Source organism: Dryas octopetala, chromosome 5, assembly GCF_963921425.1.
Source record: "Dryas octopetala chromosome 5, drDryOcto1.1, whole genome shotgun sequence".
In the NCBI taxonomy this organism is placed as follows: domain Eukaryota; kingdom Viridiplantae; phylum Streptophyta; class Magnoliopsida; order Rosales; family Rosaceae; genus Dryas; species Dryas octopetala.
The window spans coordinates 15,182,806-15,296,567 of NC_141370.1; the positions used below are offsets into that span (position 1 = coordinate 15,182,806).

Sequence of the window (113,762 nt, forward strand, 5' to 3'; positions counted from 1 at the left end):
AGTGGAAAATTTGATTTATTACAATATTTTTGTTTGCTTCTGACTCGAGTCACGATTGACTAGGTTTTTGGGCAAGTGAGTGTGTGATGTCGTGACTTTAGGGAGGTTTGTGGCGATCTCTGAATTACATTAAATTAAGTTATATATACTTATGATAGCAGTAGCTCATACTGTCATCAGCAGCTGTGAAAAATTGATACTTCTTCGCTCTTTCGCTTATTTATTGTCGTATAAATGGTACAGAAGATTTGGCTTTTTCTTATTGGAAAAAGCCCACATAATACTAGAAAACGTCATTCAATTATCTATTTTAGTAAACACACACCTACAAGGCTACAAATTTGACTTTTTTTTGGACTGTAAAATGGTTAAATTAGCCAGATAAGGTCGAAATTAAAATCAAGTACTAGATATTGGAGTTTAATGTCGAAAATAGAGTGGAACTGGCACTTCTCTATATGAGATTGACCGGCTCGACTCTAAGCATATTTTTCACATTTTGAAAAAGTTAAAATTATACTTGGCCAAGAAAAAAAAAGAAAAAGTTAAAATTATAGTTATTTTTATTTTATGAAGTATACCTAATATTAGGTGGCGATGGTGCTGGTACTGTACGTGGTGCAGGTCACATTGTCAGGATGTGGGTGCAGGAAGTGTTGTGTACAATTGAGAGAGAGAGAGAGACCTGAGGCCTTGCCATCGTTTTCTTTCAATTTTATAGTGATATGGATGATGATAAGAACTAAGAATACTGGGGTGGGGGTAACTGTGAGCTCAGAGGCCCACATTACACATTTCCATCTTCAACCACTTGTAGATATGGACAACACAAACTCATCAAAACCATTAAATCCAATCTAATCAATTTCACTTCGATAAAATATTATATATATATATATACTCTTTCTATTGAGGTATATCTCAACTTATTTACGTTGAGGTATACCCTATTAGAACTCACACGAGTCATTTTGTGTCAATCTAAACCGTTCATTTTTTACATTTCCATTAATAGATCATCCTTGCAAAATATTAGTTAAATCGAAAATCATTTGCCTATCTAACTTTAATTAAATAAATAGACGAACCAAATATTTTTGATGAAGCCGTTTATTTGTTTTATTAAAGTTAGATAGGCAAATAATTTTCAATTTGACTAATTTTTTATAATAATGATCTATCAATGAAGATGATTCTTGCGAACAGACACAAAATGACTTGTGTGGATTCCAATAAAATCATTACTCAAAATAAATAAATATCCTACATCACATTCACACAAGACCCCTCAATGTACGTAGGAGTTTAAGTTAAGTTGACAAATGGCGTGGGGATTTAATGCCTATCGATTTCGAGTCCAACCATTACCAATCCCTGCCGCTATATTATCTGGTTTTACTTCTTTTGTCACAAAAAGCAAAAAAAGAAAAAAGAAAAAAAAAAGTCGCTGTAGTTGCATACTTGCATCGTGCGTATCTGCAACACCCAGATTGGACTGTTCGCATAAGGTCAAACTTTTCTTCTTTACATTTTTGTGTTCATATGTGACTTGCATTGATAGTATGACAACAAGTTAAATATTTGGTAAGAGGACATAACTGAAAATAACTTAGTGAATACACTAATCATCACATAATTGTTGGTCTCGATGCGCAATATCAAGATGAGACGATTCTCTTTTTTTATTTTTCAGGATAGAAAATATGATTTTGTTGGAGGCTAAGTGAAACAACAGATAGAAGTTGAATACTTTAATGTTTATTGATAACGTTTCTCCACATAAACTGATACGTACACAAGGTTTTTTTTTATAGGCACATTACATTAAGTCAGCATAGTAATTAGGAAATGCTTAAACTTCCTAGAGACTTTAACCATAATGTTTCTAAATACAACTAGTTAGACAATGATAATTTGTTTTAGTGAATTATACATAATTTCTCTTTGCGGAATAAATTCTGAATTCAAATTCATGAATGCTAATTAATTAATAATAAATAAATAAATACCTTTAGTTAAGTCTCGTGATTACAAATTATGTATTATCATTTTACAGATTTTAATTAGTTTGTGTAAACAATACTAATGGGCTGGCTAGGTTTGGTTGATCTGGGATGGACCAATAATATTTTGTTAGGATCGGGTTAACAATAGCCGGCGAAAGGTTAGGTTAGGCTGGGCCTATACCAGCTCAAAAGCTTGTTAATAAATGATGTTGGCCCAGCCCATGACCGTCCTTGCCCATCATTGATTGCGTAATGGATCCACTAATTCTTGAATGGGACATACCATATGTCCTATGGGCATCCATCCACACGAACATCTTTCCAACATGAAGATGATAATAAAGCAAACAAATATTCACATGGAAGCTAGCAGACAGAAAAAGACATGCAGCAAAGTAATGAACTTCATAATTGACTGACAAGGATCGGACCAAAATAGTTGAGTGACGAGGAATGAAAGTTGCAGACAGTTTCTTGGTTGTATGCTGAGTGATAATTGAGTTCTGAACAATCTGTATATTTTGTTCTTTTAATTAATTGATAGTGATTGAAATGTTAAAACAGCTAGCTGATTATTATTTTTTAGAGCTTCTATTTGCACTTTTTTTTTTTTTTACACATTTTTTTTTCTTATACACCTCTTACTATCTTTTAAAATGTAAAATTTCTCTTCAACACACCCATCTCATTACCAAAATACTCATATTCTCATTAATTTTACTAAATTTCTCTTACACACTCCACCTAATTCATTCAAACAATACACACACACTCAACCCTTTCAGACAATACACACACCCACCTCCAATCTCACGCCCACCCAATCCTAGCCAATAACACACCCCTGTATACCAACATCGTCATCGGAGCTGTCACTACTACCGTCAACTCAACCGTCAACTCGCCACCGTCAATCCGTCGTTGGTGGTCTCACCACTTTACTACAATACAATAGCCATTGTTGTCAACCTATAGGTATGCCTTAAACTAAATTATTTTGATTCATATGCAAATCTAGGCTTTTTTATTAAATTTAAATTAGTTAATCTATCCCAAGACCTTTTTTTTTTTTTTTTGAGATAATTTGGAGTGCGAGTTTTATGGGTTTCAAGATTGAAATTTCAGGTTTGTGTTATAGGGTTTAGTAGGTCGTTCGGCACTGGTCTACTGAACATTTCGGTTTCGTTCGGTAGTAAGCTACCAAACATTTTAGTTTTGTTCTGTAGTAAGCTGCCGAACCTTTCAATTCTGTTCGGCATCTTACTACCGAACAAAACTGAAAGGTTCGACAGCTTACTACCGAACGAAACCGAAATGTTCAGCAAACCAGTGTCAAACGACCTGCGAATCCGAAAATGAATAATCAGAAAATTCACTTTTGCACTCTAAAAAACTTCACTCCAAATCATCGCAAACATGCGAAAAAGGTATTGGGATGAATTAACCAATTGAAATTAGATAAGAAAACATTAGATTTATATTCAAATCCAAAAATTTTAGGTTACGGCATGCCTCAAACTTCCAATGGCTATGGTGGAGAGATGATGCATGGAGACGATGAAGGCGGGTTAACTGCGGGAGGTGGGTGTTGGCAATTTTGGGATGGAGGTGGGGTCACAAGTGAGGTGTGTTTTGGTTGTGGTTGGAGGTGAGGTTGAGAGTGAGGTGTGTAGTTGTGGTTTAGGAGTGTTGGGTTTGGGGTGTGTAAGAAGAGTTTTTTTTTTTTCAAATGATATGAGTTGTCTTTTAAGGTAATTTCCCTTTGTGTCAATTAAGTAATTTCACAAAATAAGTTAATAGAGGTGTGCAAAAAAAAAAATTAATGGTATGCAAATAGCAGTACTCTTATTTTTCCCTATTGTATCCATCTCGGCCGTATTTAATTTCATGGAATATATGTTAAAACAGCTGAATAATATCCCCATATATGACTTTTTTATGTACTATTATAAGTATTTTAGGAATTAATTATTGAGATCATGATCAGTTAAATATTATTGGCAAAGAGGAATTTATCATCCTCAGTTAGAATGATAAATTACAAAAGCAAGCACCTAATATATATATATATGGTTTTATGCTTAAAAGAATTAGTTTTTTCTTGGCATGGTTATGGGGGCGTGTTATAAAATAGGCATATTAAAAACAAGAGTTAAATGCACCATTGGTCCACTAATTTTAACACTTTTTCTAAGTTGGTCCACGATTTATTTTTTGTCTCAATACAACCCAGTTATTAATTAACTTGGCCCAACATAGTCCATTCCGTCAATTTTGTGTTAACGCCCGTCTAATTTCATCACGTGCCGCACACGTGTTCGTTTGTTGAGGGCAAACGAGTAATTTCACGGGGGATAGATTCAATAAATTTTTAATTCTATTTAAAATTTAAAAATCAGAATCTGATTTCATTTTTTTTTAATCACTCCCTCTGTCTTCCCTCTCACTTTCTCTCTTTCTCTCTCCCCGACCTCACACTCTCTCAGATTTCCCAGCCTGGCGGTGATCGCCAGTGAACCAGGCCAAACTGAGACCACCATCTTTTTCCTCTCTTCCTTCTTTCTCTCCCCATGGGCTTGGATCACCCAGAAAATCACCGCAATTGAAGAATTCGGCCGAGACCCAAAAGTAAAAAACCAAAAAACAAAGAAACCAAACCCATCGTAAATCCCCGGCCAAACCCCCATACCCCAGCCACCCCTCTTCCCTCCCTCAACCTCATTTTATCATCTCCAATGGCGGAAGTAGAAGCTCCTATTGTCGTCGCCCGAGGCTCCAATGGCGGAAGTAGAGGCAGATCGAGATGGGGTGAAGTCGACGCTCGAAAAAAAGGCATATCGAAAATGGATTTGGCTGCAAATGAAGAAGACGAAGCTGGGTTTGCACATTCAGAGAGAGAGAGAGAGAATAGGAGAGGGGAAGAGGGGGTCACTGGCCAAGTGTAGTGGTGGGGCCGGGCAGAAGGTCAGTGAGAGGGAGGAGAGGGTGGAGGGTGGGTGAGTTGCCGATGGTGGATAGAGGTTGTGGGTGGTGGATATGGGCTGGGCACGGGTTGGAGAGGGGAGATGATGGTGGGTTTGATTTTTTCTGTTGTTTTTTTTTCCTATTCTTTTTTTCCATTTTTTTTTGTTTTCTGCAGGAGAGGGTGGAGATGGTGGGGAGGGAGGAGGGGCTACGGGTTGTGGGTGGAACCTGGGCTTCTTGTTCTTCTTTTATTTTATTTTATTTTTTCAATTATTTTTATAGCTGGGCATGAATGAAGATCATGGGAAGTTGTAGAATAAGAAAGAAGGTGAAAAAATAATGGTTATGGGTGTGATCAGGGAAGAAGAAGAAAAAGGGAAAAGAAATGGCTATGGGTGTGATCAAACAACAAGAAGAATTTGGGTTTACTGCAAATGGATTTTGGGAAGACAAAGGGAGTGATTAAAAAAAAATGAAATCAGATTCAGATTTTTAAATTTTAAATAGAATTAAAAATTTATTGAATCTATCCCCGGGAAATTACTCGTTTGCCCTCAACAAACGAACACGTGTGCGGCACGTGATGAAAATAGACAGGCGTTAACACAAAATTGATGGAATGGACTATATTGGGCCAAGTTAATTAATAATTGGGTTGTACTGAGACAAAAAATAAATTGTGGACCAACTTGGGAAAAATGTTAAAATTAGTGGACCAATGATGCATTTAACTCTAAAAACAATATAAACAGGCTGAATATCAGGTCAATTTGGATTGTTTGGTAATGGGTAGTAGCGTTATTTTGTTTATACAATAATGCTACAAAAGGAGCCTGTCACAAAACATGTGCAATACATTCAGAAGTATGCCTTTGCATGCAGCAATTCTCACTAGAGACTCTATTGTGGGATCCAATCTATTCTTTGCCACGGATCGACAATGCAGCGACTAAAACACAATAATGGTTTTTTGTTGAAGAGTAGGAGTAGATTTTTTACGTAATTGATATATACACGAATTGTCTTTTATCTCTTTAAATTACGTGACAAAAATAATAAATAAATTTGTGTGAAAGAGTAGAAGTAAACTTCTATGTAACATGTGTATACCCACAGCCTATCCATGTCAAATGTGGAAATAGGGCCTGATAAGCCAGCCTGTGAATTGATGATGGTTATTAACTTATTATGGTAGTGTACGTTAATTGGCTTCTTTTCCATACTCTATAATTCTATATCATTCCGAAATTTTCAGTCTCATGTTGCAAGGGGAAAAAATATTGCCCCCTACATAACATGTTTAATTTTCAGTGAAATACCAATAGAAGAAGACAACCCTGGAACTAATTAATACAACTTTATTTTGCATTGCAAGGATTGTTTAGATAATTAATAATATATGATATATCCACTTTAGGGTTCGAATTTCAAGAAGTCTTTGTTGAAAAATCTCATATCATAAATGTAAGGCTTTTAAATAATAATGTCCTTAATTATAATCTGTTGAACAAAATTTGTAAATAAATAATAAATATTATTCAACATAATTTTACTCAAATTTATTTATAGAATAAGAGTTTTATTATTTTGGATACGACCCATTCAGATGAAGTATATTTTTTAATTACAATCCCTTGACTTAAGAGAATACCCTTTGATTCTAAATGCAATAAAACCAACAGATCACTTTGTGAGTGTTTGGATTTCCAATAGGTAAAAGACTCATTGAAATGAAATTATTTGTGATTGCGGTTGCACCCATATTTTAGGTTGCCTACATGCTCATTGCATGATCAAACCACACGTAGTTTCAAGGTTTTAGGAATTAAATGGGTGGATGACCTATTTAAATGATTTGTGTAATTTGGGTAGGGTTTAGAGCCCTTGGATTTGATTTGAGAAATTAATTCAGAGACTTTTGTGTGTAGAACTAATTTCTGAAGGATTTGGGCAGATTTGATTTGGTTGTGGTTGCACCTAAATTTTAGTAGGTTGCCTACATACCCCAACGGGATCAAACCGAATGTAGTTCATTGAGATTTGACTTGATTGACTTTGTGCCATTTTTGGAATTAAATTTGAGAATTGGTTTTGATTTTATATTGATTGAGAAATTTGGTTTTGTATCAATTTGAGAGTTTGAATTTGGAGATTTAGGATTTGGAGGAAAATGTGCCTATTAATATTTTTATATCATTTATTTATTAAATGACATATTTTTTTATAATGGGCTAACATAAATTTAGTTATATACCCACTAATATTTTTATATCAATTACTTTATTAATTAATACGTTTCCTATTCTTTAATGGACAAATTAACTTTGAAAATAAGCCCATTAAATTTGGTCGGAACACCCTGAAGGGACTAGCTCTTATCCTTTGCGGGCCCAAGTCCAGTAGCTTTCTGACTTAGCTAGCCTGATGGATTGAGAACACCCATGTTAACCAAACAAGCTAACAACCCATTTGTTCTTCAAGTCAACAACTTAGCAAGCCACCTCCATCACTTTTATTTTTGGTTTAGTAACCCTCAGCAGCCTGTAGCTTGCTCTGACAATTTTGGGACCAACTCGATTAAACTTGTGGGTCAGCATGCGTTCGCTATATGAAGCCAGCTTATATTTTCATGCAAGCTTCTGTTCGTAGAGATCTTGCATTTGGCTTGGCTTGAAGTCTTGAAGGAACCTTAGCACAATAGTCAATAGAATCCAAGTCACGTTGCTCTGATCTTGCTTATGCAAAAATTTCAGCTTCAAAACTTGGTGAACAAAAAGGTTGGGAGAGGGCAAGGATTTACTACACCATGTCCGCTTCTTCTTTATTTTCAAAGAGATATTTCTTCTTGATCTCTTTGTAAATTGTAATGTTGTTTTGATCTTTGGCTGACCTTGGCTTTTGACCATATCTTTGCATAGAGAGGAAAAGAGTCAAAAGCTTTAGTATTATTTAACTCTCTTTTTTTGTTCGGTTGCGTGCAGCAAGGGCTCAAAGAAAAGCCTATATCCTTTTTCTTGGTTTGCCATGATCCGAACGGTAGAGGACTTGGGAGCTTTGCAACCTACTATTCGATCTCTCTTTTTCACCATCTGTGCATAAACCTTTTCGTAATCCTCTACGTGGCTGAATAGCAAAGATGGCTTATGACTTTGCTTTTGTGGGCTAATTAAAATAACCCCTTTTGGTTTGCAGGTACATACCCGCAGAGAGCAAGAAAGCAAGCCTTCTTGTTCATTTTATTTTCTTGGCTTTGTGCCACTTGTTTTTGGTGTGTAATTTTGATAGATGTTAGAGAGCAACAAATTGAATGGTTTTATATGAATCCAGGTTGATGCCCATAAGCATCAACTTGAGAGGATTCATATGAAATCCAATTGTTGTTCACGAACAACTAATTTAGAAAATGCAATGCTCACGAGTTGCTTTAGATCATTTCTTTTGGATGCTCACGAGCATCGCTTTAGATCATTTCTTTTGGGTGACTCCATTCAGAGTTTGTGGCTGAATGATGGGGGAGAGGCATATGAGAGAGAAAGCATCACCAAGCCATGAAAATGGTGGAGGTACCTGAGATCACTTCAGCAGCCCTTCTTCCCAGCTCTCTAATATACTCTTTCTCACTCTTTTTTTTTTTACAGCCCTTCGGTGCTCCTCTTTCTAAATTTTTCTGGATCCCTTTTTGAAGTTGCTCACCTCATTTTATACTCATTTTATAGGCAACATGAGACGCTAAGAGATAAAGATGTGATGAGATAACTCATTTGAAATCAAATTGATCTTATCAAGGGTTGATAATCTTCAATTCAAAATCTATAATTATCTCTCAATTATCCTTTACCATAGAAGTCTCATATTTATCAACTTCATGCATTTCAAAATGCTAAAGCTAATGCACAGTTTTTTTTTTTCTTTTATCCAACTTGGCACCAGCCACCTATATGACCTGGGGCTCTATCCTTATTTTTGAATTTTTTTTATGGTTCAACATAATCATATTTGGCCCAGCAGAGCAAAAGGCTTTGTCTACACTTGGATTTATTTAGAATATAACAAGAATCTCACATTTAGCACATGACCAATATAATGAGACAATCGTTACCTTGTCGGTAGTGTCTAGAAAATAATTTGCATGTCCTAGTGATATGGACAGAGAGAGAAAGAGAGAAGAAGAAGAGGAGAGAGAGAGCTAATGAAAGAGGGTGGAGATGCCACTCTCCCTATCTCAGTGATAGAGAAGTTTCTCCTCTAATGTCTATGTTTTTAGAGTGGTGCTGTGATTGTCAACTTGTGAATTAGGTAATAATAGGTGTATATTTATTAATATTATACTCAATAAATTTATTATTCACTTATATTATAAGAGGTAGATTAATATATAATACCATGCTGCGGCAGTGAGAGAGACACATACATTCTTCCATTAATGTATCTCCCCAAGCTAGCAAGAATTTGAGTTGCAGCTAGCACTGTGAACTTGTGAAGTAGTCTCTAGCTTTCACACGTACACACACATTCATACATTCATGTCTATGAGACTATGACGCTCTTGTTGATCATTCCACTACTATTCCTAATGGGTCTCCTCTTCCGATTCTGGGTACGGTCAGCACCGTACCCGCCGGGTCCCAAAGGCCAACCCATAATCGGCAACATGCTGATGATGAACAAGCTGACCCACCGCCACCTCGCTCAACTCGCCAACCAATACGGCGGTGAATTACGTACAGGGCGGCGTTTGGGACGAGTTTGGTCCTGCAGGAAGGGCATGATCATGAGGAGGAGTTCGTTGGGATACTGCAGGAATTTTCCAAGTTGTTTGGAGCTTTCAATGTGGCAGATTTTATTCCTTGGCTCGGGTGGGTTGACCCGCAAGGGTTTAACCCCAGACTCGCTAAGGCTCGTGAGTCACTGGACAACTTCATCTACACCATTATAGACGACCACATGCACAAGAAGAAGAGCTTGGGTGAAGGTGATTATGAAAATGATATGGTGGATGATTTGTTGCAGTTTTACAGTGAAGAAGCGAAAGGAAATGAAGCCATCAAACTTACCAAAGACAACATCAAAGGCATCATCATGGTAATTTTCCATATAGTAATCGATTTTCTTTATTTTATTGGGTTGATTAATAAGGACCGTATGTCTCATTTATGCTAGCTTGTATATGTTTTGTTGATTTATGGAAAGAAGAAATTATATATTTATAGGAATATAATGGTGGCATACTGACGTCGTATAATTTGCATGGATGCATAACAGTACGTAGTGTATAAAAACTAGTTAATTATATATTTATATGTGTCCATGCAGGACGTGTTGTTTGGTTGGACGGAGACGGTGGCGTCAGCGATAGAGTGGGTGATGGCGGAGCTAATGAGAAGCCCTGAGGAGTTGAATGTATGGGCATCATGATCATGATCAATGTATGGGCAATTGGGAGGGGCAACAAATCACGCATCATGATCAATGTATGGGCAATTGGGAGGGGCAACAAATCACGCATCATGATCAATGTATGGGCAATTGAGAGGGGCAAGGATTTGTGGGAGGACCCTGAGGCCTTCAAGCCCTCGACGTTTCTCAGTGAAGGTGTGCCCGACTTTAAGGGGAATAACTTCAAGTTCCTTCCATTCGGGTTGGGTCGAAGGTCATGCCCGGGTATGCAACTCGGACTGTACGCGCTGGCGGTGGGCCACTTGCTTCATTGTTTTACGTGGGAGTTGCCGGATGGGATGAAGCCAAGTCAGCTTGACATGAACGACGTGTTTGGACTCACCGCTCCAAAAGTGAGTCGACTGGTTGTCGTACTGAGTAAAAGAGTGCTTTGTACACTATAAGTCTATAATGTAAATGCAATGAATTTTAATTTTATTCTTCTTCTTTTCTAATATTTGGGAAGAATTTAGAAATCGAATACTCAAGTACCTCCAATCCGAAGCCGGAAAACTCGTTAACCTCTCTAATGACTCGACACCATTGTACAAAGAGAGAAAAAAGAAGGGAGAGTGGGGAGAATGAGTGAGGGAGAAATAGAGAATGAGAGAGGGAGAGAGAATGAGCGGAGGGACAATTGCAGACTCGCAGGTAGAGGGACAGTCAGGCTCGCAGGCTGTCGTTGAGAGATGAGAGAATGAGAAGGGTGATAGAGTGACTGAGTGAGTAAAACGAGAGAATGAGAGAATGAGAGAATGAGAATGTGAGAAAGTTTTAAGTGTTTGAAACAATGAAACCAAAACGACGCCGTTTCACTAAGTTTTGAGACATCTCGGTTCGGTTTGATTTTCACGATTTTCTGAAGATCATAACTGAAACGAACCTAAGGGGTGTTCGGTTTAGTTTTTGGTCAAAACCTGACTTTTTCAATTTGGTTCGCTCGGTTTTTTGATTTTCAAACCCACCCCAATGATTAATGACAAACAGTCAAGAAGCAGCACAAAAGAATTAGGAACGTGCAAAATCAAATTATTTACCACATTTAATGATCCTTGGCCAAAGAATATTGAAGAGAAAAAGCAAGGACTAACAAAAGGAATATTGGTTCATGTAATTGGAATTCTTCCTTGAGCTCCACAAACAATGGAATTACTTGCCTTTACCCTTCATACAACAGCTTTATCATATTTCTTAAGCATACAACAGCTTGAAAGAATGAACCCTTCCTAGTTCCCCTATTGGTTTTGTCATCTTTTACTATAGAACAAGTAGTTTACATCAAGATACGGAGTACAGCGAGACCAACAGCAGATATGGAAACAAGAGTACCTATGCAGTATTTTATGACATCATATTTTGCTGCTTCCACCTGTGCCCTTAAAGCATGAATTTCCTGATAATAATAACATAGAAGTCATATTTAGAAAAAGAAACTGTCCACTCGTAGTTCAAACAAACAAGTATTTTACTCCAAATTCTTACCCGATCAAGTTTGTTAGTAAGGTTATTAGTTTCAGCATTCTGATTCGATAGCTCTTCACGTATCCTCCTGAACACATTAACCATAAGAATGAACAAGGAGGTGGAAATCGTGACTGAAACAGCGGCTGACATGCTCAGAAACTAAGAAATTTTGATGTGGTCACTTACCCCCTTTCAAGATTCAAGTCCAACCGCTGCCCTGCAGTGACTTTGTCAATTTCATACCTGCATCGCAAGTAAACATCTTTGCACCATGAAGATACATTATAAAGCAAACACATATTCACATGGAAGCAGACAGAAAAAGACATCGAAGTAATTTCATAAACCAGACCTCAGTTCATTGCGCATCTTCTCTATATCATTCCGAAGTTTTTCAGTCTCGTGTTGCAACAAAGAAAAATGGTGTCCCTGCATAAAATATTTTTCAATGAAATTACCAATGGAAGCTATCCCAGAAACTAATAAATCTTTATTTTGCATTGCAAAGATTGTTTAGATAATATCAGGGTTCAGCCTCCCAGGAATTCTTAAAACAGAGTAGGCAACAAATTGAGTCAATCCAAAAAGATTCTTCAACAACTACCGTTCTTCTGATCTATTATAATTCATCTCCAAACAAGAAGGTAGAAATACACAACAATCCAAATCCTTTTGATTAAAATGCTTTTCAATTTCATCTGAAGTTGATTCCAACTGGGTTGTTTAATAGTTCAGTAAATTCATATGTCTAGAAAAAAAACAAAAAAAGAAGATTATAACAAGAACTTAAAATGCCGGATCAAGGTCTTTCGAGTCCGTAGACACCAAATGAAAGCAAATCTATAACTGAAATCCGCAATGTTTGGCTTCTAGCTTCCAGTATGATCCCAAAGCGTGCCCCATTCTAACCTTAGGTAATTGGATACTATTTAACATATCGAAGAGGGCAATCAATGTAAGCAGTTGTGACCAATTACAAAGCTTATTCCAGAAATGCTCATCGGTCATAATGTTTGCATGAAAAACAGTATTGAGATTTGAAACAGGACACAAGTCCTTGGTTTAACCAATACAACCAAAAAGCAAACGACATTCAGCTTTAACAGAGAAAATTCTACAACAATTAAATAGAAAACCACAATCCCACGATAATAATTGGCAAAAGAGCTAGCAACTACCTGTGAGCTTTGAACTTCGGATTTGAATTTGGACAAGTTGGATTCTTGGATCATCTCGGTCTATACACATTATGCAAAACACCCAGAAAGAAAATTAGTATAACAGAAAGGACACTTATATTCACTCATTACAATTTGATGAATGCCAAATCAAGAAACAGGAAAGTTACAGTAAATCACGAATCCCTTACTTTCTGCATCTCTCCCTTGGAAACAAACGAATGCGAGACATTTTCCAAGCTGTCATTCAAAACTTCAGTTATGGCAGCGGTTATCGCCTCGGCATGCTTTGAGGGCACACCTTGTCCCTCTAATCTCCTAACCTAGACGCAATGCAGCATATTATTAGCGCAAATTAGAACCTCGTCAATCTCTCACTGTGTGTTCTTAATCATTTTAATCTATCCAGCTTCCGAAAAAAGCAATTAAAATTTCGAGTTTTCACAATCAAAAAAATCAATAACTGGAGACTAGCGATGTGATGTGATTATTACCAAAGCTAATGTGTCGACGAGGAACAACCGCTTCCCGTTCGATTTGACGAGCTCGGAAATCAGCCTGCAATCCAAGTGCCTGTACTGCAAAGACGGAGACAGCACTCTCGAAGCACCACCAATCCCTCCGAATCCGGATAATCCGATTCCCGAGTTGGTTCCGAATTGCACGACCCGCCTACACGCCGCAGCAGCCGCCATTCCAAATTCGATTTTCCGCAGCTGATTTCGAACGTTCTGGAAACTTGAAGCCCTAAAAACCTATCGATTCCGATTCAGCCCCAGAACCTTCCTTCAATCGGTCAAAACAATCACACATAATAATCAGAATCTGAACAAAACAATACATGGAATAGAAATGAAGATTGCAAGCACAGCATGCTCAAGCTGTGCGTTTACCTCTATACGAAAACGAAATGGAGCAAAAGCGTTACGAGACGAAGAGAGATCGTGAAACTGTGGAAGACGTATCAGCTGAGAAATCGAAGAGGAAGGGAGGCTTGTTGTAGTCCTTGTCCTTGAGCCATTGTCTGTCCGTCTCGGGATTCGGGATTCGGATTCGAGTCAGGGGTGGATTTTGCGGTTGCCGGTTGCCTCCTTTTTTTTTTTTTTTTTTTTTGAGCTTTGTTTGTTTGATGCTCGAACGCTTCACGCTTTTTTCTTTCAAATGGGGTGGCTGCCTATTTGTGCCAAAAAAACAGCGCGCACTTCCTTTGTTTTTAGTCTTTTTCTATTTTCTTATTACAAACTATAAAGTGTACGGTATAACTTTAATTAAGTAGTTGGATTATGGTGATGCTGCTAATAGAATTAATGAAGTATACAACTTTGGGTATAAGTTAACCGTATAAGACCAATTGGCCACTGATTATCTTGTACTAATAGAAAATAAGTTGCTTTGTGCTTTTAATTTGAATTGGTTTGGTCAAAGAGGAACCCCATTACCCCACGTATAAGAAAACAAAATGATTGGAATCTCCAATATGGAAATTGGTATTCAATGGTTTATTGATTTTTCTTAATGGTGCGTTTGGATGAAGTAGTTTGAAATTACTAAGGAATTCACAAATAACGGAATTTAAAACGATGTGATTTAAAATTCTAGAATATGTAAATTCTCTTGTTTGGATAACATGTAAACACAATGGAGTTTAAATACGAAATTTATGGTAATTTTAATTTTTGATGCATTAATTCAAAAGAGTGATGGTGATGGTGGCAACAATAAAAATGATGTTTATGGTGAGTTGACCATATTGGTAGGGGTGATGGCCCACAAGCGGTGGGAGAAATGGTGGTGGCTAAAATTGGGGTATTGGTGGTGGCGGTGGTGGTGGTGTCGGCAATGACGGTGATGGTGGTGGCAGCGGTGGTGGTGGTGTCGGCAATGACGGTGATGGTGGTGGCAGCGGTGGTGGTGTCGGCAATGGCGGTGATGGTGGTGACAGTGATGGTGATGGTGATGGTGGTGGTGGCGGCGGCGATGGTGGCGGTCTTGATGTTGGTGGTGGTGGTGGTGGCGGCGGCGGCAGCGGCAGTGGGGGTGGTGGCGGGGGTGGTGGGGGCAGTGGTGTTAATGGTGGTGACGTTGGCGGCAGTGGTGGTAGTGTCGACATGGTCGACACGACTTATTTTTCTTTTGTAAAAATTGGAATTTTGAAAATGACACCAATTTAGGTAGAATTTAAAGTTGGAATTTACAGCCTTCAAATCCCAAGTTTTTTTCCACTTAGAATTTACAAAATTCTATATTTATTGACCCAAACAAGGAAATTAGAACATGTAATTTTTTAAATGCTGAGTTTTATTTAAATTCCAAATTTTTTTCCTCCATCCAAACACACCATAAAAAAAATTAATAACCAATGACTCAATGAGCACGCAATAGTTCCAAACTTCCACGACAGCTAAAGGTAGGCGCGCACACAACTGCACAGTGTCTTTGAGAATAGGAGAGGAGAGTGATCTGCAGGTCCGTCAAGATTGGGTTTTTAATTTTAGATTACTCTCTCGATATGGTTGTGGTTATAATCTGCATAACTAACTTTATCTCCATGGATTGGAGGCATTCGATGCATGAGGATGGGATGGAAAAATACTTTAATGTAACGGACGGGTGTATACACACATTATATCCGTCTATCTCATCACGTACGTGCAAAGGTATGCGATCATCTAGATTATGTAATATGGACGAGATATTGTAGGTGCTTGTACTTGTGTCTCTCTCCTCTGCTGCCGCTGCTGTAGAGGAGAGAGACACAAACCTCATCCCTTCACCAATCCTTTTCCAGAGCCATCGTTATCTTTTCTCTATCCTGTCTGCAAGCATATCACCAGGAACCATTCTCTGAATTAGGAATACGTTTTAGATACAATCGTTGTCCCTCACCGGCCTGTCACGTGACCAGTTTTGTGAAAGGAAGGCTGAATACAATGGTTATATACAAGTATAGTAAAGTAAGAATAATGCATACAACAATTGTACAATGATGATTTGAGAATCGGGCTCTAATAAAAACATTATCGGCAAATAGCACAATTTGGATTGCATGTATCATACAGAATAGAACCTCTGGTCACCCTTCCTCCACAACCAGATGAACAATAATCAATTACCAAACAGTTAAAAAATAAATAGAAAACCCTCTAGGTCTAGCAGTTGCACTAACATTCTATTGCTAAAGATGTGGACCGAGGTGTTATAAAAGCACAAAAATCAAGACAGCTTGAAGAGCGAGTAGCACACAGATATATGGACTAAAAGCTGATTCCCGGTTCTTGAGTATTTTTATTCATTCGTCAAATATCTTCAACAAGCCATCTTACTTTGGTCGTCCTCTATATGGATACACAATATCAGAAAGACTTTCCTTTACGTAGTTCCCCGCTCTACGAATGTTTTTAGCCACCCCTGATGCAACAAGATCTGCATTTCTTGTGAACCTACACATTCATTAACAAACACAAGATAACCCTTGCGCATCAGGCATAAAGTTCCAGAAAACCAAAGATTCCATATTATTCACTGGAATAGTCTAATTATATGCTTGCCTGTTCAAGAAATCATCTCCTGCTGAACGAGTAGGTTTGTGCCTCCGAGGCTGAGGGATTTGACGACGATCTAGAAAGGTCAAAAAAGAATCAAAAGGGATAAAAAAAGATGACAACAAATGACAATGTGTAACTTTCATAACCAGACTTAAATTTCAGTACACAAAACTGTTCTAACTCATTCCTAGAAACCAACAATTAAAGTTAATATATCTTAACCAATCTGAACTCTCTTGAATGTATACAGGTAACTAGCAGAATTAAGCTTAGTTTAGTGGAATTATACTCACACAACCTCACTATCTACATGCCAGCTTTGCAGGAAAACCTTGACTAAGCAACACCTAGAAAGAGAAAGCACAAGGAAAAATAGACAGGTAAACAAAAATTATTTTCCTTACCCTCTTCGTTATGAATATGGGCAGAAGCAGGAGTGGCAGCAGGTTCAATATTAGGGGCTCTTCTGCCAACCAAAAGCTGCAGCAACTCATGTCAGTCAGAGTGCTTGGTTAGGTGAGAAAATAACAAAATTACTGCAGGCTAAAAGAATAAAGGAATAGAAGTTTCATGTGCCCGGAAAAGTCAACTTTCCAGTTAGCCCGTATTACTTCCAGGATTTAAGCAAAAAATTCATTGATCCCACTCCAATTTGCACAAAAAACTCACAAGTCACAACCTTTGTGAATAATTCAAAGTTCTTTTTTTGCCGTGTGAATAATTCAGTTGAGAGAGAGAGAGAGAGAGAGAGAGAGAGAGAGAGAGAGAGAGAGATTTAACCTCAAGGCCAACACAAATAGGCAATTCTGATTTTGCCATTGGCTTATCAGTTGAAGGGTCTTTTCCAATTCCATCCAAGTACACAGAAAAACCAGCACAACCATAATGAAAATCACTAAATTGTCGATCTTCTTTAGAAGCTTGCCTCTCAGTTTCTTGAACTATTGAGTGAGGCACTGGTCACCAAATCAACATATTAGTATGCAGTACAATACGACTTTGAGAAAAGAATTTCAACTGACAAACAAAAAAACCAACAAGCGAACAATCTTATCACAAAACAATGTGGTTCTAAAATCTCAATTACATAACTGGGAAAGGTTAAATCTTTAGCGACTGTAGTTCAAAGATGATGATCACTTAGCTTTTTTCTAAGCTAAACTATGATGAATAAATCTTAAATATAAGGTGAAATGCTAAAACCTGGTTTAGAAGATTAAAAAAGTGACCTTTTGGCCAAAACAAAATGAACCTAAAGAATGACATAAACTCAAATAGTTCGACCAGGTGTATAACCGTGCAATCAATTTAGGCCTATATAATTCCGAATTCGGAAATCGAAACCCTAACAAAAATTAAAACACAATAGAAAGAGAGCCGAGCCTTCCGCAATTGATCAGATGTCTCATAATTTTGATAGGTCGGTTGGTGATGGAGAAAAAAAAAAAACCAATTTTCTCAGGAACCAAACGGGAAATAACATGAAAAAGAGAGAAGGGAGGTTAGGTAAAGAGACCTTGATGGAGGGTGCGAGGAAAGCCGATGCAGCGAGGGTTTCGAGCTTTGGATTTGAGAGAGGAGGAATAATAGAGAGATCCTTTGCATGATTTGCCCTTATTTGAGTTTGAGCCTTTTGCTGGGTTAGGGCTCTCCCCTATGATCTTCTCTTTACTCGTATCCATGGCGTCTGTGATGTGAGTCGGTCATTCTCTCTCATTTCTACCATTTTGCTAAGTCGGAATATATTTTAGTTTTTTTTTTTTTTTTTTTTTCTGATATGTAGTTTTAATGAAGTTGGGGGTTAATGTTGACCATTATTTACCATGAATAATAAATGGATCATAAACACAAATAATTCAATTTTGCACAAAAGATTTGTTTACCGAATTTTTAATAGGGTCATGTGATGATTTTACCATTCAATTTTGGACATACGTACTCATTATTTTTATGTTTCGTAATTGTTTTCCAATTTTTGTAGTAAATTGCATAAAAATAAGCAAGAGACGTGTAAATCTACAGAATAAAGGTGTGAAATCGTTGTTGTGGCCGTGGGTAAATATGATATAGCTTGATGCCTTGATCAGAAGATTCAGAACCCAACAGAATTCCATTATCATTTCAATAGTTTTGTAAACTGAATTTGTTTATTTATTTACTATAAAAATGATTTTCCGACTTATTCACATGAAAAGAAAAACCCAGAATTTTTCTATGGACGTGTTTTTCTCTTATCAACATATCAGATAGTATTATTGTATGCAAATAGTGCTCCTGGAAACAGGATAATAGTCATCCAGTTCAATCATCTCCAGGATCTGCTGTGTAGCCCAAAGATAGGAAGAGTGGGCGTCAATGACATCTGTTACATCAACCTGCAAAACCAAACAACAAAAAAGCGGTAGATGTTAAATATCACACCTGAGCTTTGAACACATGTTCTAATGTCCTCTATATAATATAGTTCAATCCATCAATATCCCCTTCTGTTAGTTTGAAAGGTTTCAATCTCAGAGAGAGTGTACATTCTCCACAAAACTAATGACTGTCAACATTGTTGTAAAGCCTTTGGTAAAGTTGTCATGCATTCCATTATTTTCAATGAACTTATAATGTACAATAATTAAATCTATAAGACCTATAAAATAAAATATGATCTTATCATAGATCCATTATGGACTTGAACTATATCATAATGAAACCACCCTAATTTCCATCTTTCTATCTAGTTTACTAGTAAGTTTTTTTAAGTAGCCTTATATACTGCTTTTGAGCAACCATCTCAAAAGCTAAGAGATCAATTTGAGGAACATGAGTACTAGTTGAAGTAATGGGTGACTACTAGCTTAAGTAATGCGCCTCCAAAGAACAACTGAGAGAGAGAGAGAGACAGAGACAGAGCTTACATTCTCAATCCCTTGAACATTAATTGGTTGAATCCCAGCTAATCCTCGAGTAAGTAAACTGTTCATTGTTGAATATTAGTTACAATTATGGCAATCAACCAATAACAAACTCCCAGCATAGTAGAGAGAGAGAGAGAGAGAGAGAGAGAGAGAGAGAGAGAGAGAGAGAGAAGCCATAGTCCAAATCCTATATGTTTCCTACAGTAAATCAACCACTAATTCCTAAATGTGCAGGTCTGACTAAAGGCTCTCACAAAACAATCACCCATTGTGCATACCTAGCACGGAAAGCAATCCCAAGCATCCAATCATTTGTAGAGTAAGCATTCACAAATCTTCCAGCCACCATCTGCAAAAAGCAGGAGATAGTAAAGAAAGATTTACACCAAAAAAATCTGTACAGTGCCGTAATGGAGAAAAAGAAAAAACAATTTTCCAATCACCTTTCTAGCAGCTTCCCAGTTCTCATCTTTAATCGAGATGGGTGCTCCAAGAAGAACAACTCTTTCCACAAGTTCAGCTGCCAAAATTCAGAAATACATTAGGATCATCAATCCAGGATTGATGCAAGTGATGATCAACTATTATCATTTACCATCATGTTCAGTTTCGGCCAAACACTGGAGACACTTCAAAATTACTCTTGCTCCAAGTGAATAACCCACAAGTGTCACAGGCCTGAAATTCATCAAAAGCCAAAAAACATAATAATTAGGATTGCTTTTTCAGAAGTTGCTTAAGCACTGAAATAACAATAGTGTTACATTATGACGTGTACCTGTTCCCATGAAATCCTTTTAATAAAACATCAGCAAGCAGCTTTCCAGCTTTGTCTGACCTGGAAAATTGCAAGATTGAACATCTAGTCCAGTTATAAAGTGACAACAAATACTGCTACCATAACAAATAAAAGTCTAAATATTTATAAGGTTCATCAGAAACCTACTGTCTTCTGACTAACTCCTGCATTCCAGTAAAGCCAATAAGTCCAGAGACCAAATGCATGACAATAGCTTTTGGAAATCCCATACAAACTCAAACTCGGGGTGCCTTTTATTTGGGACATAGGAGTAAAAGATGCTAAGAATTACCCTAAAAGAGAGTTTTTCCACTTTTACCATCTAAGAATTCTACTAAGGAAGAAAAAGGACCTGTCAACAGCAATTGTCCATTTGCTATCTATAAAATCAGTGGCTGCGAGTAATGTTGCCGGCCAAGCCAGAGCAGTTATAAGAGTGCCTAACACAGTCATCATTGCGCCTTGCTTCATCAACCCCATTCCAATACCTACATCAAGCAGCAGAAATGTCAATATCATGGACAATCGTTATCATCATACTAACTACTAAATAAAAATAGCAGCCATGGGTCCCAAACAATTACTTGAAGTAAGCCAATCTTGAATTGCAGTGCTCACTGCAATTAGATTCTTTGACTCCCAGAGCACCGCATACCTATAGATTCGTTAAGATCATAAAAGATAAATTATCTGTTAGATTCTTTGACTCCCAGAGCACCGCATACCTATAGATTCGTTAAGATCATAAAAGATAAATTATCTGTAAATTCCATTTATGGATTTCAAAGCTTGATCAGTTGAGTATCTAATTTGCAAGGAGAACAAACTTATCAACAAATAATCCTATATGAACAAAAGGAAAATACAAGATTGATAAAATCATTAGGATAATCAATCATGTTGAATCCATGTTGCTTCAATTTTCCAACCCATGAGAAATAATGCCTCATATAGAAAACAATTGCATAGGCTGTAACAAGCAAACCAACTTAAGGCAACATGCAATATAGAGAAATTAAAGATGATATCTTCTTAAGCACCAGTGTGCAGGAATTATGAAATAACATCATTGTTGATAGGTGACTACCAGAAACACCCATCAACTACTTGAAATGCAATATGATGAAGAAAACGGGAAAAAGACAACATTCTGTTTGGCTCATTTTCTCTCTGTTTGGGGTGGTGGGGAAGGGGAGAAAAGAGAGGGAAGGGGGCTGAGGGCTAAGTTTTATTGTGTTCCTTGGTTTTGCAGTGGAGAGAAAGTAGAGGATAAATAAATGAAAGGAGTAACTCTTTCTTTGTGTTTTCTTTTTGGCTCCAAACTCTTTCTCTGTATCTTACCTATTTCTTTTTGGCTCCTACCTCTTCTCTCCACTTATTAACAAACTATTGACAAAAAGGAAGAGAGTCATCACCTTCCCTTCTTTCTCTTTTATATAGATGAACCAAATGAGGTGCAATTTCAGCTTATTCAAACATGTTGGAGGTGTACCTTTCCAAATTGTCAATCTGTCCCTCCCAAGGCCTCACAAAATCTTCGTCATCAAAAACAAATCCTGAGACCAAGATCTCAACTGCTAGCCTCTGACAGATATGCGACTAAAAATTACAGTTTGAACAAGTAAAAGTGACAAAATTATCAAATTGACTAATATTAGAAGTGTCCCCCATGGTAGAATAATATTTCCAATAAAAAAGAAATTGGAGCTACAAAAGAACTCACGCCTTGGTTATGATTTTCTCCTATAGCTTTGAACTCAAATTCATCAACATTTCCAGTTCTTCTAGCCATTTTGCTCCCTGTAAGTCCAGCTCCAGCAGCTTGGTTGAACAGAGAGTGAACAGTAATCCATAAATTAGTTGCCATAAACACCATACCAAATAACTAATTTTAGAATAAATAATTTTGAACAAATAAAGAAAGATTTACAAAAATCTCAAAGACTGAGTCAAAAGATTCTAAAAGAAGACCCATAAAACCAAAAATCTAACCACCTATTCACCTCCAAATGATGCAGCAACAACAACAGAACCAGTAACACTTCCTGCGGCAGTTGCGGCTGCAGCAAACCCACTTGCTCCAATTACTGGGATGATAGTGCCCAATGTTGGAGCTAGAGCACCAAGTCCTGCAGCAATTGCTGGGGCTGCTAATCCTGTAGAATAGTAAAACTTCATGAATTGCAAAGCAAAAACCCCAAAAGCTGAGAAAATTGTTGTAGGAATTTAACATTCTGCTAATAATAAAGATCTTTCAGGGTCCCATACCACCGGTTATTGTCAGCAACACTCCTCCGGCTACTGCAGCTGCACCAATGATACCACCACGCTTCCATTTAGCCCATTTGCTTTTTGGTGACTGGGTTTCTTCTTTTGCTTCTTCCTGTTTCACCAAAGCCATTGCAGAGCAAGCAACCATTGTCTCAATGGCTTCCTGCAAAGCAAAGTTTAGGACAAAGATCATAAAACATGACCATAAAGAATAAGGGGATGTAGTTGCTGCAAATTTGTGCTGAAACATGAAAGTAAGATACCATTCTGATATTTCTCATTACAAATGAAAATGAGGAGGTATATTTTCATATTGGTCATACCCCTTAGATACCTAACATATCTAACAATGTTTCTACCTAAGCACATCTGAAATAAATAAGACAGTACTCATAGGTCGAGAATAGATACCATTTTCATCCACTTGACATCAAGCCAAGTTGCTAGTAATCGCAGAGCTACACGATGTCGAGCATCATATCCCGTTCTCTGACGGGTACAGTTTTTGTTGTCTTCACGTTTATCGGCCAGACAAGCTGAAAGAAGCTCATAGAGAACTGTAATTTTCCTCTGATAACTGAGCATCGTCACCTCTCCAACAGGTGGTTTCTGATCAATGCCACTGCCAGACGCATCACGTATGTCTTTAACACTAACCATATTACCACCCATCTCCAGCGGATTTTTCAATTGCTCATTCACTGTTTCAATGTTTTGTTTCACCTCAGCTGTGAAGGATTTCTCCAGCAGATTTTCCGCTGCTTCAATGTTTTGCTTCACCTCAGCTGCGGAGTATTTCTCCCGCGGACTTTTCAAATGCACATCCACTGCTTCAGTGTTCTGTTTCGCCTCAGCTGTGGAGCATTTCTCACGGTATTCATCTACATATTCACGATGCTTTTCCTTCTTAGACTTGGAAGACTCGGAATCCATTTCCATGCTAAGCGCCATAGCATCAACAGCTTTCGACAAAGCAAGTTCTTGATCTGAACTTTGTGAAGTATTCTTATCATCACCACCTTCTTCTGCAAGCAACCTCAAGAACTGTGGCACAAACCAAGCATATAGTAACAACAACAAAATATAAAACAACCCTCAATAAAAATGCCAATCACAATAATGGAACAAATAGACGTACTGCTCCAACATGATGGTTAGCATTAGAAACAGCAGCAGTTTCCTGAAGTCCAGACCAAGCTGCAGAATCAATATCAAGCAACCTATTCACAGCAAGATGAGTATTGAAATCCATTGAAAACTCTCAAATAAATCCCTAAAACCAATAATTCAAACCCCTTATGAATTTACTGTCCCAATATTCTTGAGCATCCAAACAGGGTAATGAGAAATACTGTGATGAAATGAAGATTGGACCAAGAATAAATAAAATCGAAGAGCGAAATGGACCTGAAAACGGGTGGGAGGAGGCCCGAGTTGTGGTGGACCCAAAGCTCCGGGTCGTCGTTGACGGAGTCGGTGCTGCTGCCACTACTGGTTCGGTCATTGGCTGCGTCTTCGTTAAGGGACAAGAGCAAAGGGCAGGTCTGGTGGATCTGAGCCTGGTGGAGAGCGAGGGAGAACAAAGCTCCGGCAGCGTACCGCTGCGTCGGCGTTAAGAACGACGTCGTTGCCATGAGTCGGAATTGAATTCAATTCATAGGGAATTGTGAATTTTGTGATTTATGAGTGCTTGCTTGGGCTCCAACACTAACCGAAATTTAACCGCGCAAGAATTGAGAATTTTGATCCCGCCACCCCCAGCCTGGTGTTTAACTGAAATATTGAGATTCTGGTTCTTCACACCAGAGACAGCTCAGACCTTTTTTTTTTTTGGGTCGAACAGTTCAGACGTTCAAATTGTTGTCCTTTGCTTGCCAATGTGGCAATCTCAAGAGTTATTTTCGACACATTTCGCTATTTGTCACTTGACAAGTCACGACGCTCTAAACATTTTTTTGTTTATTATTATTATTATTATTATTATTTTAGTGCTTTTATTTCTATTCCATATTTTTTCATCCACCTTATTTTTACACTTATCATTAAATTTTAAAAAAATTATTAAATACTCTTCTCATCTCCCATTATTTATATAATACTATTTGATATACCAATTCAAACATGAAAAATTATTGTGTATGACCGTAACACCACATGGCATGATGACGTATTCTTACTAATCCACTCAAATTATAATACATGTATTATAATTAATTTCTAAAACCCTAAAATCTAGGAAAAACCCTAAACTCTAGGAAAAAATCCTTAAAATCGTCCACGTGTTATAATTTTAGTGGATTGGTGACACCACGTCATTATGTCACCTGATATTACGGTCACATATAATAATTTTTCAACAAACACCCACCTATTAAACAGTAAATACTCTTCCTACATCCCTTAACTATAATTCCACACACCCATCTTTTCCAAATAGAATAAAAAGAATCTTATACCCATCCTATCATTCATTCATAAATTACAAATTAAATTTCTAAAATTAATATTCAATTTCAAAATCAAAATAAACATTAAAATATAATGAATTTTTTTATCTAAAACTATAAATAAACCAAAAGGATTTAGGGTATAGAACAATCATACATTTTAATAAATGTATCATGTATATATGGGCATCAACCAAATAGTAACATCGATTTTAAACTTTGGTGACATAGTATAATTAGGGTTTATGGAAGAAAATAATTATGAAAAAAAATATGGGTGGGTGTGATGATAATTAAGGGGGTGAGAAGAGTGTTTAGTATGTGGGTATTTGAGTTGATATATCAAAAGGTATTATAGAAATAATGAGAGGTAAAAAGAGTGTTCTTATCTTTTTTTCAAATATAATGGTGGGTGTAAAAATAAGGTGAGTAAGAAAATAGGACAGAGAGTGAGAATATAAGCACTTTTTTTTAATGCCAGATTTTGGTTCTATAGTTTGGGGCAAGTTCTTCTTTAGTCCTTGTAGTTTTAATTGTGTCAATTTTATCCATGTAGTTTTCAAATAGTTGCAATTTGAGGATACATGCATAATTTAGTCAATTTGATTAATAAAAATAGTATGTGACATGCACAATTCAATGTATTTAAGACAGTGACAATGAAAGTTAAAATTATACATGTATTCTCAAATTGTAATAATTAGAAAACTACATTAACAAAATTGGCATAATTGAAACTACATGTACTAAAATAGAACTTGGCCCAAATTACAGAGACAAAAAATGTAATTTGACCCTTTTTTTTGGGTCTTTTGTTAATTTAACATTTTTTACTTTGTTTTTTTTTTATGAAGACTTTTATAAATTCAATTGACAATTTAGTTAAGCTTATGAATTTTCATTCCTTGTTATTTATAAATGTGTTTATGCTTTTTATTATGTGGGGAGGGAAATTTGGGCTTGAGAGTTGAGACCTCCCATCATTAGAAGAGAAATACCGGTAAACTAACGATTAATTGGTAAAAAATGTGTTTCTGAATAATTGTCAATAAATTTTGGTTCAGTGTTGAGAATAAAATTTAGACATTTGAAGTGTCTTTTGGATGCTCTAGAAGGCTTTTTAGTGTTTTAGTTTTAAATACCAGTGATAAGGAAAAACAAAAAATTTTGTTCAAATTGAATTTGTTTTTCTTCAACATACATATCGAATCATTCACATGGATCAAGCAACTTGGTAAAAATGTAAAATGCATATGAAGATTTGTCCAAGGAGAGAACACAAAAAATGATGGGTGGTAAAAGTCCCATTGTGGACATCATTACTTGCTTAGATAGTAGTACATAAACATGGAATGGATACCCCCAATGGTACTCCAATTATGCTAAGCTATCCAAAAAAATAATTATGCACTAAGAAGCCACTTGATGGCTACTTTTACATGTTAAATTACAACATTTGGCAACAACAAATCCTCCTAAATATGAGTAATGATTACAGAATCAAATGTGTCTAATTGTTGTGGTACCCAAAATCAGGGGTGCAAATAACCACATGATGCTCCCTTCTTGCAATAACCGCTTTCATAATATTTACATACCTTCTGGCCTCTGGGAGGAGGCCTGAATGAGCCTCCTCCATTTCCACTGCCATATAATGCCTGCCTGTTCCATACAGACCTACCCCTACCAAAACTTAAGTCCCTATTCTGAAAACCCCGATCTCTTGGACCAAAGATTCTGTCTCCGCCGCCGTATCTTGACTGGCATTCCCACATGCCCCCAGCAGGAGGACCTGAATTCATGCTTGTGTTTCCCTGTGTTGTTCCCTGACCACCTCCCCAACCCACATTTGCACCTCCTTGGTCTGGTCCTCCCCAGCCCACATTTGCATTTCCCTCAACGGCTTCCCAACTGGTTTCTGTGCTTTCTGACCTAGCTTTCCAAGGATTGTCTGTGCTAGTCATGTCCCAACTTTCCTTGGATGGTGCAGTGGTTTGGATCTCTGTGCCTGCCTCCCATTGGTTAACTGAAACATCACTATGTTTTCTGTCTCCCTCCACTTCAGTGCTTGTGGAAGAATGTACAGCAGACCTTTTTTGTAGATCAAGAACATTTGCCTGAGATACCCCAAGCAGTTCATCTGTCACCATGGGTTGAGAAGGTAACCGTAAATCACCAGTGGAGCTTAAAGCATCACCTTTTCCAGGGTCGGGTGCTGGGCTAAATCCCTCTACAGAACTGATGCTATCATTTTTTGAACCCTCTGTAAATTCTCCTCCACAATTCATGATTGATGTCGGGGTAGCCAAGCCACTGAGAGACTCCATTGCTTCAACTTCAGCCAGAAGATCTGAAACTGATTCATCAGCTAAAGTGCAAAATTCATTGGGTTCAGTAAGAATTGCCTGCCAACCGGATACATTAGAGGTAGGATGGGATGGGGAAGAATGAGTCAGCTGGCCACTCACTGAAACCGGAGTAGCAACACGATCACTGGCCATCCCGCTTGGTTTAAGAGAAGATGCAGAGACAAGACTGGAGTCCCATTCCTCAATAGAAGGTTTGGCTGGAGTAGGGGAATATCCACCCCATTCACCAGCTACTTCGTGAAGGTGTGCCCCACCACCCACTAAACTAGAAGCAGTGCTCCAGCTAGGGCCTGCATCCTGAACAGGAACATTTGAAGCCACAGACTGTTTATTTTCAGCAGCCTGACCTCGTAATTCTCCGATGCTTGGTTTTGGAGTGGGACTGGGCAAATCTGGAAAATCAAGTTCCCTCTGAACTTGTTCTGATGTCTCAAGTGATTTAGCCGCAGGAACAAAATCAGAGTTGGAACCACAGCCATTCGAAGGACTACTTACAGGTGGCGGTCTCCAATTTTGTCCAGAAGATTGACCTGAATGGCCTTCACTATCAGATCGGTTCTCATTAACCTGTCCATTCATAATTTGACAGTGAGCAGTCTGCTGCGGATCCAAATTTCCATTGTTCTGATTAGAGTTGTTTTCAGCTCCTCTACCTTCCCCTTCTTGATTTAGCAGTGTTTCACACGGTTTCACAGGCAATACAGAAGAAGGTAGTGAACTACTCTCTTGGGGCTGATTGGACAAAGAATTATTCCCCTTCAATGAATCCCAGCCTTGTAAAGGGTTTCCAGTTTGTTCCTCATTGGAATTGACAACATCTGCAGGTGTAGTGCTCCTTACAAGTTCATGGTTACTGCTATTATGTAAGCTTTGGCCATCCTGCTTTGTGTTCCAGCTCTCTTCAACTTTTTTACCATCTATCGGACTTGCATGCATACTCTTGTTCCATCCACCATCCCAGCCAGTGTTTCTATCATCCAAGGCAACTGTAAATCCCTGAGAAAGTAAGTGGCTGTCACGAGATAATAGTGGTTCTTTATAATACTGCCCCCTCAATGCATCAGTCAAAAGGATGGAGTTATCTTGATCCGCATTTATCTTCCATATTCTATGATCAGGAGGGAAGTGTCCAGTCGTACTCCATTTACGCAACTGTACCAGAGCAAATGGTCCTTGAATTTTTCCAGTTGGGTCCTGGTAGTGCCATATCTTGTCTGTCTCAAAATCGTCAATAGAAATGTTTGTGTTCATCACTCCAGATAAGGGCGCAGATGAAATTTCTGATACAACCTTGGAAACTGTATTAGACTCGACTGTTGACTGATTATTCCAACCAAAAGCCACCAAACCAGTAGGATTGACCTGGTTCTCTGTTGTATTCCATCCATTTATTCCAAATGCTTCCCTACCCCGATTTTTCTGTGCCTTGCTTCCAATATTATTTGAAATATCACCACCTTCCCTCTGTGGAGAGAAAAGTTCCCTTCCCTTTCTACCAAAGACAGATTTCCTTGGTTTGACTTTGTCATCTGCATGCACGTTAGCAAAATAACCCCAGTTAACATTTCCAAAAGAAGACTTCGACTTAAAAAGAGAAATGATAAGATATTATTCCATGTCTACTAAATGAAGGGACCTTGTTTCTTATCTAACTCTCCAGCATTGTCTTCAGACTCATAACTTGGATCCATGTTAGGATCAGAGTGTACTTCAGGAATTTCACGCAGTCTGCGTTGGCGTTCCTCTGGCAAGTTCAGAAGCTGTAATTTCTCCACACATTCCCTCAGCGTACAATATGGTCAAGGAATACTCAATAAACTTGCACCCAAAAATCTCAGCCACAAGGCAATTTCAAGAATAGACTACACGGATACTCATGAAACCACCTCTTATTTATTGAAATGTGTCACAAGTAATTTACAGGTAAACAGACAGTGTAATTGGAATAATCAACAACAAAATGCATGCAATATCATGAGAGAAACTAAAAGAAAGACATTGGAATGATCAACAAAAAAGGATATTCCTTCCTGTGTCCTTTTTCACTTGCTCGGTCACGAAGGTGACCAAGCCTTAATACCTCTGCTTCCAGCCACTAGAACAGAGAGCAAGACCATGGACAACCGAAAAGCAATATCAGAAATAGTGCTTGATGACTTATTTAGGAGAAAAAATAATAACCAATGCATATACTTAAATTGGACAGTAATATCTTAACAGAAAACATAATTATCTAAAATCCTTCCATAAAAGACATGTATTCTCTTTTTGCCTCAGATTTAAAAGTGATGGAACTTACATCATTTACTCTAATTTCTTGAAGTGCCATTGCTTTCTCTTGAATTTCACCCTGCAACCAAGTACAAAAACTCCTTTGTCAAAAGAGTTGCACATATCTTGAAGGTAAAATAAAAGTGAACATCATATGCAAACCTACCACAGTCAACCGTTTGGTGAGCCCAAACCTTATACTCTGACGTAATCGTTTGCATTCATCCTGTAAAAATAATTCAAATATCACAACTGAAAAAGAGGGGGAAGAAAAAGGATAAGCATTGCAGCACTGGCAACACCTCATCAACTAGCTTCTTGTGACCCAATAAAAATGGAATATGACAACACTAGTTTGCTTTAATCAATGTGAGTTTTTTGAAAATAGTATGCAGTTTTCAAGTCAGTAATCAATGGTAAGGGTAAACATTCCCCTCAAAGCATCCTCTTATACTGGTTCACATAACTGAAGAAAGGCGGGTACAAATAAATAATTAGGCTCCAAGCACTTTCATTATTCATATCTACATTATCACACTACTTACAATCCCTATAAGTCTTTCTTACACTTGAGTTCCAAAAGCAGTCTTTTCAATAAATAAAAAATCCAGTATGTGCAAATAATCTCAATCAAAGCACCCCAGGGAGGAGGGAGAGTAGGCAATAAGTTTACTCACTTGGGAGAATTCCTGATTAGAGATCTCATCTATTGGTATAACTTCTTTCTTGTCTAAGTTCAAGATTTCAAGCTTGACATCAGTTGTTCTTGTGCCAATTTTATAAGGTTCAGCAACCTTGCTAGTACCTGTACACAAAGATGTCAACAATACAAGTTTGCATGATTTACAGTGTATATATACGAAATAACTTGGAGCATTGGTTGTATAAACTAATACCTATAACTTGGACAAGCCTATAAATATCTTGCTTTTGATCACTGCTAGAAATTCTTATTCGCACAATTGAACCAACCACCTTTTCATGAAATTTATCAACATCGTCAATTAGATTCTCCATCAAATTACGCCGCAAGTAAATCAAAGTAATGTTGTGAACATCAATTGCTGCATGTTCATCTGGATTAGCCTGTGGTTCTCTCTCATCAACCCTTTTACGTGTTTTACGCCTCTTATCATTACCCATCATCATTTGATTATCATAGTTCCCATCAAACTCCATCTGGCTGGCAACAGTATTAACAACTCCAGCACCAATAATATTATCTACCGTAGAACTTTCCTTAATAAGGAAGTGTGACTCAAGAAGCTTTAACATTTCAAAGTGACCCACACATTCTTTCCCAAACAGATTTAAGAGCCTCGAATCACAAACAATTTGGCATTTCCGGCGAGGGTCACGAAGATTGTTTGTCTTTATGTACTCAAGCAAAAGTGCCTGGACATCATACTGAGGTAGCACAGATATATCACCATTTTTCATATGAGCAACAAACTCCAAGAGCTCCTTTGATGCCCAAATTTTGCCTTCAGGGAGGGGCATCCCTCTGTCACCAACTGATTTTTCAACACTTAAGTCAGTGTTAAAAATTTTAGGCTTCTTATTACTTCTATTTGAATCTGTTGCTTCCAGATCTGCACAAGAGTTGACAGAAACTGATTCTGTTGTCTTACTACCACCATAAAGTCCACCCAAAGAATCCCCCTTGCTAGCCAATACAGCAACTCCTTTCCATGGATTTTTAGCTTTAATGAGATCATCCAAAGTTAATGATAGTTTCGCTTTCAAAAAAATCCAGTACACCTTGAAGAGATACTCCCAGCTGCTTCTGTCATCAAAATCCACTTGAGCCTGCACAGAAGTTATATGAGAAAGGAAAAAGACAAAAATTGCACCACCAGATGGAAAAACAATAATAATAAACAACTAGACAAGGTAATTTGTCTCCTAACATACTCCAAAATCGTAGAGACCGCTTTAATTGCAGCAGCAAGTAAGCATGCACAAACGGGGGCACAAAGTAAAACATAAAGAAGGAAATATAACAAAAACCTAAAGCATTCTTCATATAAAAGATTTTTTGCTCTTAAATCAATCCAAACCCTCTCCAAATGCAACAAAGCTGAGAATCCTCAGCTCATAGGAAAAACTACATGACTGAAAGTAAATAAATATATTAATAATTAAATAGGCCAAAACATGTTCCAGCATACCACTTCCTTATTTCCTTGCACATTTTCAATTAGCATTATAGTTCTCATACATGTTCCACAAAATCCTTTGTTTCCTCGCACACATTGATAATCAGCATCTTTAGTACATCCCTTGCACAAAGAAAATGTACAAGTATAGCACATGTAATGGGAAGCCTTCTGACAACTGCTACATATATGCCAACCTGAAATACATAATTAAGAACCAGAACAGAAAAATGTGAACAAATCATACAACCAAGAGATGACAATTCAACTTACTAATGGAGAAATAAATAACAGGTTAATAAAATTTGGCACCCAACAGTAACTTAAAAAATATAAATAAATAGAAGACCGAGTAGTAAACAGACAGCAGGAAAACAGAAGATATCAATTTGACAATTTGGAAAGTGTGTGATATTACAGTGCAATAAATTAAGGACCTTGTGCATTTAGCAAAATTTCCAACAATTTGAACATGGAAAGTCTGCAAGGTAAGAATGAACGAAGGTGATTACGTGAATAAGTAAAAAAAAAAAAGATCTCTTCTCAGCCTAATGCTTACTTTGCGGTTGACAAAGTAGCCACTGCCACGAAGTACTATTAAAAACCCATGAATCATATCTAAATTGCCTACAGTCTACAGAATTAACAGAAATAGGTTCAAAATGAACAAGCTATTAACATAGTGCAACATACCACAATTCCATTTGGCCTTTGATTTAAAAAAGGACTCGTCCCTCTTGATGCACGATGGATGGTATGCCTTAGGACACCCCCTAACAAGTAAGAATCACGAAGAAGCATTGAATTAAGTAATGCAAATGAGCACCAACAACACTTTCGCAAAAAAGGAAATACAAAATAAACTTGAGCTACCCATTTGATTGCCAATAAGGAAAGGAAATGAATAACTCTCATCAACTAATATCTGAAAGAAATTCAGCTAAATTGCTTTTGTTTCAGCTAAATTAAGTAAAAGTCCTTAACTTGCTATCATTAGCTAAATTAAGTAAAATTGGACTCAATTGACTAAGCTTTTAAGAAAAATACTTTCCCATTTCTCGTTTTAACTTTTAACCAAGTAAACAATATCTTAAAGACTTAAACTATAACTTTGCTTTATTTTCTCGGTTCCAGCAAACCGGAAAAACCGGATTTCTCACCTGCGATCACAAAGCACGAGGCTTCCACCATCGAAGCAAATGAAGCAAACATCCTCCTCATCCTTCTTCTTCCTGAACGGCGTCGCTTTGGGCTGCCCACTTGGCGGCCGTCCCCGCCTCCGCTTCCCCAAGCTCTTGACCTCCACGTTCACCATGCTTCGCCCTTCCTTACCTACGACCACGTCAGCACCGCCGCCGCCGGCAACCGACTCCGGAGCTCCGACGAGCTGCGAATCGTCGAGGTCCCCGATGGTTTCGCATTGATCGGCAGTCATGGAGCGGTCAAAGCCCTCCTGCTGCTGTTTCTGCTGCTGCTGCTGCTGCTGTTCCTGTTCTCCTCCTTCATCTTGTAGACAGGGTTTGTAGAAGCTGGAGTTTTGAGCTTGTGGAAGTTCCATAAACAGAAAAAATGGAAGGAAGAAATTGGAAAAATTGAACGGTTTTACGGATTGGGAGAGATGCGTGGAGAACTGGAAACCCTAGGTGTTTGAGCAATTATGGTGGAAGAGGATCAGAAGTGGCTACAGCGCACATGGAGACGAACTGGGTTGAGATGTGACAGAGCATTTGGGTGGGTGGGTCGGGCGGGTAAGGTCCGAAAAAGGAAACTTATTATGTGGTATGGGGCTTTGGGTTGTTTGAGAAGGGAGGGAGAGGAAGAGGAAGTAGAGGAGAGAGAAAGGACGAGAGACCCAGTTGTCCGAAAAGCGGACACTTGTGATTGGGTGGGAGAAAAGGAGGGAGGAGGGGCAATTTGGGAATTTCGCGTCGATAGGCGGTGTAGGCTCAACTCAAGGAGAGAACAAAACAAAGACTACAAGTCTACAAGGGAGGTGGGTGGCTGGGATTTTGGGATTTTTGGACTTTTCACCTTTTTATTTTTTATTTTTTATTTTCTCCTAAGCGTCAAACGCGGCTCTCTTGTGAGTCCCGGATTCTCCAATCTCGAGCACCACGTGGTTAGTGGGCACCCAGAAAAGGTGATCGCACGTGGGCCCCACCTTGAATACTTGTCAAACGCTGTTTTTTTTTAGGGCAACTTGTTCAACGCTTTAAACATGATAGATAGTAGTGTCCTAAATTAACACTCATCATATTCATCTTCATCTTATCCAACTTATTTATTTTTACAATTTTTAAAAACTTTTTGACTAATCTTACCTCTATTAGATATATTAAATATAGAATATCAATATAGTATAAAAATGAGAAGGATAAATCTCTCAACTTTTCATTATTTCTTTTTTGTTTGAATTAAATTCATTATTAATTCATAATCAAACACCGATATTAATCTTAACTTAACCATCTCAAAATCTAACACAAAATATAAAAAAGTCTAATAAATTCATTCAGAAATAGAAAGAGCTACATATATACTCATAAGCCATAAGTGGCCATGTCCCCTCCTCTCTAACAATTTTTCAACCCTTTTAACATATATACTGTATAATCATCAATTTGAGAAAATTTCAGTAGTTAAGCTTTGGAAATAACCCCCCTCCCACTCCTCCTTAATAATATGTTGTGTTTTAGTTTATGGCCCTTTTAAATATTAATATTTGGCTCCCCTCATGTTTATATGTGAAATTTTATCTTAAAATACATTGGTGTTATTAATATTGGATCACCCAATTATATATGGTAAATTATTGTATCTCCTTTCTAATATGAGGTAAACTTCATTTCCACTTATAATTTGATACGTACTTGTATATAATATGACACATTCTAGGTAAACAACCCACTATTAGTGGGACTTACTCCATGTGTAATAAGTTAATAATATATGATTGGTTAATAAGTACTTGTATCAACTTTGAATTTTCTTTCATAATTATTAACTGAATTTATTAGGGCTCTTTAAATGTTGTACGCTATCTACAGGCGATTGGGCGTGGTCCCAATTTCCATTCTATATTTTGCCAGCAATAAATTCATTGACTAATGGAACTTAACACAAATGGTAACAAAATTCTACCCCCATCTTTCTCGTTCACCTTTCATATTTAACAACATTTCTCCTTTCGTAGATGGTAGAATCATATGCACGTAATTACCTGCTTCTAAATCCACGACCACTTTCCTTAAAAAGAAAATTTCACGACTACCTGATATTTTTATTATTAATTTTTCTTGTGGAAAAAGACAATAACTTTGTAGAACTTAATGTAAGAATGTCAGATAAATTTGCAAGAAAAGTTTGCTAAAACAATATCCTTAATAAGAATATAGATATTTCTTTTTTTTTTTTTTTGGCCAAGAAGAATATAGATATTTCTAACAATACAGACTTATATATGTGTGACAAGGTTCACTTTATGGGGTACACCTATCCTCCTGTTGCTACCAAATATAGCAACTTAGCAGTTAGCACTAAATCTATTTAATTTCAAAACATAACATGGTGAAAATAAATATTACTTATTAGTCTCTTTTTAAGTGACTTTGAATGGATTATTTTGAGGAAAAATATAGACAAAGAGATGGACAAAAAACATAGACAATTCGAAATTTTATTTAATTTGTATCTGGAAAATGAGAGATTCAAACTTGAAATATTTTCTAATAAAGTGGAAAAAAATACTATTCTGCCAATAATTAATTTTTTTTTTTCTTGATTGATAGTATTGGTATATAATGCAAATTATATCAAAGTATGAAACTACTGACAAGTAAGCTTGCAAGGAAGTTTAAGATTTGGTCTTTAATGGAGCTACCTCGATTTATCGCAAAGATCACTTTATGATATGTCTTCAGTGGAGCACGTTACTGAATTAAATTTATTAAGATGTTTAATAGGCATCTAGATATTCTATGTATGTGATTATGATACTATAAATGATTAGGACCATTCGAGCTTTAATATCCATCATATATACTACTTGAAATATTTATTAAAATTAATGATGCCATTTTTCTAGTGGATGGTGGATGGTTGCAATTAAATGAGCACCAGTACAATTGAAATAAATTCGAAAATGTCATATCTTACATTTTCTCTAATATTAATTACAAAATGATTCGTATGTATCATGTATGAGAGTTGGAATAAGAAAAAGTTGAGGCAATATATATAATTATTGTACTAATTCTTCTTTAAATATAGGCATAAATTTAATTTAGACACATAACTATATATGTTATTTCAATGGGGTCTACGAACTTTCAAATATTTCAAATATACACCTGATTTATTATGTAAATTGAAAAATGAAATTTCGTCTATCAATTTATTGAGAGATCAGTTAAATGTCAGCTTGGCTTTTGTTAACGGAGATTAATTGGCGACGTGGTACCAACTCAGCATACATTTCCCGCCAAATAAGCAACACATGTCCACTTGACACGGGCCCACACACCCATCACCTCTTTCTCGCTTGTCGAATGCTCTCCTGACCATTTAGTCTCCAAAAAACATCACGTTTCCTCCAAATTCGAATATAAATCTCTCATTTGTGTTCAATGAGCGAGAAAGAGATGATGACTTTGTGGACCCGTGTCAGGGGTTAGGTGGACCTGTGTCGCTCATTTGGCGGGAAATGGGCTACACGGGTCCACCTAACCCCTGACACGGACCCACAAACTCTCACTCTCTCTATTATTATTAGATTGTGGGTCTGTGTCGCTCATTTGGCGGGAAATGTTTGCTGAGATAGCGCCACGTAGTCAAGTAATCCCGATCAGCAAAAAACAAGCTGTCATTTAACTGATCTCTCAACGAATCAATGAACAGAAATTCATTTTTCAATTTAGATAATAGATCGGGTGTATATTTGAAATATTTTAAAATTCATGGACCCTGTTGAAATAGCTTATATTGTTATATGTCTAAATTGAATTTATGCCTTAAATATATTACTAATATCCCTTAAGGCGAATTACAAATAAATCAATAAATTTTTAAAAATTACATATTAGTCAATGTACTTTTTTATAATTTCATTTTAATCATCATTGACCAAAATGAGAAAATATAAATTACAATAGATTAATAAATATACAAGATTATACAGATTTAGATTTGTATTTGACTGCTACGTAACAAAAAAACTTAGAGTTTAACTTCCAAGTTTTGGACAGAGACCTAAATTCTAAGCTATAAGTTTCATAACTTTAATTTTAAACCCTAAATTTCATTTATATACAATAAACCAAATCAAGAGCAACGTCGTAATTTTATATCTATAAATAATAAAAAATAAAATGGACAAATTGGTATTTTCAAATATATCAAAATTCATGATATCAATAAGTGAATTGAGTTTAGTGACTAAAGTGAAATAAAATTTCAAAATCTATTGACTTTTATGAGAAAAGAAAATTCACAAATTCACATTAATCATTTTGTAATATTAAAATATCTGATTGATTTAAATATAATTTTCTATAACCCGTAAGTTACGGCCGTAATTTATAATAAAGACATATTTGATAGCTAATAATATTAAAGATATTATGTCAAATATGACATTCGATAGCCTTAATCAAAAAAACAAAAACATGACATTTGATAGCACTTGTCAGAATAAAACAATCTTATTCATTTGATGGCAACAGGAATATTTAGTCATTTGTTATTCTTCGAGAAAAAGAAAAAAATAATTATTCATTTGTTAAGAAGTCAAACGTTGAAGAACTGCCAAGCACTAATCCCCGACACGTAAATCATGTAAATTGGCTGCTTGTGATAAAATGCTGTGACTCTAAATTTGATGCCTAATCCTCCGGCAGAAACTTTTGACCATCATTATTGTATGTTATGTGCATTTCTTACTTAGATTGCTTGTTAGTCGGTAGTTTGGTCCACGTAATTACACTACGCTCCCCGTAAATTTCAATGGAAAATACATATAAAATTCTATACGTAAAAGATTGATTTAGATAGTTGTTGAGAATTAAATTTGATAAAATATTGAAATGATTGTATTTATAATTAAATAGTTGAACAACTTTATATAATTTGATACAAAAAAATGAATAGTTTGAATTATAAAAGGTTTTTTTATATATAATCCACCTGAATTTTAGGCTCAATCTCACTTTACTACCTAAATAAAAATTTGTGTCAATTTACCATATGAATTAAAAATTTATTGCAATGTATCACCTCTGGTTAATTTTGTCTAAACTTTTGTTAAAAATAAGAATGTTGTAGTCCTTTTCAAGTTCCTATTGTTAGAAAAAATTGTATTTTTACACTTTACTTGCTTTGAAACAATAAAAAACTAATTTGAAAAAACTAAAATACCCTTATTTTTTAAAAAAATTCAGACAAAATGAGCCAGAGGTGATACATTGTAACAAATTTTTAATTCATATGGTAAATTGACACAATTTTTTTTTAGGTGGTAAAGTGAAATTAAGTTTAAAGTTTAGATAGGTAAAATGTAATAAAGCCATTATAAAATTATATTGTGCACTAAAAGAAAAAGAATTATTAGCTTTTTATAAACCTCCTAATCCATTAGCATAATCTAGGAGTTCACTTTAGTGCCCTGCTTACGGCCGATTGAGAAATATGTGCTATAATAGTAAAGTCTATAAAGACTATATTATTAACCTATTTTCTACAAGTATGTGGTTAATTAAGAGTTTATTTGGTAATACTTTTGTTTTTAATTAAAGATGGGAACAAATGTAATGAAGAGAAGAGAACATTTATATAAAATGAAAATGTAATAATCAAAACTAAAAAAACTAACTAGCATTTTTATCTGTAAAGACCCTTGAATTATGACCTGATCATCAACATGACTATCAAACTTTCAAATAACTCAATGTGGTCCTCAAGCTCTGATAATGTGCATCAATAAAGTACATGACGTCATATCTGTTAGTATTCTATTAAGTTTGATCAACTGCAACGCACGTCACCTCTTTTTGAAGGTATATTTGTCAAATGAACACATTCATTTCTCGAACTCTCTGTTATCTCTTTCCTCTCACTCACCTCTTCTTCATTTTATTTTTGTGTTGTTTTTTTGTCTAAATCTTAAGACCCGTTGGGTCCTTCACACACTTTTAGCTAAGCACTTTGTTATTTTTTTCCATTTCTATATATATATATATATCTCTCTCTCTTATTGTTGAAGGAGATTAACAAATAGAGTATGTGTTTGATAGGAAAATGAGCGGTCATTTGGGGGCAACCATATGGAGGTACCATCAAGTGACAAAAGTGCATGAGTCGGTATAATCACTAGGCACAACAGGAAATGCAGAGACCTTTTGTTCCTCCTAATCTTTATAGTCTATTGGGTTGTTATGATTGCTAACTCCAGCATCGAATCAATCAAAGAAATTCATTAAGGTAAGAATCTTAACCCTATATTTCATTTTGGAAAATTTTTGGTTTGTGTGTGATTTTTTAAGGTAAGACTCATTGTCTTTCAAATGAGTTTCACATTTAGCTCATAGATACATGGTCTTACAAATAACATTTATTTTTGTTGTATACACCACTACTACATCTTTGTTGGCCGAAAAAAAAAATTGCCTTCTTAATTGGGTTTATTAATGAAGTTATGCTTAGTTTGGTGCAAGCGAGAAAAATGTGAGAGAGGGGGAAGACAGAGAGAAGGGAAAGAGAGACAGGTAGCAAAAAAAAGAAGATGAGACAATGACGTGGAGATTGAGAGGAGAGACAAAATAAAGAGTTTGAGAGTTCGAGAGAAAAATAGTGTTTGTTTGACATAATTGCCCTTCAAAAGGAGTCACGTGCACTTGATGTGACCAAATTAAATAAAAAAAGCTAACATATATGATGTCGGGTAATGGTTGTTAATGCGCAATATCAAAAGTTGAGGGACACATTGTGTGATTTGAAAGTTTAAGGGCCATATTGTATGTATTGAAAGTTTGAGGGCCACAATGATAATCATATCATAATTAGAGGTCATTTATGATTAAAAGCCAAAAATTGAAAGAGTTATTTTATTTTTTAAGTTTTTAATTGGTTTATTTTTTCTCTTTCATTTTCCCCTCACCTTCCTCATCCGTTATCTATCTTTCTCGTTTATTTCATATCTTTTTTTACTCTCTTCAACTGAAAAAGCTAAAAACTAAAAACTAAAATGTTACACAAGTAACACAACAGACGCAAAGAGTTTGCTTTCCAAAATGGTAGAATGGTAGAACCCGTCCTACTCCAACGACTTGAGCTCATTTCTTCTTTATAATCGGCCTGAGCTCATGTTTGGGATTCAAATTAACAAAGTTGGGTTGAGGTTGGTCCATCCATCAACCCTCACACACTCACTTGAGTTGCACCTCTAACTAGGCCGATCTATATAAGGGGTCTGTTGGACTGGACCAGAATTTCCACTTTTTTGTTCCAGCCCGACCCAGCCTCATTTGATTTAATCTCATTATTTGTATGATTTACTTTCAATATTTATATAAAATTTATTACTTTAACATTTAAGTTGGTTTTATCTATTTAACATATAATTTGAGTTAATCTAAATTTAGGTACTCATATTAAGATTTGTGCGAGCAAATCAATTCTAAACATAACATTCTCATATTTTCGCTAAAATCTGTTGGTTTTAATCATTTTTACACAAAAAAGTGAATATTAAACTCTTATCATATGTAGTTCTTTAACAACAATAGCTTTGGGCTACTACTATTTGAGCTCTTGCCATATATGATATATCACAACATAAAAATGAAGGTTCACAAATTCTCGACCAAAAAAAAAAAGGAAATTCTTATTTAATCATTTTGAATTCACAATTTTAATTAATTCTTATGGAAAAACATGAAAAAACCTGTTTTTCCCCGAACCAACACCAAAAAATTACGGTTTCGGTTTTGTGTCGACATTACGTGCGCACAAAGCACTCACAGCGAAGCCTGTGGCTGTGGCGTGTATATAAACACTAAACACATGCGCGTTCCTTCCACGTAATTAACGGAGTCCATCATCATCTTTGTCATCCCCAAACCAAAATCAAAACCCATTTCCTAATACCAGGCATGTTGCAGAGACCTCGACGACGCTGCGAGGGCACCGCCATGGGTGCCATCGTGCTCGATCTCCGACCCGGCTACGGAATCGGACCCTTCTCTCTTGGTAATTTGCTATTCATTTTTTAATTTACCTTATTGATCATCTCATTATTTCACAATTATTCAGTTTTTTAACCCTAGGTGTAACAATTGTTTATGGAACTTGAAATTATGCGAACAATTCATTTTTGTTAAGAACTGATCTTTTTTTGCAATTCACAGTTTATGCGAGCATTTCATTTTGTAAAATTTACATGCTATCTTTTTTTGGTGTCTGGCTAGGTTGAATTTAAGATGCTTTTCTTGGTTTCAACGTTACTCTACAAGGCTTAATTATTTTATTTGGTTATTTTCTTGGTGTAAAGATTGTATATCAGTATCTGTTTTGGTATATATTTGTTAATGAAATAAATTCGTTGGTGTTAGAAGCTGAACTGATTGTTGGAATCAATATCAAATGTTTGTTTCAGGAATGCCGATATGCGAAGCATTTGCCCAGATAGAGCAGCAGCCTAACATTTACGATGTTGTCCATGTGAAGTATTTTGATGAGGTTTGGATCAATGTACTATGTTTTATATCATTTATGTAATTCACAAGCACATTTTTAGGATTTCCTTTATTTCATCTTTGGATTAAGCAGGGATTTTCTTTGTAAAGTTACATAACATATATGCACACAAATTCACGCAATGAGACAAATAGCACTATGATTCACAAGGGGCATTTGTTGAAATATCCATATTCCATAAGTTGTAACAACCTCTTATTACTGTGGTTCTTGCATGCAGGAGCCCCTCAAGTTGGATATTGTTATAAGCTTTCCAGATCATGGTTTTCATCTTCGGTTTGATCCTTGGTCACAGGTATTCTTTTTGATATACATTCTAATTTGTCATTCTTTCTTGCATGTGCTTCTTTTCTTTGTGTGTCAAAAATCTGTTTCTCACATAAATTGGGAATGGTTTTTTACTCCCAACGCTGAATAAATATAAGATCCATAGGATGATGCAGCTATTAACATCATGTGACTGAGGATTGTGGTAGTCACTCATGCATCATCACTTAGAAATGAAAACTACTGAAGGACAATCCATAAGTTCTATACCCAATTATGTTTTATTGATGGTTGTAGTAGCCAACATTTTGTGTCGAAAGTTAACCTTAATTGGTACGAAAGAAGCAAAACGGTTTGTAAGAGCTGTATGTCATTGCTAACCCATGAAACACTGATAGATGACATCCTCTTCAGCTAAGTTTGTCTTTAGAGTGTGATGATGATACCGTTACGAGTTTATTTGTTGTATCCAGGTCATTTTTTACTATGCCAGGTGAATATGTACGTTTGCTTTTCTTGTTATAATGTTTTCTTGGATTGTAATATCTACAAGACTACAACTGCCTTGTGTTATGATATGGAAGCTAACTTTAAATCCTGTCACAGAGACTGCGCCTTGTTGAAATTTTTGATATAAAACGGCTTCAGATGCGCTATGCTACTTCCTTGATTGGGTGGGTTACTTTACTTCAGCCTTTCTAGTATATATGCTATGAGGTATATTATTGAACTTCATATCTACTTTCAGGGGACCATCCACTCTGGCGACTTTTGTAGCTGTATATGCCCTATTTGGACCTACGTTTCCCGGAATTTATGACAAAGATAGAGGTGTCTACACTCTATTTTACCCAGTACGTAAATTCAATACATAATCTTCACATATCTTTATTTCATCTCCTTATATGTTCATCTTACCATCTGAAATCTGTTTTATGTTTCTACCAACCATGGCTACTCAGGGGCTTTCCTTTGCGTTTCCAATTCCTAGCCAGTATACAGATTGCTGTCATGAAAGAGAAGGTATTTTATTGACATTGTTTACTTCTAGTTGTTTTTTGGGTGAATTAACTCTAGATATATATATATATATATTTTTTTTTTGCTTTAGAGAATTTGCAAGTTCTAATTTCTGAATTTTGTCATTTTTGTAATCAAAAGCTGAATTGCCATTAGAGTTTCCGGATGGCACCACACCAGTTACATGCCGTGTCTCCATATATGATAGTTCTACAGATAAAAAAGTTGGTGTGGGGTCGTTAATGGATAAGGCTTCTGCTCCTCCATTACCGATGGGCAGCCTCTATATGGAAGAGGTGCATGTGAAGGTTTGGCTTCTTTCTCAATTAGCCCTGCATCATTTCAGTTAAACCATGGTATGCTTTTCTCCTAGTACCATCAACTTCCTAGCACGAGGGATGGGCATCATGGAGATTTTAAACCCTGATATGAAGAGGATTAAATGCTTTGCTTTTGTGGTTTATTCATGAGTGGTTAACTTTTTGACACCTGATGCTACTTATGTAAAGTCTGTCAGTGTAGTTGATTGACACAGGTGATTGTAGGTCTAGGATCTAATTCAGTTAAGTTTTATCTTATCCAGCTAGGGGAAGAATTACTCTTTACTGTTGGTGGCCAGAATATTCCTTTTGGTGCATCACCTCAGGCAAGTTTTAGATTTCATGTAGTTAAGCTGTAGTTACTTTATGTTTTTGGCTGGGCAATTGTTACTGTTCTGTTGTTTGTCCTGTGTATGCTCATGGTTTCCTTTTTTTCTACAGGATGTTTGGACAGAATTGGGTCGTCCTTGTGGGATACATCAAAAGCAGGTATTTCTGATATGATGTCTAAGCAGTATGTAATTTTTCTAAATGCATTCATATTGGTGATTATCGATTCTGTTTGGTGTGTAGGTAGACCAAATGGTTATTCATTCTGCCTCGGACCCTCGTCCACGGACAACGCTGTGTGGAGATTACTTCTACAATTACTTTACCCGTGGGTTGGACATTTTATTTGATGGACAGGTTTTGACTTTCTTTCTGGTTGTCAATGTACAGTTATGATGTTTTGCATTATAATAGTCTTTGTGCCTGGAAGTTCTCTGATCACTTTTTTGTTTCCAGACTCATAAAATCAAGAAGTTTGTTTTGCATACAAACTATCCCGGTCATGCAGATTTCAATTCATATATAAAGTGCAATTTTGTCATCTTTGCTTCTGACTGTAAGTTCTTTTCTGATCCTGAAGTTTCTTGTATCTATTGACTTGGAAACTGATAAACAAGATTTTCATTCTTGCAGTTGGGGGGTCTTTTCAGGAGGTAAATAACTGCAAACACACGATTACACCAAGCTCAAAGTGGGAGCATGTGAAGGTAAAATGCATTTTTATCATTTATATGACCTTATTTGGAATGATTTTTATTTATTAACCGTTAAAATAGTTGATTGAAGTGTTGGATTAAATATATTCTAGTGACGTGCATTTGATTTCATATTACCCTTTTTTTCCTGAACCTCTCTCTCTCTCTCTCTCTCTCTCTCTCTCTCTCTCTCTCTCTCTCTCTCTCTCTCTCTCCCTTCCCACTCTCCCTCGCTCCCTGTTCCTTGACCTCAATGAAACAGAGTGAGGGATCTGTAAAGGTTCTTTCTTTCATTTTTCAACCTATTGTATATGTATTTTGTTCAGTTGGTTTCCAATAGTAACTACTTTCTCAGGTCCCTCATTGTGTCCTTGTTAGCATCTGTCATCAGTTTACTCCTTTCTGTGTATATCTTGTTGGAGTTATGGTTGTAACAAAAGATTATTCTTTGTAGGAAATCCTTGGCGACTGTGGCCGAGCTGCCATTCAGACACAAGGCTCTACTAGCAATCCGTTTGGATCTACTTTTGTATATGGTTATCAAAATGTTGCATTCGAGGTGAGTTGAAGAATGGTTGATTCATCTGGTTTATGTTGTCAATCCCCATTCCCCAGTATGTTGAAAATGGTTGATGAATGATTGATTCATCTGGTTTATGCTAACTTACTGTTCTTTTTAGTGTAACTATTGTTTGCCGATTTTAGTTAATTCCAGTGTGGTATGGTTCTGCATGAGATTGCTAATAAAATATTATGTTGACAAATCAACAGGTGATGAAGAATGGATACATTGCAACTGTGACTCTTTTCCAGTCATGATTATATTGTGTGGTATGTTGCTTCGAATATACTCTTTATAGCAATATCTTGTTTACTTATACATTGGAAAAAGACTGCATAGGCTGCACTATCGTATTTTCCATCTAATGATCATCAATGAGGCCTGCTTATGTAGAACTGTTTTCAGAGTGCAATTTTGGGGCGGTGCCCTTCTGTTTTTCAAATGCAAAACTTCTCCTGTTGCAAATTTTTTGTACGAATGAATATCTGTATACACTCTAACACTACTTATGCCTTCGTGTAGATAATGCTACTTTTCAAAGCTCTGTATAACCTCAAATTCTGTTTGAACTGAGTCTTTCTGTAGTTATAACTTGTTGCAAAATTTTCTCTTGCTTCTTTGTTTTGATTTTTTGTTTGCCCCAGTTTGATGGCAGCATCTTATGGGGAAGCAGGTGGGATTTGTACAGTTGGTGAAATCATCAAATACTGTTTGTAGACGTCAGCATGTCAAGGGGCAATGATAATTGTACAGTTGTGTAATGGTTTGTACAGATAATTGTACTCTTAAAGTGTGTAATTACTGTGTTTCTTATGTAATAGTTCACATGGAAGTTTGTATACATGTAATGCATTATGTTCTCCCTTATGTCAATTTCTAGTTGCTTTCTGGCAACCTACAGCACCTGTCCATAATTCCAGATTTCTTGTGTCTTCTCTGCCTGTTCATAGTTTGGCACGACAGTCGGTTTTTATGTGATCAAAATAGAATGGGGAATCCATTTACATGTGCCATCTAGTGACAAAGGTGCTATTTTGGCCTCTCTAGATGAATTGGAGTTCATATTTCAATTTATTGGCCAGTTGGTTTGTCTTCTTTCTTGCCCCAACATCTTTTGAATTCAAGTGATAAATGAACTCTGAAAGGCGAGTTTACAGCTATCTTTGCTATTTAATACTCCCATGAAATCATTCTGATAAAATGCGATTGTTTCAATCAGTTGAATTTAGGGGAGTGCATACATTGTGCAAATAACACTACAATTACGAGTGTTATTGCAGGACTCGCATGCAAAGACTAAAGAGGAAGCTCCATTTATGAACTAAACAATGTTCAGTAGAATATAAATGTGTTTTGGGAGCAGTGGAGGTTTATTACTCTAATATAGTGGAGGGTGTTTACCTTCACATTCAAGGTAATAAAAAAAATTAGAATTTGGTATCTATAGTATTATGTTACTCATGTATAATTTTTATACTAGTATTTCAAGTTGATTCCTTTATTATAAGAACGGTCGTGAATTAAAAACAAAGTTTTCATTTTTTTCTTTTTTCAGGTAGTATTTGTCTATTTGATCAGGTAAAAAAGAAAATTTAAAAGGGGAGCGTAAAATAAAAAGTTCCGTTGCCGGGACTTGAACCCGGGTCTTTCGGGTGAGAGCCGAATATCCTGACCAACTAGACTACAACGGATTTGACAACCTATTCCACACTTTATATATATATTAAATTAACAATCCAAGAAGCCAAAGACAGTAGAGTCGTAGAGACTAGATCACTAGGGAGTAGCGTACCATCTTTGGTTTTCGGCAGCAGGAGGGTTTAGCGTTTACTGTTTAGCCTTTCTCTTCTCTATGCGTCTTCCCTATCCGTTGCAGAAGTCGCTGCCACACTCCTCAGCAAAACCAAATTAACGCATTCTCCTGAACTCATCTTCATCTTCCACCATCAGCCGTCAGGTATGCTATTTTTTCTCAGTTTTTGCCCCCTCCTTTTTATTTTTTTCTACTATGTTTTTCTTTGCCGGCTTATGATTATCGTAGTTTAGTGAATTCCAATCAATTTAGAAAAAAACAGTGGAGTAGTAGCTTTGCAAACTCTACAAACCCAGAATTCAAAGTGTGTCAAAGTTGATGAAAACTTCATTACAGGTTGAGTTTCGATGATAAAATAGGGATTCAATTGTTTCCCTTGTTTCGTTTTTTTCTTTGAACTGAACATTGAATTGTTTAAAAACCACTTTCATACACATTTCTTGTTGCCGCTCGGTTTATACTGCTGAAATGTTACCATAAATGTCATTGAAAAAGATTCGATTGCTTATGAAAATGAAAGGAAAAAAAGAAGAAGAAGACTTCCCATTTTTCTGGGTGCGGTATGATTGATTCTGTTTTATTTTTTTCAGCAAGTATCACAAATATGACTGCTGTATCTGGACTGATTGGTCGTCCCTCCAGATGCTGCTTCCAAATACCCGTACGCACTTCCGGTTCCCTGTGTAGGCAAGTTTCAAATTTCCCTCAAACTTGGAAACCTGCAGAGAAGAATGAGCTACTTCGGGTCAAAAGGTACAGCTCTTGTGTAATCAGTTTTCAAATTCAGTGAGGTGGATGCATGTGTGTGATTTATTTATTTATTCTTTTTGAAATCAAACAGAAGTTATTGGGCTGGTCTTACACAAAGATTGAATGCACGAAAAACTCATCTGATCAAGTGTGCCATGGATGCTTCTTATGGTGATATGACAAATGAACCAACTGGTAATTTTCACCTTATTGTTTTCCGGCTGTTGTGGTTTTCTTTAATTTTGCCTCTTTGGCTATATTTTTGGATATTTATGTTTTAAGTCTGGGTGCTCAATGTGTAATATCGCTCAAATTTAACCTTACTGGCCTTTCTTGCACAAATTGGTATGTAAAATTCCTAACCAAGTAGAACGTGAACGCTTTTGGTGCAGTTCTAGGTTGCTTGACATCAGTGACTTATCACTTGTTTAGGCATAAATCTTCAGTTCGTATTTCATTGAATCTTGTAACTATTATATTGTTATATTAATGCACATATGATTCATTGTATTAGACGCTGTCATAACTTAGCATCTTTAACTCTCTGAACTTTCTTCGTTCATCTGTCTTTGCAAGTAAAGCTATCTTTCCTAGGATTAATGTGAGGGACCCATACAAACGACTTGGACTAAGCAGGGAGGCTTCTGAAGATGAAATTCAAGCTGCAAGGAACTTCCTTATCCGACAGTATGCAGGTCACAAACCAAGTGTGGACGCAATTGAATCAGCCCATGACAAAATAATCATGCAGAAGTTTTATGACAGGAAGAACCCAAAAATCGACATTAAGAAAAAGGTCAGGCAAGTCAGTCAGTCCCGTATTGTGCAAGCTGTGAGAAGTAGGTTCCAAACTCCATCCACAAAGTTCATTATAAAAACGTCCATTGCATTTATAGTCCTTGGAGCTCTCACTGTTCTATTTCCAACCGAAGAAGGTCCAACCCTTCAGGTAGCCATTTCCTTGTTGGCTACCATCTATTTTGTATATGATAGGCTGAAGAGCAAATTACGAGCCATGCTCTACAGGTGCGTTTTTAATAATTTCTGTTTCATTACTGAATATTTGTGTAGTTTTCCTATTAAATTTTCTGTATAGGGCATTTGAAATTTTATCTAGAGTAATAAAATCCTGAAAGCACACTAGCTTTTGGTAGGACCTGTACTCAATTTTTTTGAGACTTTATTATCATCAACATTCTTCAATAACCATATTGATATTTTCCAAATTAGGCTAAATAATTCCAGATTGATGATATATGCTCTTTCATCCCTCGAAATTTAAGTGCCTACCTAGTCTTCCCTGCTATTCAAACTTGAAAATGTGGCAACAGTGAAAGCGTTTGGCTAATTTTTTGCTTTGATGCAGTGCTGGAGCATTTGTTTTCTCATGGCTTTTGGGAACCTTCTTGATGGTGTCTGTGATTCCACCTTTACTTAAAGGACCAAGGAGTTTTGAGGTGACAACTTCATTGATAACCTATGTGCTACTCTGGGTCTCATCTACTTATCTGAAGTAGTGGCTGTTCTTATGACAAACCTCAATTTTGTTGGAGTTGGAAATAGATTTTCTTGGAGATTTTGCTTATGCAGAGCTGTCTCCTTTATAGTGACAGTGCTGATACTTCTTGCAATTTGTGTTAATGAGCCTCCTAGTTTAGGGAGAAGAGATTTGTGTTTCATTGTTTGGAGAGAGGATGTAAAATTAGATGAAAGAGAAGATGGTTCAAGCACTTCATGTTTTCTTTCCTTCGTTTTGTCATATATTATTGACGTTCGACCAAAAAAATTTCATCTCAGGTGCCATCCTCTTTGAGGAGACACTCTACCAATCCACCATTGATGACAGGAAGATAGTCGATGTGCTTGTAAAGCAGAACATTGTCCCTGGTATTATGGTCGACAAGTTAAGCCAACTGTAGGAAAATGTTCTGATATTAGACAGTGTTAACATGTGTTGATAGAATGTGAATCAGGACCATGCATTCTAACATAACTACACTTAATGAGACATAATCTGTGAATATCAAACGTCTTGACAATTAATAAACACATTATTTGAAACGTCTTGATTCTAGATATGTAAAGATGCCATTAGTATATCTTCGCTTATATTGTTCTTCAAAAGAAGTAATAAGAAACTTCATGACCAATTCCAATCATATAGGATCCCTTAGAATGGGTAGGCCCTACTCAAGTCTCACGTCCTAAAAAGTTTGATAAATCTCTCTACATATTTTTAAAAAGGAAATTTAATGATGAAACGATGTGTAAATATTCGACCAAAACAAAAACGATGTGTAAATAAAATCAAGATAGTTCAAAGTTTGACAACCAATAGATCGAGAAGAAAGAAGTTGTGATATATGTGATGATATTATATTAGTGTAAGTTAGGCTGGTATGAAAACGATGATATATCTTTTGGGTAACAAAGTGGTGGACTCGTACTTGCCCTACGTGTTTGCTCGGGTTAAGGTCATTGAAGAAGAGGATATGATTTGGAGCTTACTAGCATTACCAGCAACTTTGAATTGAGAAAGGCATTGCTGGCTACTACAAATCGTTCGATTTTGGTGATTGAGGATATTGATTGCAGCCTGAAAATTCAAAACCGGCAATGTATTATTCAGCAGCTGGCTTCGATTACCAAAGTCAAAAAGCCCCCAGTGTTGGTAAGCACTGTTTTTGTTTTTTTGGTTCTTGGGTATATCAGGTGCCGAACGATTCATTAGAGACATCTATTTTGAAAAACTTGCTGCTTCCACTGCTGTATTTGACTCTCGTGTTTGTGGATAAATCCACATTGACTTAACAACCAATCATAGATCGATATGTGGCTGGTCAGATCTAATTTCAAACTTTAACTTTTCAACGGTCAAATAGGTCAAACTTGGACCTTCATGTCACTACAACCAGCTCGGCAACGTGTCCATTGTTAGTTCGGATCGACTTATCTCAACGGACCCCCCAAATCCTATCCGAGCCGATCTTAGGATTTTCTAAGAAATTGAGTGTTCATCTTTTCTTGGATATCCCAGTTCGGTTCGGTTTGACGTCTGGTGATCATCTTCTCAGAAAGGTCCAGTAACCAACAAATTGCCGTCGAACGACAGTCGTTACACTATGCGTCGGAACCGTCTGAGCCAGTTCATCTATGATCGATCCGAACGTGGATATGTTTCATGTTTGCGTGTACAAAATATGTGATCAGATCGGCTCAGACACTACCGTTGTTCTAGAAAATTAGGGTCGGGACGAACCGCCTTACTTGAATATCTCTGACATAACTCTCTGACAGATAAGACATCCCAGGTCATAGCCATGACTATTAGGGCATCTCAATTGATCTTCCATACTTGCATTTAATGTAACATTAAATGTAAAGGAGATAGGTAGCTGTGCATGCTACTATTCATGGCCGAACGCGTGACCTCTTCTCAACCTTTCACCCTCATGCAAGTAACTTAACCTTCACAATTTCCTTTGTCTATATAAACTCACCTATATGCACAAAAGAGACAAACAAAATTTGCTCACAAAAGCCCACCCAAATACACACAACCAGCTGAGAATAGCCCAGAAGATCTTGTATTGTTCTTCCATATTCTCCCAAGTTCATCATTTGTTCTTCCTTGTTTTTACTCAACACTTTCAAATGCACTTCATTGACTTCATCATTGGAGCGTATTTGGCTGATATCATATCGGTCCTTTTTCTTTGACCTTTTGTTTATGCAGGAAGATCTCATCAGCTCCAACCATCAATCCAACAAATCTTGATAATCTCAAGTCAACATCCACCTAATCACCCAACAAGGCTTCCAATCAGCCATATCATCCATCTTAAGTTATTGCATCTCTCTTACGGATTTTTGTATCAACACCTCGTTTCTAGGGTTCTTCCCGTAATGGTTTGTGGATGTTTCATGTTCGAATCGCATTGTTAAATATGCCCTTAAAAACAATGACTGGTTGATTGAAATTTAGTTTATTTTTGTTTCATAATTTGGTTATTTGCTTTGTTAATTGTGAATGTGGATTGGGATTAACATGGTGTTGTGATGATTACAGTTGACACTCTCAAGCCTACTGAACTCCATAGATGGTTTGTGGTCATACTATAGTGATGAGAGAATCATAGTGTTCACCACCAACCACAAAGATTGGCTTGACCCTGCTTTGTTGCGCCCTGGTCGCATGGACGTGCACATTCACATGTCCTATTGCACTCCAAGTGGGTTCAAGGTCTTGGCCTCTAACTACCTCGGTGTTCATGAAGGCAACCCTCATCGCCCCTGCGAAGAAATTGAAGGGTTGGCAGAAAGCACAAAGATCACCCCTGCAGAGGTTGCTGAGCAGCTCATGAAGAGTGATGATGCTGATGTTCCCCTCGGAGGACTTGTCAATTTCCTCAAGCGTAAGAGGACTAAAAAAATTGAAATCCAAGAAGCAAAGAGGCAGAAACTGGATAACAAGATAAAAGAAAATTGTTAGAGGAGGGGTTGGAAGAGGAAGAAAGAAGAGGTGACAATGAATTAGCTCTTGTGTTCTCTAACGGGGTTCACCTCAAACTCGAGCCACCCAACCACCTCAAACCCGGCCACTTTCCTAGCGACCCAAGGCCACCAGAGTAACTCCCTCTCGCCGGCCATCACTTCTCGTATCTCTCCCTTTTTCGGCCGACCACCAGCTGTAGCAAATCAAGGCCGGAAAGTCCAGCCCACCGCCGGTTTGCAAATGGTACCGACCCATCCCGAACCATATGGTATGAGTTTGACACGGTACCATTTCTGAAAAATGGTCATCTCGTCCTGATCAAATATTTCAGTCTTAGAAACGGGATGAGGTCAATCTCGACTGATCCCGTCTCGTGCCCACCCCTAGCCAATGTAGCATAATGGGAATAATTTTTGAATTTTTTAAATACAAGAATACAAATTTATTTCTCATGAGCCATAATATTAAAATATTAAAATATTAATATTAGCTAAAATAGAGAACATTATTGAAATAAGATTTTAAAAACAATTAGCTAAAATAGATTTTTAACTTTTTTGTAAAAATTTAACTAAAATATAAGTAAGTTTGTTGGAGTTGCTCTAACAAAACTTCTAGCCTCACTCACTCTAGTTTGCTTTAGATAAAGACTGTTTAGAATGTCTATCTATCGTTGAAGTTGTTGACTTTTAACTTGAAAAAATGAATATATAGAAGCCCTTCCAAGATCCCAAAACACATTCACACTGCTTGGTAAAGCAACTTGGAGAGAATCATTTCCTTGCTGCCTAAGGCTACGTTTGGTATGCTGGACTATGTTGGACTGGACTATTCTTATGGATTATGCTGGATAGTGTTGGACTGGAGTAAACTGGACTAGGTGTATCCTGTGTTTGGTGCTATGTCGGACTATGAAGTTGGATAAGCTAAATAACACTGTTCTGTGTTTGATGCATGGTCGGACTAAGCTATAATTATTTTAATTTTTAAATTAATAAAAACATTTTAATTATCTTTTTTTTTTTTAAATAGTTTCAAGACCTAAAATAATTAACTTTATGTATTTGTTTATTAAATAAATACATCTTAGACAATAAGAATTCACTTTTTATTATAGTTTGAAGAGTTAATATTTAAGTATCAAATTTCTCTAGTTTTAATGTCTAAAATAATTTATTAATTTGTTTTTTATTAAAAAAAAATGCTATGAAATGCCATTGCATCTCTCCATTTCCTTGTACACCCTTTCATCTAATTAACATTTGTTTTGCTAAATCAAATTCATCATCATCGATCAGTATATACTTGGTGAGATGAGTGCATGCAAGAGCAATTATATCATTTTTTTGTTTATGATAAAACACTTCATTTATCTATTTATTTTAGGTGGTGTATGTGGTTATGTGTGCAGCTCTTAATTCCTGGACTTTCATTTTTCCTTAATTCATTATAGGGATTTTCAGAGGACAGTTGAGGTTCATTTGCTAAAACAATTGAAGAAGCTTGAAATTAATAATAGATCAAAAGAACGAAAAAAAAAAAAAACCCAAAAAATGAAGAAAATAATAGATCAAAACCCATGAAAACAAAAAAACAAAAAACCCAGAAACAATAATAGATCAAGAACCAGTGAACTACTGTTCATCTATTCCCTCTCTACTCTTCCTTCTTACTATGCAATAGAACCATCAAGATGCCCATTACTGATGGGCCCTGGGCCGATTGCTTGATCCTGCCCTTTCCCCTTTTTTCTTCTTCTGTTTCTTCTTCTTCCCCACCATTATTGCAGATCGCTCCCACCCCACCCCCACACCCACACGCTCATCCTCCTTCCTCTTAATCTATAAAACCCAGAAAAATTTCAAGGCATCAATTCAGTATATCAATCTCAAATAACCCATTAGATCAATTCAAGCTAATCGATCTGATCCACAAAGAAAGAGAGAGAAAAAAAAAAAAAAAGGAGGAAGAGAGGATTGGGCATGTTGGTCTCCTCCAGTGGGTTTTACTGAGAGCTAAGATCAAACTTGGTGCAACTCTCGGAAGTGTCGAATAGTCTAAGGAGAAATAGCACTCGTTATTTAGCACGGTACTTCAGCACCGTGTTGTAGAAGAACGTCTAAGCCATGTTTTTAGGAAAACCGGTGCTATGTAGTACCACTTAAAATAGCACCGACTGATGCCAAACACAGGATAAGCCTGTTATTTAACACAATCCGAGCTAATACTAGCTAATACGGTGAAACAAACGTGGCCTAAGAGTATAAGACTCTCATTCCTCCACCTCCGTTATAAAACACCTTCAGCTCCTCCAAAAGTCTCAAAACTCATCAATCATCCGAAACCCTCAACTCAAACCCCAACACAATGTTTGCTCTCAAAGACATGCCCACATCAGCATCCACTCTGTTCTCAGCCTATGCCTCATTTGCAGGCTCCATGATGTTGGTTCGTTCCATGGCCAACGAGGTCATCCCCCACCAGCTCCGCTCCTACATCTACTCAACCCTCTGCTACCTCTTCACCCCTCTCTCCTCCCACCTCACTCTCATCATCGACGAGCACTGCGGCATGGCAAGAAACCAAGTCTATGAGGCCGCGGAGCTCTACCTCCAGACCAAGACCACTGTCCACACCCAACGCCTCCGCGCCAGCAAAACGCCGCGTAACAAGAACATCAGCCTTTCCATTGACAGAGGGGAAGAAGTCAACGACACGTTCGACAACATTAAGCTAAAATGGCGTTATGTCTGCACAGAAAAGTCCGAAAGGTCCGGATACCAGAACCACCAAAACTCGGCCGAAAAGCATCACTTTGAGCTGACTTTCGAGAAGAAACACAAATCCAAAGTGGTGGACTTCTACTTGCCCTATGTGTTTGCTAAGGCTAATGCCATCAAAGAAGAGGAAAAGGTTGTCAAAATTTATACCCGCGATTCGGGTTTGTTCGATGATGAGAATGGCAGGGGATCGGGCATTTGGGGGTCGGTAAATCTGGAGCACCCGGCTACATTTGAGACAATGGCGATGGACCCAGATCAGAAGAGAATGATTATGGAGGATTTGGATAAGTTCGTGAGGAGGAGGGAGTTTTATAAGAAGGTTGGGAAGGCTTGGAAAAGAGGGTATTTGTTGTATGGTCCTCCTGGTACTGGCAAATCAAGCTTGATTGCGGCCATGGCTAATCATCTTAAGTTTGATGTGTATGATTTGGAGCTCACTAGCATTTACAACAACTCTGATTTGAGGAGGGTATTGCTGTCTACTACAAATCGTTCTATTTTGGTGATCGAGGATATTGATTGCAGCGCGGAATTGAAAAACCGGCAATGTGAAGAGGACCAGTTCCGTATGTTTGATCAACCTAGCAACAGGGTTAGTACTTTACTCTCTGTTTTATTTTTATTTTTATTTTTTTTATAGCCCTAATTAACTTAATCAGTTAAGTTAGCAGCAAAAGCATTCTTTAACTCGATGCTTGGAAAATGTATGCCAGCTTCTATTCTTGCCGACCAAGAAAATTAATTGTTTGTTTATACTATTAAGAATAACAATATGGTTTAAGGATATGTATAATTTTGCTCTCCGAACTATTGCACTTATATAACACAGTTTGTTCTCCATATTTTTAATTATAAAATTAAAGTGCTGAACTTTTTCAATTTTGCTAATTGAATTAATTCCGCCGATATAAGTGATGCGCAAGTGACTATTTTTTTTTCCTCACTCAAAACTCTTCAGGATGAGGATTTGATTTTGTGTAAACAAAGTTTTAAATGAAAAGCCAGTAAATTTACAAAACTATCTCAATTGAAAAATCAAGTGCTTTAATTTTCTAAATTAAAAATATGGAGAGCAAAATAGCATTTATCTGTAACGGTGAGAAGCGCTCATTGATTGACCACCTTCAGCTTATGGACCCTAACGTGCATTATGTTAAATATGAAAAATATGTTAAATATGAAAAATATTCTTGGTTTATTTATTTCAATGGGCATTGACATGGTGTTATAATAATTGCAGTTGACCCTCTCGGGCTTACTGAACTTCATTGATGGTCTGTGGTCAAGCTGCGGGGATGAAAGAATCATAGTGTTCACCACCAACCACAAGGATCGGCTAGACCCTGCATTGTTGCGACCTGGTAGAATGGACGTGCACATTCACATGTCATATTGCACTCCAAGTGGGTTCAAAATATTAGCCTCTAACTACCTTGGCGTTCATGACGGCAACCCTCACCGCCTCTGTGGAGAAATCGAAGGCTTGATAGAGAGCACAGAGGTCACCCCGGCAGAGGTTGCTGAGGAGCTCATGAAGAGTGATGATGCTGATGTCACTCTTCAAGGACTTGTCAATTTCCTCAAACGAAAGAATGATGAGAGCAATAAAGTAGAGGATGAAGGGACTAATAAAATTGAGGTTCAAGAAGCAAAGAGGCAGAAAATGGATGACATTGGAAAGCAACTTGTTAGAATCGTTAACAGAAGAAGAGTTGTAAGAGGAAGAGGAAGAGGAAGAGGAAGACTGGGGCGACGATGAGCGACGATGAGTCAATAAGAAGTATGCAAACACATTGCATATTTGTTAATAAGCATCATAAATAATGGGATGATACGAAATATGAACTCTACTTCAATCTCCATTAGTGGGAAAAGTTAGCAAGGGTTCAACCTCCACAATTTGGTCTTGTGGCAACTACCAAAATAGAGGAAGTAAAAGACTAAGAAGAAATAAAGTGATGTCCCATTCAGATTGCAGAGGACATGACAAAGAGAGACTTGGGTCAACAAGGAAGGCAAGAAGAATAAATCACCAGGATTGAATACCATTTCTGCTCTATTCAAGAGGATACTGCATTCAGTTTCAGATCAAACCAAACACTCATTGTATTTAGTTTAAAATATTGGCAATCCAGCGGACTGACATATGAAAGCTTATGCTATGCTAACTTTTTCCATGTTTATAAGAGAATCTCCAATGATAGATATGTCAATTTTACTTTTACCCTTGTACTTCACGGCACATCAATTTTGTCCTTCATTTAAGGGTCTATGATGGACAACATTAACATGTTTTGAAATTCAAAATATATTCATATATTTAGCCAATAACATAGAAGTAACGAAAGATAAAGTTAAGAAAACACTGTATACCTAGAATTATTGATCTGTGTACATACAGGGACAACTAGTATGGCCATATCCTTCTTAGATTAGTAATCAAACATCTGTTGAGAAGGTAATACGTGAGATTAAGATTAGTTACAGAACCACTTACACATCACATAAATATATTACATGTAACTCCTACCAGTGTCTTGGCATTCAGACAGCCACAAGTCTATATGCTCTACAATTTGTTGCCTTACTTTGTGAACCGCATCAGGGTTGCTGCAGTTCTGGGCATCACCTGAAAAAGATGTTGTAATTCTAATAAATACAGCATCAGGAATGGGAAAATAATTAACAATCACAGCCATACGTGAAACTCATGTGTCGGTATGCTTCATATAAGTACATGTTGATGACAAGACCTAGCTACACCACAATTTTCTTATTAAACATTTCCAAAACAGGAACATATGCATTTCCTGAGAAGCTAATAAGCGTCACTATGGTTGCAGAGATAATCTTCAAATTGAGTAATTTCTTATTTGGGAAATAATAGTCCACTGCATGGTTAGTTATTCCATTTCAGTGTTTTCTTGCAGTTTTTGTTTCATCTTTGTTCAATTCTTGTTTTGTGCAAAATTACAGAAAGAGATGGTGCAGGATGTGAGGCAAACACACAAGCAAAGCTAATAGTTCAAACTTATAATAAGCAATGTGGTATATATACAAACTAATAGTGAAAATATGGAAGAAATTTGTCAAATAATATATAATCCAAAATTGGCCACAAAGTTAATTTGGGAAACTTTAGATATTCATGCAAGAAAATCAATCAAAGAGTATATAAACCCAGATTGGCCAGAAGTTGTGTCGACATTTTCATAATCCATCAGTATTATAAATAAAAAAGCGACACATAAACAATACATACCTTCAAGGCTTAAAGGAGACTGGGGACATCCTCTCAAATCAGTTCCATGGCCACAATTATGGCAAGAGATGATGTAGGAAGGCACTGGAAGTTTATTAAGAAAAAAAAGAAGAAATTTTTTTTTAGAAAACGAGACTTAGAAAGACCTAAAAATATGGAAATTAAGTGATCGGCTAACAATTGTTTGTATCCCTAATAAAGTGACTTTGCATAACAGTTCAACCAAAGTGTTAAACGCAAAGTAAACATGCAATATCATTAGAATACAAGTTTAAAACTGCAGATGAAATTATCCATATATCACCTCTAGATCTGTAATGTATTAAGAGTAAGTTCATTAACTGAACTGACAATTCCTGATTGGTACAAAGACTGGCTACAATTTGGTCTATCATATACAGCCTGATATAAAACGAAATAATTCAAATATTTTAACATCAATGAATGGGGTAGGAATAATGAGCCTTCTCATCGAAGTTATAGGATACTCACTATCTGGAGATGAAGTCTGTTTGGATGCATGACGCCAGGGATCCTGTGAGCCATTTGCAAAAACTATCTTTGAACCTACAGATTCATTTTTCATAAGATCATGTGAACCAATGAAAAAGACACAGATTCATCATAGAAAAGTCATGGAAAATAAATAAATCATGCCATATCTTCTAGTAAAACAAATGCTCTCAGCTATTAGAGGCTTTTTTTTTGGTGGGCCAAGGGTGGGAAAGCTTTCTATTATTGGATGCTCGAAAATCAATTATCCAAATGAATACCTGCAATTTTTGTGCCTCCATAGTATACATTGGTTGCAGCAACGTCAGGGTAGATGCCCTCTCCAAAAACATTCTTGCAAAGGTCCAAATGGTATCTGCAACAACAACATATGATTAATCAGAGATGCATACAAGAACTACATATTTGAACATTCACAAATCTGCAGAGAAAGGCAAAGTAGAAATGAACAACAAAAAAGTATTAGCTTAAAAGACATTTCAGAAACATACCTTGTGTCAACTTTTGAAGATCGGATGCTATCATTTGCAGGGGCTACCTGAAAATATGCAACTTCAGTACAAACTTGGAACCACCACAACCGATCAGAATTGCCTTCACTAACAGAAGTATTCTTCAAGTGTTTCTGATCATATGTTTCAACATCAACGCCAAAACTTCTGAGGTAATACTCTTTGACATATTTGGAATAAGCGTCCTGCAAAATATTAGTTTTTTTTTTTCCCATTAGAAACATTGGACAACCAGAGAAAAATGAAAGAGGCATCTTGATGAAAAATAAGCCCATGGAAATAGTTGTGCTAGATTTGAGAGTTAGAGATCTGGCATGCAAAGGGGGTAAATTATTTGCACACTGGCAAGGTTGACTAAAATTAATGTAGATATTTTAACCATAATACAAGCTAAGTAACTGTTGGCCAATTATACAACACAACTATGGTAATTACATAACGAGCATAGTGGACCAAGATTGCACCAATTAAAGAACCATAGGGATGACAAGAAGAGGAACATACCACCAAATCCTCTCCATTATTCTTTGCTTGGACAAGAGGGGAGCATAATTTATCAGGATTTCCATATTGAAACTGCACATTTTCAAACAAATAATTATCACTTGTTTGAGCGAAATTGTAAATTGAGTAACAAAACTAAGAAAGAAGTAACATTTACCGCTATAACAGCAGCATCCGCCAGGAAATACATGAAATCACCATCAATATCAAGCTGCAAACAGAATAAAGGTCAAGATGAAAAGGCGAGAAGTGTAAAAGAAAATCCTACCGGCGTGAAACTAGACAGTAGACTCATGTTTCAAAGTACATCATGATTCAAAACTGGTGAATGGAAGGGACAAAGAATCCAACCTGGGTTGCACCAAACAACGCCTTGACTGCTTTTCCATTAGTTGCAAGCCTTTGTTCAACAAGACGAGTAGTTTCTTGCAGTGCAGCTTTACATTGAGGACCGGCGGACTCACCAATCTGCATTTAGAGAGGGTTGAAGTTAAGACCAACAGGGCTGAATTATAGATTACAGTACAGGGGGAAAAACAAAAGCCATTAACATTGTAGCCACCTGCTGATCAAATTCAGTGAAGTTATAAACAGAAAGAACAACAGCGGAACTTGCAAGACTTCCACATGTTAAATGAGGGAACTTGAGTCGAAACCATGCACTGAGAGCTCCAGGGTATGAGACCCCAAATACGAACCAGGGGTTTTCAGCCTTTGTTTTATTCTTCTTCAAATTTAACGAATCCTATGAACAATTACACGATAAAACAACAGTAAATTAGATGCTCAATTAGGTAATTTCCTAATTTGAAGACAATAAATTCGAAAACTCAAAGATGGGCTAGCTTAATTACCTGATAATACTGACGGAAAGTAGCCAAATCGAAAAGCGCTTGCTTCGATGACAAGTACCTCAAATTTTTCGTTTCCAGTGATTTGAAAGGAGAGCTTTTTCCATAGTAGCGATGCTCGAGCGAAACCACAGCTGCCCCAAACTTCTTCGCCAAAACCTGCAAAACAAATGAACAAAAAGTTCATAAAAATTGCGACTTTCTTCCAGTTTAATAATTAAGCTACTAATTAATTAAACACGATAATCAAAACTACTTACACTTAAATAATCATTAGCGATCCCGTTGCAGGCGGCCTCTCCACAAATTTTGAGGAAAATGGGACCGTCCGGAGGTCTGAAGTAGTCGAGAAATTCGTAGTATCGCTGCTCGAATTGGCTGTGGTCGTAAGGAGAGAAGTGGTCGAGGGTCTGAGTGAACCAGAGTTCCTTGTTCGTCAAGTAATTGCTGCTGCTGCTACCGCTTCCGGACAAGCTTTGAAGCTGAAGAAAACTTGGAGGCCTCACAAACGCAGAAGAGAGCGTCCACAGCATCATCGTCATCATCATCAACAGAAACGACAACGACGTCGTCATCGGAATGAGCCTCATCGTCGTCGTCTCTTCCCGATTGGCCTGGTCGTTCTTCTTTCAATGTCCCCAACGGAAAAAACAAACGCTGTTTCTGTAAGCGGTCGACTACAACTGCAAGCAAGTAAGCAATCCTCTTCTGACTACTTGTACTGCTTTTGATTCTTCTTGGGCTGGAGTCGGTTTTTCAGTTATGTAGGGATGTTGGGCCGGCCCAGAATTCCGTGGCCTGATTGTGGATCGTTGGATTGTCATAATCGTGCGTCTCGTGTGGAAATAAAAAGTAAATACTTTTTTTTTTTTTTCTGGTTCCGACATGTTTGGGAGTGTTTCTGTCAAATTACAGTTTTTCAATTTTCTATAATTTGCTACCTTTTTCAATTTTCGTCATGTAGTTTGAAAATGTATAATCATATCTTTTTAGCTCTTATTAGGTTACAATTAACTCCAAATCTATAACTTTGTCAATCAAATTGACAAAATAATGCTGTAGTCATCTCGAGTTCAAATCCATGTTTATATTAGTGAATTCTGTCTCTTTTCTTATATAGGATGACAGAGAATTGGTGATTAGGAGGTTTTAGAGACAAACGAAAAGAGTACAAATACATTTATCTAGGCAATTATGTATGGCCACGTCATCACTCCATACATTCCATACTCCATAGTAAATGTAAACTATAATGATATAGTTTTACGTTCTTAAACTATATTGACAAAATTGAAAACTCCAACCAACAACAGGAGCTAAAGTGTTATATGGCCTTTCTGTTCACCAATATTTTAAAGTTTTTTCTAATGAAAATTCGGTAACATTTTTATTAAGAACATAGAACAGTTTTATTAAAAACACAATACTTCCTGCATATTCTCTGCAACACTTTCCTGGAACACCTATCAAATACTTCCCCTTTTTGGATGAAAACTTTCTGTTCATGGACTTAACAAGACTACATCTTCACTCGGCTCAGAACAGATTAATTATTAAGTTATGTTCATTTAAGCATTGATTGAAGCATAATTTAAAGTTGTTATCATCTTCCCTCTTGCCAAGTATTTCATTAAGCAAATTCAAAGGTTTTTCTTACTGGAACATTTACCCCAAGTCCGAGGTTAAGGTTGTATGCTTAAATCCTATTGCTCTGTTTGTGTCGGAAAGGAAAGCAAAACGTTTTCCATTTCCTAAGAATCCAACAGGCACCCAAAAAATAAAGCAAAATTTAAAGGAAATTACACAACATAGTGGCATTACAACAAAGTCCTAATTTTTTAATATTATTTGCAAAAATTTCAAAACTCTGAGTACTGACATGAGTTGCACTAAATAATGGAATTTCGCTTTGGAAGCAAGTCATGGTCCATGGATGCTTTCCAGCTATATCCTGTGCACAACTAAACTACATAATGGGAAACACCCTTTAAAACCTATATATGCCCACTTAACAGGAAAAGGAACACAAGGAGTGAAGTTCCACATGAAGTAGCAGATAACCAAGGTATGGATGAATCGCCCTTCTGGCTACTAGTGAAGTAGCCCCTGCTTCCAGATATGTCATTATTAGTCCTGATTAACAACAACAGATACTTGTTGCTTAGATGTACTGGTAGGCATCCTAAGCAAATAATTTTAATATGCACAGCCAACAAGTTCTACATTCATTAGTTAAAGTGAGTGAAATATCCAATAGAAATAAAATGGTTCTGTTGGAGAATTGCAATATTTTTAAATTCTAGAAGTGCAATGAATTGCTGAAGTTTGAGCATTTAGAATTACATAATAGACACCAAAACATAAAAACTGGTGTTAAGTTTTATGCTTTATGGCAGAACTTGTGATTTGAATGTAATTTTTTTTTTTGGCAACACTTTCAATCCTTAGCAACTCATGTGATATTTCTCTAACAAAAAGCTCATGGATTTGATGGATCAGAAGGAAGGACTCAAGTACTGGCAGTACTGTGACTATTATAATAATGCAATCAAAGAATAGATAAGAATGGGAACTGTTTTCTTCTTCTACCACAAACCATAAAGATGATCATTCGCAACTCACAAGTTCCTATTTCAGCCGCCTTCCCAGCTTCAATTTCTTAGCTTATGAATTAAACAGGTCTATCTTGTTAGTTCAGTTGCATAAATTTGTACAATTTATTAACCACTTTGGTCATGGCCATAATAAGCAACTATGATCTAGATCTTGTCCAGTAGGCCTATTTTCCAGGTGGCCACCTCCCCCCCCCCCCCCCCCCCCCAACCCTCACCAGTCCACCACGCAGAGATATGGGTAATAAAGATGGGAACCATTCCATTTACTTGGGATCTGAAAATGCTCCCTTGCGAGTTTAAGATACATGTTACAATCAAACAGAGCTAAGATGAAGCTGCTGATACTGAATAATGAAAACACTCTAACCTCTTTATTTGAAGCTTGTCCATGCATCCGTTGAGGCTTCATGTTCAAATCAATCAATTTAGTATCCATCTTTACATGCCCATCAGCATTGGCATCTGACAAACGCAGAGGAGACACCCTGTGATTTTGCGGGTTCTCTCCCATTGTCATTTTAGGTTGTTGGTGATGTACTCTTCTGGTCTCACCTGGATCAATGGGTTGGGAAGCAGGTTCCTCAACATTACCAGGTTTATCCCCTGGAAACTACAGAAAAACCAAACAGCGCAAAACTTTAAGTCATACGTAGCAGCTGGGGAAAAAGAATACAATTCTTGGTTAGAAGGATTAACAAACCTCAACTCTTTGCCTCAGTACAAGATATCTTCCATGTGTTCTTTTACCTCCAACATGAACAACCATATCACATTGCAAGCAAAGGGAACTTCCATCTATCTCGCAATAAAAGAAAGCTACATGTAGTTTCCAAGAAGATAGAATAAGTGTGATTTTTTATCTCTCTTTTTTTGTTTCCCCCAGAACAACAAGGGCATATCAGGGAAAAGGATATAAGAAAGAAAAAGGCCTACATACCAGGTGCATTTTCACAAATATCACACCGGGGAACTGCACTTGGAGTTGCAAGACCAACCCTCACATGTCGGCTAGCAAGCTTATTGCACAAGTGGACCTGCCACCCCATCAACAGTTTAAAGCATTGCTATTAGATGTGGACCAGATACCAGAGAATACAGAAGAATGAAAATAAAAAGCTCTCTTCCTGGAAAACTATGTGATGTAGGTATTTACCATCAGCTATTTCCAATAATTTTGGACAAGTAAGCAAGAAATTCTTTTCAGGAAAACTATGTATGTTTGCATAATAGCATTCCCAATAAGCTATTTCCAAAATCATTTTCTTCTTAACAAATATATACAATGTGGGAAAAGACAAGAAGAAAGTACAACAACAAGATGAAACAAGAAATTAAAAGGTTCTAGCACTACAGCCAATGCACAAGACTCCCCAAGTGTGCTAAAGAGACTATGCAATATGTTTGCTCCCAAAAATAATTTAGGTTTTGATATGACAGTACATATGCTCATGTTGGCTTAACATGAAGCAACTAATAAGTCCACCAGCAAGTGTAGGAAAACTACAAATACAAACCCAGCTGACCGTACAACTACCCAACACCATATTTGGTTCAATTTGCACCCAGTAAACCAAAGATATGAAAATAAGTTCAAACATAAAAAAACTACTAATTGGGTGTTATTATTCTTAGAAGATTAAGAGGCTAAAAAGCATTACCTTCTCATCACAGGCACGGCAAAGAGCAGCCTCATCCGCTGCGCAAAACACGATTGCGGCTGCGCTTTCACAAGAGTCACAAAGTGTTCGCATAATTAGTCCCTTCCACTACTCTCATATTTCTATGCAGCGAACAAGTATAAGATGGCAGATGCGCTCACATCCAATCCCACAATCCAGAGACAAAGAAACTCAAGCCAGCCAAAAAAAAACCCAATACACCAAAAATTAAAGTGTGCTTGGGAATTGGGATTATCGAAGTGGAGCTTATAATGATGGGAAAGACTATGAACAAGAACACGATTAGACTGAGAAAAAAGTGGGTTGGGTTGGGTTAAGTTGGATTTTGAAGGGGAGATTCGAGAAGACAACAATATATTAATATAGAATAAAGATTGTATTTTTTATATAAATAAATACAGATATGAGAATTTTTTTTGGGTAAATGAATTTGATAAGCAACAAATATCATAAATACGTTTGGTTTTGTCAACTATGTTCGCTCAAAGGCTCTTCTCAAGCTCACTCCATGGCCACAAGTTTCAAAAGGGTGTGGGGTTGATATTCGATTTTGTCCCTTGGGCTATTCTCACCCACCAGTTGCATATCTGACATGGGACCCACCTCGCTTAGTTTTATATTACTTTATTGTTGCTTGCTTTGATGGTCTTTCTCACTCTGCTGCTGTTGAGCTTGAAGCCTTGAATCCTGCTCTGCCGTCCACAAAGCATCTTTGGGCCCCAAAAATGGTCATAGATTAAAATGGAAGGACGATAATCTGATTTTTATTTGGTTATATAGGAGGGAATCAAACCGTAGAACTAGATAATTCTAATACTTAATTCATCTATCTTCACCGCTTCAACTATAATCTGAATTTTATCAAAGAAAAAAGATGATAATCTAATTGGATGGGAGCTGGGAGAATCCAGGATTTCAAAATAGGGTGAGCTAAACTTAGCTTACGAGTGAAACTCGACTGTATGAATGAATTTCATTAGCAAAAAAACAGTTACACCTAGTTAGAGGAAACATAATGAGCCTTATTCTAAAAATGCATATCTAATCAAAGAAAAAAAATCGCACAAAAAAAAGATAGCAATACAACAATTAAACATGCAATGCAAATATAATATAACATTATCTAAGTTGGGCCATATATTTCTTCAAATAGCAAAAATCATTAAGTATTGATACTATTAGAAAATTCTCTTTTAATGTGGATGATCATACAATAATAACTTGTAGACCTATAAGTATGAGTCACTTAGTTAATACCTTGAAAATGAATATCTGCACATAAAAGACATACAACTTAAATTTAGAATTGCATGTCTATTGTTTATATGTTCCCAATTTTTCAAATTCCAACTTGATAGGTTCCCAATTTAGAATTTTATATTGTTTTATATGTTCCCAATCAATTTTTAATTTAACAATCACAATAATCAAGCTATAGTTTAATAAAAAAAAAAATCAAACCCTAATTTAATTATAAAAAATAATTAAAGCTCTAATTTTAAAATTGCAAAAATTTCTAATTTTAATAGATAGTTGAGCAAAAAAAAAAAAAAAGAGTATAGAGATTGGGTGCAAATACATATATAATACCTTGGCAGCTTGGCAGCCCTTGGAGATTGGAGAGTTGAGCTATTTGTGTAGAGTCGGGGAGATGAGTTTTGGAACTGCAGAGGAAAGAAGTTGGAGCAAGTGGGGATCTATGGGCTGTTTTCGGGGGGAGTTGAAGTAAGTAAAAGTAATTTTTTTTCATTAAATAAAGAGGCAGTAGCTGCAACATGTGAGAAGTTGCTCCTTAGTAGAAAAAAAAAAATACTTAAACTGTGGGCAGTGGGCTACTGGGCTTGAGATGGAAATTGGGTGGGCTAAGCTACCTAGGTAAGTTAAAAAACAAAAAAAGAGCATGGGCTGCGGCCTATGCAGCCCACAACGTGCATTCGTCCCTGGATGGGAGGATCAAAGATGTGACACTGTGAATGCCAATACATGTGTCAAACGGCCTAGCTCATTTAGTTGGATTTTATTTGTATTTCATATAATGGCATATTAACCCATTTACTAATTGTTTCATGCTCAAAATCGGTTTAGATATTGAATACATAAGCTCGACATAGCTTACGACATGCGGTTTATTCGTGTTCGTGCTTTGTTCATGTCGTGTTTTAAGATAAATTCTAAAACAACTTTATGTTTACTTTTAAAACCTCACAAATTTTTTTTCTTAAAGTTTTTTCCAAATTTACCTCTTCGAGCTTTAATTATTTAGAAAAAAACTAAAACCACCTAGACAACCCCCCAACTTGACACACCACCCTCCTTCACTTCCCCACCACCCATCCCATCTTCATCATCGACCCCACCATTGGTTGGCGTTGCCCTTTTGGCCCCGTTCTCCCTTCAGTTTTTCTTTTCCCTTCTCTCTCCTTCACTTTCTTTCTCTTCTCTCTTCCTTTATCTTTGGTTCGGCATAAGAGGAGGCTGGCAACCTTGTAGCATAGGTCACCATCTTAATCTAGAGGATAAAAATGTCATCGGCCTATTAGAGAGAAAGAGGGAAGAAGAGAGAGCGGAAAAAAAAGGAAAGAGGAGGGAATGAGGGAGGGGGAGAGAGAGAAAGAGAAAGAGAAAGAGAAAGGGGAAGAGAAACGAATGGGATAAGGGAGGGGCCGAGAAGGCGACGCTGGCTGGTGGGGGAGGGAGGTTGGTATGTCCGATTGAGGGATATCTGGGTCATTTTGGATATATATATATATATAAATACTTTAAAGATAACTGTTTAGTAAGTTAATACGAAGCTAACTACACTTTTCAGTTCATCATACGATATAATCTCATAATCCGAACCATTAATTTTTTTTTCTTTTTTAATTAAGGCCTTAAAAGGTAATATGCTTGACGTAATCCTAATCCTAACCTTGTACCCCACTAACTTTCACTACTTAAACTAACCCTAAAGAGTTGTTTCATAAAAATCTTCACTAAATGAATGATTAACAAAACAAATTTTTTTTTTTTTTTTTACCAAAACAAAACAAATATTATTTTGATTTTTTTTTTTTTGTACAAACAAATAGTGATGTTAGACAAAGTCTAACGACACTTACAATAGAAAAAGCCCAAAAACAAAAGAGAATAAAACACAGCCCATCAAAGAAAACCCATAAGCAGAGCAAAGAACACACATATACATACAAGTTATAACGGATCAAACACATCCCACAACAAAACTTTATAAAGAACTCTAGCACCAGAGAAGCCTCTAAAGACTAAAATAATAAAGGGTCAAATACAAAAATAGTTTACGAACTTTACACTAATTTTCAATTTGATCAATTAATTATAAAAAATGTAAATTTGGTCCGCGAATTTTCTAAATTGTACCAAAGTAATACAACGTTTACATGAAAATATAAAGAACGGACTGAAATGCCACTAAACATGTGGTCACTTGCTGTGCACATGACTAATTTCCGTTAAATTTTTCGATAGAAGTTAATGTTGATACAACTTGAAAAATTTATGGACCAAATTAACACTTTTTATAATTAGTAAATCAAATTGAGATACATTATAAACTTCATGAACTATTTTTGTATTAATCCAATAACAAAAGTCCTCCAAATCATACCACAACCCAAGAATAACATACCCAACAATCACCATCACCGTAACATAGATGATCACAGTACCTCAAGAAGAGAGAAATGAGTTGAGGAAAAGAAAAGCTCTGACTATATTGATAGGCTGTGATTACAGAATGAAAAAAAATCTAAAAGACTATTACAAAGCTTTATAGCACAACAGACGAAAAGGAAACCAACTTACTGATTATAACAGACTAATTACAATCTAACTAAAAGGTGCCACATGTCATCTTGCTACTGGCCATCAAGTAACTAAATTGTTTAACAAATAAGAACCACTAAGCTATTGACACCTGGACACCAACATCACTTAATATCCCCCCTCAACCTCAGCGAGGGGACCAAGCCTGAGGTTGCAACAATGCTTAAGATGCAAAGGACTGTGAAGACCTTTGGTAAGAATATCAGCAGTATTTTCTGCAGTAGAGACATATTCCAAATCCAAATCTCTACACTGTACCCGTTCTCTAACATAATGGAAATCTGTATCAAGATGCTTAATCCGAGAATGAAAAACTGGATTTGACCCCAATGCAAAAGCAGACATATTATCACATCTAATAAGAGGAGGATAAGGAAGGACTATATGCATATCCTTAAAAACATTCCTGAGCCATGATAAATCAGACACTGTATTAGCCAAGGCTCTATATTCTGCTTCAGTAGAACTCCTAGCCACTGTGCCTTGCTTCTTAGATTGCTAGGAAACAGGATTGCCAGCAAGGTAGACTATATAGCCAGTGGTAGATCGTCTGTCATTAATGTCACCTCCCCAATCAGAATCACTGTAGGCAGTCAAAGCCATGTGACCAGAGTGATAGTGAAGACCATGAGTAAGGGTACCCTGCACATATCTTAAAATCTTTTTAACAGCTTCATAGTGAGTTTCTGTAGGTCTAGCCATGAATTGACACACAATATTAGTGGCATAGGCAATGTCTGGCCTGGTGAAAGTAAGGTATTGAAGTGCACCTACTAAACTCCTATAAAGAGTATGATCAGAAAGAGGATCCCCTTCATCTTTAGCCAGCTGCAGATAAGGCTTACAAGGAGAATTTCATGGTTTGCAATTGGCCAAACTGGCTTTGACAAGCAGATCTCGAGCATATTTTTCTTGACAAACAAAGATCCCACCATTCCCTTTATATTTAATCTGCAAACCAAGGAAATAAGTCAATTTACCAAGATCTTTCATATCAAAGGCTTTGCTCAACTCATCAATCACATGCTGAACTTCCTTAGAGTGTGAACCAGTGATGATAATATCATTAACATAAAGCAGCAAAAGAACTACACCAACAGCAGAATGCTTGACAAACAAGCTAGGATCTGAATGAGACGAAACAAAGCCAAGAGAAGGAAGAAAACCAGTGAACTTCTCATTCCATGCTCGAAGAGCCTGCTTTAACCCATAAAGAGATTTCTGAAGCAAACAAACATAATATGAATCAATAGTATCCTCAAATCCCTGGGGCTGTTTCATATAAACCTCTTCTTTTAAGTCCCCATGAAGAAAAGCATTTTTCACATCAAGTTGTCCTAATTCCCACTAGAATTGACTGGCAAGGGCAAGAACCAATCTGACTGTAGAATGCCTGACCACAGGATTGAATGTTTCTTCATAGTCCAATCCTAACTCTTGACTAAATCCTTGTGCCACCAATCTAGCTTTATACTTAGAAAGAGTGCCATCTGGATTCTTCTTTAAACGATACACCCATTTGTAGCCTACAATATTCCTATGTTGTGGTTTAGGAACTAGCTGCCAAGTTCCTTGAGCATGCAAGGCATCAATTTCCTCTGACATTGCCTTTCTCCATTCCTCATGAACCACAGCAGCCCGAAAACTTGTTGGTTCAGTCAACTGTTGGATATCCGACACACAAGTTAAACCAGAAAAGAAAGCAAATTCATCAAAGGTGTTGGTGTTCATAACTGCACTAAAACACTGAAATTCACTGAAGTCCTTTTTCTGAACCACCCAAGCTTTAGATCTTGTAAGCATACCATGCGCATTGGTGCCATTCAACTGAGCAGTAATGGAAAGAGGGACGACTGAAGAAGCTTCAAGAATATCTGCTGGAGCACTGTTATGGACAGGCAACACTTCATGTGCTGTTCGTGGAGAAGTAGCAAGGGAACTATGAGAAGATGTATCAGACATATGATGTGATTCAGATATCACAGGAGATGCAAGAGGAACAGAAATATTAGGAGAAGATGCATCAGACATAGACTGTGTTGCAGAGAGCCTTGGAGATGCAATAGGAACAAGAAGTGGAAGAATACAAGGACTGACATCATGGGAAGCAGAGGAAAAGGAAGAAGAAGAAAGATGAGACAACACTTGGGAGAAAGGAAATACAGATTCATCATGAATCACATGTCTAGACAGAAACAACCGACCACTTGAAATGTGAAAACACACTGCCCCTTTATAGCCTAATGCATATCCCAGAAATACACACTCATCACTTTTAGGCTGAAGCTTGTTGCTAGCATATGGTTTAAGAAAAGGATAACAAGCAGTACCAAAAATTTTAAAATGTTTAATATCTGGTAGATGATGAAATAATTTGGCATAAGGTGAAACCATATGAAGTGGTTGGCAAGGCATTCTATTAATAAGCAAAGCTGCGTGAGAACAAGCATGATACCAGAATTTTTGAGGAAGCTTAGCAGCATGTAAAAGTGTAATGGCTGTTTCAACAAGATGTCTATTCTTCCTTTCAGCTATCCCATTTTGTTGGGGTGTGTATGGACAAGAAAAATAATGAATAATACCCTTTGAGGCTAAAAAGGAAGAAAAAGATTTACTGGTAAATTCTCCCCCACCATCAGATTGAAAAATTTTAATACTGGTATTGAATTGATTTGCAACGAATGATGTGAATTTGACAAAGATGGAAAACACATCTGATTTATTGACCATAGGGTACAGCCACACAAAGCGAGTACATTCATCCACAAACAACACATAGTATCTATACCCCTCCAAAGATACAGTATGAGAAGGACCCCAGACATCACTGTGAATTTTCTGAAAAGGAATAACAGATTGATTAACATGAGGGCTTAAAGGCAACCTAGACATTTTTCCACCTAAGCATGACTTACACAAATGAGATGGACTATCTGGAACAACGGAAATGCAAGAGTCAGACAACATTTTATTGATTATCTCATTTGTAGCATGACCTAACCTATTATGCCAAACAGAAGTCTTAACAAGATGACCGAGAAAAGCTACAGGAGAGAAGACTGGAGAAACATGTTGATGACTTGGAATTGTCTTTAGAATGGGATAGAGACCTTTGCTACTCCTTCCTCTGAACAGCTCCTTTAGTGTTGCATTGTCCTGCATCCAAATAGCATGCTCATCAAATGAAACAGTACAATTATTGTCTTGGCACAATTTATGAACAGATAAAAGATTGGCAGCAATTCTAGGAACATGTAAAATAGTGTTGAGACTAAGGCAAGAAGATAAAGAGCCAGAACCAATATGCTTGACTCCCAAGCATTTACCACTGCCAACTATAATTTTCTCACCAGAATCAAATGGTTCAGCAACAGTGAGATTGTTGAGATCAGTTGTCATATGATGTGTAGCTCCAGTGTCAGCAATCCAAACATCTTCAGAGGCAAAACCAACATTGGCTTGAGCAGTGAGAACATTTAGTGTCGGAGGTGGAGCTGAACCTTGATAAGCATAGTTAGATCTGTTATAACAGTCCAATGCCACATGTCCCTTTCGACCACAAATCTGACATTCCACTATAGAATTTTGATTATGAGAAGTTTTATCTCTGTCAAAACAATTGACAGCAGTATGCCCTCTTCTAGAACATATCTGACATTCAGGAACTTGTCTACCCCCATTCCAGTTTCCTCCATTACTGCCTCCATTGCTCCAGTGTCCTCCATTGTTGTTATATCTACCACCATTGCCACCATAGTTCCAGCCTTTACCACTACCATTGTGAAACCTGCCTCCAATGTTACCATTGTTACCCCAGTTCCTGCCATTTCTGCCTCCATTAGTGTTCCAGTAGCCTCCACCACCAGGTGTATTACCATTCCATCTCCCACCATTGTTATAACCTCTCCCACCAGAATAACCACCAGAAAAACTATTATTATAGCTACCATCTCCAGTAAAACCCTATGTATGAGTTCTAGAATCACCAATGCTATTATAGGAATGACCAGAATTTGAGCCATAGTCATTATGCCCATTTAAACCAGTGTTAACATTTGACCCAGTGTTGCCATTAGGACCATAATTGCCACTTGATGAAGGAAGTTGGGCTACCATAGCAGACATGGTGTGATTGGAAACCAAGGCAAGAGCTAACCTCTTATTAATGTCTTGTTCAACAGCTAGCAAGAAGCTGAGAACGAAATTCTTTCATGGACATAGGACCTTGATAACCTCTTAAAACAGCCTTCACAGAGTCAAACTCATCAGGTAGACCATTCAACGCAACTACATGAACATCTTCATCTGTAACAGACACTCCTACAACAGTCAACTGAGCCCTCGCATGTTTGATTCTCATTAAAAATCTCTCAACATTATCAGCACCCTTTTGCAAAGTTTGGAAGTCAGTTTTAAGCTGCATAATAGTTGCTCGAGAATCAGTGCTATATCTTTCTCTGATATTCATCCAAGCTTCATAGGCTGAAGAACAGTCTAAAATATATTCCATACAGTCCTCAGTAACGGATGCCATTAATAAACTTGTTAAGGCCTTATCTGTCTGATCCCATTCAATGAAAGCTCTATTGACCTCTTGAGTACGCACACCATCCTCATCAAGCACAAACTCTGGTGGACATACAACTGACCCATCCAAATAACCAAATAAACCATAACCTCTTAACACAGTCCTTACTTGAAAGCTCCAGTTCAGGTAATTGGAATCATTCAATTTCAAAGTCAGAAAAGGAAACAGGCCATGAATCCTACTTGCAATCGACATGATTATAAACTTTTCTTGAATCACAACTACTCAAGAAACCTTCAAGAAAACCTTCAAAAAAAAAACCTTCAAGAAACCTTCAAAACTACTCATACTGCAAAATGACTTCAAGGAATTCACACTACTCAATACTTCAAGAAACCTTCAAAACTTCAAGAAATCTTCAAAATACTTCAAGAAATTTTCAGACAATTTCCAGACGTTCACAACATTCACCAAACTTATACACTTTCAAGAAATCATCCAAATATTCACACAATCAAGATTCTAAGAGAACGAAGTACAATCAACTACCAAAAAAGGAGAATCAAAGACATAATACCCAGCGGAACCAATTGTGCAGACGTTTGATCTTGCCACTTCAACCCGATCAAAGAACCTGAACCCGAACGATGAACACGAAGCTCCAATTACAGTCATCATCGCGAAGACAAAGAACACAATAGCTAGATCAGAGTACAAATCACCACCATTAAAGAAAATCGATGTTGCTATACAGAGAAACAAGCCAGGAATGGAACCCGCTCTGATACCATGATCACAGTACCTCAAAAAGAGAGAAATGAGTTGAGGAAAAGAAAAGCTCTGACTATATTGATAGGCTGTGATTACAGAATGAAAAAAAAAATCTAAAAAATTATTACAAAGCTTTATAGCACAACAGACGAAAAGGAAACCAACTCAATGATTATAACAGACTAATTACAATCTAACTAAAAGAGAGAAATGAGTTGAGGAAAAAATTATTACAAAGCTTTATAGCACAACAGACGAAAAGGAAACCAACTCAATGATTATAACAGACTAATTACAATCTAACTAAAAGGAATGGAACCCGCTCTGATACCATGATCACAGTACCTCAAAAAGAGAGAAATGAGTTGAGGAAAAGAAAAGCTCTGACTATATTGATAGGCTGTGATTACAGAATGAAAAAAAAAATCTAAAAAATTATTACAAAGCTTTATAGCACAACAGACGAAAAGGAAACCAACTCAATGATTATAACAGACTAATTACAATCTAACTAAAAGGTGCCACATGTCATCTTGCTACTGGCCATCAAGTAACTAAATTGTTTAACAAATAAGAAGCACTAAGCTATTGACCACTGGACACCAACATCACTTAATAATAGAATGATGTATCGAGCCCGTTAACAACATTGTACGAACTCGAAACCATCGTGTTTAACAACATCGTACGAACTCGAAACCATCGCGTTAGGTGCGAGATAATCCTCTCTCAGTTTCAAACTCCACAGAAATAGCGGTTCTGGCCACAAACAAAGCAATCCATATCCTAAATTAATTCCAATTGTGCCCCTCCAGTTTCAATCTATTTGCCACCACCAAGAAATGCCGAAGCTCCTCTCGTCCTTCTCATCATGCCTCCAGTCCCGAGTCCACATTCAGAGGCATCGTGGAACCTACATCAGACTCTGTTCCTCAATCTCCATCTGCAGAAGTGAAGCATCAGAGTCCTTCAACCTTCCAATCATTTCACAGCTCATAGCAACGCAACACTGGTCAGAGCTTAAAGCTCATCTCAAAGACTCAAACTTTACCACAGTTCTTCACCAACTGTTTGACTCAGGAGCTGACCCAGAGCTAATACTCAGGTACTTCAATTGGTCCCAGAAAGATCTCAATGTTATACACCATCTTGAACTCACTTGTAGACTTTTGCACTCCCTGGCAAATGCAAAAAAGTACTCAAAGATTAGAGCTTTCTTAGATGGGTTTGTTAGAAACAATGAAAAGCAATCAACTTCTTCGATTTTTCACATGCTTTCAATGTGTAGCAACCAGTTTTGTGCAAATTCTATTATAATTGATATGTTGGTGTTGGCATATGTGAAAAATTTGAAGACCCAGTTGGGTTTTGAAGCATTTCAGAGAGCCGGTGATTACGGGTTTAAGTTATCAGTTTTGTCTTGTAACCCTTTGTTGAGTGCTTTGGTGAAGGAAAATGAAATTGGGTATGTTGAATTTGTGTACAAAGAGATGTTTAGGAGGAGGATAGCGGCTGATTTGTTCACTTTCAATATTGTGATTAATGGATTGTGTAAAGTTGGGAAATTGAACAAGGCAATGGATGTTATTAATGATATTAAGGCTTGGGGGATTTCACCAAATGTGGTTACTTATAACACTCTTATTGATGGGTATTGCAAAATGGGTGGATTGGGGAAGATGCACAAAGCTGATGCTATTTCGAAGGAGATGGTGGCAAATGATATTTGCCCCAATGAGATTACTTTTAATATTTTGATTGACGGGTTCTGTAAAGATGAGAATGTAGCAGCTGCTATTAAGGTGTTTGAGGAAATGAGGAAGCAGGGTTTGAAACCCAACGTGGTTACATATAATTCACTGATCAATGGGTTATGCTGTAATGGGAAGCTTGACGAGGCCTGTGGTTTGCGGGATGAAATGCTTGGCTTGGGTTTGAAGCCAAATGTAGTTACATACAATGCACTTATATATGGGTTTTGTAAGAAGAAGATGATGAAGGAAGCTAGAGAGTTGTTTGATGACATTAGAAATCAAGGCTTGGCACCCAATGTTATAACATATAATATGCTAATTGATGCTTATTGTAAGGATGGGATGATGGAGGAAGCACATGTGTTGCAAAATTCAATGTTAGAGAGAGGGGTTTTCCCAAACACTTCGACATTGAACTGCCGGATTGCTGGTTGGTGTAGACAGGGAAACATGGAAACAGCCACGGAGTTTTTGCATGAAATGGAGGCTAAGGGATTGAAAGCTGATCTCATAACGTATAATATATTGATAGACGCTTTGTGCAAAAAAGGGGAGTCAAGAAAGGCAGCAAGACTCTTGAATGAGATGTTCAAAAAGGGTTTGAGTCCAAGTCACGTGACATACAATACTTTGATGGATGGCTACTGCAGGGAAGGAAATATGAAGGCAGCTTTGAATGTGAGGGCACAGATGGAGAGAGAAGGGAAGCGGGCAAATATAGTAACATATAATGTGTTGATCAGAGGATATTGTACAAAGGGCAAGCATGAAGATGCAAATGGACTTCTAAATGAGTTGTTGGAGAAAGGTTTGATCCCAAATCGAACTACTTATGAAATAGTAAAAGAGGAAATGATGGAGAAAGGTTTTGTTCCTGATATAGATGGACACCTGTATAATATCTCTATCTCTTAACCATTGAAATGAGAAATTGAAATGGTTTCAGTCTCACCATAACCATAGTGTTTCTTTTTATGTTAAGGGGGCATGTCGGCGTATATCCACATCCAAGGGTGATCAATATGTGATGAATAAGAGTAGGAGGAAAAGATTCACAGATAAGCATCTCTACACCACTGATGATACTAAAAACTGCACTATTGTCCTTTCTCCTTCCTCTTCAAGATCTATGATCCTTTTCTGAATGTTGGGCAAACTTCCATTCCAATTTTTTTATACAATGGGTTTCCAGCTCTGAGAAATCATATGAAGGAAACAAGGCTGGGTCTTGTTAATAACTTGACAGTCATTCTATTGGAATTTCTAGATCTTGTTGGCTAAATCTGATTCCGTTAGTATTATTATTGCGATTGAATGATTGTTTTGTGGTGTGAATGATGATTTGCAAGAACCTAGGTGGACTACAATAGAAGCCTAAACCATCACAAAGTTGAAGAACAATAACTTGTAAGGCAACTCTCTGTCTCCTTTCAGCAAACCATAACAGGGATGACGATATCATAAAGGGCTAAAGGCAACAACATTTGAGGTTAAATTGAGTAAAAGATATTGTGAAGATTAGCTCCCATACACTCAGGTTTGTTCTGCGCTTCATATCTTGGGGTCTTGTTCCATGGCTAGCAGATTTCAGAGCTGCAATATCTGCTGCAATATCTGGTGCAAACAAATCGCAATTCCAGAAAGTGCTTGAAGAGCTAAGATGTATGCATCACTCAACCTTAACTGAAATGTCTGATATTAAAGAGCTCGATTTATGTGGTTTATTTGTATAAACATTTCCAAAATACCAGTCAAGCATAAAGATGTAAATCTTCAAAACCTTTTTTTCATCAACCATACAGCCTTTATATTAAAGTTATGTTATATCCAGAATGCTTTACTCTTCAATTTTTTCTCAGGTGTATATACATTTAAAGCTCACAAAGAGATAGAAATCAGTAAAATATGTATCTAATTCTAAGTAGCCAAAGTAACTAGAAATATAATAATGAGCTTTTTTCATTTCAATAATGTGGGCTTAACCACAGTGCACATATTGGCTTCAAGAGATTCAGTATATACATACACATAGCACAACTCAATCTTTATCACAATTCTTTATTACAAGTAGCTGAAAACCAATACAACTCGCCTTCAGACCAAGACAGCAAGACACAATATCATAATACAGACCCTTTAATAAAACACTTGTAACATTTTTCTTCCAGTAGACAAAAAGTAGTGAGACTTTTCACTCTTTCTGAAAATTAAAATGAGAAGTTCATCATGTCCAGACTCAAGCTCTCCATCATCACAGTTTCCATGAATCCGCACTTGGTTGGTGCGGCCTTGAAACTGCTACCTCGGGGCTTGAAGGAACAAGAAGAGATAGGAATGATTGGGATGTTCTCGCAGTTGCAGAGCTCGATCATATACCCATCTGGGTCGTGGAAGAACACCTGGTCAACCTTGATCCCATCGTCCTCCACCACAGCTGTCACGTACCTCATCCCCATATCTTGCAGCCTCCTCTTAACAAGTCCAACATCAGTGCACTGCATGTTCAAAACGATTCACAAGATTTCTGTCATAACCAAAACATGTTTTTAATTTTTACCACAAAATAGCACCAGTACTAGTAATGCAGCTCTTACTTGGAAGGAGATGTGGTTGTCCTTGGGATTGATTGGTCGCATTTCATAGTCCTCCAATGCTGGACTTTCAATCAAGTGTATCCCAATCCCATAATTATACAACCTACATAAAGTCAGACAAATTAGTTTGTCAATTCAAAATAAGCTTTCAAATATGTTCATTTTCAACCATGCATACAGAGAGAGAGAGAGAGAGAGAGCTAACCAAGCTCCATTGAAGTTGAAAGAAGAGGGGCGTTTGATGAGAACAAAGCCCAAGACTTCTTCATAGAACCTCATAGAAGCCCAAACTGATCTGCACAACAAAGAAACATGATTCAAAGAGAGCAAAGGCAGTGCCTCGCAGTTGTTTACTTCCTCAATCTCCATTTTTCACTCTTTCTAAGTTTCTATGCCTCTCACTTGCAGTACTTAATTAGTCTCTCTTTAGTTTCTTGTATGCCTGCTTCACAAGTCTGGGGGGGTGCTCCTTTTATAAAGCAACCCTTTGGAGTATCACCCTAGCTCAATTCAAATTTGTGCACGCCATTCTCGCACTTGTGGGGTGTAACTTCCTTAATGACGAACTTTCCTAGCAGATTCTCTCAGATCACATCAGACAAATCAAATCCAGTCATCCTCATAGCTACAGTCCACCTTGATTTACTGGGAGGAGTGTGATATTTTTTGTTTTGGTCAAGAGAGGGGTGTGATATTCGAACATTTGAATCACACATGTTATGCGTTTGACACGACATACTTAAACAAAAGCCTAAGAATCCAAATGTTACGTTAAAGTCATTTGGTAACTATGATTTTGATGACGACGTTTTGTCGATGAAGGAAAGAGCGCCATACCCTTATGCTACATTGTAACTTGGATTATAAGAGGAGATGATAGTGATTAGGTATGAACTGCATGCACAATTTTTAAATCTAGGTTGAGTTTGATCTCATTTATTTTTAACATGTATACTAACACATCATTTCTAAACAAATTAAGTGAGTGTTGGACCAAAGAAAATATGAAAATGGGAGAAGCAATTAGGCCAGGTTACATATACAGTGGAGAATAATTGAATTTGACTCAACCTTATTGGAATAGGGCTTTGGCTCTTCTCAGCTTGGGGAAGCGAAGAAAAGAAAGTAGAAAGGTGCCGAAAATTGAGAAATTTCTGTGATGCTTCCTCTCACCCACATGGCATTTTCATTCTTTTCCTTTGTAAACTAAACAATCCAAAACGGACAGATATATAGGATGGAATATCATATAAATCATTAACTCACAAAGTAGCTTAATTATATCACATCAAATTATAATCAAAATGCGTGGTAGGCTACTAGACTTTATTATTCTGTCCCAATAACTTCTGGATATGCTAGACTTTACTATATGGCAACTTAGCTACTTTTGGAGGGTGAAGAACAACAGATTTTTGGATGTGTTTCTCATGATTCTAGCTCAGATGGACTGGTACTTGGGGAGCTGTTCATATGTATATATTATGTCTCTTTCATGTTCGAATTAATGACAAAGCCTCTGTAGTCTCTAGTGTGCAAGCAACCATTTTCATCCTCCATAGACCAATGGGAATACGTACTAGAGATATTTCTAGGACTTGGATTATTATTGGAAAATGGAATGAGCCGCAAGTTAACCAATGGATTGAATCCCAATGTGAGACTTCAACAATCATATGCTTATCAAAGATTAGTATCTATTCATTTGTCTTTGGACTTCATTGTTTATGGGCTTTTCATCCCCACGATCTTGGGCTTCTCAAAACCAAACGCAGGTCCAGGCCCAGTATGTTTCTAGTTTTACTTCCTTTTCTCTTTTTGGGGTCATGATTTTTTGTTAGGCCAATGCTATTCAGACCACCTTAAATTGCTAAGTTGACCACCCTATTTTAAAATTCCAACTTTACCCTTAAAACAAAAAAAATTCAATTTTGTTCGTTGGGTCATTCGACAGTTATCTACCGAAATATTTATGATTATTCAACAGTTATCTGCTGAACATTGGTGGATTATTCGGTGGATAACTACCGAATAGAAATGAAAAAGGCATTTGACAGTTATCTGCCGAAATATTTGTATTTATTCGACACTTATCTGCCGAACATTGGTGGATATTTCGATAGATGACCACCGAATGGATCTGGGTGATTTTATCATGTTTTTGCAATAAAGGGTAAAATAGGAAAAAAGTTGAAAAAAATTTATTAGGGTGGTCAACTCAGCACAAAAGGGTGGTTTACATAGCCTCCCTCTTTTTGTTATGATTGTATATTTATTACAAAGTTGACTTAAGGGCACATGATGACCCATTATGTATGTGGGTGCTATTGCAATGCCCTAATTAGCATTCAAAAATTTGTCCAAACCAATATGTGGGTGCTATAAATGATGACCCATTAATCTAATTGAATGTTTTTCTTTTTGGGTTGAATTGTATTTAAGAACTGAGAATTTATTCATTGGACCAGTAGCATCCAAAAGAATGGACTAGTAGTCCAGTAGTGGAAAAAGGCCAAAAATCATGTTTATTACCCTTTTCTTAATAAAAGATCAATTTCTTCTTTTTTTTGGGTAGAAGATCAATTTCATTAAGCAGAAGTAGTTGATATATCATGGATTACTCTTTCTGGCCAAAATCATGTTTGTCACCCTAATCATTTGGATCTAAATCAAGATGTGGCCCTTAAATTGACCTTTTGGTGCTGGAGATGTAAGTTAGTGAGGTTTAGTTGTACTATTAATCAAATCATGCAAATCTCTCTTTTATTAGTGAGGTTTAGTATTAGGTTTAATTGAATCACTTGTTTTTTTGTGTGATATGCTTTGAGCCTTGGACAAGTAGCCTAGATAGGGACTTTAATAAATTACAGTGCTTTTTTCTTGTATTAGAAAAATTCCACTTGATTTTTACCTGTTCCACTACTATTTGGCTGGGAGTGAATTGGACGTAAATCAACATTGGCCTTATTAACCCATTACCTACTTCACTGTGGATTTGCATGGTCCATTTCCACCAGCACACATAAAATATATTAATTTGGGTAAGGATATGATGTTACTCACACACCTAACAGGCAGTACTATGGCAAATTTGGGGAGGGTTAAGACTTAAGAGTGAGCTTAACTAATTAATAATTATTACCACAATGATATATTTAGATACAGACTTGGAATATATTAGTTGGATTTTCGTTTTCAATCCTGGCCGGCCAGACCTTTTCACAGGGCAAACTAACATTTTCAAGCTCGTTTCCATCATTTCAACGAGTCTACACTCTACATTATTGTGACTTTTGAGGTTTATCAAGATATTATCTATCACATTATTGCAATTAGAAAATTTCTGACTTTTTAAGTTTGAACTCTAAGTCTCTAACATGCCTAAAATATTTGGTTTTTACACAATACGTGGTTTTTAAGTAATTATACATATTTAATATTAGTTAAGACTTTACGTGTGTTAGACAACTCATTGTGTCTCTAAAAAAAGGACAAAATTTGGGGATAAAGGATATGAACGGAAAATTTCATGTAAACAAGGTTCTGATACCATGTTAGATAGCTACTCCATAATAAAATTTAGGGCTAATTTCACATTATTTTTAGAACTACCAAAAGTGTTTTCAAATTAGTAAAAACACTTTTAGTAACATTTAGTAAAAATAAATAAAAGTGTTTATGAGTTATAAAAATGCTTTTAAGGGTTTTTTTTATAAGCACTTTCAAATGCTTTTACATAAATTATTTAGGACTCATTTAACACTGCTTCTTAAAAAGTGTTTATGCTCAATAGCTCTTTTGTTGGAAGCACTTTTGTTAAAAAACTCATACAAATTTTTATAAAAATTTTAAATACTCCATGCAAAAGTATTTTTATTTATTTATGTCAATTACAACAAAAAATGCTTTAATTATTCTGAAAGCGTTTTTAACAATTTTAAAAATAGTGTTAGAAGGTCCTTTAAAATTTTTATAAATATTTATATATATTTCTTAGTAAGTTAGTAGAAGTGTTTCTAATAAAAGTAAAACTAAAAATAAGCGCGCGCTTCCTGACAAATATGTCAAAAATATTAATCAACAATATATGTATATATAACAATGTGAGTCTTTATATTTTTGGTCAACGAGCACGTGGGCTTTCAAAGATGTGTGGTACTGAGAGCTCTTCAGATATGAACCATTGAAGCTTTTGTGAACAGATTGCTGGATTTTGTTATCAACCGGTTAAAAAGATGACTAAATTGAAGGGAATGAAGGGATGAGTATATATCCTCTTGAATGTAAAATTAATTGGCTATTATTGGCTGGCCAAAGAGATAAGTTAACTTAATTAAGAGTTAAATAATTAATCATCAATTTCAACTTTCTGCAACCTACTACTCTCTGTAGTTTCTTAAATTGGTAACCCAAAGAAGTAGCTGAAATAGTTTAATTTCATGATTTTCATCAACTTAATTAGAAGATCACAAAGAGATAAAAACAAAAACCCATTACTCATGAGCTCTGAAGTAGTCTGATCAGCTGAGATCATTGAAAACTAAAGAGTCAGGTGGCAATTATATATGCTAAAAATAAAGAGCTATCACTGTCGGCAACAATGAATGAATGTTGAATATAAGTACTTATAATTAAATTGGAAAATGGGTTGGTGCCAGCACATGCATATATATATATATATATATGCATCTGTGAATAGAGTGAATTATGAACTAGTGGATTAATTTGCTTTGCATGCATAATATCTACTGCTCGATCAGATATTTTATATATATGGGCAGAGTCGGCAGACCACCAAAATATTTTGGTCTATAGTAATTATTTCAATTTTATTTTGTTGTTTTAATCAAATTTTTATAGTTTCAAAATTGTTTTAATCAGGTTCAAAATAAAATTTTCATCAAATTTTTAGATCTAGAATTGAGGCAGAGGTATAAATGTTTCAATAAAAAACCAACGGTAATAGTTTTTGTTGTCTTGGATCATTATACCTTTTATCTTAACAGTTCTATTAACTAAAAATTTGATAAAAATCCAACTTTAAACTTGGTTGAAATAATTTTGAAACTACGAGAATTAATTGAAACAATTATCAAATTACATGAATAAAAATGGCCGGTGGTTTCCCCTATATATTTTGATTCCATTTATTTTAGTTTTTTCGTTAAATTGTTTAGACAAATGCGTGATCGACATGGGTCCTAAGTACTTAATACCTAGCTCTAATGTCTAATGAATTAAGGACAAATGTTAAGCCGCTGCTTCTTCTCTCTCTCTCTCTCTCTCTCTCTCTCTCTCTCTCTCTCTCTCTCTCTCTCTCTCTCTCTCTCAACCCATTATCTACAAGACCAACATGCAGTAGTGAGTAGTGATTGTGCCCACCTCACCCAACTCTTTTGACCATAATGTTTGTTCACGTATCACCAGCCTAATTCTTGTGTGGTTGTTTAGCTTATCAGCCCTATCCAATGTGTGGTTGAGTGGCTCCATTTCATTTAAAGACCTTTGTGTATTATATTGCTCTGAGGGACCTGAATCCCTGCCTTGTTTTCCTGCAAGCTCTAAGCCTGGTATCAGCCTTGCAGAGAAGTAAGGTAGGGGATTCAGTTACTACTCTAAGACTTAAATTAATTGAATGAAAAATCTGAATGGGAAAATGCCAGTTGATTTGATTTTGTGTATGTTGTCCATCTAGCAAGTCGGACGGTAAATATTGGTTGTGTATGGTGTCTCAGTCTCTCAATCACTACATTATTCTTTTTTGGTCAAAGGTGAAAGCGGTCCCTCTACTCCTCGTTTAGCAGCTTTTTGTTTGTCTCACCATTGGGGGAAAAACTATATTGAAAACCCTCCAATTAAGCTGACTTTATATTTTTTAAAGGCCTGCATGGCTGCATCTGCATGCCACCACATGCTTCTTTTAAGACAACAAATACATATATTAATTAATATACTCCTTTTTTATTTACAACAAAATAATGTTGTTTTTTTTCCTCGGAATATTATATACCACTCATACAAGTATACAACTAGTGTTAGTCTGTTAGATTTTAGCTGAAAGTGAATAAGCGTGAAGTAGATCAGTCTAAGGTTTCAACTTTCAACTAACTACAAGCAAAAGAAAAAAAAAGACTTTATATTGGAACATTTCCCTTTTTAGTTTTTGAATAGTGCTTCTACTGGTGCACTACTACTCACCATTTTGTTTATTGAGAAAAATTTCTATATATGTAATGAGTATATAGATATATATTCTCACAGTATTTCCTCATATATTAATCATGTGATTATTTATTGTGTAAATTATTTTTAGTATTTTCTCATAATTATTTATGAATATATTAAATATTTACAAAATTTAATTCAATGCACGCATTTAGTAACAAACTAAAATCTTCACTTTTGTGAGGACCAATTTCAACCAAAGACTAAAAGTATGAACACAAATGTTATACTTTTGTTGACACTATTTGCCTTTTAATCAACATTTTTCTTTGGTTATTCATAAAAAATAAGACTTATTTGTCCAAGCCTCCCAAAAAAAAGGACCTATTTGCATTTGGTTTTCCCTTTTACTAGTGAAAGTCAAAGGTACATCACAACTAGTACTCCAATGGAAAATCAAGTAATAAATTATCATACACCACTCACAAATTGTATGAATGGTCTACGAATTATTTATAGTACTAGGAATTTATTTATTCTTTTGTTACATTATTAAAAAAAATTAAACCAATCATTTTTTTTTAATATTTCAGTCAAATTTTATTGTCATTTTTTTCATTAACGTACAATCTTTAATGTGGACGGTGGAAAGGTTTTTGCCATTTTGGGGTTTTACTTTGAAGGTTTAGGACCGGCATGTGCTCCACCGAATTTACAGGGAGCAGCGAGCAATAATGCTTTACAGGCCGCGTGGCGGCCACGCAAATTAGGTGCAATGTCATGGGCAAATCGGTCATTTCGACACCCGCCCCGGCGGTAACCATTCGTTTTTTTTTGCTTTAGCGCGGTAGTTTTATTCAAAGGCCCGTAATGATCTTCGTAGCCAGCAGCTAATAGGAAAGCAACTAACAATTAACATAGAAACAGACGCCATAACCACCTTCTTTACAAGACCAGAGAAAGCGAGATAGAGAGGAATAGAGAGAGAGAGCGAGAGAGCAATTAATTGGAGCTCTGAGTTTCCCAAACAATGGGGTTTTCGATTGCATTCGAATGGTCTGCATGAGGTGAGCGCTTTTTTTTTTAGCATTTTTGCTTTTGAATTTTTAGAATGCAGATCGATTTGTGCTCTTTCTCTGACTTTTCTTGGCTATGCACAATGTGGTTTCAGTCGGAGTTCGATTTCTGATCTATTTTGTGGAGGCCTTTGTAAAATGCAATTTGGAACTTTTGCTATAAGTCTCTATCTAGTTGAATTTTGGAAATTCCGTGTTTGGCTGTTCGATATCAAAATTTGGTAATTTTTAGTTCAAATCTGCTGGCATTTTGTTGCAATTTCTGAAAATATGAGAGGTTTTTGGATGTTGATAAGAGCATTCTATTTTTGGGAAATGTGGTTGGATTGATGTTTGGATTTTGAGGTACAGAGCTAAAGTTGGAAAGACGGAAACAGCCAAAACCAAGAGTTTCGTCACAAAATCAAATCTCATTCACAATCCAGACCACCAACATTATCTCTCTCTCTCTCTCTCTCTCTCTCTCTCTCTCTCTCTCTCTCTCTCTCTCTCTCTCTCTCTCTCTCTCCCTCCCCCTTTGCTTGAGTTGGAGAAAATCTTCTAGAGGTCACAAACATTCCTTGAAAGTAACTGTGAAGTGTGAACTCTCAACCCCAAGGTTAAAAAAAAAAAAAAATCCTTTTTTTTTCTCTTTCTTCGTCTTTGTTTCTTTGAAAACATTTTATTTTATAATCAAAATGGTGTTGTATTAGAATAAAACTTTTGACAGCCTGTAACTGCTTACCATCTAAGAAAAATCCAAGATTTCCATTTTAATAATAGAGGCCATCGTTTGTTTTGGTATTGGGTATGTGTTTGTCTTTCACATTTCTGAATTAAAAAGGACAATTACAGAAACTCAGTTTCATGTTTGAGACAAAACACTGAATGAAATGTCGGTGAATCGTCATTGACTCATGATTAGTTTGTTGATGCAGATGATGATTGTGGGCGTATAGCTTGGATGGCCCTTATGTTCTGTGCAACCCCGGCAACACATTTGCTTTGTTAAACGTTCTGAAACATAATGCATTACTTGAATAACAAAAAGTTACCAGGAGCTGAAGAAAAGTGTCAATGACTTGTTGTCTTTATTGGAATGTGTTGAACTTTGATATATAGTCTCCTTATCAATCTTGCTTTGAGGTGGGTTTTGGAAGAAGATAGGGTAGGAGTAAAAGATGGTAGCCATTGGTGGCGAGGAGCCAATGCAAGAGCCAGGTGGCCACGGGGAGAGAATATATGTTTCAGTTCGGTTGCGGCCTTTGAATGAGAGGGAGACTGCTAGAAACGATGTCTCGGACTGGGAATGCATTAATGACACCACTATCATATACAGGAACAACCTTTCAGTTTCTGAGCGCTCCATGTACCCAACTGCCTACACATTTGGTAAGGAAGTTCTTACACTGCAGTTTTGTAAAATTAGTTTTTCTTTGGTTAATGAATTCCAGTACTGTGTTTAAATTCATCAAATTATGTGGATTTTGAGATATAGCTGACATGGCCATCATGGCCAGGCCACCACATTGCTGTACATTTGACCCAATATGACCCTATCATACTGTTTTGGGGAACATTTTGCTTGAATTAGTTTCCATTGTTAGAAGTATCAGAAAACTTTGTGCTTTTAGTAATCTATTTTCTTTTTGTATATCATGTCTATGTAAATATTCTGATTTTATCCCCTTTCTTTTTTAAGATTATTTTTAGTAAGGTCTACCATATTAATACTGATAACTCCTTTAAGAATTTGATTTATCTTTAGGGATTTTCTGGTAAAGCACTTTCTATACCCAATATTATTGTTACTATTGTGTCTCACAGGGATTTGGATTTTAATGCACTTACTCTTCTAATCTGTGCTCTTTTCCCTTTCTTGGTACCAGACAGGGTATTTGGGACTGATTGCTCCACAAGGAGGGTGTATGAAGAAGGAGCCAAGAAAGTTGCCCTATCAGTTGTCAGTGGCATAAACAGTGAGTAGAATACAATTCCTTTTCCTTCCTTTGTCATTATTCTTATTTCGTAAACTTTACTTGAACTTCAACTATGTCAATATCTATTCATCCTTTTTATGATGATCTGCTTTCAGCAAGTATTTTTGCGTATGGACAAACAAGCAGTGGAAAAACGTACACCATGAATGGAATTACGAAGTACACTGTTGCAGACATATATGATTACATAGAGACGGTAATTTACACATATCATATTACTAATCTTTCTTTCTTTTTGTTTCTGCATTTCATTATGTTCCTTGGTTCTCTATGTTTGATGACATAATCTGTATTAATGTAGCACAAGGAGAGAGAATTCGTTTTAAAGTTCTCTGCAATCGAGATCTACAACGAAGCTGTTAGGGACCTCCTTAGTGCAGATACCACTCCACTTAGACTTCTGGATGATCCAGAGGTAAATATCATTTTTAATATGATGAAGAACTGCCACATGTAAGTTTCTTGTACTGATTATTAACCTTTTTATAGAGAGGTACAACTGTCGAGAGACTCACGGAGGAAACTCTGACGGACTGGAATCATTTCCTAGAACTTCTATCTGTCTGTGAAGGTAAGGATGCTTTAAGTTAGTCATTTCTTCCAGTAGATGACTATGGTTGCACACTCTAACAATGTCTTCATGCATTTTCGCAGCTCAAAGACAGATAGGGGAAACATCACTAAATGAAGCAAGCTCCAGATCTCATCAGATCCTCAGATTGGTATGACCAGTTGTTTTCACTAACAAATTGAAATTGTAGATGTCACTTTTTCTTTCTGGCTAAGAAATTTTCTTAACGACTATGTTAAATTACCTTGGACATTATGTTGTGGTGTATCAGGTAATAGAAAGTTCAGCACGTGAGTTTCTTGGCTATGACAAGTCAAGCTCCCTTACAGCTATTGTGGTAAGAACTATTGTTTTTAAAAATTGAATACAAAAAAAAAAAAAAAGGTTAAAGGAATAGCAGATAATAACAGAATGATACAATTATTCTTTTTGTACAGAACTTTGTCGATCTTGCAGGAAGTGAGCGTGCATCCCAGACGTTATCAGCTGGAACAAGGTTGAAAGAGGGTTGCCACATAAATCGCAGTTTACTAACTCTGGGCACTGTTATCCGTAAGCTCAGGTCAGCTTGTGTAGCTTGTTTAGCATTTTATATTTTCTCAGTTACAGTCTTTTTCAAAACCTATTCTACTAATCATTGTGCAATTGTAATGTCAAGTATTCATATTTTATTCTCTTTGATTCTTTCTAGTAGTCTTTGTACAATTGAAGTTCTAGCATAAGAAGAATTACTATATCTGATTGCACATTACTGAGCTTTCATGCAGCAAGGGAAGAAATGGGCATGTTCCTTACAGAGATTCAAAGCTAACCCGCATTCTACAGTCCTCCTTGGGAGGAAATGCAAGAACTGCCATCATCTGTACCATGAGTCCTGCACATATCCATGTTGAGCAATCAAGAAATACCCTCTTGTTTGCAAGTTGTGCAAAAGAAGTGACGACAAATGCACAAGTTAATGTAGTCATGTCAGATAAAGCATTGGTGAAGCATTTGCAAAGAGAATTGACTAGATTAGAGAGTGAGTTGAGATGTACGGGACCAAAAACTGTATCAGCTGATTCGTCTACATTACTAAGAGAGAAAGACCGTCAAATTGAAAAGGTAACTAATAGGCTTCTAGTATAAAAGTTTTGTATCCAAGATCCTTAAAAGTACATATGTGGCCTATCCCAACACCTTTATTAATTTTCCCTATACTTCTTATTATATCAAGCTTTGGGCTAACTGGAAAAGTTTTCGTTTATGTTTCTTGCATGGAAAGATGTCATGTTGTTCTCCTTTACTTGATTCTTCTATTTTTTTTTTTATGATTTTTAAGTTCAGTTTAGTGAATGTTAATCCATGTATATAAGTTATCAATAATGGTGCAAAAGAGCACATAACAGACGCCGGTGGCAAAGATAACGAAAGAATTAAACTATAAATGCTAATAATGGAAAACCAAGGTGAAATTTATTCTTCAATATACAATGACCTCCAAATATTTTCTTACTGGTCTTTCCACAATTAGACCAAGCAGGTTTGTCTATGTTGATTACTTTTATTCTGTTTCATGATTCTCAAGTCCTCTCAAGTGGCAATATCTTAACTTCTTTATTGTGCTTACCTTTTTACAAGCCGTGGCCATTTTTTTTCCTTCGTGGTTCTCACATGCAAGAGGACATAGTACAATTTTTCTTATTCATGATTCAGGTAGTATCTTTCTTGTTGTCTAAAGACCTGGATCTTTGGTTTTGTTTATTGAATATGCAGCTCAAGAAAGAGGTAGCAGATCTGGTTCTGCAACGAGATGTTGCTCAGTCTCAGGTTAAAGATCTAGTACAAGTGCTTGGAGAAGATAAACCATCAATGGTATCAGTTTTTGTAGTAATATAAACCGTGGAATCCAATTTCACTTCAATTTGCTCTGGCTGTCCTAAGTCCAGTTTCTTTTTATGTTCCTGTAGGTGGATCTGGAACGTTATTACCCCAAATTACGAGTGCGAAATTCATGGGACTTTGAAAATCAAACATCAGGGGCACCTGTTCTGGGTTTTCCTCACCGCCGAGCCAATAGTGTTAGGTCTTTTGATACATCTCAGTATTCAGATGGAGACAGTAGGACTAGTTCTGAAGATACTATACTCCAACTTCCTGACTTCGAAGAGAATTTCTTGCACACTGACTCCTCTCAGAAGTTGTCAGTTAGCCGACCTAATTTTGTTGATACCAATTTGCATCAGGAGGAGAGCAAAGAACAGTCTGATGGACGTTCAGAGGATCTTTGCAAGGAAGTTCAATGCATTGAAATGGAAGAGTCAAGCACAAACAGATACATAGTGCCAAATACATTAGAGTCAAGCACAAACAGATACATAGTGACAAATACTTCAGAGTCCAGCACAAACGGATGTATAGTGTCAAATGCATCAGAATCAAGCACAAACGGACGTATAGTGTCAAATGCATCAGAGTCAAGTGCAAACACGTATCAAAACTCAAATATGTCATCTCCTATAGCAAACACTGCTTCCTCAGGATTGACAATGGTTGAGAATGGAGATGACACAAATCAAGAACCCGGGTCACCCCTATTGAACCATGAACCGGGGTCACCCCTATTGAACCAAACAGGTTTTGTAATTCCATCTCCCAAAAAGACATCTCAATGGCTCCCAGAGAAAGATGGGCTAATGTGGCTGCCAGAGAAAGTTGGGCTAATATGGTTGCCAGAGAAAGATAGGTTTTGCCCCTCAGTGTTGAAGTTAAGAAGGAGTAAAAGTTGTAAAGCAAGTCTTATGGCTAGTTTGTCTTCATGTTGGTTTGAGATGGTAGAGAAGAATGAGAGCACACCTCCAATTGAGTTTGAGAAATATTTTACAGGAAGGCCTGAGAGTTTCCGAAAGAAACTTCCTTCATTGAAGTATGGTTCTGAGATTGAAAGGTTATCAAGAAATGGTTCTCAGGCTTCTGCAAGAAGTGCTGCTTTTGAAGAGAGTAAAGCACAGGATACTGAATCCACAACTGATGACAAGGGTACTGAAAGCAGTGCTTTAGTTGAAGGAACGAAAGAAATGACCGATACCCAGTGCAATACTGAACCTGCTGATTCTATGGTGAGTGAGTGTTTTATTTGTCACCACTTTATAATAGGCCGAAACCATTGGTATTGGTTACTAAGGTAACAGTCCATTTAATGCAATCATGGACTGCATTGGATAATGATGGGAAAAGCAAGGCCCTTATTTTCATCTTATTGGTGGATTGATGAAAAAGTGCCTAGTAAGATGGTTAGGCCCTTCTTTTTGTATACACTTTTGAAAATAAAATGAAAATATATGCAATGTCTTCTTTGTGCACAATTCTAGCAGGAATTGCAAGAAGTAATAGGCATTTTAATAAGATGGACAACCAGTTGTTCCGTTTTGTCTTTCAATGTAGCCTTTAGAAAATAAAGAAGAGAAGTTGTAGATAATCTAACTAATAATAACTTTAACAATGGTTGTCTTGCGTGACAGGTACCAGAGACGGATTCAAGGCTCATACCATCTGCAAGGGATGTTAAAGATGTTGGCTTGGACCCAATTCCTATTGATGTAGAAAGCCCTTCAAGGTGGCCTTCAGAATTCCAGAGGCTGCAAAGAGAGATTATTGAACTTTGGCATGCCTGCAACGTGTCATTGGTTCACAGGACTTACTTCTTCCTACTATTTAAAGGTGATCCAAGTGATTCTATTTACATGGAGGTTGAGCTCAGGAGATTGTCCTTCCTCAAAGACACATTTTCTCAGGGCAATCAAACTTTGGAAGATGGTCAAACTCTAACACCTGAATCCAGGTATCTTATCAGATTTTGCCTTGGAGGTTATAGCATGTTATGTTCTCAAACTGTCAATCTAGCATCACATAATTTAAACTTTAGTCCATCAAATCAATAATTCATATTGACTGTCTGGCTAGAGATCATTTCTCATTCGTTACATATTTTATTTGGGCATCTTATATGCATTGAGAGAACTTTAACATGTTTTGTTCTATATTTAGCATGAGGGCTTTAGCTCGTGAGAGACACATGCTGAGCAAGCAAATGCGCAGCAGACTCTCTATAAATGAAAGAAACAACCTCTACCTAAAGTGGGGTATTGGGCTAAACTCAAAGAACAGGAGGTGGCAATTGGCAAACCGCCTGTGGAGTGACACAAAAAGCATAGACCATATCACTGAGAGTGCCACTGTGGTTGCAAAGCTGGTGGGTTCAGTACAACCAGAGCAAGCATTCAAGGAGATGTTTGGCCTCAGATTCACTCCCAGAGACACAACGCGGAAATCTCACCGTTGGACAGAGAGTTTCAAGTCTCTTGTGTAAGCTTGTTGTGTGATCACCCATATTACAAGTTTCATTGTGTCTAATTCCATTTACTTATATGATTATGATTCCTTGACAAATATTCCATTTGAATTTGATATTCTCTGTTCTGATTGTAATTTTATTTTTTTTTTTTTATCAGCTGTTCTGAAATTAAATGACTGTAAGAAAGTTTGTAAATTTCCTCAGGCATAGAAATGATGTTCCCTCGTTTATTGTAAAGTATAATCAAGTGGAGAGATCAGAGATGTAACTATATAAGGGTGGTATATACGTCTTGTTACCAATTCATGTTCATTCTTATATTTTTTTTTTGGTGGTTGTAGTATGAACATCACACATTATCAATTCCAGTATCCACCTACTATTACCAACTCAATATTCCTCTTCCATTTATATCTCTCATCTTGTTACAGTGTATATATGTTTAATGGGCCCAAAGAACTTTTGTTGAGACCACAATTTGCGGGCCTTCCGTGGATTAATCTTGGGGTAATTCTAAATTGACCCCATTGGTTTTTTACCAAACTTTTTGTGGGGTTTTAAAGGAAAACGGTGGAGTCTTTTCAGAATCTCTCTTAATCTTGGGCTATTATAGAGGTTTACTTGGGCTTACAAGCAAGTCGGACTCTGTATAGGCCCTTCTCTTGGAAAGATATTATTTTGTTGATGATGATATGATGTTTATATAAACTCTCAGTATGCTTTGCATAATTCATGTGGCTTGTGGCATAGCATTTTTGTAAACCTTTGATGACAAAAAGCCATGGAATATCTTTAGTGAAAATAGAACAATGCTCCTTTACTTTGGTTCCTTAATTTTCTGGTTCATTTTTCAATAGCTGAATATTGAACACCACCCATTTTAATTACTGTGACCAAAACATTACTGACGCAGATTCTGTTGTTAATAGGTGTCCATGTTTGGCTTTTATACTTCAACAGCATTTAAAAGTTAACCAAAAAAATGTGGATCCTATGCAATTGATCCAAATTGTGCAAGTACTAGCATTCATTGTAGCCAATAGCCATCAATATTATTCACAAAAAAAGTAAAGTTTCTCTCTACTCTCGTATCCTCCCACTTACTAAACATTAATTATCTTCATTTAGATGATGCCTTGGGTCAGGCATAAAGACACTCTATCTATGAGACTGTGACAGCCCTAAATGCCCCAAGCATTTAAGCTCATTCATGTTTTGAAAAAAACATACATCTTATCTTGATATTTCGCTCATCCAATAAACAATCACATAATGAGAAAAACATATATATTAACTATATATATTCGTTACATAGAAGTTTTAGTTTAGATGATTATAATTTCTGTTGCACACCCAATTTGGTATCTCTTCCATAAGAGAGCCCGATGTTAACCCAGCTTGACAGTCCAAGGATCCCAGTGAACCTTTGATAATGAAGCACCAAGGGGGAAAAAGAACATGATCGTGGGTCTGCCTTAAAATTGATACGATTTCTCTCATGGGATTGGGACCGTAGTCGGTGACTCGGTGGCCTCTCAATGAAAGTATATGGCATATCATTGAAGCTAGTGTGCATGTCCCTAATTATTTCCTTCATAGAAAGGGACCCTTTTCGGTTGGTTTGCTTTCCCTGTACTCGGACTTTTTTTTTGAATGAAATGCTGTTGTTTGTTTGTTGGCCAAAACAAAAAAGTTGTAATTTATAGCTCAAACCATCTCCCGCCAACATTTAATGATTCAAACTGCCTTACATTCTCATGACTTTGGCAGAAGGAATAAGTATTTAATTGATGAACATTTTTATTGAATTAAGAGAATCAAATTTAATATGAAATATCTTTTTTCATGTGCTACGTGTTGACTGAGTTGATCAATCAGTGGAGAAAATTGCATGAATGACTTGTGTAAAACGTAAAACTCTATATGGTCCCATATATTATATAATAACGAATGTATCTTGTCACTATTATATTGGGTATATCTTTTACGATAATCAATCTTAAATAGAGTAATTTATCGTATTATGTCGAGCGTATCTTCTAAAATAGTCGGTCTCATGTATTACACGACAATTAATGTTATTTGACATATTATATCATATCTATGCATAAGAAAGGAAATAATCTATTATTAGGCTTCCTACATTAGTGGTAATTCCGTATCCAAGATTGGATGATTTGAAGATCATTCAAAAAGTGTTGCCAACTACCTGATTTGTGGTCCTTTTTCAGCCGATTTGACCTTATTCCATTTTGCTCACATGAGATTTTTACTTTATGTACTTTCCAATCTCACCCAATAAGGCTAATTAAACATTCCATGCTCTATCCATTTCACTAATCTCTTTCCAACATTTACTTGACCTTTTTTGAGTCTTGACCATTCAATTCAAAAGAATGCATGTTTCAAAAGAGAATCCCACTGCCAGTTACAAAGGTGGGTTTTCTTGCTGTACAATGGTGGGGTTAAAAGAGCAAATCAAAGAGGGAAACAATGTCAAACAAGGGGAAAAAGTATAAAGGGTCTAAGCCAACCATAGTATTAGTGGCCCCATCAAATTTTAGTTGGGCCCACTCATTATGACAAGAAGTCTTCAAGCTTTTCTCATGCACAAGCTACAAGCTATATGTACTATGTTTTTCCACGTACTCATAGAATGAAATAAAATTGAAGAATAAAAAAAAAGAAGAATAGTAGTTGTCTTCTGTTTTGTATTTTCCTTTTTTTTTTTTGTATATTCTCTCTTATTCTGATCCAATTTTCAACTTGGCCTTTGAAGATTATCTCAATAAAAAATTAAATAAATTAAAACTTGATTAGTCATTTAATAATTATCAAATAAATAAAATTTTTGATAATCATAAGATTTATTGTCTATTTATTTAAAAATAATTAGATTGTAAAAAAATGTTTTAGAAATTAAATAATTTCCATCATAAACTACATTAAATAAGAGAGAGGACGTGAAAAAGAATTAAAATAATTTAAAAAAGGCAAAAATAAGATGACACACAAGGCCCAATGATTAAGCCAACATCATGTCATATGAGGTTGAAAAGTGATACCCTAAAGCCCCCACCACACCACTTGCCGTTTTGAAAAGTCCTTGTACAAAAGGAGTCGGGTTTTTGGGTTGGGGCGGACCCGACCCGAAAATTTTCTATCTACTCACACTGAGTCAGTCACTCTCACTCACTCTCTGCGTGAGTGTGTGGGTCGCTCTTTTTCAGACTCTGAGTCTCTGACCAAACAAAGAAAACCGTACACTACTGGCGTAACATATGGCGACACCTTGCTCTCCCCTCTCTGCAAACAACAACACTCCCCGCCGGTCTCTGCTAACTTACGCACCCGCTGCGCACTCTCTTATCCTCAACCAACACACATGAACTAGAAAAACCAAACCAAACCAAAACCGTTTTTGATTCCTCTCCCGCAAACCCACCATTTATGGCCGCGACTGCGCTTCTCATCGTCGCGGTGCTCTGCGCACCCTTCTTCTTATCGTGCGCCGCCCAGCGCAGCGCCGCAACGCTTGCCGAGATCCAAGCCTTGACGTCGTTTAAGCTCAATCTCCACGATCCGCTCGGTGCATTGAACGGTTGGGATTCGTCCACGCCGTCGGCTCCATGCGACTGGCGAGGAGTCGACTGTACTGACAACCGAGTCTCCGAGCTTCGTTTGCCTCGCCTCCAACTCAGTGGCCGACTCAGCGACCAACTCGGTAAGCTGCGCATGTTGCGCAAGCTGAGCCTCCGTTCCAACTCGTTCAACGGCACCATACCGAACTCGCTCTCCGAATGCACGCTCCTACGCGCCGTCTTCTTGCAGAACAACTCTCTCTCCGGCAAGCTCCCGCCGGAGATCGGAAACCTCACCAACATCCAAATCCTCAACGTCGCCAGCAACCGCCTCTCCGGCGAAATCTCCGGCGAGCTGCCTCGGATGCTCAAGTACCTTGATCTTTCTTCGAACTCGTTCTCCGGCGAGATTCCGAAGAGCATTGTGAACCTGAGTGAACTTCAGTTGATCAACCTCTCGTACAACCAGTTTTCCGGTCAGGTTCCTGCAAGCTTCGGCGAGCTCCAGGAGCTGCAGTTCCTCTGGCTCGACCACAACCTCTTAGAAGGAACGCTGCCTTCAGCCATCGCCAACTGCTCGGAGCTGGTGCATTTGAGCGTCGAAGGCAATGCGCTCGGAGGCGTAATACCGGCGGCTATCGGAGCTCTACCAAAGCTTCAGGTGGTCTCGCTCTCACAGAATAACCTCTCTGGTACGGTCCCGTCCTCAATGTTTTGCAATGCTTCTTCGGTTTCTCCGCCGTCGCTTAGGATCGTCCAGCTAGGGTTTAATGCGTTCACGGACATTGTTAAGCCCGAGACAGCGACGTGTTTCAGTTCTCTGCAGGTTTTGGATCTTCAACACAATCAGATTCGCGGCGGTTTTCCATGGTGGTTAACACAGGTATCAAACTTGACACTGTTGGATGTTTCTAGTAACTCATTCTCCGGCGTGGTGCCGCCGGAGATTGGAAACCTTTCGAGGTTAGAGGAGCTTAAAATGGCTAATAATTTATTTAGCGGTCAGATTCCGGCAGAGATTAAGCAATGCGGCTTACTACGCGTGCTTGATCTCCAAGGAAATCAATTTTCTGGGGAAATTCCTGTGTTTTTGGGTGATTTGAGAGGTTTAAAGGTGCTATCTTTGGGGGATAATCAGTTCTCGAGTTCCATTCCGGTTAGTTTTCGCAATCTCTCGGGGCTTGAGACTTTGAGCTTGGGCGGGAACCACTTGAATGGAACTTTGCCAGAGGAGGTGCTAATGGGGTTGGGCAATTTGACCACATTGGACCTCAGTGGGAACAAGTTTTCTGGTGAAGTTGCCATCACTATTGGGAATTTGAGTCATCTAGTGGTTCTGAATCTGAGTGGCAATGGCTTTTCCGGGAGGGTTCCGGCTAGCTTGGCTAGTCTCTTCAGGCTTACAACTATTGATTTGAGCAAACAGAACCTCTCTGGTGAGCTGCCTTTCGAGCTTTCTGGGTTACCCAATCTTCAAGTTATTGCATTGCAGGAGAACGGGTTGTCTGGGGAAGTTCCTGAAGGTTTTAGTAGTTTGATGGGTCTGCATTATTTGAACCTCAGTTCTAATGCATTTTCTGGTCAAATTCCTGAGAACTATGGCTTTCTTCGGTCATTAGTTGTTCTGTCATTCTCTGACAATCACATTTCTGGAGTGATTCCACCGGAGCTTGGAAACTGTTCTGATCTTCAAGTTCTAGAGCTAAGATCTAACTCTTTGACAGGTCACATTCCAGCTGATCTCTCTCGCCTCTCGTCATTAAAGGAGCTTGATTTGGGTGGCAACAATTTAATAGGTGAAATCCCAGAGGAAATTTCAAAATGCTCATCATTAACTTCTTTGTTACTGGACTCCAATCATCTTTCAGGTGGCATACCAGACTCATTGTCTCAGCTATCAAACCTAACTACGCTGGATCTCTCCAATAACAACTTGAGTGGGAAAATTCCTGATGATCTGACACTAATTCCTGGCCTGGTGAACTTCAATGTCTCCAGGAATAACCTCGAAGGTGAGATTCCAAGAACGCTAGGTTCTCGGATCAACAATCCATCTGCATTTGGAGGTAATCAAAACTTGTGCGGGCAGCCATTGGATAGGAGGTGTGAGGATCCCAACAAGAAGGATACGAAGAAGAGGCTGATTCTGTTAATTGTTATTGTTGTAAGTGGAGCTTGCCTATTAGCTTTGTGTTGCTGCTTTTACATTTTCAGCCTCTTGAGGTGGCGCAAAAGGCTCAAAGATGGGGCGTCTGGGGAGAAGAACAAGAGTCCAGCGAGGGCAAGCTCTGGAGCAAGTGGGGGTCGTGGAAGCTCGGATAGTGGAGGGCCAAAGCTTGTTATGTTCAATAACAAAATCACCCTGGCAGAGACCATTGAAGCAACAAGGCAATTCGACGAAGAAAATGTGCTCAGCAGAACACGATATGGGTTGGTTTTCAAGGCCTGTTACAATGATGGTATGGTGCTGTCCATTCGTCGCCTCCCAGATGGAGCACTCAACGAAAACATGTTCAGAAAAGAAGCTGAAGCACTAGGCAGAGTTAAGCACCGGAATTTAACAGTTCTTCGAGGCTACTATGCCGGGCCACCAGACCTGAGGCTTCTTGTCCACGACTACATGCCCAATGGAAACCTCGCAACTCTCCTCCAAGAAGCATCACACCAAGATGGTCATGTCCTTAATTGGCCAATGCGCCACCTCATTGCACTTGGAATAGCTCGTGGCTTGGCCTTCCTACACACATCCTCAATCGTACATGGCGATGTGAAGCCACAAAGTGTACTATTCGATGCAGATTTCGAAGCCCATTTGTCCGATTTTGGGGTAGACCGCCTCACAGTAGCAACCCCAGCTGAAGCCTCCTCTTCAACCGCGGTTGGGACATTAGGCTATGTGTCTCCAGAAGCAGTACTAACAGGGGCAGTCACAAAGGAATCAGATGTTTACAGCTATGGGATCGTCTTGCTCGAGCTGTTAACTGGAAAGAGGCCAGTGATGTTTACCGAAGACGAAGACATAGTGAAGTGGGTGAAGAAGCAGCTCCAAAGAGGCCAAATCACTGAGTTGTTGGAACCGGGTTTGCTCGAGCTTGACCCCGAGTCATCCGAGTGGGAAGAGTTCTTGCTTGGAGTGAAGGTTGGGTTACTGTGCACAGCTCCAGACCCGCTTGACCGACCCACCATGTCCGATATCGTTTTCATGCTCGAAGGCTGCCGGGTCGGACCCGATATCCCTTCCTCCGCCGACCCAACATCTCAACCGTCGCCGGCGTAACCCGAAAAGAAGCCCCAAATCCGAAACAAACTTTGACAGTTTGACCCTTTTTAAAAAAAAATTAATTTTATTTTCAATTTGTAATGTCATTGTTAACTGTAGCTTAATAGTTTGTAGCTGAATTTTTTGACGTTTTGGTTTGGCTTTTTTCTTTTACCCTTTTGCCCTTTCTGCATGCTCGTATGCGCCGGCCCGGCGGAAGGTGGGGTCCGCCGGCGGAATTGAGTAAAATCCACAGCATTTTCGGTCAACGATATGGACATGCGCAGTTAATTAAAGAGCCAAAACAACAACGAAAACGACAGCGTATTGGCCCATAGTTTGTTTCCCGCCAAACACAAACGGCTATTGTATTGTATAATCTGGTGTGGGTCATGTGGGTTGAACTGTAGAAGTCAGCTACCACCTGGCACCAGCCCAGGCCTACCACTGTGCATGTGGAAATGTAGCCGTTAAGATTGTGGGGCCCGAGGTACATAAACAAATGTGTTTTTCTCGAGCGATGCATTGGGTTTAGTTTTGTATGTAACCCAGTAGGGTACAGCTTCATGGTGATCTCGATCTCCATGGTCGCCACGTGGTATCATCTGCTGTCCTTAGTTTGTTTGTTTGAAGGCAGTGGAAATGTGGAATGAAGGAAGAAGACAAGAACCTAAATTTCAGGTCCCAATGGATCTGCAGGAAATGGGAAGTGAGAGGGAGAGAGATGGTGGCCCTACCACCTCAACAACTTTTCAAGTACTTCCAACTTAAATTAGAACTTGTGTTTGTGTTTTAGAAGTTTTAATACTATTGTAAGATTCGTGACTAATCTCTAAAATAAGTTGGAATCTGATTTCTGTGTTTACTAATTATATATGAGAATAAAAACACAAATGAGGTCCATATGATATCAGGAATTCAATTCCTTATTTTGGAGAAATTAAATTCTTGGGTGGATGATATTCTGATATTTTGATTTGGAGGAATTCATTCATTATTTTTTTTCCGATATAACATCATATTATTAACTAGCATATAAAATAATTCAATAATGCTAGGTATCTCAAATTTATATTTCAAATTTGAATTCCAAATACACGTATGAGTGTTTTATTTATTATAAAATTAATAATCATTTGAGTGGACCATATATGAATTAATAAAATACTGACATATCATTTGAGATTTAAAATTGAGATAGAAATTTGGGATACCTTGCATTGATTAAAATGATTTATTTAGAACAAAGACATTTTAGTAATAAAATGCCTACATGATATCATTTATACTCTGATCGTAGATAGTTTAGTAAACAATTTCAATAAGAATCTAATTCCTCTTCAATCAAATTTCTTTTCAATTTAATTCTTCATTAATTCAATTCCTTTAAACTCAATTATAAATTAGTAAACATGCCAATATTATAATGGTGTACTGGAAAAGGGGAGGAGGCGCGGAAGAAAGTGGGGGAGGGAGTCAAATTTTCACTTCAATTTTTTATTAATTTGGAAAAAATTAAAATAAAATCAATATTATATTATTTGAGGCACAGAGAGGACAAGAACCGAAAGATTCTCCTGCTGGAAATAGCTATTCCCTATGAAATGAAAATACGGAAACAACTTTGAAGGAGTGGGGAGTACGGATTAATAGTATAATTTTTAATTTGCAGCGACACTGGAAACTGGACGAACGAAGTGACCGTTAAGCAAAGCTGGCAATGGCATGTTCCTATTTTGAACGTATTTCCTATTTTTTTGGTTTCTTTTTTAAAATTAGGGTTTATTCACCAAAATTGTTTACTGAATTTTATTTATCAAATAATATAGTAGTGACTTATTTATAAAAAAAGGAGTCATTCTGAACCGTATAATTACAACAGTACTACACCACTCATCAAATATAGTTATCAAAACCTTATTTATTACACGAGTATTAATACACTCATCACATTTATTTATCAAATAATATAATAATATTTTATTTATTTATTCCACTATTGGCTCACTTCTAATTCCATTCATATATAATATATAATTTATTAGCATTGACCAAAAAAAAAAAAAAAACTAACATGTAAACACATCATGCAAGTAAGATAAGTAAAATAATGATATATACACAAAGTTTCATGTAAGCGAGCTTGCCAACCTCCCCATGCACTGGGCGAAGAGAGAGAAGTGAACATAGAGAGAGAGAGAGAGAGAGAGAGAGAGAGAGAGAGAGAGAGAGAGAGAGAGAGAGAGACAAGGGGAGGGGTGAGGTGATGCCCGCGGGTGGCTCTCATATTTTGCATTATTGTAACGTTTTTAATGCATTGACATTTTTACAGTCATATTCTGCACTATTGTAATGTTTTTAATCTATTAATATTTAAACGCTTTCTCATATTCTGGATTAATTATGTATCTTTCTTCTTTCTTTTAAATTAGAGAAAATTGCAGTTTATATCAAGGAAGATAGATCTTGGACTCCCAGTTTCTAGTAGGATGCCATCAAATAATATCAGCCTCAACAAAATTTTCACCGGCCAGGTCAAGATGGGCTTTAACTCGGTCATGTGGGCTACAAGACAAGCCCATTCCGTTAGTAGGTTGATCCACGACAGCCCAGAAGGATTAGGCCTGGGTTGTGTTTCTCGGCCACCCAACTGTAAGGATTGACCCATTTTACCAATCTAAAAGCAACAAGGGCCACCACACAAGACGTGGGCCAAATGCTCCAACCCCTGGCTAGCCCAGCTTGGTCTTTCCTATATTTTCCCGGCACCTAACTTCCGCCAAAAAAAGTTTTCCCGTATATGAGCAATGAGCTTGTGATAGAAGAATTCTCAACATGTGATACACACAACTCCGGCTCACACGAGGGTAAGAGACAACACATTTAATAATCAAATTTATTGAAATAAATCTAATTCTTAAATGTGTTGTCTCCTTTTTACACTTGTTTTCAATTTATATCAGAGATCATTTTGTTTGCACATTTATTTTTAATTAACTACCTTCTTGGCACGCTCTTATCCGTATGCCAATATGCTTTTTTAATGCATATACATCGACAACACAAACAAATCTTTTTTTATATGAAAAAATCATACAAACATGATTTTTTTTCTCACACAAATTATGGAAAAATTATGAGGTTGTAATCACCTTTATATTAAGACTATATTTAAGAAAGATTAAGATATTTAATGGTACTTTTTTAAAATGAAATCGATAAGAGTAATGTATATTAAAAGAAGTGAGACATTGGAAGAAACCAATATAGGAAATGAATTAGTTTTTAAATTTTGTTAATGAATTAAAACGAGAGCGGCTATTTGCACACTCCTCTTAAAAAAAAACAAAAACCTATGAGAAAAAAATTTATACCCCATCTCTTTTTCTTTTTGCACACCCTCAAAAAAGAAAAAAAACAAACACCCAATCTTAACTTGGTTTTGATGGAGACCGCTCCTCTCCCGCCCATCCTCGACTAACCCACCACCGTCGGCGACCACCCTACCCCCTCCTTGCCCCTCTCTCTTGTCTCTTTTTTCCCCCTCTCATCTATGTCTGTCTGTCCAGCCCCTGCAGGTTTTGGCTGTCTGCAGGGCGAGAGGAGAGAGAGAGAGAGAGAAAAAAAAAAAAAAAGAATGGGCTGGGTTGGGTTTCGGGGAGAGAAAAAGAGGAGAAAGAAATAAGAGGAAGGGAGGAAGGGAGGGCTCGGGGGGGAGGTGGGGGGAAGAAGAAGAAGAAGAAAAACAAGAGAAAGGGTAGGGTGGGGGGAAGAAGAAGAGAAAGAGAAGGTAAGGGTGGGAATGGGGATGGGGTGTGTGGGTGAGGGAAAGAGAAAAATAGGGGAGGGGCAAGGTGGTATTTTCTTTTTTAGAAAGGGTGTGCAAAAAAAAAGGTGTGCAAATAGCAACCCTCATTCAAAATTGATGTTTTTTTTATTTTTATACTTTTTAATAGGAAAATTTTAGCTAAAGGATTTTAACTATACCTCATGTCTCTATTCAAGACATGAATTTCATTTTGTGTCAACTGAGAACTGAAACTTTCATTTTGTGTCAATTAAGGACTATTTTTTTTTTTTTTATCTCAACCTTGGCCCGAGATTAGACCCATCAAACTTTTACCAAATTCAACAAACTTATACTGGGTTTAAAGCTATGCATCTCTTCTTTACAACTATATAAAGATCACCCAAATCGGACCTCTACAACTCCATATAATCGGCTCCAAAGTACCCAAAATTGTCTAATTTTTTAGATATTTTCTCAGAGGTCCGATTGGACAGTTTCGGGTACCCTACTTTAGGGCCGATTATCTGGAGTTATAAATGTCTGATTTGAATGATTTTTATATAGTTGTAAAGAGAATATGCATAGCTTTAAACCAAATATAAGTTTGCTGATTTGATAGGTCCAATATCGGGCCAAAGTTAAGATAAAAAGAACTGAAAAAAATAGGGTCCTTAATTGACATGAAATAAATGTTTCCGTCCTCAGTTGACACAAAGTGAAATTTATATCCTAAATAGAGATATGAGGTATAGTTAGAGTTCTTTAACTAAAATTTTCTCTTTTTTAATTTCATTTATTATTTCCTTCGACTATTTTAGTCTTATTTTATTAGATTTTTTCATTGAAAGTTTACACTTAAAAAGAGACATTTTCGGGTTATTTGATCTTTTGGTTTATATATATAGATTAAGAACAATAACCATTTTATATAATTAATTAAATTTTATAAGGGATTTAAGGTATTATGTATTTTCAAGTACAATAGTCAAATGATAATGTCATTGATGATGTTCGAAAAATATAGAAGAAAAGGCCCGGGAGGACAATTCCAACAAAATAATGATTTTTACATTATGTAAAACTAATAAGTAAATAAACAAACAGGTGAAGAACCAGCTAAGAAAGCTTTATTTCAAAGACAATTCATTCTAAATTCTACACTTGAAAAAGGTTCATTCTTCTCACCTATGTAAGACGAATAATTAGACGCGTACATTGCAGGCTGTGAAAGAGCATCACCAACCTTAGTACCTTGGTGGAAATGTTGTCTTCAATCTGCTCTGGATTGTCCAGCTCGGGAGGAAAGGATGATACCAACAATGAGACCATACAAGGCCAAAGCTTCAGCGAAGATGAGAATAAGAATCATTCCAACAAAAAGCTTTGGCTGTTGCGCATTGGCTCTGCAGAAGAGATCAATTTGAGCATTAACATACTAACAAAAAAAGATAAACTAAACATGTAGAAAGCAAAGGGCACTCCAAATGAACTGCATGGTACCAAAGAATCGTGCAGGTAGCCTAAGAACAAAAGACTGAAAGCGAAGATTCTAGAGCTTGAATCTATAAACACTTGGTGAAACTATATACATGGTAGCCGAAAAAGAAGAGGAAAAGGCATAATCACTCTAACAACATGGTATAGACAAACCCGTAAGTCATTAAAACACTAAGAATAATCACATGTCCTAGACAATCCACAAAAGAATGCAATATTATGATAATCCCAATTAAACTTTGGTTGAGTAATTTGGTAGAACTATATAGACGACATCTTTTCACAAATTTCTAGAGCATGAATGAACCACAAGAGGATGATGCATTTTCACTCCCAACGCACAGAGACACCCACCAAAATTCAACAAATTTGTAGCTGTCTAAAATCCTCAATCCCAACCCATAACAATTAACAACACCAACAATTGTTAGTAATAGCAAATAGGCAAATAGCAAAGCCATTTGCTTCACTATACAAACCGAAAAGATTACCTAACACCAGCATCGCCGACGATACCGATCGCCATTCCGGCAGAGAGACCGGCGAGGCCGCAAGCCAGACCGGAGGAGAGGTGGGCATAGCCGTCGAAAAGGTAGTAAGATTTGGCCTTTGGGTTAATCCCAGTACTGATGATAACAGCAATGATCAAACCATAAATACCCAACACTCCCGCCATAACAACCGGCACAATAGATTTCATCACCAGCTCAGGCCTCATCACTCCCATCGATGCCACGCCCACTCCGCTCTTCGCCGTTCCATAAGCAGCTCCCATACCTGCTCAAATTACCAAAATAACCCTCTCAGTTTTGAGTTTACGCACAAAAGGATGTAAATTGGGGGTTTTCACTTACAGGAGAATACTAGGGCGGCAGCCGCGCCGAGGAAGCCGAAGAACGGTGCCGTTTCATCGCCGCTGAACGTCGAAGACATTTTCGTCTTGTTTTTCCGATTCCCGATTGGCTCTCAGATTGGGAATTTGATCGCGGAGTGGAGAGACAGACAGAGATTTGGATTCACAAATCACACGCGTGTTTTGTCGCTTTACGAGTTATTACGACAGTGTATGGCACTTGCTCTGAAGTTTCATTGGGCAACCGGACAAGAAGGAGAACGGGCATGCATTGGGCTTTTACTGGGCACTAGAGAAATGGACCCTATTGGGCTGCCCTGCCACTTAATTGGGCTTTACTAGACTCAGGAACCCAACTGGATTCTTGTCTTTGTGTTTTCCACAAATGGCTCATCGTTTTGCACATCGGATGTTGGCGTGGTGTTACGCATCTCATAAAACTATAACATGCGTATAATTATTAATGCCTAAACTCTAACCTTTAATAATCGTTATAATTTTAGTGAATACGTAATTCCCCATCAACCTACCATATGGTGTTACTGTCATATCCGACAAAATTTCTTTTATTAGAGCCTATTGCAATATATAGATGTCTAAAAAATTCATTGTTTTTAAGGTTATAGTCCAATTTTTTTTTTTTGTTGATTAAGATACATTGACCAATTGACAAATTATACTCCTTTCCTTAACCACTATCATGTGCACACAAGTACCTTTACCCTTTAAATTCCATTTGAAAGTGTTGGTTTCCTTGATAAATTGGCAATTAATTGCATTCTTACATATTTGTTTTGAGTTTTATTATGAGCAAGACAGCAAGAGTGAGTAACCACCATCATGCACACAACACAAGTACCATTACCTTTTTATTTTCATCTTCTTAATTGCTTCTTCATTAATATCTACTCTAGAGTCGGTTTAAAGTAAACTAATTATGACTGGTTTGATGGATTAGACAACCGTGCAAATAAATGCTTAACACGGAATGCATTGTGATTATGAATTAAAAATAGGGCTTTCATCATTCTATTGAAACCAACTTGTTTGCAGTGCAGAAATACCATCTTCCCCAAGCCCTGAAAAAAGCTGAGTTTGACTTGTGCTCTCATTGATTATGCTTATTGAGGAGTGAATGAATTGGAGATGATTAATCCCAAATTACTTCCAGAAGATGCAGTTTACAGGTAAGCCACTCCACCTTCATTGAAGTGGTGCAGGCCACACGTTCGTTTCAGATACTCTATGGGACCAGTGTGGCCAGAGATCGATGTAGGAGAAGGAAAGCAAGCCCATGAGGGAAAATATTACTGGCAAAAAATTATATGAGGCCATTTCCATTGAGGCAGTAAAGTGTAATCATTCTATCATGCTTTTCATAGCTTTGGAGATAAGTCCACTTCATATAGCATTTGAAATGTGTCTAACTGAATCATAGCTGCTATCATTTTGAATTTTATGGAGGGCTCAATTTGCATTTTTCTTTTTCTTAAATGCTTTGCTAAGCAACTGGTTTTATTGAGCCTAGTTGGTTTTTGTAATTACAGTATTGAGCTTAGGAAGCTAATTAAGTTAGCTAACAGTAATTTGCAGAAATAATGTGCCTGCAACCATTATTGTGAGCAACAATAATGTCTTGTGTTTGACAAAAAAGCACAAATCTAATTAGTGCTAAATTGTATCAAATGGAGGGCTTAATTAGTTTGCCTTTTTTCTTCTTTTTTTCTTAATGTTTTCCTAAGGCAATTACTAGTTTTACTGAGCCTTTGTTGGCATTTGGATTTACAGTATTGAACTTAGGAAGCTAAAAGTAATCTGCATAAATAATGTGTCTGCAACCTTTTTGGTTTGCAACAATAACACCCTTTTGACAAACAAGCACAAACAACATGTCTAATCAGTGCTAAATTGTATCAAGAACCAAAAGAGGCATGTCTGTGCAGCACAAGCAACAGATCTAACAAGTCAATTCGACGCGTTTATCATCCATTCGATTTGGACCCCCCACTGAAAACGTTGGAAAGATCTGAATAACACAGGGCACAGTCAGGGCCAGCCAATGCATAGGCCATTGGAAACCCCTCACCATCATCTCTGCTGCTGCTGCTGCTTTGCAGGACCCCTCTCAGCTAACCCCATTGGACATCATGGCATCTTTTCCAATCCTTTCTCAATCAATGGCCCATCTACCCCATTTCATACCTAGAGAGTTACTGTTCAAGATGATAACCTATCTATTAGTATCATACTCACACCTTATGTTGCTTAAGGTTTAAAGGGAACCCAATTCAAATATAACAAATAATTTGCAGTACATGTGCCCTTATACAATTTCCATGAATTGTTTTTCCATTTCAATCTCTCAGGCATCATAGATATCTGTACACTAGTCTTATTGCTTTATGCTAGCTCTTCCCCCTTTTTTTCACAGTCTGTTTTAGTGTTACTTCATTCACACGTACACCATGAGTACTTTGGGTTTGGGTTCAACCTCAAACACTCTTCTCTTGCTACATCTTTCTCTGATAATGATTCCAAAACCAAAACCAACATGACCACAATATTTCTAGTTTTCTGCCATTTAATTTAGAAAGCATGGTCATTGATACCATCTTCAATCAATCCCTAACCTTTTTCAAATATGATCATTTATATATAAATTAGCCACAGGATATCCACTCTAATTCAAATGATGATCAATCATCATCGCCTCATAGAAATGACAAATTACATGTAATTTAACTTTTTCCATCAATTGGGGGTCTATGAAGTGTTGTTCTTAATCATAGTCTCTAGTTTTCTCTCCTGTGGAAATAGATAGGGTCTAGAAGGGGAATATATTTCACATATTTTGTGAATAAAATGTTAGAACTAGCCAGTAGCTACAAGAAGTGCAATGATCATCCATGTCCCTGAAAGAAGCTTGTGTTTCACACCTTCGAATAAAGAGTGAGTGAAATTCAAGTGTCTAGATCGACCGTCTAGTCTAGTCAGTATATAACTATTTCTTGATAAAATTCATAGTGATTTCTCTTCACCAACCACCATCAAAACCATATATTAAAAAGGAGAAGAACATAATTTGTAAAGGGTCGGTTGTAATTTTGAGATTGAGATTTGAGAGAGAAAGAGAGAGTTTGGAGGGTGGTCGATGTCAAAAAGGGCTAAGATCCTAATAGCTAGGACCCCCCAAGGATCTCCTTTTGCTGGTTACGCTAAGCCTAACAATTACATTCTCCCCACATTTTTTCATTTGTTTGTGTTTCTTGAGTGAGAAAAAGACAAAGAGATTCTTAATTATTTCAATAATGTTAGTCCACAGAATTAATTTATCAATCTCAATATACATTAATTTATCAAATTTTTCTATTCAGATGAAAGGTGATGGAACTTTGGTGCAAAGACAGATTCGAAAGCCCTTTCAATTATACTACCCCAATAACTGCGTTTGAGTAATTTTTTATTATTTATAAAATATTAATACATTATCTGATAAATTATGAGTGACGATTACACCATTACATTATGTCACATAATATTACAAAATATACAAATCATAATACATATACAATTATTAATGTATTATGACAAAATCAAAACTTTAATATGGATATTATAATTTGAATGAGTTACTAATACATTATCTACTTACTGTCACACAAATAAATCTAGTTAGAAACTTAGAATAAAAGTGGTCTTGTGATTTTGATAATTGTTTTGCACAGCGTCACCGCCCCAGCTATGGGGCTACGAGCTTGAACAGGAATTAAGGGGAGGGATTGGGAAGGCCATTTATGGTGGGGACCACAGGGAGTCTCATAATGCGATCCGCCGCATGATTGGAGACCACGGCCGACCATCACCGTCTTACGTGGACTACACTTCCACATCAGTATTCGCTATCCATCCACTTACTTTTTGCAGGAGCGGAGCCAGCCAGCTTTGGTTTCGGGCTTTGGCGCTTTGGCTAATTAGCTTTCCCTTTGTCTTTTTAGTTTCCAAAGCTGCCACCTCTTTTCTTTCATATTCATGATTTACCCCTTCGACCACTAGCCATGAGCCACCTCTTAATGGGTTAGTCATGTCCAGTAGAAGAAGAGTTAATTATACTTACACCCCTTCAGGTTTATCATCTTTTCACATATACCCTATGAGATTTCAATAATTACACATACACCCCCTGAGGTTTCAAAACTGTTGCATATAACCCCCTATAGTGAGATAAAAAATGATGAAAAATTATGCAAAAAGGCATGCTAAGAGATAAATGGTCTAATAAGATTACTCAAGGTGTAAGGTCGAATCTCAATACAAATATTTTCTTTTTTGTTTATTTTTTTTTCTTGTAGGGGGTTATATGCAATAGTTTTGAAACCTCAGGGGGTGTATGTGTAATTATTGAAACTCCAGAGAATGTATGTGAAAAGACGATAAACCTTAAGGGGTGTAAGTGTAATTAATTCGAAGAAGAATGTTAGTTGTACGTATTTATGTTTCCGCCCTATCTCTTTTTATGTTTATTTTGTATTGTAATTTTATGATTGTACCATTTTATTTTATAAAACACTCATTTAAAGATTATATTTGTACAAAATGATTTATATTAAAAATTATTCAGTTATTTAATTGATATTAAATAAAGCAGATAATTATTTTAAAGTTTATATTTGGACTGTTAATATTTCCTTAGTACGTCTGTATATATGTTTTTTGTTTTGAATAAGTCCATTTGCTATAGTACCGGTCCACCATTTAATTTGAGTAGTCATACCCCAATCTTCTCCTACTTCTCTCCGGCCAATCTCTTTTCCGATTTCTCTTCCTTTGATCTCACTCTATGTTCTCTCTCATCGTCTGTTGCTCTCTCTCATCATTTGCTCTTTCTATTCTTTCTCTTTATTCTCTCTCTGATCTCTCTATGTTCTTCATCATATCCCATTGTCGGAGCATTGAAGGAGGTCGGCGACCTCCGATCAAGAAGTACTGGCGCGATCTTGAAGTGTTGGACACGATATGGAAGTTTTGGGCGATTGTTATTGTCAAACAATAACTATCTTCTCAGATAGTCGTTATTACTTGGATAGTGGCAATTATTGTTACTGTTAAATTAAATTTTTATTCCAAAAGCTTGAATTTTTGTATTTGTTTTATAGTTTTTTGACATTTTTATGCATTAAAAAAAACAAAAGATTTATACAATTTGCGTTGTTATTGGGTGTTGTTGTGTAATAGATTAGCTAAACTCCTAACCTAGCTAATTTTTTTATTTCAAGGTACTATGTGTCTATTTTAAGATCCTAAGATCTACAAAAACTACAATAATTTAGGACTTAATTTGTTTTTCATTTAAATTGTGAAATGTGAGCTTTTAAATTTAGAAAAAAAATAAAGGCGAACATGAACGACTTGTTTTCCGATGAATTCGTCTCCTACACAAAATCCTTGGCTGCCATGGTTTTTCCTTTCTCGATAAGTTGTCCCTATATGTAAAGTCCATTGCTTACTGCTTATCAGAACAAATTAATTTTGAGAGGCACTAAGCTAGTGTGAAGTAGAAGTCTTTTTGCATATCATTCTATTTTTCTTGAATTTAATTTCAAAAAAGTGATTAGGACCAAGGTATTAAATTTCGTTTTTTTTAGGATTCTGAAATCGAAACACATATTTAACAATTTTTCGTAAAGATTTTACTGAAATTTTCAAAATTTTCAAAATTTCGGTGAAATTTATCGAAATTATCAAAAAATTTCTATTTTCTCAAACTTCAGAAATTCACCAAAAATAGTTCGATATTCCAAATAATTCTTCGAAAAATTTTACGGACTCGTATTGATGAGTACTAATTTCTTATGACCTTAAAATAGTTAAATTGCTTTCAAAAAAATTATGAAAAATATTAATCTCATAATTTAATTCTGAAAAAAATAATAATCACCAAATTATTGAATTTTCATTTTCTAAAATTCATTTCCAAACAACTAAGCTTTAGAACCACAACCAAAGGTCTAAATTAGTTAAAATAAACTTAAGAAAATTTCTAATTCGTTTAAACAAACCTTAAAACAAGTTTGAAAAATTTAAGTAACAAAATTAGCATAAGCCAAAATTTGGGTTGTTACACTCAGTGAAGACAAAGCTTGGCTAGGTGAGAGGCACATGAAAAAAGGAATGAAAGATAAAAAAAAAGGGGGGGGGGGGTTTGGGGCCTTTGGGCAATTGGGCAATTGGAAAGAAAAAAATTAAAATTTCATTTAGTTATTTTAAACCTTAAACTCTAATACATGCATTTATATATAAAAAAATAATTAAAAATATCCTAAAGGGCCTAAAACGTACTATCTAAAGATTATAGAGTATATAGGGTTTAATGTATAGATTATAGAGTATAAAGAGTATTAGGGTATATAGAGTATTAGAGTTTAAATTTTAGTGTATAATTAAATTATATAGTATAAAAAATATACTAATTTTATTTATTCATTATACTAATTTTATTTAACAGTATTTGCTCTAGTGCGCATTATATTCACCTTATATCACATGAAACCTACTATATAATTTAGTTTCTTCAATGTTTTTTATCAATTTAGTAGATAATTAATATGTTAAATAAACATATGGTAAAGTTTCATTAAAAATTTTCGTATTTTAATAGCAATTTATGTCGTTTTCGTCCAATTTTTGTTAAAATTTAAAAATCTTCGAAATTTTCATCAAAATTTTATCGAAATCTAAAATTGAATTCCTTGATTAGAACTCAAATTTCAATTATTGAGTATTAATATATAAAGTTTATAACATATGAATTAGCAGATAGTTGTGTTAGGGTTATACTATTATTTTTCAAAAAATGAGAGAAGAAAGATTGTTGTGATATAGGAAATTGTACATACAATTGACAAGTTACAGTTGGAGTGGGGGTCCTCCTAATGAAAAGCAGGTGGTCTTTATATAATTATAAGTAGACTTTTTCTGGTTTTTTGTTTTTGGCTTTGTTTATCTTGTGCGTAAAGAACAAAACAGAGATCAAAGCTCATTCACCGTCCACTGTCTGACTTAACACGTTGCTCGCTTCGATTGTTCTCCTCGCTATACGCTTTCCCTTCTTTTTCTACACTTCCTTCTCCAAAATACTTGTCTACACAGATATCAAATCATTTGCAGGCCATAAATGGATTCAACTCCAAATTACCAAAAAGCCCTTCCACCCTCCAGACTGGAGAGCCTGGAGGAGTTTTTGGTAAATTATTAATTAAATTGACATGCAGGCAGCTAGCTAAGCCATGAAGCCATGTCATCGAGCCGCGAGTGGCGCGCCCGCTCGGCTTCCTCGTCGTGGAAGGGTCTCGGTCATTTGGCGGCAACACGTGGCGCGAGGTTGTAATTTAGCGCCAGCGTGGCAGGTGTGTCAGTCAGAATGTTCGTTTGAAAACGCGCGAAAAGCGACGGGGCAGGGAAGGGAATAAGAATAATTAATGGATGTATGTTTTGTGAGATTTTGACGAGAAGTTGAAGAAAAGAAGAAGGCAAGATAAGATAAGATGGAGCTTTCAGTTGGGGGGGTCCATGAGGAAGATATATAGTAGTCACGGCAAAACGGGACAGTAACAACACCAACAATGTTTCTTTGCACCCAAATTAATTTAGTAATGATTATTGCACCTCTCACTAGCTAGTACGTACCATGTATGTTTTAAGTTATTAGTGGGTTTAATTTATCAGAGTTTTTCTTTGGTATAATGAATTATATCTGATAATGAAAAATTTTATATTTTAGTAGTAAAATAGTGAATTCATTCAATTAATCTAAAGTAAAAAAGTGCTGTATATGTGACAGAATTTTCCTTGGTTTATATGTTACAACCAGCAAAAACTCATAGTGCTTGTGTAAAATTTGAAGGGAAAAAGAGTTCTAACATGTTGTTGAGAGTTGATAGCAACCCTAAAAGAAATAAAAGAATTAATAACATGCTAGCTAGTCATATTGAATGAACACAAAGACATTACCTCAGGCTACTAATAGTCTAATATATAGTGGTTAGTCGATCTCTAACTTCAGTGAGATTTTTTTTAATATTTAATTCTCAAAAAAACCTTGTCATTTAGTTTGTTAATAGTGGTAAAGTTATGTTGGGATGTATGGATTAATCAAGCAGGGTCCAATTGTTTTCTTTTTCTTTTTTTTTTTTCAAAATTTTCCTAGGTTATTTTAGTTCATAGCTCAGTTTAAAAGACTTAAATGAATAGTCATCGTTGTTAAGAACAATCAAAATCGAATGATAATTTGCACGTAACTTCTGTCTTTGACATAAAAGAATTAGGTTGGATTACCCTTTTAGGCCGGCTTTCTCCTCATTTTCGAAAACAAAGTGAGAGCTATTTCTAATGAACTTGAGACAATCTCCTAAGTAAATCCAATCCAAGCCAATTTGAAATCCAGTTTTGTTTGTGTGTCCGTTTATTCACATCGGTTTATTTTCATTCTAATTGTTACTACATTGCACATGTATTATGAATTTAAATTTTTCCAGTAATATTTTTTTTTTGTTTTAATCTAAATCAGTGTAATATAAATTAAAGGGTTATAAATACATATAATCTCACTTACTCTCAATAAGTGTTAAGAACCTATTAC

General features: G+C 36.8%; 15 protein-coding genes, 1 non-coding gene and 2 pseudogenes across 23 annotated transcripts in view; 9 read left to right on the forward strand and 9 right to left on the reverse strand.

Annotated features, from left to right (window-relative positions):
• The window catches only part of LOC147284759 (cytochrome P450 84A1-like), a 2,458-nt gene extending 2,442 nt beyond the window's left edge, over positions 1-16 (forward strand). Inside the window, exon 2 of the mRNA XM_086244379.1 lies at positions 1-16. This exon is cut by the window's left edge and continues 954 nt beyond it. The gene's annotated coding sequence lies outside the window, so the exon portion shown is untranslated.
• Positions 17-9,692: 9,676 nt separating this feature from the next.
• On the forward strand, positions 9,693-10,810 carry LOC147284760 (cytochrome P450 84A1 pseudogene; annotated as a pseudogene).
• Positions 10,811-11,520: 710 nt separating this feature from the next.
• On the reverse strand, positions 11,521-14,188 carry LOC147284761 (coiled-coil 90B-like protein (DUF1640)). 2 transcript variants are annotated; one of them, XM_086244496.1, is made up of 8 exons: positions 13,942-14,188; positions 13,543-13,830; positions 13,240-13,371; positions 13,049-13,108; positions 12,223-12,299; positions 12,057-12,113; positions 11,889-11,955; positions 11,521-11,799 (listed from the first exon to the last, which is right to left on the reverse strand). In XM_086244496.1, the coding sequence occupies exons 2-8, from the start codon at positions 13,741-13,743 to the stop codon at positions 11,680-11,682; spliced, it is 714 nt and encodes a 237-aa protein (XP_086100622.1). In that variant the 5' UTR covers positions 13,744-13,830; positions 13,942-14,188; the 3' UTR covers positions 11,521-11,679. The 2 variants fall into 2 exon arrangements, with proteins under 2 accessions (XP_086100622.1, XP_086100621.1); XM_086244495.1 differs by having other exon boundaries at positions 13,543-13,834.
• Positions 14,189-16,038: 1,850 nt separating this feature from the next.
• On the reverse strand, positions 16,039-18,317 carry LOC147284762 (altered inheritance of mitochondria protein). Its single transcript, XM_086245503.1, has 5 exons — positions 18,110-18,317; positions 17,374-17,549; positions 16,998-17,073; positions 16,597-16,666; positions 16,039-16,488 (listed from the first exon to the last, which is right to left on the reverse strand). The coding sequence occupies exons 1-5, from the start codon at positions 18,273-18,275 to the stop codon at positions 16,368-16,370; spliced, it is 609 nt and encodes a 202-aa protein (XP_086101629.1). The 5' UTR covers positions 18,276-18,317; the 3' UTR covers positions 16,039-16,367.
• A 355-nt stretch (positions 18,318-18,672) lies between these two features.
• On the reverse strand, positions 18,673-24,421 carry LOC147284763 (transmembrane and coiled-coil domain-containing protein STS1-like). The gene is made up of 15 exons (XM_086245502.1): positions 23,977-24,421; positions 23,708-23,789; positions 22,981-23,613; positions 22,567-22,732; positions 22,302-22,454; positions 22,022-22,119; positions 21,791-21,882; positions 20,883-20,953; positions 20,651-20,786; positions 20,278-20,337; positions 20,095-20,177; positions 19,943-20,019; positions 19,778-19,848; positions 19,500-19,557; positions 18,673-18,968 (listed from the first exon to the last, which is right to left on the reverse strand). The coding sequence occupies exons 1-15, from the start codon at positions 24,201-24,203 to the stop codon at positions 18,846-18,848; spliced, it is 2,130 nt and encodes a 709-aa protein (XP_086101628.1). The 5' UTR covers positions 24,204-24,421; the 3' UTR covers positions 18,673-18,845.
• Positions 24,422-26,299: 1,878 nt separating this feature from the next.
• Positions 26,300-33,629, reverse strand: LOC147284764 (zinc finger CCCH domain-containing protein 44). Of its 2 annotated transcripts, XM_086245500.1 has the most exons (10): positions 32,976-33,629; positions 32,509-32,588; positions 31,828-32,012; positions 30,553-31,465; positions 30,334-30,461; positions 29,823-29,882; positions 29,685-29,735; positions 29,410-29,480; positions 29,022-29,173; positions 26,300-28,914 (listed from the first exon to the last, which is right to left on the reverse strand). In XM_086245500.1, the coding sequence occupies exons 1-10, from the start codon at positions 33,371-33,373 to the stop codon at positions 26,549-26,551; spliced, it is 4,404 nt and encodes a 1,467-aa protein (XP_086101626.1). In that variant the 5' UTR covers positions 33,374-33,629; the 3' UTR covers positions 26,300-26,548. The 2 variants fall into 2 exon arrangements, with proteins under 2 accessions (XP_086101626.1, XP_086101627.1); XM_086245501.1 differs by lacking the exons at positions 32,509-32,588; positions 32,976-33,629 and having other exon boundaries at positions 31,878-31,980.
• A 7,228-nt stretch (positions 33,630-40,857) lies between these two features.
• LOC147284765 (PHAF1 protein At3g51130) lies at positions 40,858-45,688 on the forward strand. The gene is made up of 15 exons (XM_086244181.1): positions 40,858-41,055; positions 41,462-41,544; positions 41,783-41,857; positions 42,436-42,503; positions 42,578-42,683; positions 42,792-42,852; positions 42,991-43,157; positions 43,433-43,495; positions 43,611-43,658; positions 43,743-43,856; positions 43,956-44,055; positions 44,133-44,206; positions 44,649-44,753; positions 44,966-45,025; positions 45,401-45,688. Exons 1-14 carry the CDS (start codon positions 40,959-40,961, stop codon positions 45,011-45,013), a joined length of 1,209 nt encoding a protein of 402 aa, XP_086100307.1. The 5' UTR covers positions 40,858-40,958; the 3' UTR covers positions 45,014-45,025; positions 45,401-45,688.
• A 686-nt stretch (positions 45,689-46,374) lies between these two features.
• On the reverse strand, positions 46,375-46,447 carry TRNAE-CUC (transfer RNA glutamic acid (anticodon CUC)). Its single transcript has one exon. It is a non-coding gene; the product is annotated as a tRNA-Glu (tRNA).
• A 67-nt stretch (positions 46,448-46,514) lies between these two features.
• On the forward strand, positions 46,515-49,049 carry LOC147284767 (DnaJ (DUF3353)). Its single transcript, XM_086244771.1, has 5 exons — positions 46,515-46,713; positions 47,160-47,322; positions 47,411-47,514; positions 47,901-48,345; positions 48,686-49,049. Exons 2-5 carry the CDS (start codon positions 47,174-47,176, stop codon positions 48,834-48,836), a joined length of 849 nt encoding a protein of 282 aa, XP_086100897.1. The 5' UTR covers positions 46,515-46,713; positions 47,160-47,173; the 3' UTR covers positions 48,837-49,049.
• On the forward strand, positions 49,038-51,811 carry LOC147284768 (AAA-ATPase At2g18193 pseudogene; annotated as a pseudogene).
• A 2,196-nt stretch (positions 51,812-54,007) lies between these two features.
• Positions 54,008-56,812, forward strand: LOC147284769 (AAA-ATPase At2g18193-like). Its single transcript, XM_086242844.1, has 2 exons — positions 54,008-55,189; positions 55,838-56,812. The coding sequence occupies exons 1-2, from the start codon at positions 54,182-54,184 to the stop codon at positions 56,354-56,356; spliced, it is 1,527 nt and encodes a 508-aa protein (XP_086098970.1). The 5' UTR covers positions 54,008-54,181; the 3' UTR covers positions 56,357-56,812.
• Positions 56,813-56,946: 134 nt separating this feature from the next.
• On the reverse strand, positions 56,947-60,938 carry LOC147284770 (putative serine protease EDA2). 2 transcript variants are annotated; one of them, XM_086242847.1, is made up of 12 exons: positions 60,500-60,938; positions 60,243-60,398; positions 59,951-60,133; positions 59,740-59,856; positions 59,546-59,599; positions 59,389-59,460; positions 58,864-59,069; positions 58,633-58,727; positions 58,352-58,426; positions 57,860-57,943; positions 57,128-57,226; positions 56,947-57,044 (listed from the first exon to the last, which is right to left on the reverse strand). In XM_086242847.1, exons 1-12 carry the CDS (start codon positions 60,827-60,829, stop codon positions 57,037-57,039), a joined length of 1,479 nt encoding a protein of 492 aa, XP_086098973.1. In that variant the 5' UTR covers positions 60,830-60,938; the 3' UTR covers positions 56,947-57,036. The 2 variants fall into 2 exon arrangements, with proteins under 2 accessions (XP_086098973.1, XP_086098972.1); XM_086242846.1 differs by having other exon boundaries at positions 56,947-57,226.
• Positions 60,939-62,017: 1,079 nt separating this feature from the next.
• LOC147284771 (B-box zinc finger protein 19-like) lies at positions 62,018-64,985 on the reverse strand. 2 transcript variants are annotated; one of them, XM_086242849.1, is made up of 5 exons: positions 64,513-64,985; positions 63,792-63,888; positions 63,555-63,649; positions 63,222-63,464; positions 62,018-62,372 (listed from the first exon to the last, which is right to left on the reverse strand). In XM_086242849.1, exons 1-5 carry the CDS (start codon positions 64,603-64,605, stop codon positions 62,367-62,369), a joined length of 534 nt encoding a protein of 177 aa, XP_086098975.1. In that variant the 5' UTR covers positions 64,606-64,985; the 3' UTR covers positions 62,018-62,366. The 2 variants fall into 2 exon arrangements, with proteins under 2 accessions (XP_086098975.1, XP_086098974.1); XM_086242848.1 differs by having other exon boundaries at positions 63,555-63,670; positions 64,513-64,981.
• A 9,354-nt stretch (positions 64,986-74,339) lies between these two features.
• Positions 74,340-77,239, forward strand: LOC147284772 (uncharacterized). Its single transcript, XM_086244689.1, has one exon. The coding sequence runs from the start codon at positions 74,518-74,520 to the stop codon at positions 76,342-76,344; it is 1,827 nt and encodes a 608-aa protein (XP_086100815.1). The 5' UTR covers positions 74,340-74,517; the 3' UTR covers positions 76,345-77,239.
• Positions 77,240-77,370: 131 nt separating this feature from the next.
• Positions 77,371-78,470, reverse strand: LOC147284773 (glyoxylase I 4-like). Its single transcript, XM_086244043.1, has 3 exons — positions 78,229-78,470; positions 78,024-78,126; positions 77,371-77,924 (listed from the first exon to the last, which is right to left on the reverse strand). The coding sequence occupies exons 1-3, from the start codon at positions 78,390-78,392 to the stop codon at positions 77,637-77,639; spliced, it is 555 nt and encodes a 184-aa protein (XP_086100169.1). The 5' UTR covers positions 78,393-78,470; the 3' UTR covers positions 77,371-77,636.
• Positions 78,471-85,120: 6,650 nt separating this feature from the next.
• Positions 85,121-92,459, forward strand: LOC147284774 (kinesin-like protein KIN-7E). Of its 4 annotated transcripts, XM_086243536.1 has the most exons (16): positions 85,135-85,255; positions 85,360-85,485; positions 86,182-86,635; positions 87,133-87,222; positions 87,339-87,439; positions 87,545-87,658; positions 87,733-87,814; positions 87,898-87,965; positions 88,086-88,151; positions 88,252-88,376; positions 88,582-88,918; positions 89,570-89,668; positions 89,764-90,912; positions 91,315-91,634; positions 91,841-92,158; positions 92,305-92,459. In XM_086243536.1, exons 3-16 carry the CDS (start codon positions 86,425-86,427, stop codon positions 92,321-92,323), a joined length of 3,099 nt encoding a protein of 1,032 aa, XP_086099662.1. In that variant the 5' UTR covers positions 85,135-85,255; positions 85,360-85,485; positions 86,182-86,424; the 3' UTR covers positions 92,324-92,459. The 4 variants fall into 4 exon arrangements, with proteins under 4 accessions (XP_086099660.1, XP_086099663.1, XP_086099662.1 ...); XM_086243534.1 differs by lacking the exon at positions 85,360-85,485 and having other exon boundaries at positions 85,121-85,255; XM_086243535.1 differs by lacking the exons at positions 85,135-85,255; positions 85,360-85,485 and adding an exon at positions 85,758-85,862.
• Positions 92,460-95,597: 3,138 nt separating this feature from the next.
• Positions 95,598-99,015, forward strand: LOC147284775 (Leucine-rich receptor-like protein kinase family protein). Its single transcript, XM_086244669.1, has one exon. It carries the CDS (start codon positions 95,598-95,600, stop codon positions 99,003-99,005), a length of 3,408 nt encoding a protein of 1,135 aa, XP_086100795.1. The 3' UTR covers positions 99,006-99,015.
• Positions 99,016-103,759: 4,744 nt separating this feature from the next.
• LOC147284776 (V-type proton ATPase 16 kDa proteolipid subunit) lies at positions 103,760-105,315 on the reverse strand. The gene is made up of 3 exons (XM_086243216.1): positions 105,129-105,315; positions 104,766-105,051; positions 103,760-104,180 (listed from the first exon to the last, which is right to left on the reverse strand). Exons 1-3 carry the CDS (start codon positions 105,205-105,207, stop codon positions 104,048-104,050), a joined length of 498 nt encoding a protein of 165 aa, XP_086099342.1. The 5' UTR covers positions 105,208-105,315; the 3' UTR covers positions 103,760-104,047.
• Between the last annotated feature and the right edge of the window lie 8,447 nt (positions 105,316-113,762).

Coding starts and splice junctions, on each gene's coding strand:
- LOC147284761 (XM_086244496.1), bottom strand. CDS start 13,743: ATGGCGGCTGCTGCGGCGTGTAGGCGGGTCGTGCAATTCGGAACCAAC. Junction 11,956..12,056: donor GACTTGAATCTTGAAAGGGG/GTAAGTGACCAC, acceptor TAATGTGTTCAG/GAGGATACGTGAAGAGCTAT. Junction 11,800..11,888: donor TTACTAACAAACTTGATCGG/GTAAGAATTTGG, acceptor TATTATTATCAG/GAAATTCATGCTTTAAGGGC.
- LOC147284774 (XM_086243534.1), top strand. CDS start 86,425: ATGGTAGCCATTGGTGGCGAGGAGCCAATGCAAGAGCCAGGTGGCCAC. Junction 88,152..88,251: donor GCTCCCTTACAGCTATTGTG/GTAAGAACTATT, acceptor CTTTTTGTACAG/AACTTTGTCGATCTTGCAGG. Junction 89,669..89,763: donor GAGAAGATAAACCATCAATG/GTATCAGTTTTT, acceptor ATGTTCCTGTAG/GTGGATCTGGAACGTTATTA.
- LOC147284773 (XM_086244043.1), bottom strand. CDS start 78,392: ATGGAGATTGAGGAAGTAAACAACTGCGAGGCACTGCCTTTGCTCTCT. Junction 78,127..78,228: donor TTCAACTTCAATGGAGCTTG/GTTAGCTCTCTC, acceptor GACTTTATGTAG/GTTGTATAATTATGGGATTG. Junction 77,925..78,023: donor ACAACCACATCTCCTTCCAA/GTAAGAGCTGCA, acceptor TTGAACATGCAG/TGCACTGATGTTGGACTTGT.
- LOC147284770 (XM_086242846.1), bottom strand. CDS start 60,829: ATGAGGCTCATTCCGATGACGACGTCGTTGTCGTTTCTGTTGATGATG. Junction 59,070..59,388: donor ATAATGGAGAGGATTTGGTG/GTATGTTCCTCT, acceptor AATATTTTGCAG/GACGCTTATTCCAAATATGT. Junction 57,944..58,351: donor ACAGACTTCATCTCCAGATA/GTGAGTATCCTA, acceptor ATAAACTTCCAG/TGCCTTCCTACATCATCTCT.
- LOC147284769 (XM_086242844.1), top strand. CDS start 54,182: ATGTTTGCTCTCAAAGACATGCCCACATCAGCATCCACTCTGTTCTCA. Junction 55,190..55,837: donor TTGATCAACCTAGCAACAGG/GTTAGTACTTTA, acceptor TAATAATTGCAG/TTGACCCTCTCGGGCTTACT.
- LOC147284771 (XM_086242848.1), bottom strand. CDS start 64,605: ATGCGAACACTTTGTGACTCTTGTGAAAGCGCAGCCGCAATCGTGTTT. Junction 63,889..64,512: donor GCCGTGCCTGTGATGAGAAG/GTAATGCTTTTT, acceptor ATGGGGTGGCAG/GTCCACTTGTGCAATAAGCT. Junction 63,671..63,791: donor TATTTGTGAAAATGCACCTG/GTATGTAGGCCT, acceptor AACTACATGTAG/CTTTCTTTTATTGCGAGATA.
- LOC147284762 (XM_086245503.1), bottom strand. CDS start 18,275: ATGGATACGAGTAAAGAGAAGATCATAGGGGAGAGCCCTAACCCAGCA. Junction 17,074..17,373: donor CTATTTGTGTTGGCCTTGAG/GTTAAATCTCTC, acceptor GAGTTGCTGCAG/CTTTTGGTTGGCAGAAGAGC. Junction 16,489..16,596: donor GGAGATGATTTCTTGAACAG/GCAAGCATATAA, acceptor ATGAATGTGTAG/GTTCACAAGAAATGCAGATC.
- LOC147284772 (XM_086244689.1), top strand. CDS start 74,518: ATGCCGAAGCTCCTCTCGTCCTTCTCATCATGCCTCCAGTCCCGAGTC.
- LOC147284763 (XM_086245502.1), bottom strand. CDS start 24,203: ATGGCAACGACGTCGTTCTTAACGCCGACGCAGCGGTACGCTGCCGGA. Junction 23,790..23,976: donor CTCCTCCCACCCGTTTTCAG/GTCCATTTCGCT, acceptor TGCTGTGAATAG/GTTGCTTGATATTGATTCTG. Junction 20,787..20,882: donor TCAAGATTGGCTTACTTCAA/GTAATTGTTTGG, acceptor TGCTTGATGTAG/GTATTGGAATGGGGTTGATG.
- LOC147284764 (XM_086245500.1), bottom strand. CDS start 33,373: ATGGAACTTCCACAAGCTCAAAACTCCAGCTTCTACAAACCCTGTCTA. Junction 32,589..32,975: donor CTCGTGCTTTGTGATCGCAG/GTGAGAAATCCG, acceptor CTTACTTGTTAG/GGGGTGTCCTAAGGCATACC. Junction 30,462..30,552: donor TAGGCTTGTCCAAGTTATAG/GTATTAGTTTAT, acceptor CTTTGTGTACAG/GTACTAGCAAGGTTGCTGAA.
- LOC147284767 (XM_086244771.1), top strand. CDS start 47,174: ATGACTGCTGTATCTGGACTGATTGGTCGTCCCTCCAGATGCTGCTTC. Junction 47,323..47,410: donor GAGCTACTTCGGGTCAAAAG/GTACAGCTCTTG, acceptor GAAATCAAACAG/AAGTTATTGGGCTGGTCTTA. Junction 47,515..47,900: donor TATGACAAATGAACCAACTG/GTAATTTTCACC, acceptor TTGCAAGTAAAG/CTATCTTTCCTAGGATTAAT.
- LOC147284775 (XM_086244669.1), top strand. CDS start 95,598: ATGGCCGCGACTGCGCTTCTCATCGTCGCGGTGCTCTGCGCACCCTTC.
- LOC147284776 (XM_086243216.1), bottom strand. CDS start 105,207: ATGTCTTCGACGTTCAGCGGCGATGAAACGGCACCGTTCTTCGGCTTC. Junction 105,052..105,128: donor TGCCGCCCTAGTATTCTCCT/GTAAGTGAAAAC, acceptor TAATTTGAGCAG/GTATGGGAGCTGCTTATGGA. Junction 104,181..104,765: donor GTCGGCGATGCTGGTGTTAG/GTAATCTTTTCG, acceptor TCTCTTCTGCAG/AGCCAATGCGCAACAGCCAA.
- LOC147284765 (XM_086244181.1), top strand. CDS start 40,959: ATGTTGCAGAGACCTCGACGACGCTGCGAGGGCACCGCCATGGGTGCC. Junction 42,684..42,791: donor TCTACACTCTATTTTACCCA/GTACGTAAATTC, acceptor ATGGCTACTCAG/GGGCTTTCCTTTGCGTTTCC. Junction 43,659..43,742: donor GTGGGATACATCAAAAGCAG/GTATTTCTGATA, acceptor TTTGGTGTGTAG/GTAGACCAAATGGTTATTCA.